General features: G+C 37.2%; 1 protein-coding gene and 1 pseudogene across 2 annotated transcripts; both read right to left on the reverse strand.

Annotated features, from left to right (window-relative positions):
• Nucleotides 1–11,643: 11,643 nt before the first annotated feature.
• Nucleotides 11,644–92,039, reverse strand: ZDHHC17 (zDHHC palmitoyltransferase 17; the record flags this gene model as incomplete). The annotated part of the gene is made up of 17 exons (XM_080706562.1): nucleotides 11,644–11,782; nucleotides 13,199–13,293; nucleotides 15,653–15,810; nucleotides 18,047–18,130; nucleotides 19,218–19,311; nucleotides 22,754–22,816; nucleotides 23,580–23,702; nucleotides 30,826–30,928; nucleotides 31,927–32,069; nucleotides 36,421–36,546; nucleotides 42,828–42,990; nucleotides 43,627–43,691; nucleotides 49,384–49,528; nucleotides 50,183–50,260; nucleotides 58,699–58,821; nucleotides 65,830–65,933; nucleotides 91,947–92,039. 17 exons carry the CDS (start codon nucleotides 92,037–92,039, stop codon nucleotides 11,644–11,646), a joined length of 1,899 nt encoding a protein of 632 aa, XP_080562688.1.
• Nucleotides 92,040–139,784: 47,745 nt separating this feature from the next.
• On the reverse strand, nucleotides 139,785–140,782 carry LOC308269459 (small ribosomal subunit protein eS6-like; annotated as a pseudogene). Its single transcript has 2 exons — nucleotides 140,445–140,782; nucleotides 139,785–140,194 (listed from the first exon to the last, which is right to left on the reverse strand). The product of its transcript is annotated as a small ribosomal subunit protein eS6-like (transcript).
• Nucleotides 140,783–144,179: the final 3,397 nt, after the last annotated feature.

Consider the following 144,179-nt stretch of genomic DNA (forward strand, 5'->3'; position numbering starts at 1 on the left):
CCCCTGGGTTCCATCCCCAGTACCCCCCCACACACACACACACTCACACACATACACACACAGATTCTAATCAAATGCTAAGTGAAAATACTGTGAAATGAAAATAAACTGATTTCCATGAGAAACTAGACATGGCAAAAAGAAACAGTGAACTAAAAGACATAGAAACTACTCAAAGAAATAAAAGAAAAAAGACTCTAGAAATGAACTAGAGGACAGTGTTAACTGACCTGATATAGTGTAACTCAATTTTCTGAAAGAGAAGGAAAAGTATATGAATTTTTAAAAAGGGATAGAAAGTTTCTGAGTTTGAGGAAAACAATACAGGTTCAAGCATCAGCAGTAGCAGCTTTGAGCCTTTCTGCTGTTGGGCATGGAAACCATCTCTAAGCACTAAATTCATTGCTAATTACTAAAAATATTTGTCAATCCTAGTAAATGTCTGATAACAGAAACCTACCTGGGCAAAACCTTCATGTCTACTTCAAAGGCAAAAACTTTTCTAAGAGATACATATGGCTTTCTTGAGTTTGTGACTTAGCAGATCTAGATCAAGAAACATTCTCAATGTATGACTTGGAATTAAAATTTTCTATCTTAAAAATATCACATAAATACACCTAATTAAAAAGAAATTTTATAACTAGCACTTTATGAAATTGAAGGGTTACTTTCTAATAAGAAGCTTGTCTAATAAGAAAACTAGTAAGATTTATTTTTTTCGGTATGTATGTACCACTTTTTTCCAATTACCTCTAAACTAGAATGATACATCTGTATCACAAGTTCAATATACAAATATGATAGAGACTGGTGTGGATACAGATAAACAGACAATGAAATGCACCGACAATGAAGTGGAATAAAGTACCTGACTGGGATGAAATCCAATGATTTGCTTTATTTTTCTAAGTTGTTCAAATATTGTAGCTTGAGGTCTGGATGCAGTTTTTTCAGGATCTTAAAATAATTACAAAGTATTAGTCCAATCTGAAAATATTCCTGTTTAATACCACTGGGTTCTTAACCCATAAACAACCATGTGAACAAAAGAAAAGGGTCCCTTCACAATTTTTGCTTTTAAAATTCTCAAATGAAATTTTCTTTGTATCATTCCTCAGATGAGATCAATGTTCAGGAAGCTTCATTTTGCAATATTTTGCTACATTGCCTTTACACATACTTAAATTTAAAACCTAAGAAATTCATATGGTCCCTGAGGATCCTAATTAACTCCACAAAATTCAGAATAAAATGTATTTTTATGTAAAAAAACACATGCATACACAGAGAACTCTTAAATTTTTAGAATATGACATCACCTTTTACTTTTGCAAATTCCTACAATTTATGCCATTTGAATCCAAGTTGACCAGGATATATGGAATAATCTTCATATCCTATCGCATCCCTAAGGCTCTGACCAGCAGAGCCTAGGGAAGAAACAAACGAACGCTGACTCTGTTGATGAAGCTACTTCCTCTTTTAATGCTCCTGCTCAATAATAATGCTGCTGCTGCTGCTTCTTCTGCTTCCTGCTAATGCGCACAGCAGGCAAATATATATCAGTCTCATAACCCCTCCCTCATCACTCCACCAACCCCAAGCTTCCCGCAGCTAGGGCATGTGCATTTCTAACCCTCTCATAGGCGGGCTGGTGGTAGCATGAGGCGCTGCATCACTGATCATCCGTAGGGCGCCTGATAGGGCTCACTGCGCAGGCTCAGGGCACCGCCAGCCTCGTGAGCCTCGTGACTTGGCTGCAAGCCTAGGCGCCATCTTGAGTCCATGCTGGCAACAAGCCTGGGTGCCATCTCGGTCCAGCCGAGTGGGCCCCGACATCTCCCCCTTTTTGTTTTATTAAAAATAAGGCTCGGGATCGTGCCTGTCTTAGGTTGTCGACCCTCAAGGATCATTCTTACCCGTCTTTGGGAGAACAATAGCATGATTGTTTCCCTGTCTTAGGTTGATATGATCCCGGGGACGATCTTACCCGTCTTTGACTACCGATCCAGCATATTGAGCCAAACCTGAGGAGATGAGCCAACATCAAGGCTGCCATAGCTTGCACCAATATGCGCTGTTGTTGCAGTGTGCGTTGTCGAGTTTGCCTGATATATCCAACCAGGAAACAGCATGCTACCACCAGCAAGAATGCCCAGAATGCCATGCCACCCCAATCTTTTAAGAAACCCAATGTTCCATGTATCAAGTCCATCCATTGTTGTACTGTGGCGACTTCTACGCGGGTAGAATTAATTGCAATGATAGATGCTCGAAGCTCAATCATGGCGTGTTCAAATTCACGGCTCCAAGTTCCTAGAAGCATCTTGCTTAATTGATGAGATAAATTGCCTGCATGGGAGAAATTTTGATACTGCACATACGTTATACATAATCCAGATAATTTATGAATACATGGTACCATGGCCATTTGCCCCAGAATGTCAACCTGTTCTTGTAACAGGTCTACTCTTTGATTTACCATTAATATGCCAGCTTTAAGTTGTCCATTTATTTGAGCTTGCTGAGCCATGGCAGTAGCCACATGTGAGGATAGGGCATTCATAGTGGCTGCAATATTTATAGATGTCGCCAAAGCAGCAGCAGCTGTAACTGCCGCGGCTACAGAGGCCACAATTACAGTAATAAGAGCAGAAATTCCAAAGTCTCTTTTCTCGTTTCAGCAAAACCAGAAGGGAATTTACATTCACTCATATTGGCCAAGGAACTGCTATAGGCAGTCGCATTGCTACTGCCCAAGAGTGCATACAAGCATTCCAGCAGAAAGTTAGAAAACAGGTATCAATAAAACAACCTAGACTATCATTAACCAAAGAACTATTAGAAACAAGCCAAAAAAAAAAAAAAAAAAAAAAAAATGGAGTAGTTACACAAACAGGAGTGGGCCCAAACGGGAATCGTGGTCCCATTGAACAATTTATCTTGACGCTAGCCTCAAAAGTATCGGAAAATTTTTGAGAATAGCTGCAATTTTTTTACAGTTCCCCCTAAAATCATAGAAAAATGGTGGCAATGGTGGACACAGGTAAAGGAAGAGGGAAAGCAGAAATAATTCCCCAAAGATCTTTTTCACCCATTCCAATGTGAAACATTACCAACAGAGTTAGCAATATCCATTTGTTGCTTGGCATCTTCCGTTGGCTCCTGTACTTGGCGCACCAATCTTTCAGGAACCCAAATCGGCGAGTCTTTGTCCTGTGGGAAAACACACACCGACCCTCGACCCCATGTTAGCACTGGATCCGGACCATTCCATGCTCCTGTAAGGATATCTTTCCACATTGCTTGCCCTGCATAGCGCTCATGAGGCCTGTAATGTCTTTCTGCTGCCGTTCGTCCATTGGCATCCAACGTTAAAAAATTTAGAATTAAGTAATATAAGATTTAGTTTATCTTTTGGTGTGCTCCATTGAGCCCCTATTCCCCCTTTTTGTTTTATTAAAGCAGACTTAATAGTGGCATGGGCTCGTTCTACTATGCCTTGGCCCTGTGGATTATATGGTAATCCATGATTTAAGTGTATAGCCATTTGGGCACAAAAATGAGAAAATCTCTGAGAAACATAAGCAGGTCCATTATCAGTTTTAATTTGGTGAGGGATGCCCCAGGCAGCAAAAGCCTGCAAACAATGGGAAATTACATGTTGGGCCTTTTCTCCAGTATGAGCAGAGGCAAAGATGACTCCGGAACATGTATCCACGGAAACATGTACATATTTAAGAGAGCCAAATTCAAGAACATGCGTGACATCCATTTGCCATAGGTGAAGAGGTCGCAGACCTTGAGGATTTACTCCTGTAGTAGGCTGTGGCAATAATGTCAAACAATTTTTGCATTGCAATACAATGCATCGAGCTCGTTCTTTAGTGATTTTAAATTTTAGTCTCAGCGTTTGGGAATTTACATGAAATTTATTGTGAAATTCTTGAGCCTGTAACACTTTGTCCTCATTTGAAAAAATAAGTACAGTTCGAGTATGAAAATCTGCAATAGCATTGCCTTCAGCAAGCGGTCCAGGGAGTCCTGAATGAGCTCGTATGTGGGTTGCATAGAAGGAACATTTTCGGTTCCAAATATATTGTTGTAACTTAGCCAATAATAAAAGAATAGTAGATTGTCCCTTAATATGTCCTACACATTCAAGGCTATTAAGTGCCTGTACTACATATAAGCTATCTGAAATTAAATTGAATGGAGTGGAATCGTAGAGCATAAATACTTGAATCACTGTCAAAATCTCTACTGCCTGTGCTGATGAATGGGGAAAAAGAAAAGTTTGTGGATCTGAGCCCTCTTTGAATATCACTCCCATACCTCCTTTGGATCCATCTGTAAAAATATTTGGCGCTCCAGCAATCGGTGCAGATCGAGTGATTTTAGGAAAAATAATAGGATGAGCCAAAACAAACCTGAGCCATGGATGTTGTGGATAATGATTATCGAATTGTCCTGTGGCCATTACATGGACAATAGCCCAGTCAGAATTGGTGGCAGCTAGAGCGGCAAGCTGTTCTTTAGTATATGGAATGATGATAAGATCAGGCTGCATCCCAAATGCAGTCAGAGTTGCCTTTAGTGCCTTAATAATTATTTGTGCAACACAGGCTGGATACCATGGCAACACTTTTTTGGGAGAATGAGGGAGGTGTACCCACATTATGGGACCCTCTTGCCACAACACTCCAGTGGGTGTGAGATCTGTGGTAAGAATACATAAGAGCAGTTTTTTCTGATAATCTATACAATTCACTTGTGCTTCAGATAATCTTTCCTCTACAAGTTGAATACATGTTCGTGCCTCAGGTGTTAAAGATCGCGAAGAAAGTAAATCTGAATCCCCTTTTAGCAAATCAAACAAAGGTTTTAGGTCAGCATTACTAAGTCTGCAATATGGTCAAATCCAATTTATATCCCCTAAAAGTTTTTGAAAATCATTTAAAGTTTGTAAATTGTCCACCCTCAAGTTAACCTTAAGAGGACGAATAATAGTATCTTCTAATTTGGTGCCAAGGTATTGTTTAACATTTCCCTGTTGTATTTTTTCTGGAGCTATAATTAAGTTCCATTGTTTAAGACATAGTATAGTTTTTATAAGCATTTCATCCAAAATTTCTGGGGTTTTAGCACATAATAAAATATCATCCATAAAATGACAAATCATGGAAGAGGCAAATTCTCTCCTAATAGATTGTAGGGCTTTATCTACATATATTTGGCACAACGTGGGACTATTAGCCATACCCTGTGGTAGCACTGTCCATTCATATCTTTGATCCACCTGCTGATGGTTAATGGATGGTATTGTAAAAGCAAATCGAGGGGTATCTGCAGGATGCAGTGGGATAGAGAAGAAACAGTCTTTGATGTCCAACACAACAGTGGGCCAATTGGCAGGGAGGGCTGATATGACTGGTAGCCCCAATTGCACTGGTCCCATGATCTCCATACTATGATTTACTGCTCGGAGATCATGTAACAATCTCCATTTACCTGATTTCTTTTGATAACAAAAATAGGGGTATTCCATGGAGATGTGGAGGACTGTAAATGTCCTGCCAATAACTGCTCCTGTACCAGCTCGTGGGCTGCTGTAACTTTTTCTTTAGGAAGGGGCCACTGAGAGACCCACACTGGCACGTTTTCCATTTAATCTTTAATTGTTCAGTGGCCCCATAGAAAAACCCAGTCCTCTTTTATCTTTAAGATTGTTTCTTCCCATCATGGGAACAGGGGACTTTTGACTTTGTTCAAATCGGCCAAGCCCACCTGTCCCTGAATAGCCTGCATCATGCATAACTTGTTGACTTTGAGGGCTATATACAGATTCAGTAGTCAATTTTACTCCCATTTGTTGTAACACATCCCAATCCCACAAAGATACAGGAAGCTCCAAAACAAAAGGTTGGAATGTCCCTGAATGACCTTGTTCTGTCCAATTAAGGTGAACAGCACTGCAGCTTGGACTATTTGCATATCCTAACCCCTTAAGTAATTGATCTGTCTGTTGTAATCCTCAATCTTTTGGCCATTCAGATAATCTAATGATACTACGGTCTGCACCTGAGTCCAAGAGACCCCAAAAAGAGACTCCCTGTATAGTGAGTTGACACATGGGACGTGACCCCATATCCATAGTGAGCCATGCTCCAGGAGGACCTGTAGAACCAAAGCCCTTATTTTTTCTTGCCTGTCTTTGACTAGGAAAAAGAGAATGTTTACTAGGCAACAGAATTATCTGAGCAATGCGGTCCCCATCATTTATAACAGAAATCCCACGAGGGGAAGAAACTATTATTTTCACATTGCCTGTATAGTCCTGGTCAATAACTCCTGGATGCACCACTAGACCCGATAAGGTAGTGGAACTTCGGCCTAGAAGCAGTCCTACAGTATTAGAAGGCAGGGGTCCATGAAAATCTGAATCTACTTTTTGAACTCCCATTTCAGGGGTTAATATGAGTCGGGCGGTGGCACAGATATTCAATCCTGTACTTCCTGGGATTGCTCTCCGTATGGTGGGAGAGGCTGCTGAAATTGAGGCACCTGCCTGCCTCATCTGTGGTCCTGTGTTCCCTGTCTCCTGTTGAATTGCCCCATACATTTGAGGGCCCTGAGGCACAGGGCCCCTCTGCCTGTTTTTTTGGCCTAGCACTTGATTGCGGTGGGGGAAGAGGCTTTCCATCTACATCCCATCGAGATCTGCACTCTACAGCCCAATGATTGCCTTTTCTACACCGAGGACACAGATTGGAAATCCTCTGGGCTGGTCTAGAAGATGCTCCAGAATTAGTCTGTATACAATCTCTTTTAAAGTGTCCTGGTTGACCACATCGGAAACAATTCCCTGAACTGCCTCTCTGCTTTTGATTGTAAGGCTTGCCCTGCAACCCAGCAACAATGGCAGCAGCTATGGCTTGTCCTTGTATGACAGAGTCAGTTATGTCTCTGCATACCTTGAGCCATATTTCTAGGCCCTTATTTTTATAGGGACGTATTGCATCCCGACAAGGCTTATTGGCTTGCTCATAAGCTAGCTGTTTAATCAATGGCATGGCAGCGTCCACATCAGGGAAAACCCGAGAAGCTGTTTCCACAAGCCGTGATAAAAAATCAGCAAAAGGCTCATTGGGTCCTTGAGTAACTTTTGACAAACTGGCTCCTAAATTACCTGTCCCTGATAACATCTTCCATGCCCTTAATGCTGCTTGATTAATTTGCCCATACACCTGCTGCGGGCACCCATTTTGATTATTAGCAAATGGTCCCTGTCCCATTAACATATCCAAATTCCAAGCAGGTTGCCCTGTCTGAGCATTAACACGAGCTTGATCAGAGCAATATTCTATATAGACTGACTTCCAATTAAGATAGGCTCCACCAGACAGTACAGCCCTGCACAAATTCATCCAATCATTTGGAGTCATGGAGTATCTTTCAAAGGATTCTACCAGTGACAAGGTAAATGAGGCCTGCACTCCATATGTAGACACAGCTTCTTTTAATCTTTGAACAATCTTCCAATCTAATGGCTCATGATACCTTTGCTGATTCTGGTCAAGAAACACAGGAAATGCTCCTGGTGTAGGCAAAATCTCCGCCCACGGACTAACCTCAGGTCTCTTCCGCCTATCAGACTTTCCTTTCTCAGTAAGATATGGCGGCAGACTAGGAAAGGGAGGGGAGGAGCGGAAGGTTCAGGATGTTTCTTTTTTCTGTTATAAGACATTTGGAATCTACGCCAAGATTCTAACAAAGCTTCTTCCTCCTTATCTCTTTCTGGTGAAACAGGCCCTATCTCTTGTTCCTCCTTGGAGGAATCGGAGGAGTCGCTTTCAGAGGACTCCTCATCCCTCTGAGAGTCTGCCTATTGACCTTGCCCTGAAATCTCTTCTTTTGCTTCCTCTAAAACATTAGAGCCTTCAGCCAGAACTTGATGATACCTCCCTGTTTTGTCTGTCAGGCATGATTTAATTAAGCTCCAGATAGCCAATGTCCCAGGTGGGAGAGCCCCTTTGGCATTGGTCTTAAGAAGATCCTGACCAAGACATTTCCACTGAGGAGTATTAACATATCCTTCCTCTAAAAACCACGGAGCTACAGTTTTAACTGTGCTAAGAAAATTTTCTAAAGTGGCTGCTTTCACTTTCACTCCCCCCTTAGACAGAATGTTACGAAGAGCCTCTTTAACCTTCATGGTAGCAACCTTAGACCCCGTGATAAGTTTTACTTCTTCGCAAACTCCTACAAACCTATCGTCGCAAATTCCTGTGAACCTATCGTCGCAAATTCCTGCAAACCTACACAGCGCTGTCCCTCACTTATCCACGAGCCTTATCTTATCGCTTACCTGCAAATTTTTTGCTACGTTTTTTTTTTTTTCTCTCTCTCCCGGGTCTCGGCGCCACTTATTGCATCCCTAAGGCTCTGACCAGCAGAGCCTAGGGAAGAAACAAACGAACGCTGACTCTGTTGATGAAGCTACTTCCTCTTTTAATGCTCCTGCTCAATAATAATGCTGCTGCTGCTGCTTCTTCTGCTTCCTGCTAATGCACACAGCAGGAAAATATATATGTCTCATAACCCCCCTCATCACTCCACCAACCCCAAGCTTCCCGCAGCTAGGGCATGCGCATTTCTAACCCTCTCATAGGCGGGCTGATGGTAGCACGAGGCGCTGCGTCACTGATCATCCGTAGGGCGCCTGATAGGGCTCACTGCGCAGGCTCAGGGCACCGCCAGCCTCGTGAGCCTCGTGACTTGGCTGCAAGCCTAGGCGCCATCTTGAGTCCACGCTGGCAACAAGCCTGGGTGCCATCTCGGTCCTGCAGAGTGGGCCCCGACAATATCCTAGGTACCACTATCAGATATGGCTTCATCCATTTAAGAGATTTGAAAAATTATAGACAAGCACACATTTATGAGTCAATATTTATTCTGATTAATATTTTACAAAATTCTGACATTTAATTTATGTAAGGAGAACTAATTTAATAAACACTTTACAGGTTTTTCTTTCCACAAAGTAACACAGTAAGTAGCAAAATAATACTTGGCACAGTTATAAATAAAGAAAATATAAAATAAAAATATCCATAGCTTAAGTATAGTGATGGTGTTTACGCCTATTAATATTTCAAATAAATTCCTACAAACAAAAGTTGAAGAAAAAAAAATCCAAAGTAGTTTGGAGCTGAGAATTAAGTTCCTATTTGTTAAAAGTATCCAATGAAGCTGATACGAACTATTCCCAAAAGGTTCACCTTCATACACAAATTTAGAGCTGGGTTCCACACACAGGACCTACAGAATCATTAAACATACAAGATGCTGCTGCATAGCTGGCTCCTGACCACCTGACCATTTCTGAATTAATTTCACTGGTGCTATGGAGTGATTAGTACTAAAGCATTTTCACTGCAAATATTTTCCAGGTTATTATACATCCAGACATTTCTGTCTATTTAACTGGGAGTTGTCTCTTTTGTACTAAAAAGAATATTGTACCACAAAGAAAGAACATGGTAACAACATTCTTTTCCAAACTCTGAGAAAACCACTATAATTTTTAACTTCTGATAAAAATGTATTTGATAAAAACTGCAACAGAGTCTTTATGTGAAGTGGCTCAAAATATAAAAAATTAAATCCTAGCATTTTATAAATACCTTTGAATTTAAAAATTATCTAAAATTTTCCCCAATTATTAGTCAAAACTAGCAGAGACATTTGTGGGTTAACCAATTTTTTACATTCTATGACAAAATGACACAAAGCTATTGCCACCCACACCTATCCTTTCCCTTTTCAAAAATAAAGTACATATGCCAATTTTCTAATATTAAAACACGCAGGTACACAAGGGTAATCTTTTCTGATGTGCGACTTATAGTCAAAGAAACTACTATATAAAAATGGTAGTACAGAGAAATACTGAATGTCAACTATGTACAATTTCACTGCTCCTCTTACTAAGGCAAGGGGCGGGTATACCACTAGATTGCTTTAATACCTGTGTTCTGCATTTTACAGGGAATACTAATTTTACCGAGCATTAGACATGCAGTGAACTTGCAGGGTAAAATGCCTATTAACAGCAATATTGGACATCACTAGAAGCTCATTATCTCCCTTTTCTTTTTGGTTGGATAAAATGAAATCAGCAGCTTTAAAAACACTAACACATATAAACAAAGAGAAAAATTATTGATAAATTATTTATATACAGATACACATTCTTTACACTGGTCTAGGGGTCTGTCATCAGTCGGACCTCCCTTCCTACCCCCTCCCTCCACTCCATTCCCTCTCACAGATTTCCCACAGGTTGCTCGAACCACAATTTGCTACAGCACTTAAAAGAGGACTAAACCACATCTCATTCTGTAAACAATATTCATGAAGCAGTGACTGAAAGTTCACCGTAAGGGTATGGAAATGCTGCAACAAAAATTGATCAGTGCATCACATTTAAAAATAAGAAAAATCTTTCAGAAAGCATTAACAAAGTTTAAAATATACTCAATATTTGGCAAATTGAAATCATCTGGGGATTATATCTTGTTTTCTGACAGGTCATTAAAAAAAAAAACTAGAATATAGCATTAGCTTTTCTTTTATTCCAATGTGCTATGTACAGAGTTCATGCTCCATTTTTAGCTTAAACTCTGTTATTTTGTCTACAATTTATTTTGCAGCTCAAAATTTAAAAAGTATATCCACTTACCTCTATTACTAAGAATTTTGCATCTGCTTATTTATTTTGCTTTTTTGAAAATTCTATCTCAACTCTTAAAAATTGAACTGTCTGCACATCAAAATAAATTCTAATTTATGCTTCACTGGATATTATCTGCTAGTATACATTCTATGCAGTATATCATGCACTTAGTAGGGCTTTTAAATTTGAACAAAATAATGACTTACTATAGTCATGCAAGTGCTTTATTATCAGACCATAAAACCTCAGAGCAAGGTTACTACAAATTATTTCACTGAGCTAGAAATATACCAGCATTGCAACAGCTGATAGAAACAAAACATTGTTAGCACATTTTTTGTGAACATTATTTTCTTGTGCCACTGAAGACACATTACAGTAGATCCCTAATAAAACCTAGAACCACATGATTTTCATCACAGTATTTACATGTACATTCTAAAATGTACATAATACTAGCCCATCAACTTAAGACAATTCTCCTGGAATTAGATGCAATATTCTTAGTCAATTACATCATAAAATGTAGTCATATAAATTTAGTTTTAGTTAGAACTGAACATTTCTGACCAGTATACCACATCCTTCTACAGAATTTAGTTCATTCTTTGCGTGAAAAAAATGTTATAACAAAACCAAAACGTTGAGTATGTTGTGAATTCTCACATTAAGAACCATTGAAACTCCTTTTATGATCTTCATTCTTCCCAGAAGTGGCAGTGTGTTCTGTCCATGTTGATTTTTGTTAATAAAAGTGTTGAAAAAAAGACTGTAAAACTCACTGTTAGCCCTACACATAGCATGCTATTGTTCCAAAGATGTGATTCGAGTGTGAGAGAGACAAGGACAGACACAATTTTCAGGCACCACTCAGCAATATGCTTCATTGGATAAAGATGATGCTACACCAGCTGGTACCCAGATCCTGATATTTGGTCATATTCTATTGTATACTGTCTGGTCCAGTCCACAATAACAGGACGGAAGAGGCCACAGCATCGAAATTCAAAGAAGTCTATAACATTCCTTATACATCCATGGCTAAAAACAGGAGCCCAAAAAGAAAAGCATTTTGTTAGTACAAATTAATACAAGTTCAGTACAATTTTGTTCATAGACACATTTTTAAAAACTCTTGCAAGAAAAAACAATGTATCACTGTAATATATACAAGTGTTAATGTTTCTCCACAGCTCTGACAACACTGACTTTATTCCTTTGCTAATTTAAAATTTTACAGTTATCATTCTTGTACCATATCTAATTCTTGATAAAAACCTTCCTTGATTGGTGGCTTTTTTTTTTTTTTTTGTAAAAAAGGCAAACTATCTCCAAAATTGAGAAAGGAAGTAAAAGACAAAATTATTTTACATAGGATGAATTTGGTAGTGCACCTAAGGGTAATGATTTTTGTTGTTGTTGTTTGCTTTTTGTGGTACTGGGGATGGAACCCAGGGGTGTTCTACCTCTCAGCTACACCCCTAGCCCTATTTATTTTTATTCGTTATTTTGAAACAGGGTCTTACTGAGTTGGAAAGGGCCTCACTCTGTATGAGGCTGTCCACAAACTCAGATCCTCTTGTCTCAGCCTCCCAAATACTGGGATTATAAGCATGCGCCACCATGCCTGGGTTTAAGGGTAATGATTTTTAGAAAGAAAAATGAAAAGGATAAGTTCAGGGAATTTTAGAACTCCAATAACACCTTTGGAAGAGAACTTATGTTACACTTTGTATAATTATTGGACTGATAATTTGCTCTCTTTTTTATAAAAAGCTGTTTGCCTTTTATAAGTATACAATAACACTACTAAAGACTGAGTGTAATAGCTTACAAAAAATCAGCTTTAAAAATTTCATGTAATCAGAAAACTATTTCTTATTGGAACACACACACACACACACACACACACACACACACACACACACACACACACACCCGGGCATACTAGTTCATGCCTGTAATCCCAGTACTTAGGAGGCTGAGACAGGAGGATCATAGGTTCAAGACCAGCCTCAGCAATTGAGTGAGACCCTCAGTAAATTAGTGAGACCTTGTTTCAAAATAAAAAATAGTGTTTGGGAAGCTAAAATAGCTCAGAGATAGATGCTCCTGGGTTCAATCCCCAGTAACCAACCCCATTCCCTCTCTCTATATATATAGAAAGATTATATATATATATGTGTATTTTAAAATATATTTAAAAGTATGTATGTTAAAAGAGATATTCTATGTTACAGTGTTATGAGGAACCAATGCTACTTCTACAAAAATCATAAATTCAGTAGTAATTAAAAGCTAGTTTACATATGCTAAGCAAAGTAAATATATCCTGTTTTATATTTATTGCCCATTGAAAGAAAACACTTGTCTTTGCTATATTCACTAGACAATGTCTGCTTACTAAGGAAGTTTATATGACAAGGGAAAATATTAAACTTACAAATATATACTTACTTAAATGGGCTTTCAATTGATGTTGTTGTGACTTTAAAGTGCTTATATCTTCTGGCATTCATTCTTTCATTTGTAGTAATACCTAAACATGATATCTAAAAGGAAAGAGAAAGCAACCTATTAAATAAATAAAGTTGAACTTCAAGAGCGAAACATGATGCAATATGTTTTTGGTTTACCACCAGCTCATCAAACTAGTATCATGTGAAAAGTAGCCAGTTAAATCTGATAGACATTCAAAAATAGTTTACTTGGCACTGTGAACCATGGACAGATGAACACTAAATATATAGACAACGTTTATATCAGCCTCATTTGAAATGAGCTTTTAAAAATTCTTAATTTTCTAAAGACTTTTGAATATTGATATTTTTCATCAAAGGAAACCAAGAGTTTAAAAAGAAAGCCTACAGAATGGGAGATCTTCACCAACTATTACTCTGATAGAGGACTAATATCTAGAATAAACAAATAAAAGACTTAACACTAAAATTAATCAAGAAATGGGCAATTGGATTAGATACTGTACAAAAGAAGACATACAAATGCTCAATAAATATATGAAGAAATGTTGAAGATCATTAGCAATCAGAGAAATACAAATTAAAACTACACTGAGATTTCACCTAACCCCAATCAGAATGGTAATCATCAAAAAGTCAAATTAAAAATGCTGGTGAGGATGTACTGTTGGTGGAATGCAAATTTGCCCAGCCACTATGTAGATTAATGTGGAGATTCCACAGAAAATTGGAAATGGATCCACTATATGATCCAGCTACACCACTCTTGGGTATCTTTCCAAAGGGACTGAAGTCAGAATATTATAGTAATATATGTGTATCTATATTTATAGCAGCACAATTCACAACAGCCAATTTATGGAATCAATCTGGGTGTCCATCAACAGATGAATGAGTTCTAAAAGTAAGGAATATACACACAATGGAATTCTACTCAGCAATAAAGAACAAAATTATATCACTGGCAGAAAAATGGAAGAACCTGGAGAACATTATTTTGAGTTAAGCCAGTCACAGAAAGTGAAGGGTCGTATGTTTTTATCATAATGCAGACACTACGTGGGGGAACTGGGATAAAAGGATTTCAAATAATGGAGGAGAAACTCCAGTGGAGGGGAAGGGGAAGGGAGAGGATAAAAAAGGAATGACTTCCACTGACATTATGTATGTATATGAGATGACCCATGTTAATCTCAATATCCTGTATGGAAAAGGGGGGAGTGAGGAAGGAGCTGGGAGAAAGCCCACCCAATGTGTTGTGCATGGATGTAACCATCACTATGAGCTACACTATGTTGTGAGACTACAATGCACCAATAAAAAGTATAAATAGAGCTGGGAGTGACAGTGCACGCTTGTAATCCCCGCGCTTGTGGAGGCGGAGACAGAGGATTGCACAGGTTCGGAGCCAGCCTTGCTGGTTTAAGAGACCCTGTTTCCAAATAAAAATATAAAATAGGTCTGGGAGTGTAGCTCGGAGGTTGAAGGGTTTCCAGGAACCCCAGTACCACCAAAATATAAAAAATAAAGAAAGAATAAAAAATTGGGAAGGGGGTGTAGCTCAAGGGTAAATGTCTCTGAGTTCCATCCCCAGACCCGCAAAAAAAAAGTATAAATAAATAAATAAAACAGCACAATTAAAATAAGAACAAAATTAGCTAAGTGTAGTGGTGCATGCTTGTACTCCCTGCACATGGGAGGTTGAGACAGGAGGGTTGCACAGATTCAAAGCCAGCCTCAGCTACTTAGTGAGGCTCTCAGCAACTTAGTGAGACCCTGTTTCCAAATAAAGTATAAAATAGGTCTGGAAGTGTAGCTTGGAGGTAGAGAAGCCCCTGGGTCCCACCCCCAGTTACACACACACACACACACACACACACACACACACACACACACACACACACACACAAAGAACAAAATTAACAGCATTATAAATCCAAGCTCAGACATACCAACTGAATGTACCTGAATATGGAATTAAGAGAAAAATTTCTTCTAAGATTAGAACAATACTGAACAAAGTTTGTAATATGAGACAAGAAGAAAGAAATACATGAAATAAAGAAAAGTAAATAAAAATTAAAATTAATCCTTGAAAAGTCAGAATGATTAGGGAACAAGAAGAGTTTCTCAAGCCAGGCGTGGTGGTGCATGCTTGTAATCCCAGCATTTGGGAGGCTAAGACAGGAGGATCACGGTTTGCAGCCAGCCTCAGCTACTTATTGAGGCCCTCTGCAACTCAGTGGGACCCTGCTGAAAAATAAAGAATAAAAAATAGGGCTGGGGGTGTTGCTCAGAGATAGAGTGCCCCTGGATTCCATCCCCAGTATCATATAAATAAATAAATAAATAAATAAATAAATAAATAAATAAATAATTTCTCAGCAAAGTGAATCAGAAAATAAAGAACAAATAATGTACTTCCACATACCTGGTACATCTGACACATGAGTAATACAGCCACCCACATGAAATGAAAAACACTATTTAGAAACATCCAAAACATCCAAGGCGAACATGTGGCAATCTGAGTAATGTAAGTCCAAAAGCCATCCTTGGTGTAGGTGGTCTCACAGTGAAGCCCCCAGTCTAAGACCAAAACAGAATAGACTCATGTTTATTCAATAATCATTTACGTGACTCATGTAGGAATTTGTGTTTGTACTACTTAGAAAATGAGATCCAACAGTCTTAGATTTAATTGGTAATATTCAAAAAAAATTTTTTACTATTAAATAGCCCCATTATACATTAGTTGGAGGAAAAATTTCAAAGACAGAAATAGAAAAGCAGGAACCAATCTTAAAATTACTGTACTGTAAGAATAAACAGATTTGATTGGTATTGCATATACACAATACTTGCATGAACATTTTCTTTAAATAAAAGTAAACGCCGGGCGTGGAGGCGCACACTTGTAATCCCTGCGCTTGGGAGGCGGAGACGCTGGTTCGGAGCCAGCCTTGCTGGCTTAAGAGACCCTGTTTCCACATAGAAAAGTTAAAAAATAGGTCTGGGAGTGTAGCCCGTGGGAGTGTATCCCGGAGGTAGAAGGGCTTCCAGGAACCCCAGTACCACCAAAAAAAAAAAAGAAAGAAAATGAATGAATTAATGAATGAATAAATGAATAAATAAATAAATAAATAAAAGTAAGATGATAGCTCAGTTAGGTTTTGTTTGTTTGTTGGAGCAAGGGAAATGTAACACAATTGGATCACCTTGCTAAGCTAGGCTTTCTCAAACACAGAATCTCCTACTTTTTAAGAACTGCTGCCATAGAATTACTTCTATTGGCAGCAAAGTGAATCAGAAACTTCGTCAAGCTCTTTGACCAAATCTTTCTTTTAATCTCTATTTGAAGAAGTAGTCTCTGTTTGTATATTAGGGTAACAGAACTGATTTTTATTTTTTATTATTTTTCTGGTGGCTGGGGATTGAACCCAGAGGCATTCTACCTCTAAGCTACACTTGCAGCCTGACTTTTTATATTTCTTATTTGGAAATAGAGTCTCACCAAGTTACTGAGAGCATCACTAAGTTGCCAAGGCTGACTTTGAACCTGTGATCCTCCTGCCTCATCTCCCAAGCAACTGGGATTTACAAGCACATACCACCACACCTGCCAAGAATTGATTACTTTTAATATCTCAGTTTAAAAAGACTAAGAAACCATCCTTCCAAGACTTCTGTATAAACTGGGGTCTAATATATCCACAGGTACTCTTCATCAAGCCCCCAAGGACAGTAACTAGCATGTTCATTTAAACTCTTTCCCAGACTAGGTTCTCAATGCAATAAAAATATTTCCTCAAAGGTATTGACATACATGATCAAATGAATGACAACTTATCTTAAAAAGGTAACTTCTGATGAACTTAGTAATATTCCCTACCAGTCAATAATTATGCCTTACTTTTTAAAATATTTCAAATTCGTATCAAACTAGGTAACAAGTATTTTTATATGTTTGTAAACAAATATGCTTTCACAGCATACCTTGTATATATGTAAAATGAGTATTTAACTCTCCCTGTTCACTTTTAACTGACAAAATTTTCCTTGCTGGTCTGTTCTTGGTTACCTACACCGTTGGCCAGTCATATCTCTACTCAAGAAATCTTCCCAATAGAATACAACAGGATGAGACTCTGAAATCACTATTAATATCTCTTGCTAGATACTGTTTTGCAAGTATTAAGTGTAAAATGTTGAACTGACAATTAGTTTAACTGTGGATGGCTTCTAATTTGTTTTAATTCTGTGGACTGTGTTTAAACAATTTAAAACTTTATTATTGATTCTGAGATACTGAGTACTGCACAGTTGTCACTTTACTGAATGTGCACAACAGTTCTGTGATGTTTATAGGATATACCCTGGGATAGTTTCAGAGGCTGGAATTAAAGTTGATCTCTTATCATAAGAGAAAAATTCAAATTCTGTGCAAACTTATCTCCAAGAATATTTTCTCAACTGTTTTGCAAGAAACCAGCACAAGTATCAAATCTGTATTTTAGACTACTAGAGTAAAGCAAGCACTTGATAGGAAATGTTGGTGTGTTTTTCTAGAAGCTTTTCAAAGCCTATTAAACTGGTACATTTTACAGAGGACACACATGGAAAAGGCAGTTAACTGATCACTGTTTGGCTGTACTTAATCTTGATCATACTTGGTACATCTGTATCATGTGCCTTTATGCTTCATAAGGTGCCCTGAAGCCATATTTTGTTAAGACTTTTTTCATTATATAATTTATTAATATAAGCATAATCTAAGTATGCAAACATTTATGTTTTAAGAAGGCAAAAAGTTAATTGTACTCACAAGAAATACAACCATATATCATCCAGCAGATCATAAAAAGCAAGAAGAATAGGTAGCCCATAAAGTATCTGTGGTTGCCTGCACCTAAACAACACAGAAGCAATTCTTTTCAACTAATAAAAAAAACAGTGGTAATACACTTTTTGGGTTTGGTTATACAATGAAAGGTGTGATACAAGTTGGACAATAATCACATTTAATTATTTAAAAAATGGTTTTTAAGAAAATAAATTTTAATAAGTCTTAAAATAAGAATGTTTATAATTATGCACAAAGATGTAATGACAGCAAATGATGTTCATTCTGAAGGCAAGAGTCCCAATCAAATCACAGATGCAACCTTCAATCCTACTGTTTTATGAGGTTTAAAAACATCCTATTTTATCCTTACTTTTATAAGCCTTATAATCCAAATTTGTAAAGGCTTCTACCTATCATCCACACAATCTTTGTAATATTTCCCTTCTGTCACTTCATAAAATCATCAGGGCAATCTCTCAGATCACTGATAGTTCAGCTCCTGGGATTACACCATTCTTCAACAATGGGGTGCAACAATGGGGTGTATATAGAGAGTCCTTATCTGTCATTCCTCTCTGCCTCTATCCATAACATTTCAGATATGGCTATTGCCTTACTTTCCCCAGTTTTTAAATTAAAAAAAAAAAAAAAACAGTATTTTTTTTTAACCTCCTTAACAATTTCATTGTTACCCAATGGAGAAAATAGGAAAGAGAGCACAGAAAGAATGGATACTGAAATGAATACAAACTTTTCTTTTTTTCTTTTGGTGGTACTGGGGTTCCTGGAATCCCTTCTACCTCCGGGCTACACTCCCAGACCTATTTTTATACATTTTATTTTGGAACAGGGTCTCTCAAGCCAGCACAGCTGGCTTCGAACCTGCGCAATCCTGTCTCTGCCTCCCAAACGCAGGGATTACAAGCGTGCGCCACCACACCCGGCTAAATACAATCTTTTCTAAACAATAATTTTGTCATTTTTCTCCCTCTTAGTTGACTAGCAGCTATTTTTGTCAAGAGGAAGATAACCAAGGAGATCAAGGGAATAAGAATGAACTATCTACCATTTACTTTAATACTGTAATTCACTAGTAACTAAAGTCACTTAAGTGAACAATATGTATTTAGAAATGAATAACATTACTCACCTACACAGTTACCCACCCATGGGCAATGATGATCAAATTTTGCTATACAGCGGTTACACACACCACAATGTTTGGACCTCACCGGTTTCCGTATCTGTGGATAGGCATGGTAAAGTATTATGAAAGACGCTGTTTATAAAAGAAAGCTGAACAATGTTTTCTTAAAATGCAGCTATGAAAAATCAAAACTATATTTTTGAACAAGATGATACTGAGATTTCCAAATCAATAAATCCAAAGAAAAAGTATTATTTTACTTTATGAATTTTCAATGGTAACAGCAAAGACTAAAAGAATAACACTGCTCCAGAATATACACTCTTAAGACTAGAACAGAACCAAATTATTAGAATTACCAAATAAAAGCTGTGTGTGGTGGCACATGCTTGTAATCCCAGCATTTGGGAGGCTAAGACAGGTGGATCACAGTTCGCAGACAGCTTCGGCTACTTAGTGAGGCCCTTTGTCTGACCTGTTTCAAAAATAAAGCAACCAAGGCAGGTGTAGTGTCGCACACCTGTAATCCCTGGGCTTGGGAGGCTAAGACAGGAGGATCGCACAGGTTTGAAGCCAGACTCCCCTACTTAGTGAGGCTCTCAGCAACTTAGTGAGACCCTGTTTCCAAATAAAATATAAATAAATAAGTCTGGGAGTGTAGCCCGGAGGTAGAAATGCCCTGGGTTCCATCCTCAGTAGCACTAAATAAATAAATAAATAAATAAATAAATAAATAAATAAATAAATAAAGTGAACCGGTTTAAAAAAAAAGCTGGGCGGTGGGGGGTGTATCCTGGAGGTAGAATGCCCCTGGGGTTCCATCCCCAGTACAAAAACAAAAAGAAAAAACAACTAAGAATTAAACACCAACATGATAGTGTGATCAATGATACTGTATTTAATTCATATCCCTCAAATTTCTGAATAATAAAAAATCACTCTTTAGGCTTCTGAATGAAGCATTTGACCAATGGTCATGATACTGGCTGATCTTTAAGTGCCTCCTGAAATCTCAGCATTTTCCTTGCTGAAATTTTCAAACACATCTAAGAAAGTAAATAATGCTTATAGAGTTTAGATAGTCATTATTTCTTGCAAAATCATAAAATCCATTATTTAACATGATAGGCAATAAGGAATTGTTTATGATGTTTATTTGAAGTGTCTTGAAATGCTTTTTTAACCTAAATTATGTTAAATCAGCTAAAGAAATATAAAAACTTACTGTTGATCTTCAAAGAACTAGCACTTTCAATGCTAGATAACATAAGAGCTAGAGGGAAGGGTGTGTGTGCGCGTTACTGGGATGGAACCCAGGGGCATTCTACCTCCGAGCTACACCCCCAGTCTTATTTTTTTATTTTTAATTTTGAAACAAGATCTCACTAAGTTGCAGAGGGCCTCACTAAGTAGCTGAGGCTGTTGGCAAACCTGCAATCCTCCTGTCTCAGTCTCCCAAGTACTGGGAGTACACGCGTGCACCATCACGCCCAGCTTAAACTAGAGTTCTTAACCCATGAGAAAAATAAAATTTACAATATCCTATATTGATTACACTGCTGTTTCAATAAAAAGCACTACCATCACCCCCATTATTTTGCATAAGGTTTTACAAGATTTTGAAATACCCAGGAAAAGGCCTAAGTAGACTGGGTAGTTCTTTTATCTACTAAAATTATCTGTGAACTAAAGGAAAGGATAAGTTGTTCATTACAGACACAAGACTAAATCTGTTTAGGAGAAAGAATTAAGATACATCAAATAATTACTACCCTCACTTTCGACCATCGGCTACAATTCCTTTTTTTAAACACAAGTCAACAATCTCAACAACAGACTAAACAGGTAAGGGGTGAATAACTTGGTTTCAAGGTCTTAGTCATAACAGTATCCTTGGTTCACTACCAGAGTAATTCCTTTTCAAAAACTCTGACTTACAGATCTTCTTAGAAATTTGTCTGTTTATCAAAGTGAAGCATTTCCATATAGCACAAAGTGAAAACTACCCCTTAGATGTGAATCATTTTATAACAAAATCTGCTCTTTATGAGATTATCTATCCCAAAGTACATGACTTATAATATATAAAAAAGGGTTTATGCTATAACAAAAAGTTTTGTTCTTTTCATCAGATACTTAACAATGAAACTGCTATTTGTGTTAAATCAATGCTTTAGTTTGCCATAAGGCAACTTTATCCTCACTGTATACTTGACTCTGAAACAGACTAGTACTTCCACAGAAGTGCACTTTACCAAAACATTCTAAGAGTTAAAAAGAACAACATTAATCTTATAAAATACACACTGTAAACACAGGGGAAAAAATCTTTTTAAAGAATGTCTGAATGAATATACAGAAGAATCTAATTATACTGCTGAATAAATCTACCCTAGAATTTAAAATACCATAAAGTTGCTGCCAAAATATAAAGCAGTATATATTTTAAATATTCAAAACTGTAACTGGTCAAACATTAAGTGAAAAAAAGAAGAATGTGTAAAATTAGAGCTCTGCTTCAAAAACTCACTCTGTAATCTTAAACTAAGTCCACTACTTAGTTTACTTAAAGTTTATAACTTATAAGTATAAAGGAGCATTTAATTTCATGTTGGAAGCACTTCAATTTCAGGAAAACATAATTTAACCACTGTGGCAGTCAGTCTATAAAATTTTCATACTTGTAAAAAATTATTAAAATATATAAATAGCCTATAAAATACTATAGAAAACTGACATCTACAATAAACTAAACAATGTCAGTATTACCATATTTGACTTTATAAACAAATGCTATTTAACTATTATATGACTTGGTTGAAAGTGATCACTTTAAAATAGGGTCCAAAGTTGCACAAATACTTCTATTCAGACAAATAATACTCATATTCAACTTGTTAGGAGGTCATGCTGTCTGAAAAGTTATTCAATAAATTCTCCCATTTTGACTTTTAAATTCAAGAATGAATTTCCTGTCAGGCATGGTGGCGCGCACTTGTAATCCCTGCACTTGGGAGGCAGAGACAGGAGGGTCGCGCAGGTTCGAAGCCAGCCTCGCTGGCTTAAGAGACCCTGTTTCCAAATAAAAATATAAAAAATAGGTCTGGGAGTGTAGCCCGGAGGTAGAAGGGTTTCCAGGAACCCCAGTACCACAAAAAAAAAAAAAAGAATGAATTTCCTTAAAACGTAATTAAGACATTTATTTGAAAATCACAATAAACTTGATTTTAAATATCTTATCACTAAGTTTTTAATTTTCTGAATTATAATTTAAGAGGTGAAAAGAGAATAAGAATGAGTATGAATAAATAGCACTTTTGAATCAAAGCACAGTCAAGATCTACTACTGCAGTACAAGCATACTGGGAAGGAGACGATACTTTTGTACCATGGACTAAATAAGCGTTATTTTGGGGAGGTAAAAAAGTAAAAATGTGCTCAGCAAAAAATAAAAATCTTTTATCCACACCCTATACCCTCTCTGCTATGCTATTGACAGGAGGAAAAGGAGACAAGGAAGAACAATAAGAAAATACTACCAAACAGGTACTGCAGAATATACTGAGGTCCAGACTTCCAGTCTCTGCAAGTTCGACTATAGTCTGCGAATGAAAAAAGTTATTTTATTAAAAAATTAATAAAGCTTTGCCTTTACTGACTCAATAAACTTGATGCTTATGTTTAATTTTCCAATATTTTCAGGTCAAAATAATAAATAAAACCTTTTACTCATTTCTCTCTGCCATTTCATTACAATATGAATGCTAAAGAATATCAGGGTAGCAATTTCTATGTAGCCTAGAAAAATGGGGATTAGCCCATAAGAATTTGCCTTAGTCTATAGTGTGCAGGAATAATTAAGAATTTCTGTTTTTAAAGAATGGATAAAACAGCTCTTAAAATAATCTGTCTCTAATCCAGTTCTCTACTTAGGTAACAACTTTCATAAATTTGGTTTCAAATACATGGGTTATGGCAAAGAGATACCCTGGGTAACATATACAAATATTTAGTTACTGAAATGATGTATCTGAACTATCAGTTTACCAGCTTTCTATTTGTAAAGTCATTCAACACATACGTACTGAATGCCTATTATTTTCTGGGGGGCTGTACAGAGATGTCTACGATACTGCATGTGTCTCTCAAAGTCATCACAATAGTCATCTAAGGTAAACATGAATTATAAAATGTCAGAAATGCAAGGACAGGCATCAAAAGCCGCAAGAGTGATCACAAAATAAAATACACATGGTTTCAATTTAGTTTCAAGCTCCTTTATATTTTAAAAACTTCTTCCTTTGTATTTGAAATATCTACTATAACTATGGATGATTGAGCAGTTAGGCATGTACATTTTGCTACCTTTTTCTTTTGCTCTTCTGTAGCTTTAATAATCCCTGGATCTGATTTCCAAGATTTTCCAAAATTGTAGAAAAGTGCAACACTATTGGCAAGGAATGGAAGATGAATAAATAAGAAGTTGAGATGTAGCTAAGGTTAAGGAATCTAAAGAAGCAATGGTAAGTGTGTTCTTATATATAATTTACAATCCATAAAATTTTACAAAAGATATCTAACAATCAAAAAATTGCAAGTTTTAAAATCAAAACCTATTTTCCCAATATGTTCATAACTAAGTTAAAAAAGTAAAAATGTGGCTTCTTTATGAACCATATAGCTTTACCTGATACTCTGTCAGTGAATATATTAAAAATTCAGTGAGTGAGTGAGTGAGTGAGTGTGTGTGTGTGTGTGTGTGTGTGTGTGTATCCCATTGTGTACTGGAGATTGAACCCAGAGCCATTCTACCTCTGAGCTACATCCTCAGCCCTATTTTTTCTTCTTTATTTTCAAACAAGGTCTAAGTTGCAGAGGGCCTTAATAGCTGAAAACCTACAATTCTCCTGTCTCATCCTCCCAAGTTCTGGGATTACAAGCATGAGCCACCACGCCTGCCAGCGAGTAGATTATTAAGATCACAAAAATTAAGGGATTTTTCATATTCAAGGTTATTAAATGTATACTTTTATCTACATGTATTAAAAATCTCTATATATTTATCAAATACTTCAGATAAATCCACATATTTAAAAAAAACTGCCTTAAAATAGAAAAACTAAAAAACCAAAAAATTTCTCTTTTACTTTGTTTGAACATGTTTATGTTGTCCTTAATTCTATAAAAGATATTTATAAACCTGCTTAAAACAGAAACAGTATTTTTGTTCACATTTTTCTACTAATAAAAATATAAAAAATGTATTATATAAATGACTTATAAATTTAAGTGAAGAATCGAAAACTTTTTTTTTTTTTTGGTGGTACTGGGGTTCCTGGAAACCCTTCTACCTCCGGGCTACACTCCCAAACCCATTTTATATTTTTTTACTTGGAAACAGGGTCTCTTAAGCCAGCGCGCTGGCTACGAACCTGCGCGATCCTCCTGTCTCCACCTCCCAAGCATGGGGATTACAAGTGTGCACCACCATGCCCGGCTCAAAAACTATTTTTTTTTTTTTTTTTTTTTTGGGTGGTACTGCGGTTCCTGGAAGCCCTTCAACCTCCGGGCTACACTCCCAGACCTATTTTATATTTTTATTTGGAAACAGGGTCTCCTAAGCCAGCACGCGGCTGGCTTCGAACCTGCGTGATCCTCCTGTCTCTGCCTCCCAAGCGCGGGGATTACAAGCATGCGCCACCACGCCCGGCCCGGCTCAAAAACTATTTTAAATAATGATATAAAAATAAAATAATGCTGCTAGAGCAATACATTTCTGAGACATGAAACACTTGGTAAGTCAATGTGGTGACATATACCTGTAAGTGCCTGGGAGGCATGAAATATACTAGATCTTATCATTAATGAGGTGTTTTGACTAAACTGAAGAATAGTTATGGGGGCTAATTCCAACATCATTCTATCTCTAAGAGTGGGTAGAATAAAACTTCACATAAAACCTTTAACAAGATCTCAGGACAGCAAACCTCTGTCCTAAGCAAGAATGTTCGATTAAGCTCTATTAAAGGAAAAGTACATAGAAATGTAGCAAAATTGTATTACTGGGGAGATAATTCCTTGTACCAAACAGGACAAAAAAAAACCCTTAAAAATTGGTCCATAATATATCAAAGAAAATGTCAAATCAGAATAAGCTTGAGCAGGTTAATCATGAATACTATAAGATAAAATTAAATAGCATAACAATTATACTTTAAAAAGTCAAACAAGAAAGAGGTGCACAGCATTCACAAGACAAAGCATCCAGCCTAGAAGGAAGTACAATCTAAAGACAAAAGCAAATTAAATGAAGATGCTTCGTAATTAAAATGAGTTATATAAAGAGCTTAAAGATGATAAAACAATCTGAACCAGATGAAAAGGATGATACTAGAAATAAGAGAACAAACAGAGATCAAGGCCTATTACATAACAACTGAACTAACAAATCACAGAAATGAATTCATGGGAGCATAAAAAGACTAAGATAATACAATAATGAGAGTAAGATCATAAATCCAGATCTCAAAGATAACTCAACATAATGGCAATTTTATCCATGAAATAGAAAATGCAACACATAGAAAAGAAAGAGATCATAATATAAGAGATTTCAGAAAAAGCAAGAAAAGCTTCATTTTTGTTATATATATATAACATATATACACAAATATATAATACAAAAATATATAAGAAAAATATAACCTCCATTTTATATGTCATACACTGAAAAGATATTCTGTATATTAAGAAAATCTGAAGGACAAAGATTAACATCCTCTAGAACATTCTGATTGTTTTTCATCTTAATGATAAAGAACATCTTTTTGAGTAAAATTCTCTTTTAAAAAAATCTTTTAAAACCAGGCATGGTGGCGTACACCTGTAATCCCAGCATTTGGGATGCTGAGACAGGAGGATCACAGATAGCCTCAGGTACTTAATGAGGCCTTTCACAACTCAGTGAGAGCCTGTTTCAAAATAAAAAATAGGGCTGGGGGTATAACTCGGAGGTAGAAACCCCTGGGTTCCATCCCCAGTGCTGGAACAAAACCTTTTCAAATATGTTTCTGAGCTGTTAGAGAAAAAGAACTCCTTGATCCCCAGACGTGATAAACAAGAGCATTTTAAATTAGTTACTCTGTAAATATAATGTAGTATTTTTATTATATCCTAATGAGATCATATCATTAAGTCTTAGGATAGCATTTTCATAGTAATTTAATCACCCCCATATATAGCATAACTGATAAAACTATCACCCTATTTAGACTGGATATTCAACCTGTTTCCACTTTTTCCTTACTATAAATAATCCTGTTAGAAAAATCCTGGTAAATAATCTTTGATGTTATATCTTTTAAGTATTATTTATTTAAGTTATGGGTAAGAGATCAAGGGCTATTTTTATTATTTATTTATTTATTTATTTATTTATTTATTTATTTATTTATTTTTGTGGTGCTGGGGATGGAACCCAGGGGCTTTCTACCTTCAGGTTACACTCCCAGACCTATTTTCTATTTTTATTTGGAAACAGGGTCTCACTAAGTTGCTGAGAGCCTCATTAAGTAGCTGAGGCTGGCTTCAAACCTGTGCAATCCTCCTGTCTCGGCCTCCCAAGTACTGGGATTACAAGCATGCACCACCATGCCCGGCTAAGGGCTATTTTTAAAGTCCTATTTCTACACTGTCAAACTGCTCCCCAGGAAGGTTTATGAATTAAAAATTTATGATCAGACTGTAAAAAGAACATTCAAAGATACTCAATCAGGTAAAATAGCTGTGTTCTACACCAAACTTGTGATACTTGGCTGCCTATGTGATTTTAAGCAAAATATACATCTTTTCTGAGCCTCAATATTTTAATCCATTAGAAAACAGCATTAATATCTGTGTGTCTATTTTATCTCAAAAAATTATTCTGAGCCGGGCACAGTGTCATACACCTGTAAACCAAATACTGACAAGAAAGGCTGACAAGAGGATCACAGGTAAGGCAAGCCTCAACAACTCAGTGAGATCTTGTTTCAATAATAAAAAAATAAAATAGACTGGGGGTATAGCTAAGAGGTAGAGTTCCCCTAGGTTCAATCCCTAGCACTACACACATGAAAAAAAAAAAAAAACTTATCTGAAAACCAAGTAAAATAATATATCTGAAAGAACTATAAACCTAAAACCACTGAAAATGAGGTACATATGAGGCAATAATTTTGTGAATAGTAGAATATTAAAATAATTCATATTAATGTGTAATAGAGCAACACTTAAGTAGCTTACTAAATTGAATATTACGAGAAACCAAAATAAAGTTTATACTATTCATTTTCATGTCTTATAACTGCCAAATCAATCTTCATATAACTTTTTCAGACCCTAGATGAACATGCACAAATTATAAAAACTTGAGCCAACCATTGTACATTCTTAGAATAAGGTGACAATCTACTTTCTTATTTTTGCTCCCAGACTATGAACAAGTATCCTTTCTGTGGTCTATTTAGTGACACATATTTGTACATTCTGTGGATTTTGACACTTAAAAGGGCACCTAAGCCAAGTTGCCAAAGTGCTACCTAAGGTTCCTAAGCACAAGGAGGCTGTGGTGTGCATTACAGAGAAAACACAGATTAGCTTTACTGAGGAATGCATATCATTGCTCTTGGCTGTGAATTCAATGGTAATGATCAATATTATATACTGAGTAAAGTTTTTAAAAACAGAAATATAGTAACACAATGTATTGACTAGTTGTCAAAAATGTTTTGACTAAAGTCTCTCAGGAACCTAATCCCATATTTCCCTTACAAATAAGGGTTCAGTATTTTCTAATTCAGTGCTTACAGTAACTACAGAAAAAACTGTGGATAATGAAAATAAACTGATTCTTTTTTTTCAAAATTAGTCTTGATCAGTTTTAATTCCATATGTACTCATGCACAAGCAAAGTGGTAGAAGCAATAGGAAAAGAGACTAAGGTCATCAACAGAGGTAGCTTGACAGCTTCCATCATTTACCTCTGTACCCTAATCAGTACATTGTATCATGAGCCTCAGGGCTCTTTCCTGTCTACTATCCTTTGTGTTTCCATTATAACTTATTCTATGCCCTTTTCTGTTCTCTTCCTACATGTTTCTTAGGTTTCTCCTTCTAGGACCAGAAGTCAGTACTGGAAATAAGGTAGTTCCAATATTATACAAGCCCTAGAATTATAAATTTTAACAAGAGACAAACACAATTTTTCAGAGAAATAATCAGAATTTAAAGCTATTTTTTCACATTCCATGAGTATTATATAGTTTACTGAAATAAACTGTAATTGTACATTTAAAGTGTGTGGCGTTGTGGCACATGCTTGTAATCCAAGCATTTGAGAGACTGACACAGGAGGATCATGGTTCATGAACAGCCTCAGCTACTTAGCAAGGCCCTTTGCAACTCAGTGAAACCCTGTTTCAAAATAAAGAATAAAAAATAGGGCTGGAGGTGTCACTCAGAGTTAGAAGCCCCGCCCCCATTCCATCCCCAGTACCGCCAAAAAATAAATAAATAAAATGTGTGTTGGATATAAATGTAATTAGATTTTTCAAAACCATGCATAAATACATGTACTTATTTAACATTACTTATATGACAGGTGTGTCCCCCAGTATCCTGTTTCTCCTCAACTCTATGAGACAATACTACCATTATCCCTCCTTTACAGACAAGCTAGTATAACTCAGTATTCTCATGCTACAAAGTTATTTGAAAAAATTAAAGAGTAAAGTTTATTCAATATGTTTTTTAAATGAAATATGCACCTATCTACTTTAAAGGCAAAATTATCCAACCTGGATAGACCTGATTTTCCTAGTCATCTCTTCAAACTCTCTCATATTCTCAACACACAGCTTTAGAAAATTGTATAGCTGTTTTGTGCTACCTCCAAAAGGAGAAAAAGAAAAAGAACATTCAAATTATAATATATAATGTTCCTGGGCATTAAGTTTTCATTATTTGAAAATATACTACTTTTAATGCTTTTCTCCACTTATGCTTAACAGATTAAGAGTATAGCAAGTTTAAAATTATTTTGAGATGTGAATCTGAGGCTTTCCCCTTGAACACAAATTTTAGTGTCCAATTTAGGAAACAAAAAGCAAATGTGTCTGGAATACAAAATCATTTCAGAGGTCAGTGCATTTCTTTTTTTGTGGGGAGGGGTGTCCTGGGGATGGAACCCAGGGAGATTCGACCTCTGAGGTACACCCCCTGACTATTTTTTATTCTTTATTTCAAAAGAGTCTCACTAAGTTGCAGAGGGCCTCACTAAGTAGCTGAGGCTGTCCACAAACAGGGATCCTCTGGTCTCAGCCTCCCAAATGCTGGGATTACAAGCGTGCGCTACCATGCCCGGCCCCAGAGGTCAGTGCATTTCTTAAGTTTCAAATAGATGAGATAATAAAAACAAACAGATCTATTTTGCTCATACTAAATGTTCCATTAGGACATTCTAATGCTTAATAAATCCTTGAGAAATTATTTTGTTAAAGTATAATATATGGCCAGAATTAGCTAATAAAAACTACCACATGGAAGAATTTAAATAGATATTAACACTAAGAAATTACTTTAAAAGTACAAAGTAATATACTTTCTGAGAGTAATCAAATAATGCCAAATATAAGAATTCCAAGCTATAGAACTGGCTATAATTCTATAGCTCAGGCCTCAAAAATAAAATATCTTTTGTTTTTTAATTAAAACACAAAGCCACTTAATATAAAGAATATAATGTTATATATTCAAGACTATGAAGTGAAATCAGTTATTTACTAAAATTAACTGAAACAGGAGTCACTGAACATTAGGTGTTTGTTAAAAGATATCCTTTCTATGGTAATGTTTGGAAAAGAGATTTAAATAATAGACATGTATTAAATATGAGCCTTTATTATAAAAACTCTTATTGAGTAAAGTTTTTCTATATAAAAACTACAAAAACTGACCTTGGAGTTCTTCAATAGGTACATGTATACACACTCAATTTCTAATTATAGTGCTTCTAAAAAGTATTATTACACTAATAGTTTGCTGGAGTAGACAAATGCTTGCAGATACAAAACTACATGTTTTTAATGAAATAAAAGCAAAATTGGTATTTGTGGTATTAATATTTAGAAGAAAATCTGATACTAAAACATGAAAATCACAGTTTCAATGAAAGGTTTAGAATATGTTTAAAGTTAAACAAATATTTATTTCCATCCCAGCATTACCAGAAGCCTGCTATGCAGCCTTGGGCAACATAAGCCTAAATTTTCTTATCTAAAAACTGAAGGTAACAATACTAACTTATGGGATACAGACTAAATATGTACTTTAAAAACACTTTAAAAGCTTAGTAAATGATAGCTATTATTATCTGTAGTTGTTAAAGGTAGCTTTAAAAAGTAACCTATTAAATATAAGACATCTAAAACTTTTATATTAGCTCACATTTACTGTTCTAGGAATACCATTTTACAGATTATTATTATGAGTTGTTCAGTCCTAATGTCAAACTTACATTTGCTTACGTAACAAACAAAATCTGTGTTAGATATGCTCTTTATAACCAAAGGATATCATTCCAAAACCAGAAGAACCACGTCACATACATCCAGAATTTGGTTGCCAAATATATTCCAAGGGGCAATGCACTATGCATTGAATGATCAAAAAAGGACCTATAAAACACAAGTTTTATAAAATATAAACTCTATATTACATTATAAGAATGAGCATTTACTTAGATGAAAATTGCACAAATTACGTGTAATTAGTAATCACTAGGTTCAACCAGAATCCACAAGTCCAAAATGCTTAAACAGACTATTTTCATAAGTTCACAGCTAAATGAGTCAACAAAATTCTTAAGTTCCTTTTAACTTACTAATAATTAAAATTATATTCTATGTATTTTAAATTCAGAATTTTGGTGTACTTCAGTTCCTTTAAATCAATAATTAACTTCACGATACGTAGCAACTGTATCATTTAGCATATCATTACCAAAGGTATATGATAATTTCAACAAATGAGTACAAAACAATGCTCAAATTTCACCAATATTTCTCCTTTTCTACATATTTCAGTTAAGGCTGGGGCACATCATTTCAAACAGAATGAGCTAGCTAATTTAAAAGAATTGAATGTTTATATTATAATTACAATTCAACAAACTCACTTTTTTTGTGTGGTAATGGGGATAAAACACAGGGGCATTCTACCTCCAAGCTATATCTCTGGCCCTATTTTTTATTCTTTATTTGTTGCGGAGGGACTCACTAAGTAGCTGAGGCTGTCCACAAACCGTGATCCTCCTGTCTCAGCCTCTCGAATGCTGGGATTACAAGTGTGAGCAACCATGCCCAGCTCTTAAAATTCACTTCTATTAAAATATTTTAATATGGTTAAAACTGTATTTTAGCTTTTAAACTGCATGCTAGACTTGTCAGTTTCAAGAAACTTTTTAAACATCTTTAAAAATCATTTTAATAACAATGTTAAAAAATCCAAAGGATTTCACATATTAACTTGTCAAAATTCTTTAAAACAATAAATAAAGATTAAACATACTACATAAAGGCAGTGTTCTAAACATTAAAAAACATTAATTTTATATAGCAGGGTACAAATTAAATTTTTACATGTACCGTTAAAAATAGTTTAAGAATATACTTACTTTGAAAGAAACTGTACTGTAGCCCAAACGCCACCATACATTAGCCCTTTAATTAGCCAAGAATCAATATTGAGGTCTGCTATAAACCCAACCAGCCAAATAACCAGGAAAGGAGTTCCTAGCATTACTTTCTGCCGAAATTCCTGTTCAGAAACAAATAATTGGAAAATTTTTATGTTTCAAGTAACCTCAATCTGAATTGTTATCTTTGTGAGAGCAGGAAATTAAGGATGAAATTCATTCATTCAAGTATGCCTACTATGTCCAGACACTAAGATACTGGTCTCTGGAGACAGATATAGACAATTTAAAAGGACTTTGTTAAATCTGTGGAAAGTGAGCACAGAGTTATAGGAGTGATTCTTACACAGTCAGTTATAGAATGCTACAGTACCATAGGCTAACATACATCCTGACTAGAAAATAGTGCATGATAAATGCCACCCATTTTAGCAGAGGCACTGATACTTAGACAAAAACAATCAGAATAATTATGGTCCACACACTATCTACCAGATAAGAAAACCTGAGGATGTTTAATGTTTAACCTGAAGAAGACATTCTAAGTGGTAGATATTAAAAGTATATCAAAACCTTAAAATTGAGATAAAGAAAATCAATCTTCAGGCTTCCAAAGCCTACAGAAAGAATAAAATGTGCCTCTGAACATAAATCAAGGCAAAGTGCTCATTACTCTAGGAAAAGTTCACTTCATTTCTGTATTGAGCTGGTAGTTAGAAAATCCATACTTGCAAGCATAAAATCTACATACCTCCTAATAACATCTATCACAACTATTTCACAGCAATTTCAAATGATTGTTTTCTCGACATAAAAGCCCTTTACAAACTCAAATCTCCTGAGTTTCCTTACATGACAAAACTATGTAAGATAATTACTGTAATCTAACAAAAGCTGAAAGTATAGAAATTACTTTCCTCTTTGAGTATATATTTTTCTGAAGACTAAGATTACATTATAACTTTTTAGCATCCCTTTCAAAGTGTTGGTTTCTAGTGACATTTTTGTTCATACAAATGACTATGTTTTTCCCAGTTTTGCCACTGAGACTCATTTTCTGAAATGTGCAACCTTAATTTGTTTACGTTGTAGAATAATCACTAATGCAATTTTTTCAAGTTATCTGTAAACTTTGGGTTTTTGTTTTTGCTTTTGTTTTTGTGCGGTACTGGGGATGGGACACAGGGGCATTCTACCTCCGAGCTACATCCGCAGCCCTATTTTTTATTCTTTATTTTGAAACCAGGTCTTACTGAGATGTAAAGGGCCTCACTAAGTAGCTGAGGCTGTCTCAGATACTCCTGTCTCAGCCTCCCAAATGCTGAGATTACAAATAGGCACCACCACACCCAGCTTATATGTGAACTTTCTATCAAGATACGAGAGAAGATTTATAACTTCGAAGAGAGAGTACGTAGGTACTAGAGTGAGAGAAGGTAGACACTGTCATATGAAAAAATATTTTCTAAAATTAACTTTAATTTGGTTTGTTTTGTTCATCAGCATAAGTCATTTGTTCATTTTTCAAAATTAAGATACTATTTATAAGCCGGGAGTGGTAGCGCACGCTTGTAATCCCCACAGTTGGGAGGCGGAGACATGAGGATCACGCAGGTTTAAAGCCAGTGGCGCTGGCTGAAGAGACCCTGTTTCCAAATTTTAAAAATATAAAAATAGGTCTGGGAGTGTAACCCGGAGGTAGAAGTGTTTCTAGGAACGCCAGTACCACACACACACACAAAAAAAGATACTATTTATATATAGTAAAACTCAGTTTTGTATATAGTTCTAAGTTTTGATTAACATAAACAGTGGTATAACCTGTAACCTGTATCAAAGTCAGGATACATAACACTTTCCCCATGTCCTCCAGTTCTAGCCCCAAGTAAGCATAAATCTGATTTCTACCCAAATAATTTCTTCCTTGTAGGAATATAATATAAATAGAATCATAACATGTATCCTTTTCAATCTGTTTCTTTCACTTAGAGAACACATTTGACATTTATCAATATTACTGTGTTGTGTATCAGCAGTCTGTTCCTTTTCAGTACTGAGTAGTATTCCATTACATACATGTACGATGTTTATCAATTCTCCACCTAACAAATTAGGTTTACAGGTCTTAGTCATTATGAATAAAACCATTATAATCATATTCACACAAGCTTCTGTGTGAACATTAAATCTATTTCACTTCAATAAGTATTTGTGTGTTGGATTTCTTGGTTAGATACTGGTCTTTCCAATTTTTTTCAAACTGTTATTTAAAATATATTATAATGGCATACTGGTGACATACTGCTACAAAAGACATGATAAATCTATCTTCTCCTATATTTTATTATGAAAATTTCCAACTACACAGTAAATTTGAAAAAATTTTATAATGAATATCATATAATAATCCATTTTAAACTCTTGAAATAATATAGATTCAAATACCAAATTTCCCCAGTGATAACAACCAGGATATTAACCTCAATACAGTATTAACCTCAATACAGTCAAGATATAGAATATTCCATCACTACAAATAACCAATTTCCCCTGCTTCAACCCTGGAACCACTAGTCAACCTGTTCTCCATTTCTATAATTTTAAGAGGTTTACATGAATGGAATTGTACAATATATAGCCCACAGTATTGGTTCTTTCTTTTGGGGTGGGGGCAGGTCTGGGGATGGAACCCACGGGACATTCAACCTTCAAGCCACATCCCCTGCCCTATTTTTTTTTTTTTTTTTTTTTTTGGTGGCACTGAGGGTGGAACCCAGGGGCCTTCTACCTCCGGGCGACACTCTCAGACCTATTTTATATTTTATTTGGAAACAGAGTCTTGCTAAGTTGCTGAGAGCCTCACTAAGTAGCTTGAGGCTGGCTTTGAACCTATGTGATCATCCTGTTTCAGCCTCCCAAGTACTGGGATTACAAGCATGTGCCACCACACCCGGCTTTTTTTTTCTATCTTGAAACAGGGTCTCACTAACTTGCAGAGGGCCTCACTAAGTAGCAGAGGCTGTCCGCAACCTTGATTCTCGGATCTCAGCCTCCCAAATGCTGGGATTACAAGCGTGCGCCACCACGCCCGGCAACAGCATTGGTTCTTTCAGGTAAACAATTCTTTAGAGATTCATCCAAGTTATTCAATATATCATTAGTTCATTCCCTTTTATTGCTGAGAAGGATTCCATGATATAGATATACCTTGGTTTATTTAAACATTTACCCACTGAAGAACATAAAGATTTAGCTATCATAAATATAGATAACATTGTGTAATATATAGTATATATATGCCATTAGTATGTAATATAGAGTAAATATAGTTATCATTAGCATATAACATTAGTTAAAATTAGTAAACATTAGCTTTCATTTATTTAAATATATAAAAAATTGCCGGGCAAGGTGGTGCACACTTGTAATCCCCACGCTTGGGAGGCAGAGACAGGAGGATCGCACAGGTTCGAAGCCAGCTGCCTGCGCTGGCTTAAGAGACTCTGTTTCCAAATAAAAAAAAATATATAAAAATATGTCTGGGAGTGTAGCCCGGAGGTAGAAGGGCTTCCAGGAACCCCAGTACCACCAAAAATAAATAAATAAATAAATAAATAAATAAATAAATAAATAATTGTCATTAAACTTATTTCTTCTTTTTAGTGGAAGTAATTTTTAAAAGAATGTAAACCCCCTTTTGAGGAAAACATTTGGTACATCCCCAGTACCAAAAAAATATAATATCATTAATAATCAGGCAAGCTGGGCATGGCGACACACACTTGTAATCCCAGCATTTGGGAGGCTAAGACAGGAGGATACTAGTTCGAGGACAGCCTCAACTGCTACTTAGTGAGGCCCTTTGCAACTCACTGAAACCTTGTTTCAAAATAAAGAATAAAAAATAGGGCCAGAGGTGTAGCTCAGAGGTCGAATGCCCCTGGATTCCATCCCCAGTACTACTATTACTACTACTGCTAATAATAATAATCAGGCAACTGAGCCAATCAGTATATAGTTTAAAATTAATTGAAGGTAGAATATATAAAATGGACTTTCCACAAAGTAGTTAAGAATATAAATTTTCTCCCTAAAAAAAAATTATAGCGCAACAGAATACAAAACTCTAACTACAGCTACAGTTGTTGGTTAAAAACTGGTATGTACTGTGACTAAGACTGCCATACTAACAAATGAAATAAAGGGTAGTGGAATCAGTAATCTAAATTTGTTAGGAAGTTATGAAAATTTAAGTAATCAAAAATACATCCATCCTTCTTAATTATCAGAAAACCCAAAAAGACCAAAAATCGAGTTAGCAGAGTTCTGGGCAACTTTGCTACTTAGCTTCATTCTATTCAAGTGAAAATAATAATTTTAAAATTACATGGAATGCCAAAATAAAAGTCTGTGAATATTCATGCAAAGAGCCATGAAGATACTTTACAGACTGAAAATCTTCAATGAGTTTACCTTATCAGCTTTTAGCTTTCTGAGGAAAGATGGATTGTCATATCCTTTTGCTTGCCTTGCTTCTTGTAAATGGTTGATCATCCACACATTTTTTCTCTGCTTTGCCAAATCAAGTGCTGATTCACCCTAATATAAGTAGAATAAATTTACATTTAAGAAAATATCTTATTTAACTTAGAGAATTTTCATCAAAATAAATTGACCATATTATGAATTCATTAACATTTTTAGACAGTTTAGACATTGCATAAAGACAACTGAAAGAATCTAAATCATGATATAGCTGCATTTCCTATTCAAAGTGCAATCTGAATATATATTTTCTTATCTTAATCTAAAGATTCTATTTTTGCCTACACATTTTGATATATTAGAGAGCAAATCAAAAAGTAGGTATTTTAGTACTTGCTGGATCAGAGGCTATCAACTAAGGTTATCAGTTATTTATTACTCATTAAGTTTCATTAGTAATATTTATTGCTATAAAACATTCTGCTACATATAATACCAAGTTGCCAGAAATCTGTGTTATTTCAATGATGGTAAAAGCCCTAAAAAGAGAATAGAAAGAAAAAGAAAAGTCAACTTCTACTACTACTGTGCTAGCATTCTTTATATATCTTAAATTCATCCACTATCCAGAAATTTCCAAGCAACAGAGCAAGAGAAGTGATAAAAAAAATTAGTTCAAGTTATAAACTAGCAGATCCCATTAATGCCAAGAAAAAAAGGCCAAGAAGGCTAGAAACAAGAAATAAACATTCCTACTCTAAATCTGTTTCTTTTTGCTTTTACTAATTTAAAATCATATGTCTCCTTTAGCAAAATGATAGACACCTACATTTCCATTCTATTTGTCTTTCTCTAACTACTTTTCTAAATAGAAAGTGAAATTAAAATAGCCAAAATTCGAGGAATGTATAGATGGATACTGAAATTACTTTAGAAAAATAAAAAAAACATTGAAAAATTTGTTTTCAAAATACTAGATGAAAAAAAAATAAGGAACCTTAAGATACTTTATATATGAAAGATGATTGCTTATCAAATATGGAATATGGTTTGCTTAAAAACCCTAAAAATTAAAAATAAACAAAATAAAACATACTACTACTACCAACATCAACTACTATAAAACAAGAACACAAAGCCCAACCAATCTTTTAATATAAAAACCAATGGTATTTAATAATGGGCTAATCTAGGTGAGTCTTTCACTAGGGATATTTATTTTAAATATCTCCTTGCTTATTCCAGAATTCCATCACCTACGATGTCAGAACCAGCTAATTAATCCAAACTATAAATATTACCTGAATAATAGCAATCCCTTGGGTAACAACTCCCAGAGAATATCCTGCAGTTGACTCGGTCCAGCTGAGCATCCCTTCCACTAGAGGGCCATGTGACACCTAAGGATTGCCTAGACAAAAAGATTGAGGGAGCTTTAAAAAAAAAATCTTTCAACTACTCCTCTGACTATTCTTGTACCATTCTTCTATCCAGCTGGTAAAATAAACAAGCAATTGATTTAAAGAATTATACTACAACCAGGGTTCTGAATCAAGTCTATATTTGATCACTCCATGTTTTGGGCCAAAATAATAAACAATACCAACAATAGCAGTATCTGCAAGAATCGACATGGAGTATTTATAGACTATGTAACTGGTAATGGAAGAAATTCTTTAAGGGTTTGTGTCAGATAAACATATGGCTTGGTTGTGGACAATCACTTGAAGTAACTAAGTGAGACTGAACTTTAGTTCAAAACTAAAGAAAATCCCTTGGAGACCATCTAGGTCAGGTATTCAAGAAGTAGTGTACAACTAGTTTCAAAAAAGTTTCTTACCTCTTTTCAAGAAACCATATAAGATTTTTCAATGTATTAATAGAGTTCAGTGGTTTTATAGTCAATGTAAGATAAACTTTATACTCTTTGGTAATTTTAGAAAGAGATTATAAATTCTTGGGCAACATTCAAGAGATTAACTATTTCCCTCAAACTCAATTCATCTAAATTTACCTACATAAGCCAAAACATATACTATGGGATCCTTTCAAATTTCACAAATAAGATACTGCCATAAAAAGAGATTACAGCACAGGCCATAATTTTGTTTTGTTTTTTATTCATAGTAAACCAAATCACCCACCCTCATTGTTACTTAACAAGAAAAGTTTCAAATTTTCTCTATGTAACTATTATCTAGGGCCAGGGTTCTTAAATGAAAGCAAATTATCCCCCAGAAAAATCCTGACACAGGAAACTTCTAACAATTTTTAGGAAGTTTACTGCTGGACCCCAAAATGAATACATCTTATCTAGGGTATAGCTATTTTTAAATTAATTATCATTTGAATCTTCAAAATAAGTTCTATTTTACTTTAATAAAAAGAACCATTTGTTTATATATTAAAAGAATCGAAGCTGGGAGCAGTGTCACACACTTATACTCCCAACACATGGGAGGCTGAGACAGAAGGATCACAGGTTCAAGGCCAGCCTCAGCAACGTAGCAAGGCCCTAAGCAACTTAGTGAGCCCTTGTTTCAAAATAAAAAATTTAAAAAAAAATAAGGGTAGGGGTATAGGCCAGGGGCAGAAACACCTGGGTTCCATCCCCAGTACCATAAAAATTTTTCTTATGTTACTCAACTAATTTATAAGGGCATATCTCTGATCAATATAAATTTCTAGGAAAACAATTATTTTAGAAGAAATGGGATCAACTAGTAGTTATAAATTGTAAAATTGTGCTACAAAGTATAATTTTTCATCTTCTTTGAAGAATGTAACTACAGCTTTTAAAATCAAATCCAAATGTAGGCTACATCCTCCATGTTACAATTCATTTTTATCAACATGAGTTAAATAAGGAAAAATTATACAGGTATAAGTAAATTATCAAATTTCTGGACAGTGTTTTTTAAATAAAATTTTTCCTTTCAAAACCTGTGGCAATCTAAATTCACTTAAATTAGCTTAATACAGTACACATAGCTACCAGGTATCACTTCAAATTAAATATTACCCAAACAAAACCAATTCCTAAAGCCTTCACTCCCCAAAAGTATTTATCTCACAGTCTTTACAACCAGAACAAATATCACAAGATGTTCAATTAATTAAAACAAAACCTAATTAATGTTTTTCATCCCCATATATAATCTTTTTCACTTCTGCTCTAAAATATCATATTAAAACCCATTAATTTCTCTCCTTCTGTACTCCTCAAATCTGAGGCTAAGCACTTGTCAAATTTATTACAATAGTCTAACTGATTTCAAATCTTTCCATTTCTTAATTCCTTAATGCATTCTTTCTCAACCAAAGTAATAAAGATATTTAAAACAGCAAGTGCATCCTATTGCCAGCCTACATAGGTCTGTTTCCCATGGCTTGAGAATAGTCAAATCTCATCATGGCACTGTATAAGCTGGCGCCCACATGTCTCAAGTGACCTCACCTCCTTGCTCATTGTACTCTAGCCAAGTTAAACAGGGCAATCTTATTCTGTAGAACCTTGTGCTTGCAAGTTCCTCTACATGGTAATTTTTCCTCCACATATCTCTGCATACCCAGCTCTTTCTCATTATATAATTATCAAAGCAAATGTCATCTCCTCAGAGGCGTTTTTCAATCTTTGGTCTGATATAGCCCTTAGCCCTGTCACTTAATATATTTATCTTTTTAAAAATTTTACTTATCATATATTTCCTCATTAGGATGTAAGTTCTGAGAGAACTGGGAACTTTTCTGTCTTGAACACTGTGATTATCACAACTTAAGAAGAATTTGCTGAATGAAAAAATAGTTTGCATTAGAAGGTGATAACTACAATTAAGTATTCGGGGAATGTTAGACCCCAGTAGAAAAGATACTGGATGTTTACTTCATTCTCTGAATTACATTAAAAGTACATCTTTAAGAAAAATCTACTTTTTCAGTAAAGTATATAAGAAGACAATTTTCCCCCTAAAGGTGTAAATATTGCCTGAGCAAAAAAAAAAAAAAAAATACCTCCATTAACTTTACTTTTAGAAGTAATGTCACTCCAAACCTACCAGAGAATTACACTCAAAATAAACATGTAGAACATGTGTCAAATAAAATTAAAACAGTAAGAAAAAGAAGGTATATAGTAAAAAATACATAAATTTAAATAAAAGGTCTATAAGCTCTATAATTAGTTCATTTATTTGATGCTGCAGACTCCACAAAATATTCACCTGAACTGCACTAGCCAAGAAACCTACATTCCATTCTATCTAATGTCGGTACCAAATAAGTAACGTACAGGAACCAAAGAAAATAAGAAAACAAAGTATGAAATCAAATAATTTCAAATATCTTTTCTCTACCATTATCTTTTTATTAAAATTCATTATAGATCACTTATTTGAAAAAGTGTTAGATTTACAAACTATACCTCCAAATATTTAAATAATGTGATCGAAGAGAAGTTACCTAAATTGTTATATGGATAGAAAAGATGTTTTTAAAAGCTCTAAAAAATAATACTACTGGTGTCAAATTATAGAACTGTGTAGTCACTTTAGTGTCACAATTCTTTGGTATTACTGTAATTTTAATACAATGATATAGCAATTGGTCATATTAAGTATACAGAGTCTTACTATATCCCATACTAAAACTGGTTCAATTTATTTAATAATATAACTAAGTATCTTGAAATGTATTCCTGGCACATGATCACTTTAGGAATAACTGTCTAGGACCAAAGAGAAGAAAACAACACTAGAAAAGCAACTCAGATAACAAAACGTGATAAAATCCCAAGAAATTTTCTTAGGACAATACTAATGAGGTTTAGTCAAACATCTTATCTTGGCCTCTGAATCTGGGGTCATCCTAATTCAGTAACCCTAGTATAATTTAAAAGTGCTTTAGAAAGCAAAAATTTCTTTGTAATTTCTCAAAAGGCACAAAGGTATCCTGACAGAATCATAAAAGCTAGATTAGGAAAAATTCAAGATTATGTAAATCTTCATTCATTCAGCCAATATTAAGAGTACTGCCAAATCATGAGTCAGGCACTATGGTATACTGACTTTCCTCTTTTCCTATGTTTATTGGCAAGTTCTGGACTATTCTAATCACTTCAGATAGAGATAAGACTTAAAAAGATTTTCAAAATAAAGAAAATACATAATTCAATCAATTTCTTAGTTTCCAATAATATTACTTTTTTACATGTTTTAATTTTTATACTGTACTTTTATTGGTCCATTATAGTCTCATATATGGAACTAGACTCAGTTCTAGAAATTGGTTATAATCAAATAAATTATAGCTTAAAAATGAGTCTATGTTAGTTATACTACTTTATTTTAGTAGTGTAACCTTTTTTTAAAGTAACCAAATTTAGGAAGAATTCCTCATTGGAACATGAAAAAATGCCCTGATCCAGCAAGAGATATCTACTTTTTGATTAGCCATTTCAGGTTAATATATGACTTGAATTCCCTTCATATTTAGTTAGCACATATCCTTTATATTTATGAAACACTTATAAAATACCATGAATTATAACCAAAATTACAAAGTATTTGTCAATGGGTACAGTTATTTCTTACATAATGTTTAGAATCATTTCACAGAAAGACTGGTATTGAAAGACATGGTGGATTCTGAAGCTTTAAAAAATGAGAAGAGTTAACTGATGTTTGATATTACCAATGGGATCTTCTTGAATGGATTAAAGAAATTCTACAAATTTCTAGCTGGTCAAGGTGGCATACACCTGTATCCCAGCACTTGAGAGGATCACGGGTTCAAGGAGAGCCTCAGCAACTCAGCGAGAGCTTACTTCAAAATAAAAAATAAAAAGGGGTAGGGGAGTAGATCAGAGGTAGAAAACCCCTGAGTTCAATCCCCAGAGTCCCCCCCAAATATGTCTACAAATTTCTAAATACTCAGTGTATAGATATTGTGTTTGGCTCTTAGATAATTTCATATACTTTTCTTGAATTAGTTCACCATTTGAGGTGGAGAAAGTTCTCCTATAAACATCATAAAGGTATTTATCAAATTTAAAAGTCTTGACCTTAAGACAATGAAATGACCAAGTCAAAGAACTACTAAAACTATGTAGTTTAACATCAAATTTATCTTCCTTTTACCTACAAAAAATTAAGTATACAATGTAATTTCTAAAAAACATGTATAAATTCAAAAATGAAAAGACCACCAAAATTTTAAAATTGCTTCAATACCACAAGATAAATGACCCAAGCTTTCAAAACAAATTACTGCATTGAAGCAAAGGGTCGAGCTATGTAAGTTTCTTCCAGTTTTCAGTGTCTATCAAAAAACCTATTTTGTGGAGAAATTCATATATTAGTAGCCACATTTCAAAGATCATCAACACAAGATATTTTTACCTTAATATTTTGGGCATCAACATTAGCTCCAGCTTCCAGAAGAAGACTAATGACTGTGGTATTCCCTGCTAGTACTGCCCAGTGCAGAGCAGTGTTTTTGTGATACTTGTCACCAAGGTTAACTGAAACATTGAATGTTAAAAGCAATCTAGTTGGATCCACACTGAAAAGGAAAAAAAAACAAAAAAAAAAACAACAACAACAACCCTAATTTCAATTATCGAAATAATTACAGATACTAAACTGATTGTGGCTGCATTCGCATTCCATCTTGGAACACTTCTATATTCTAACCTACTCAAAAACTTTACAATTAATAATGAGGCAATACTCTAATATAAAGTACTAAGCATTGTGCGACCGATATAAAGTAATACAGCTCCAGTGAAAGCACACTTGGTTCTGACATTTTCTACTTTTTGATGTAGGAATTTATACCATTAATATAAAAATTAATATAATTTTTAAAGTTTCAATCTGGACTGTTCCAGAAATGATGTAAAGCAACTTAAAAATTTAATACATTAAATTTGTCAAATTACATGAAATACTAATTGCTTTTTTTAAAGAAGATAACCTTTTTTTCATTCTCAGAAAATTTGAAAAGAAGGATTAGATTAAGGAAGCCAGTCACTAGAAGTGAGGATAGAGACACCAACACTTCGAAGCATTTATTTATATATTATTTGTCATAATAAAACTTGTATTAGTAAAACATTTGCTGCTTTTTCTCACTACTTGTTTCACATCGTACTATGCTGAAAATAATCTAAGTAAGTGTTTTATAATGGTTACATACCTATGTGTTCTATAAGCTGCCCACATTAAAGGTGTCATTCCATTCTGATCCATCATATCTACATCCTGATAAAGTCAAACAGTAAAATTTTATAAGTTCCTAACCAAAATTACTTCAAAGAACCTCATTTACACATAGGAGAAGCCAATATAATTATACTCAACGATAACTTGTGAAACTTTTTCTTAACTTTAAGATAAAACTAAGTACTGACACTAATATTCTAGCTGATTAACATATTAAACTTTTATAGTTTCTCTTTTAAGATACAATGCCTTACATTTAGGCAAGATTCTTACCTATTTTCATCTCTGTCACAAAGAACAGGTTAAGTGATTTTAAGTCTGAAAAATTTATACTAAAGTATGATGGACAAGAAAAATAAAATTATAGTTACCCACAGGCAGTTCAAAAAATTAAAAACAATTTTGTAATAAACCCAAAAAAGTTTTATTTTTTGAATTTCATTATTATGGATGCATATTTTCATAGTAAATAATTCAGATAAGTTTGCAAGGAAAAGGTAATGTGATAAAGAATCCTTTGCCTTACTTTCCATCAGCTTTTCTTAGCTTCAGCTTCTTTGAGTTCATTATTTTGGTATTTACCTCTGTATTGTTAAATAAAATGCTTGAAATGCTTCTTTATTTTTCAGCTTCAGGAAGCATCTTCTAGGACGTCTTAGTACAAAAACTGAGTTTCTTTTTCCTCTCTGTGCCCTACTGCAAATATGTACCTTTCCTATTTTTTCCTCTCAAGATATCAATCACAAATAAGATTATACAGGCATTTGATTTTTTGTTGTTGTTTTTTTGTGGGTCTGGGGATGGAACCCAGGGCATTCGACCTCCGAGCTACATCCCCTGCCCTATATTTTATTCCTTATTTTGAAACCGGGTCTCACTGAGTTGCAAAGGGCCTCACTAAGTAGCTGAGGCTGTCCTCGAACCGCAATCCTCTGGTCTCAACCTCCCAAATGCTGGGATTACAAGCGTGCGCCACCACGACCGACTTGATTTTTTTATTATATGTATAAATGCTCTTCTCTGGCAAACAATATCATGAACTATATAATTACATTCCTCCTCTACTCAAATATTTGCTTTCCCTAGAATTGACTTTTTCTCTTCTGCTCAGTTTTTAGCAAATTAGAATTGATTAAATCAAAATTAAACCTATTAAATCGAAATTCTTCCCTAGCTCCCTCAAACTCCTTTCAAGACATTCTGATGTATCAGGGATTCTAATTACCCACCCAAAATTACCCACTCTAATCCATCCCAATCTGGTCTGATTATCCTCTATGCCTGAGCCATTGTTTCATTAATCAGAACAAGAATTCTTTAAGGAATAAAATCATATTAAACCTATCTTTGTATCTGAACATGTAATAAAAGTATAGGATCAAAGAGCCTTTGTTAAATGAAAGATATGCTCCTCTCTTCTTCTAGGATTCAGAGAGGCATAGACTTTGAAATAAGACAGACATGTTTTTCAATTCCTACCTCTACCATTTATTTAATTGCTATGAGACTGTGAGCAAAACTAATTCTTTGAGCCTTCTTCATCAAAAACAATGACTTCATAAGACCTCTGTGATAATTAAATAATCTACATAAAGTGCCCAGTCCACAGTCTGGAACATAATAGGCATCCAATAAATTTATTTCTTCTCTTCCCTTCCCATGTCCCATTCCTAGGTGATATTAAACAAACAGTTCTAATCATGTGTTATCTAATTTGCCAATCAGTAGAAAGAGGACAATATAAAACACTGCATAATTCTATAAAGCAGTTCTCTAGAGCAACTATTAGTGATGGGACTAACTCTCAAATGTGAAAATTATTTTAGTGAAATGAGGAAAAAAAAGCTGAGAACCACAGCATTAGACAACTAGAGTGTATCCCTCGTGTCATTAGTCCCTCTCAATGGATACTATAAGAGAATGCTATTCCTTAGCCACTAAAGTCCATTTCTGGATTTAATAGTGTTGAGAATTTGTGTAACCTCACTCAACAGACCCAAAATATAGGCTGATTTTTTTAAAATAATCATTTAATTTAAAAATACACTTTCTGAAGAAATGACAACTGTTTCATATGTGAGAGGTAAGTAGTTAAGTACTTTATTTTCCTCCTGACTGCTCTAATTTCTGCCTAATTCAACAGGTAAATTTTTCTTTGGAGATGGGTTCCAAGGATCAAACCCAGGACCACATACATGCCAGGCAAGTATGCTACCATTGAGCTACATCCCCAGCCCCTAAACATGTAAATGCTCATGTTTAATTTCTTATTATTAGTTGCAAGTCTTTTCATATCCTTTTTTAAAAGTGATAGTATTAAAAGTATCAATACATAAAATGTAGAATTATGTCACATCTCTAGAATACTGAAAGAAAAATGAAATTCAACCTTTTCTCTCTTTGGGTCGGGATTTAAAACTTGGTACTTCTTTTCCAAGTTCAGCCTGGACGTATTTGTATTCTCTATTAGGAAGAATTAACACGCCCAGATCAAAAGCTTATGGGAACTCCATGATCAACAGGGCTCCATAACTTAGCATTTTTCCCTTTTTCTCCTGAAAATCATCCAAAAGAATTGGTAGTGAGCACTGCATATATTTAACAGATAATGAAAATAAAACAAATGTGAAGGATAGAATGACAAAACTGAATGAAAATGTTATATGCCCTAATAATGCAAAATTGACATAACTAAGAAGAAATGGGGGAAAATGGAAAAAAGACTAAAAAGAAAGTAAGAGCCTTAGCTAATAATAACTGAGTCAAAAGATATTATCTAAAGCTGAAAAACCAATAGAAATGTATTTACATTTATCACAACAAAGTTAACACTAAGAAAAACAACATTATTAACTAAAGTCAGTGAAAACCAAGGAAAGAGAAGAAAAAATATATACTAACTTTATTACTGGATCTAATTTGAAACTAATTAAGTTTGAGCAACCATCTAACTACACAGAGAGGATGAGAGGGAACCGTGACTATCTGAGGAAAGGGCATACCAGCAGCAGGAAGAGCAAGCACAAAGGCCCTGAGACAAGAGCAGGTCGGGTTTCTCAAAGAATCACAAGAAGAATGGTGTGGTTGAAGGAGAGGGGCAGATGACAGAAGAGCTCAAAAGATATCCAGTGCCTAGACCACATGTGTACTTTGTAGGACAAAGAACTTTGAACCCTAAATATGATACAAATACACATCAGAAAATTGTCTTTTACAATATACTAGTGCATACATTAAAAAAAATCTTTTACACTAAGTTGTTAAAGAAAATGATCTCATTATGGGGTGTGCAAGGAAGTGAGATTTCATTTTCTAAGTCATACTCTAAGTTTTATTTTCTAAGTTTTAATATTTTATGATAAGCACAAATTACTGTATGCAGAAATTACTCACAAAAAAACTAATTGCTTGTCAGAAACTTATGATCATCATGCATTTTTCTTCTTTCTTACTTTTTTTTTGTGGTAGTGGGGGTGGAACCCAGGGGCTTTCTACCTCCAGGCTATATTCTCAAACCTTTTTTATACTTTATTTGGAAACAGGGTTTCACTAAGATGCTGAGAGCCTCACTAAGTAGCTGAGGCTGGCTTAGAACCTATGCAATCCTGTCTCAACCTCCTAAGCACTGGGATTACAAGTATACACTACCACGCCCAGCCCTCATCATGCATTTTTAACAAAAAGCATTATGACAAATAGAAATACTACCTTTTAGATTTCTTTTCTTTCTTTTTTTTTTTTTTTTTTTTTCGGTACGAGGTATGGTACACAGGAGCTGTCTACCTCCACGGTACATCCCAGCCTTTATGTTGAAACAGGGTCTCACAAAGTTGCAACAGGCCTCACTAAGTAGCTAAGGCTGGCTGTGAACCTGGATCCTCCTCTCTCAGCCTCCCAAATCCTGGGATTACAAACATGTGTCACCATGCTCAGCTCTACCTTTGAAAATTTTATAGCCTACATAATGGGCTAGATTTAAAAAAACATTTGAAATCATTCAAACGGAAAAGTCAATTAAGTTAACAACAAAAGAAAAAAACTATTAAGACTCAAAAATGTATACTACTTTTCTTTCCCAGTTAAAAACTTAAACCACTGATCTAGAAAAAGCTGTGGGAGAATAGGATCTCCTGTGGTAATTGGTCTCCAAAGGTGGGTGGTCCCAAAAGGCCTCTAGATATTCACACCTGAATTTTGACTCTTCCCCACACTGAATAAAAGCTGGACCTGTTCCTCACTGTAACTGATAGAAAGGAGCAGAAATGTTGCTGTGCTGTGAGAAGTAAAACTTGTAAAGGCATAATAGCTTCTGTCTTTGTTCTGGGAGCTCTGAGACATCATGTAAGCATCATGTTCCTGAGAGAGAGACCACATGGAGTGGTACTGTGGAGAAGTTCTGACACTGCATAGATTAAGACTGAGGCCTAGCTGTCCTAACATCCCAGCAAATAACAGTTTTCTAACCATTTCTATCAAGGTACCAGATGTGTATAAACAAGCCAACCCTCTGGCCCAGTCAAGTTCCCAGATGACTACGGCCCCCAGACATTATCACACAAAAAATGACCCATTAGCCAAGCCCAGTCAACTACAGAACTATGAGATATAATAAACGGTTGGTGCTCTTCTTAACCATTAGATTTTTAGGATAGGAGGGTCAACACAGTAATGGAATAAACTATACCAATTAACTTAATCAGCCCATGTCTCTTCCTAAGTTCTAATGTACAACACACAACTACTATTAGCTTGATACTGCCAAAAATAAATGTCTTAAAGAATTTATTAAAAGAAATAGTATTCAAATTCTAAGGCAGCATGAATCTTAAAATATGTGTTGATAGCAATGAATTAAATTCATTTATCTTAGCTATTTTTGTGATGAGATTCTTATTTATAAAACTCATGTTTAAATACAACAAGAAAAAAAACACATGGACAAAAACTGGGTGACGATACTTTTAACAAAATACATTTATTACAAAACACAGTAATATAAACTGGTAATACTTAATGTGATTATGGTCACTGCTACACATTCAGGAAAAATGAGAAACAGCCATTTAAATAAGAATTTTTCTGATAAGAAGCACTATTATTTTATACAGCAGAAAGTGAAACACTGATCTTGAAGACATTATCCCTTCTGAGAGGTATTAAAATAGAAATTAACTTCAAAAAATTCAGATGAATTCAGATTATATATTCAAAAAACATAATTAAGAAAAATAGCTACGTAAAATTTCTCCTTTATTTTTTGATTTTTATCTCTACCACAATCAAAAATAAAAACATCAACTTAATGGAGCATTATCTGGTTTACAATTATATATATATAATTTTTTTTTAGGGTGGTACTGGGGATGGAACCCAGGGACCTTCTATCTCCAGGCTACATTCCCAGACCTATTTTATATTTTTAATTTGGAAACGGTCTCTTAAACCAGCAGCGGCTGGCTTCGAACCTGTGTGATTCTCCTGTCTCAGCCTCCCAAGCGCGGGGATTACAAGCGTGCGCCACCATGCCCAGCACGATTGTATTTATTTTTATGTTAAGTGTATAAAAATTTAATATAAAATTAAACTATGTATTTACTTATTCTCTCCAGCCATCAAGAAGTATTATTTAACTATTGCCAGGTTGTTACACATCTAACACCAAGAAATCAAGTACTTAAGCCATGAAGAACATGTGATTAAAATCCACACCACTGTGGGTTTTTTTTTTTACCTGTCCTTTTGCTATGAGATAAGCAACAATTGAGGTATGTCCAAACTGAGCAGCCAGATGAATACAGCTACATCCTTCCCCATCAATTAATGAAGGATCTGCACCATATTTCATTAGTTGCACAACCATGGACAGATGGCCTTGTCTAAAAAATAAAAGAATAAACACTTATACACATATAATATATACATATAACATAGTTATATACATGTAATTTCATAGATAGATAGATAGATAGATAGATATTATGAAGTTACTTCAAACAGTATATCCTGGAAAGAGTGGTTTTAAACAAAGTAATGGAAAGATTACATATATATTTTATAAAGTTATTTTCAGAAAAAATATGTCAAGACACAGGATTTTACGGTTCTTAAAAATCTTAACTAGAATAAATCTCTGATAATTTATGAAGATACTCATAACTTATTTAAAATAAAATAATAAATAATTGTTGTATTAGTCTATTATTTCTGTTCCAATGTGATCTCAATCATCTCATGAACTGAGAATGTATATATCAAAACTACTACATTTGCAAATCCAAACCTTTAACCCAATCTTGTAACTATATTATTATCAGCACTGCTAATCCCCTAGAGACTCTGGAAAACAAACTTTGCTTCTAATTTAGGTAACATGGATAGTAAAACCACTAAAAAGAATGGTAATATAATGATATTAACTACTGGCATAATACCATTTCCCATTCATTTTAACAAAATATTTTTTTAAAGTTAAACTGTTTTATACTAATAAAATAACCAAAAAGAAAAAAAATCCAAAAGCAAATTTAAACCTTGTGGCCCAGTGCAATGGAGTTGAATTCAGGTCTCCTCCAAGTTGATCCACAATAGCACCTTTCGAAATATAATATCTATAAGACAAAATTTGTAATAATTTAGATGGTTTTTATTTTCAACTTTCAGAAATTAGGTAAAAATTTTAAAAATATTTTATTTTACTTACTTATTTATTTATTTATTTATTTATTTTGGTGGTACTGGGGGTGGAACCCAGAGGCTTTCTACCTCTGGACTATACTCGCAGACCCATTTTATATTTTATTTGGAAACAGGGTCTCACTAAGTTGCTGAGAGCCTCACTAAGTAGCTGAGGCTGGCTTCAAACCTGTGCGATCCTCCTGTCTCAGCCTCCCAAGTGCAGGGATTACAAGCATGTGCCACCATGCCCGGCTTAATATTTTCCATTTTAAATCTCATGCTATGTAGTACTTCAAAGGTGATCTTTTTTTAAAGCTTAAAAAACATATTCAGTAGAATTTTATACAAAAAAAATCACTGTCTTTTGTTTCAGAAGTAAAAGGAAAATAATTTTTTAAGACGAAAGAATAGCATGCCAGACATGGTGGCACATGTTTATAAACCCAGTTACTTGAGAGGCTGAGAGAGGAGGATCACAGGTTCACCATTAGACTCAGCTACTTACTATAAGTCCCTCTGCAACTTAGTTAGACCTTGTTTCAAAAAAATAAAAATATAAATAGCCCTAAGGGTGTAGCTTGGAGGAAGAATGTCCCTGGGTTTGATCCCCAGTACCAAAAAGAGAGGGAGGGAGAGAGGGAGGGAGGGAGGGAGGAAGAGAGAGAGAGAGAAAGAGAGAAAGAGAGAGAGAGAGAAAGAGAGAAAGAGAGAGAGAGAGAGAGAGAGAGAGAGAATAACAATGTCAAATAACATTTTAAAAAGTGTGAGAGAATACAAAAATTAAAGTAGTTATATAGAATGTTGAAATCAGAGTAAATTTAGAATAGGCAAGACATATCCTATTTTAGGGCCTAAGTTGCAGAGGCACTCACTAAGTAGCTGAGGCTAGCCATGAACCTGTGATCCTCCTGTCTCAGCCCCCCCCAAGTACTAGGATTATAAGCATGCGCCACCATGCATTACGCTTTTAAAACACAAATTTAACAAATTTATATGAAGCCAGGCATTTATGAATTAAGAATGTAAGAATAATTACTTAGAGTGTTCATTTTATTTTTAATATATTTTTATTGGTGCAGTATAATTATACATCATAATGAGCTTCAGAGTGATAGAAACATGCATGTACACGGCACTTGGTGTTTCCCTCTGAATCCAGAACTATGTTCAATTAAGAGTGAATGCAGCCAGGCATGGTGGTTCACACTGTAATCCCAGTACTTGGGAAGCTGAGACAGGAGGATCACAGGTTTAAGGCAGTTTCAGCAACTGAGACCCTGTTTAAAAAAAAAAAAAAAAAAAAAAAAAACAAAAAAACAGGACTGAGAGTGTACTCAGAAGTGAAATGCCCCTGGGTTCAGCCTCACTAAGTTGCTGAAGCTGGCTTTGGACCCGAGATCCTCCTCTCAGCCTCCCAAGTATTGGGAATACTGGCATGTACCACCATGTCTGGCTCCAACAGGAAATTTTTTAAAGCAGTTTTACTCCCTTATTTAATGTCAGTTTATCTGTTTCTGTGAGTCACTTTTACTCATATATGGTACAATTTAAATCACTACTAGCACTATGTCAATTAATTATTTTCAAACTGCTCCTAAAGTACAACTTTCTCTCTACAAGGATAAGAAAAAAATTTTCCCCACATATAGAAAAAGAATAATTATTAGTTTTTCACTATAAACTCCTAGAATACTGTATTTTCATAATTTATTAGGGTTTTTCCTTTTGTAGCTACAAGACCCTAGCTCAAAATTACAAGGATCAAGATTGCTTAACTCTTATGCTATGAGAAGGGGCTGACAATGAATGTATGAAAGATATCAACAAATATTTAAAAGAGGAAAAGCTGCTAAGCATCGTGGCACAATGCTTATAATTCCAGTTACTTGGGAGGCTCAGACAGGAGGATCATGGTTCACAGCCAGCCTCAGCTACTATTTAGTGAGGCCCTTTGCAACTCAGTGAGACCCTGTTTCAAAATAAAGAATAAAAACTAGGGCTTGAGGTGTGGCTCGAAGGTAGAATGCCTCTGGGTTCCATTCCGAGTATCTCAAAAATAAATAAATAAATAAATAAATAAATAAATAAAGCAAATAGCTAAAACCTAAATGTCTCCAGAAGAGACATCAATAAAAAACCAGCCAAAATATGTTATAAAACCCTGTAAATGCTAAGGAATTATAGACATTTTTTAATTTTCTTTACCTCCAAAGCTATAAAATAATACACAGCTGGGACATCAACATAAAACTATTACTTAAAAACTATGTTTTCTAACATATTTTTACAAGTATTTACTAAGCAGAGCAATGATGATACAGAAGCAAACCAAGCAGTTGGCAGTGCTAAACATATTAAGAAATGCAACCACGTGAATTTTTAGCAGAACTGTAGTTATTATAATGCAAACCCTTAAAGTTCAGGTTTATTCTTGCATCCCTCAACTTCAGTTTATGATGAATTACGCCCTTAATCTACTATTTGTTTGGTTGTTTGGTTGTTTTTGGTGGTACTGGGGGTGGAACCCAGAGACTTTCCACCTCTGGGCTATACTCCCAGACCTATTTTATATTTTATTTGGAAAGAGGGTCTCACTAAGTTGCTGAGAGCCTCACTAAGTAGCTGAGGTTGGCTTTGAACCTGTGTGATCCTCCTGTCTCAGCTTCCTAAGTGTGGGGATAACAAGCATGCGCCACCACGCCCGGCCTCAATCTACTATAATTTTAACATTCACCATTCAGCATTTATCAAATATGTTCAGTATACACAAGAGCACCATGATTATTACCCCACCCTTGTAATTTAGTGGTTTTACCCTAAAACCTAAACAGCATACAGATGACTTGGAACAATTTATAAAGTAATTATAGGATATTTCTCACTTTAGACTCTTATTTTAAAAAAATATAAATATAAAATTTTTGATCAACAGAATAAGATCATATACCTCAACTACAATATTTGAAGCAACAAAACATTAGAGTAATACTCCAAAATTCTAAGGTAACTATTTTAAATCTAAAAGTCTATGCTCAGTTAAACAAAAAATAAAAGTGTAAAGGCAGAAGAGATACTAATTTCAAAACATTTACTTCACATAGCATGTGTGTATAGCATATGTGAGGCCCTGGGTTGGATCCCCACTTCACCAAAAAAAAAAATGAAAAATTAAAAAATACCTCCACTTAAGAAGAGAACAAACCAATGGCCAAGAAAAGTATCAAAACAATGGTTATATAGTTATCTCTACAGAGCAAATGGCCTGGGATAAAGCAGAAAGGTAGAGAAATCCAGGAATGATTTGATCCCCCTAATCCACCAAATATGAACTGACAAATTATTCTTAATTGTTTGTATATGGAGAGGTTTTATAATTCTGAAAATATGGAAAGAATTAGGAGAATAAAATAAGCAAACGAAAAACCAAATGAAGCAACTGACTAAATTTAGACAAAAAAAAAAAAAAATTCCACAGGAAAAGAACCGTTAATCACAGAATCCTTTTATGCTTAGCAGTGCATATTTGTTTAAACACTATACAGTGATTAATATAACATTATTAAAGGATGGAGGACAAAGTATTAGTGGTAAGGCTGTCTAGGACATCTAGTAAGAGAGACAAAATGTTAAACATAATAAATCAGAAAATAAAAAGATAAAATTATCAATATTAGTTAAAATTAAAAACTCATCTACCTCCAAAGAAATCCACAGATATAAAGAAACATGCAAAAATGATTCGTGAAAAAGATATCAACTACAGCACTGTCTGGGACAAAAATACTAGAATTCATCTACCTGCCCATCAGGTAAAGAAATCAGTATATACTTCCATGTAACTGATTACACAGATTTTTTAAATAATACAGTTTTACTTATAAAGATAGAAAAAATCTTAGATATATATATGTTAAATAAAAAAGCAGAAAAGTATTTGCTATCATCTGTGTTAAAATGACTGTAAAAGTAGCAACATAAACATATAAAATATAAAAGTAAGTGCTGAATGAAGCAATATAAGTACTGAAAAAAAGTTACTTCTGAATCTAACATGGTGGCACAAGCCTATAATTTCAGTACCTGGGAGGCTGAGACAAGGATAGCAGGTTCCAGGCCACCCTCAGCAATTTAAAGAGATTCTCAGGAACCTGTTTCAAAATAAAAATAAGAGCTGGGGTGTAGCTCAGAAGTATAACATCCTTGGTTTCCACCCCCAATACCCAAAAAACAAAATAAAATAAAGAAAATAAGTTACTTCTGGGGCATGGATCCAAAGGGGGTTAATGATTCTCTTTGTAAGCCTTAAACACTACTTAATTTTTCAAATTCTTTATGTACTACTTTGATTAAAATATTAACTTTAAGCCAGGCATGGTGGCGCACGCTTGTAATCCCCACGCTTGGGAGGCTGAGACAGGAGGATCGCACGGGTTCGAAGCCAGCCTCAGCTACTTAGTGAGGCTCTCAGCAACTTAGTGAGACCCTGTTTCCAAATAAGATATAAAATAGGTCTGGGAGTATAGCCCGGAGGTAGGAAGCCTCTGGGTTCTACCCCTAATACCACCAAATAATAATAATAATAATAATAATAATAATAATAATAATAATAATAACAACAACAACTACTACTTTTTAAAAATGAGACTGTTAAAGTCTAGGTAATTTGGTATAACCTTAACCCTCTCATTTAAAAAAATGAACAAAAGCCAGGCATGGTGGCTCACGCTTGTATTTCCAGCATTTGGGAGGCTGAGACAGGAGGATGGCGGTTCTTGGATAAACTCAGCTACTTAGTGAGGCCTTTTGCAACTCAGCTCAGTAAGACTCTGTTTCAAAAGAAAGAATAAAAAATAGGGCTGGGGGTGTAGCTCAGACGTAGAATGCCCCTGAGTTCCATCCCCAGGAACGAACACACACACACACACACACACACACACACACACACGGAACTTAATAAAACATATGAAACACTTCCTAAAAAGCAAAGCTTAAGAAAATTAAGAGTATTTATCTGGCCAAGATTTAGGAAAGGGCTAAAACCTGAATTAAAAAATACTCAATATTTTCCTTAGAGACAATTTGCTGATGCAGAAGTGTTTACCAGAACAGATAAGCAGATAAAAAGCAAACTAATGGTAAAGGCTACAAAAAGGCTAATAACAAAAACAAGAAAGAATCACAAGGAAATCTAGGTACAGTATAGTCTTTGAAATTAAATTAAGGTGAACCTGGCAGAAACAAATGGAAATCTTTGCAACTTAGCCCTCAGATTACTTAACAAATAACTTTTCTAACAACACATCTAGTATATATCTAGGATAATCAGACACATAAATGAACAACTTAGGCCGAGCGTGGTGGCGCACGCTTGTAATCCCCGCGCTTGGGAGGCAGAGACAAGAGGATCGCACAGGTTCGGAGCCAGCTGCGTGTCCTGGCTTAGGAGACCCTGTTTCCAAAATAAAAATGTAAAAATAGGTCTGGGAGTGTAGCCCATACAAGGTAGAAGGGCTTCCAGGAACCCCAGTACCACCAAAAAAAAAAAAAAAAAAAGAACAACTTAACAGCAACAGATCCATAGAAACTTCAGAATCTATAGTTGTAAACATAAATTACAAAAATAACTATACTATTAATATCTAAGACAAGACTGAAAATTACAGCAACTAAAGCTTTAAAAAATACAGGCTTAAAGCCAGGCATGGTGGCGCACGCTTGTAATCCCCGTTCTTGGGATGTGGAGACAGGAGGATGGCGCAAGTTCAAAACCAGCCTCAGCTACTTAGTGAGGCTCTCAGCAACTTACCGAGACCCTGTTTCCAAATAAAATATAAAAAATAGGTCTGGGAGTACAGCCCAGAGGTAGAAGGCCCCGGGTTCCAGCCCCAGTACCACCAAAAAACAAACAAAAAATACACGGGTTGTGTGTGTGTGTGGGGGGGGGGGTTACTGGGGTTCCTGGAAGCCCTTCTACCTCCGGGCTACACTCCCAGACCTATTTTTATATTTTTTATTTGGAAACAGGGTCTCTTAAACCAGAGGCTGGCTTCAAACCTGCGTGATCCTCCTGTTTCTGCCTCCCAAGCGCGGGGATTAAAAGCGTGCACCAACGCACCCGGCAAAAACACAGGTTTAAAACAAGACAATTTCTAAAACTAAAAAGTAAATTTCAAAAATTAGGAACACAGTGAATAGACATAACAGCAGATAACACATAAATAGAGAGTAAATTAACTGGAAGGTAAGTTGAAAGACTCCCCAAGTGAAGCAGAGACAAAAGGACAGAACATATAGAAGATAAGACTGGATATACAATAAAAAGGTCTAACAACATAAATTCAACTAGAGTTCCATAAGGAAAGCAATAAAAGAATGGGGAGAAGCAATATTTGAAGAAAGAATGGCTGAAATTTTTCCCCAACTGATGAATACATCAACCTGCAAAATCAAAATTCCTTGTAATCTCAGCATTCAAGATAATTTTTTTTTTTTTTTCGGGTCTGGGGATGGAACTCAGGGGCATTCAACCTCTGAGCTACACCCCCTGCCCTATTTTTTATTCTTTATTTTGAAACCGGGACTCACTAACTTGCGGAGGGCCTCACTAAGTAGCTGAGGCTGGCTGCGAACCACGATCATTCGGTCTCAGCCTCCCGAATGCTGGGATTACAAGCGTGCACCACCATGCCCGGCTTTCAAGATAAATTTTTAAAAATCTATACCTAGATGCATCACTGTTACAACTATAGAAACCAGAAACAAAGAGAAAATATTAAAAGAAATACTAGCCGGGCGTGGTGGCGCACACTTGTAATCCCCGCGCTTGGGAGGCAGAGACAGGAGGATCGCGCAGGTTCGAAGCTAGCTGCGCGCACTGGCTTAGGAGACCCTGTTTCCAAATAAAAATGTAAAAATAGGTCTGGGAGTGTAGCCTGGAGATAGAAGGGCTTCCAGGAACCCCAGTACCACCAAAAAAAAAAAAAAAAAAAAAAAAGAAATACTAAAACAATAGTGTGATGCTTAGAATGACTTCTCAAGTCACAAAAGCCAGAAAACCATCAAATGATCTTTTCAATGAATAAAAAAACAAAAACTAAAAACTACCAATCTAGATTTATATTCTATGTGAAAATTACCTGAGAAAGATTAAATAAAAACATTTTTAACTAACATGGAATTAGAATATGAGGAGATCCATATCAAAGACAGAGGGAAAGTTAAAAAAAAGAAAAGGACAAATAAAATGAAAATGCATTCTCCAGAAGAAAGTGATTCATGGAGTTCAGTAAGTCAGGATTTACTTGTTTATCCATTTGAATAAAAGGACAAATTATTTTACCTGACATTAATATCCTACTTGCTTCGGACTCTATATGCTACACTTAACTATCCATCTCCAAGAAATGAATTTTATATTCATGTCTTTACAGTTTTTCTTTTTTATGGTACTGGGGGTGGAACCCAGGGGCTTTTCTACCTCTGGGCTATACTCCCAGACCCATTTTTTTTAATACTTTATTTGGAAACAGAATCTCACTAAGTTGCTGAGAGCCTCACTAAGTAGTTGAGGCTGGCTTCTAACCTGTGCGACCCTCCTGTCTCAGCCTCCCAAGCGCGGGGATTATAAGCGTGCGCCACCACACCTGGCTGTCTTTAAAGTTTTATGTTTGAAGTGTCAAAGAATACTAAATAAGATTACTAAGAAAGACTTATCATTCTGACTTTGGCTTATCAAACTTTTTTTTTGGTAGTGCTGGGAATCAAACCCAAGGTGTTCATTATACATGTTAGGCAAGTGCTCTACACTCAGCTACACTGTCCTGGCCCTTCTATTTCTTATTAATATTAAACAGATTAGTGATAAAGGGTAAAAAGCATTTCATACTTACTATATGAAATATTTCACACTTAGGCTGGTGTGGACAGTTAACTAAGACTATTGCCTATTACTGTTTCAACCCCTGTCTTTCAACTCGTCTTTCCTTTTGCTATTTTCATGAAATCCATATTTCAAATATGAATGCCAAATGAGATTGCTTAAATTCAAATGAGATTGCCTAATTCCAATGCATTACTAGCTGTATTTCATTGGGTAGCATATTTAAACTCTGTGCTTCAGTAATTGTTATACTTCATATAGGGTTACTACAGGAATTAAGATTAAAGAAAGAATACATGAAAAAGAACTTATGGTATTTGATTCACATAAGCCTTCAACATATGTTAAAACAATTTTTTCTAAGAAAAAGGTACACAGAATACATTTTAAAAGTCATAAATTTTAGAAATTTAGTTTTTATAGCAGTTTACTTCCAAAAATTAAGACAATAAAATCAGCTTCTAATAAATTAAAAACACAGAAAACACATACTTGACTAAATCTATTCTGTTATTGATGGCAGCCCAATGAAGGAGTGTGACATTTTCTTTGTCCGGTTGCCGTACATCATAACCTGCTTCTACCAATTCTCGGCAGCGCTCATATATTCCATATCTTTAAAAAAAATGAAAATATGGAGTGTTACTATTTAACGACAAATTTAAAGATAAAAATAACATTTTAAGAAAATAATGCTCCGTTTTCATACTCAGAAGTATTTCTCAACATAAGATACCACTTAAAATATCAAGATTTCAACAGCTTTTACTTACCCATTTTATAGTCTAAATATCTTTTATAGAAATATAAAATCTCATTAGATGAAAAAGAATACAGAAATAAAATTTCAATCACTTCTTTTTCTTTAGCACCACTTATTCCACAAAACACTTGAGGTAGACTCTAAAAATACACAGTTAAGCTAAAAACTACTAAATATATAAGAGTAAATAATAAACATATAAACTACTACCAGAACATAAGAATGTTTTATAAGCTCCAGGATTCTCTATTTACAAATTTAGCTTTAATATTTCTGAAGGCAAATAAAAAAGAGTGTGGTGGGTTGGGGAAAAGCCCTATGACTCATTTCTCAGTAAACTCTAAGACAAAGACCACTGGAAAGATGTTCACAGAGAGGCACATGCAGAGCCTCATCTTCAATTGCTCTTTTCCATCTTTGTGTGGCAATTTCTTTAAGTTCTTTTTCTTTATTATACTAGTGCAACATAATTCTCCATTGCAGTGAAATTCAAAGCCATATATTCATATATGAGCACATCATCTCTTAGTGAGCTTCCCTCCCCACCCTACCGCATTAGCCCCTTGTACATGCTAGTGAGACTGGTAGTGAAACCTTCATACATAAATATAACATTATTTGGTCTGTTTCCTCCCTTTTCCCAAAAGCAAACAGGAGTAGCTACTCTCATTAACTTCTTTTAAAATTTTTTTTATTGATGCACTGTATTCACACATCTTAATGGGTACAAGATGGAAGAAGCATTCATCCACACACCACTCAGAGCCCTTCTCCAATTCCCTCCCCCTTCCCTCCTGCTCATGTTTGGCTTAGTGATTGATATGTCTGTGAATGTACATCATGTACATTAGGAAATTAACTTCTTACTTATGATAAATTTCAAGTATAAAAAAGTAAAAAGAATGGTACAATAAACCACTAAGATTCTACCAAGCCACAAAAACCACCATCTTTTTCCTAACCCAAACATTAGATCCCACCAAGCATGGTGGAGCAACATTTGGGAGGCTGAGACAGGAGGATCGTAGTTCCTGGAGCCTCAGCTATTTAATGAGGCCATTTGCAACTCAGTGAGACCCTGTTTCAAAATAAAGAATAAAAAATAGGACCAGGGATGTAGCTTGGAGGGAAGATGCCCCTAGGTTCTATCGTCTGTCTGTCTGTCTGTCTGTCTGTCTGTCTCTCTCTCTCTCTCTCTCTCTCTCACACACACACACACACACACACACACACACACACACACACACACAACTAAATCCCTGAAATGTTTTGTGAAAACACACACACAAAAAATTAAATAAAGCTAACAATATTTGTCATTTCTTTATCACAATGATATCCAAACTCAAACTGGGGAATGGCACACTACAGGGTGGAGGTAGGGGAGAGAATACCCAATAAGGAAACACTAGAAACAATGGAACTTCTACCTATATTCTTATCTTACTTAATAGAGAAGTTGGTGTGTGTGTGTGTGTGTGTGTGTGTGTGTGTGTGTGTGTGTGTGTTTTGGGGATTAAAACCGGGGGCATTCTACCTCTGAGCTACCCTCAGCCCTTTTTATTTTTAACTTTGGAATAAAGTCTTACTAAATTGCAGGGTCTGGCCTCAAACCTGCAGCCCTTCCATTTCAACTTCCCAAGTACTGGGATTACAGGCATGCACCACCATGAGAAATTAGCTTTAGTAATATTAAAAGCAGTCCTCAGACCACTGCTGTCCTGCCTCCATTTTGCATGTGTGTGCAAGCAAATACATACATACAACACGCACATACTCAAAGTAATTAAGAGAGGATAACAATGGTAGCTTCAGTCAGTTGTTCTCTTGAAGAGTTTTTTACATATGCATAGTTAAGTAAACCAAGCACATTAAAGGGGAGAATCTCATTTTAAATGAGAAAGTAAATGACCACAAATTCACTTTAATCATACACAGTATCAGGATTATTTTTCTCACACACTTAAAAGTGTCTAAAGAAAGGACTCTTGAATGATGGCAGAGTAAGAAGCACCAGAAATCTCTTTCTCCACTTACGAAACTATCCTGGCAGAGTCTGTGTGATGTAACTATGTTGGAAGTCTATTGAAGGCATTCAACTTCCAGGGAAATGCTTGGATAGTAAATTGTGGTTAATTTTAATGGTTATCCCAAGTAGCAGCTACCAATCTCCACCCTCCACCCACTGACAGACAACTGTATAACTGTTCTCAGAAAAATCAGCACATAATTCACCAGGGAGGGGAAAAAGAACTCTATCCTCCCTTGTGCTTGCTGCTTTGAACACAGGAGGGTGGTCACTATTGTTGCTGTGCTCCCCACTGTGACAAGCTCCCACCAAATTTGCGATGGGAAAGTAAAGTCTTTAGAACCTGGGATATGAAGTACTAAGTAAATATATTCAGATCAATCATTACTAATATTCTGGGAATCACAGGCTCCATCGAGAATGTGATAAAAGTAATAGATGCTACCCAGAAAAGTGCTCCAACACAAAAAAATTTATATAATTTCAAGGCATTCAATGAAATTTGAGGCTTTTTCTAGGATCCAAATAAGTATTTCAAATGTTCTATCAAATTTTTTTTTTTTTTTTTTTTGAGGGCCTGGGAATGGAACCCAGGGGCATTTGACCTCCGAGCTACACCCTCTGCCCTATTGTTTATTCTTTATTTTGAAACAGGGTCTCACTAAGTTGTAGAGAGCCTCACTAAGTAGCTGAGGCTATCCATGAACTGCCATCCTCCTGTCTCAGCCTCCCAAATGGTGGGCTTACAAGCGTGAGCCACCACACCCGGCTTCTATCCAAGTTTTTTTTGTTTGTTTGTTTCGTTTTTTTGGTTTTTTTTTTTTTTTTGTAGCCAAGATATTTATTGGAGAAGCCAATGAAAGGAAGAAAGAGAAAGACAGACAGACAGAGGGGGAGAGAGAGAGAAGAATCTAGGAAGAGAGTATCCAAGTTTTAATAAAGGCTACATTAATCTGAAATTGGTTTTACACTAAATAAAGGTTTTGTACATACTATATAATGAACACTGAAGCTAAGTAAGAGTACATCAAGTCTTTTCTGTTAGAAAAATATTACTTCCTAATTTTACAAATTTTAAAATGCTCAGTTTATTTAATTTATTTACTGACCAGATAGCACTTAATGTTTAATTGCAGTAGACATGCAATGATCAGAATAACCAGAAAAAAATATACACCTAAGGTAACTAAAATTTAATTATGCCATTATAACTATCAAATCTGCTTGATGCAATGAACTTGAAGCAATTTTAAAATGCTGAAGAACCTCTTAATTAAATGCAAGCTTTTTCTTCTTTATTTACAACTGAACTTCTTCCACATGATTTGCATTATAATATTCGTAATTTTCCTTACCGTATCTCAAAAACTGATATAATCTGGCCATTTTAAAAATGATTACTTCAGACAACTCTGTAGTATCACCCTTATTATAGGTCAAATAAACAAACATATGAGGGGAAGATGGCGACCGAGAAAAGCGGGGCTTAAGAGCCCCGCTAACAACCAATCTCCATTACCACAAAATCAGTGCCTTTCATAGCCAGAAAACATCATCACCAGAGAAACAAAAAAATCACCAGGCTCCAGAGAGAAAGCGGACTGAGAACAGAGCTCAGAGCCACAGAGGAGATACACCGGCCTCACACCCGAGGACGCAGCAGCAGCGCCATACTGCCGGCGGCAGCGGCGAGTTCACCAGACGGCTACAGCAAGCCGAGGTGAGCCGCTGCAGAACAGCCAGGCGGGATTTCTCGGCACAGGGAACACCTAAAGCTCCCAGTGGCTGAGCTCAGCACACGCTGCAGTGATTCAGAGTGGAACTCAAAAGCAAGAAGAAATACACCAGCCTCACGGCCAAGGGCGTAGCAGCAACGCCATATTGCCACCGGCGGCAGCAGAACAGAATTCACCGAGTCCAGTACAGCTACATCTGCAAACTCAAGAACGGTGAGTCAAATTGCGGAACCCAGAGGAGAAATCCCAGTACTGTACTCCCTGGGACTTGACCCAGTGGGGGAGGGGCGGTGGCAGAGATATCACACCATAGGAGAACGCGCAACCTGGCACCCCCCACAGTCTAAAGCAACCTCTATCGACTCTCTGGGTCAGAGACTCTGTGATACAACCCAGTAAAGGAGTAGTGGGGTCTGAGATACTACTGACTCGAGATCCAGAACACCTTAAGTGAAGTCATAGTGACCCAAGGGAAGAACCCAGAGAAGGCACAAACTTCCTAAATAATGGGAAAGAGGAATAATACTGGAGCAATGAATGCCCACAACCCCACAACATCAGAACCCGATAAAACAGAAAATCAGAGATTTCTAGAAGATCAAATCAGAAAAATAACTGTAGAAATAATAGAGGTGCTATGAAAAGAACTCAGAGAGAGCCAAAAAGAGATAAAGGATGCAATTAATGAAGTAAAGGCCTCAATTCAAAGCACAAACAACCGATTAGACCACATGGAGAACATAATCTCACTCTTGGAAGATGATCATTCCAAAAATGAACTCATAGTTTCTAATCTAGGAAAAAATATCCGACAGCAGGATTCTGACATTGAAGTAATATGGGCCCATTTTAAGAGAGCTAACCTAAGAATAATTGGAATAGAGGAGGGAAAAGAAAGTGAAACCAAAGGGATCAACAATCTCTTCAAGGAAGTAATAGCAGAAAATTTTCCAAACATAGAGCAAGAGGTTGACACACAGGTCCAGGAAACTTATAGAACTCCCTTTAGACAGGATCAGAGAAGAGGATCTCCACGCCACATAATTGTCAAAATGACCAATGTGGAAGCCAAGCAGAGAATCTGAAAGGCAACAAAAACAAAGGGCCAAGTGACATTCAGAGACAAACCAATTAGAATCACTCCAGACTTCCCAAACCAAGTCATGAGAGCCAGAAGGGCTTGGAGTAACATATTCCAAACTCTGAAAGAAAACAACTTCCAGCCCAAAATTTTCTACCCAGCAAAACTTTCTATCAAATTAGATGGAGAAATAAGAATCTTCTATGACAAACAGAAACTGAAGGAATTTTTGTCTTCAAAACCAGCACTAGAGAAAATACTCAAAGAGATTAACTACAAAGAAGAAATAGGTAACACACACCAGAAGAACCAGAGAAACAAGATTTTCCATCCAACAGACAACTAAGATTGATTATCTGTGGAGATTCATTATTTATGTTAGTCTTTTACCTATCTTTAAATGGTATTGTTTGCCTTTATTGTTGTTAATTTTTAGGATTTCTAGTTGGAATATTAATATACCTTCAGATATAGCATTTGGAAATATTTTATCCCATTCTATTAGTAACTTTTAACTCTGTTTACATTGTCTTTGGATATACAATATTTTTTTCTATTTTTTAGGGAGTTTGTATACTCTTCTGTTGCCTGTGCCATTGAAATCATATCCAAGAAATCACTGCCAATTTCAATGTTGTGAGGTTTTATGACCCAGATTTTCTTCTAAAAGTTTATAGTCTTAAGATTTATATTTAGGTCTTTTATCTATTTTGAGTTAATACTTGTATATGGGATTAGGTAAGGGTCCAATTTTATTCTTTTCCATGTAATTATTATTTTTCAACAATATCTAGTTAAGCCGGGCGTGGTGGCGCACGCTTGTAATCCCCGCGCTTGGAAGGCGGAGACAGGAGGATCGCGCAGGTTCGAAGCCAGCCGTGCTGGCGTAAGAAACCCTGTTTCAAAAATATAAAATAGGTCTGGGAGTGTAGCCCAGAGGAAGAAGGGCTTCCAGGAACCCCAGTACCACCAAAAAAAAAAAAAAAAAAAAAAACCAGTATCTAGTTAAAAGATTATTATTTCCACCACCAAATGTTCGTGGAAACCTTGTCAAAAATAACTTGACAATATAGGGAAGAATTTAGCTCTAGGCTTGTATTTAACTCCAATGGTTTATATATCTGCCTTTAGAATAGTACTACACTGTTTCAATTATTGTAGCTTTATATGGTTTGAAATCAGAAAATATATATCTTCTAGCTTTGTTCTTTTTCAAGATCATTGTGGGTATCTAGAGTCCATATTCCATATTAGGATAGGTTTTTTTTCTGAAAAATAAATATATAAATATATGATAGTTTCACCTAAAAAAATAGAAAAAAAATATTTTCTGGTAAGAAAGAAAGTAAAAAGAAATATTGAAATGTTATCTTTAAGTCATCAAAAGCTTGGTATCAGACAAATGAAACTGTTATGTGAGATTATCATTTTTAATTTTGGATAAATTGCTATAATACTAGATGTCAACCACTAAGCCAAGCATGGGAGGGAGGGATGGGGAGAGAGTGGGGTGGGGATCAGGTGGGGGCTGACTGGGCGATGTGTGCATGTATGTCTACAAAAGTTTGTATCCCACTATGATGTATGAATACAGTGCACCAATAAAAAAAAATAAATTAAAAAAATAAATAAAAAATAAACAAACATATGACATTATTTTATTTCTAATTTGTGTATCTACTTGAAGGGGAAGAATATGGGATATACACCATTTTTTAAACGTTTCACCATTTAAAATGCTTCTGATACCAACAATGTTTTCTAATTCTCCATAATCCATATTAATATTCTTGGGGCATAAGGGTCAACTCTAAAAAGATTAGCAGACTCCAAACCAGACATATTTAATAAACTGGTGGGAAATAAATAAACTGAGATACTGTTATTCTTCCCAAGGTAATAAGACAGTTATTCAGATTTATATTTTACTTAAAATATTTATGTGAAAAAAATCAAGTACACACACACACACACACACGCACGCACACACACACGCACACCACACACAACTTACTGTGTAGCCTTGACTATGTCCCATGTACTATAATCATCAATATGAGTTTTCCGTCCAAGAGGTTCACCATATCCATGGTTATAATGACTTTGGGGCTTGATTTCCTGTTAAAAAGAAAATCACACACAGGCAACATGAGGAAAAAAGGGGAAAAAAAGGTACAGAGTATATTTCAATATTTTTGCTTCTGTGTTGTTTAAAAAATATTCATTATCAAAACAGTATGTTTCACTTTATTCTGAAGTCTATATTCTTTAAAAAAGCATATCAAATAAATTTGCCCCTTTACATATTCTCAAAATTTAAAAACTCTAAGACTAGAAATTAGTAACAAACTAGTAACTGAAATACATCTTTAGCTCCAAAGACTCCTCTTGATGAAATCAACTCTTATTCTCTTGCAGATCAATTTTTCTATTACTCAAACATAACCCCTAGCTCCAACATTCTAACCTATTTCCCAAATAAACTCTTAAGGTCCTAAAGGAAAGAAAAAACTTCTATATTCTCATTGAAAAACATAATATATAAGAATATTATTTTTCTACTATTCTCAGATATTACCTTTTTTTAAAGTCCTTCATGCAGATGGATTAAGCATCTACCATTAAGTAAGTAAGGAACGGAGTAGCACCAATAAAATATAAATCTGCTGGAACACAAACACGCACTACCTAACGACATTTCAGTTAACAACAGATCACATATATGATGGTGACCCCATAAGATTACACTGGAATTGAAAAGTTCCTATCACCCCGTATTTTGCAATCTTTTTTATATAAATACCACTGTGTTAAAATTATTGACTATATTCAGTTTGGTAACAGGTTTTACAAGTTTGAAGCCTAGAAACAAAACGCTTTATCACACAGTCTCGCTGTACAGTATAGTCTATTCCACCTGGAACTGAGCAATTTTCACACAGTGATGAAGTCATTTGACAACACATTTCTCAGAACATGTCCTACTCAATTAAGCAACACAGGACCTGAGTTCTAAAAAAATCTATCTTTTAAAAACTAAAAACTAAGTTTTCCTATTACATTCACTCAAAACATACTGTGCAATTTCTATTTAAAATATAAAATTATATATATGTATATATATATATATAGCTTCCTCAACATAATACAGCACTAAAACACAATTATGCTTCTTTTCCATGAAAACAAAAAAAATTGAGTATATTATTCTATTCTAATATTTAATCTCTTCAAATTATAATATTTCTGATATTTTTCAGACATATGTAAATTATAAATAACAATAAATTTTGGCAAAATATTTGGAAAAAAATTCTTTGAATAATCTATATTTTTTTGCCTTTGGTCATACGACCTATCATTGATATTTAATGATACAAAATTAAGAAATTTTACTGAGAAAAGCTGATAGGCTTACTTTTCCTTACTCTAGCCATTCAAATTGTGTCAGAAATTCCAGAGCCAGGCGTGGTGGCGCACTGTAATCCCCATGCTTGGGAGGCTGAGAAAGAAGGATCACGCAGGTTGGAAGCCAGCCTTGCTGGCTTAAGAGACCCTGTTTCCAAAAATAAAGTATAAAATAGGTCTGGGGGTGTAGCCCGAAGGTAGAAGGGCTTCCAGGAACCCCAGTACCACCAAAAAAATAAATAAATAAATAAATAAGACATCAAAAAGAAAAAAAGAAATTCTAAATTTGTTTGAGACATAATTTTTCTCTTACTTCTTATATTTTCTGATATGTAACTATAAAGACTTTCCAACAAAAGGGAATTTTTATAGTTTCACAAAAGCAAATTCTACTTAGTATGTAACCTTCCCACAACTAAATGCTTATTTGGTCTCTTATAATACTATAGCCAATATTAAAATTACATAGTAATACACATTACCAGAAGAATGGAAAAAGATGTCATTTTTAAGCCAAGAGTCACAATATACTCTAAATAGTTTACTAAATGCTTTTTAAAAATTTTTTCTCAAATTCCACTAAAATAGAACTAAATAACTTGGGAAAGTAAGATATTTGGGGTCTATTCAACATTCTAAATAAGTGTTGAAATAAACCAAACCATAAGCCTTTAACCTTTTTTTTTTTTTTTTTTTGGTGGTACTGGGGGTGGAACCCAGAGGCTTTCTACCATCCGGGCTATACTCCCAGACCTTTTTTTATATTTTATTTGGATCAGGGTCTCACTAAGTTGATGAAAGCCTCACTAAGTAGCTGAGGCTGGCTTCGAACCCGTGCAATCCTCCAGTCTCAGCCTCCCAAGCGCAGGGATTACAAGTGTGAGCCACCACGCCCGGCTTTAAGGCTTTAATCTTTTAAAAACTTTTCTATGTACTTTCTCCACTGAATTCCAATTTTCAATTTCTCTGTGTTGTATACTTAACAGAGTGAGATGAAGAAAGAGGTCTGTTTAGTAACAGTTCCTTCTTTAAATTCTTTTCTGATTCTATTTTTATCTGTCAGAAGAAAAAAAATTACACTTCAATTCCAACTTCTATAGGGCTGTAAGACACCTCAAAGACAATAAATACCTCGTCATATCTTTCAAGGAGAATGGAATAACATATCCAAAAACTACATATTGACAGCCTGTTAGACATAAAGACTCGACAATGTACTCAAACCCAGGACCAAGACAGAGTGAGGAGAATACAAACTTTAATTAAAAAGGTATAAAAAAGCAGCTAATCAAGATTTCAAAAAAGCATTTTAATAGAATGTGTGTGGTGATTTTTTTTTTTTTTTTGCAGTATTGGGGATGGAACCCAGAGGCATTCTATTTTTTATTCTTTATTTTGAAACAGAGTCTCACTGAGTTCCAAAGGGCCTCACTAAGTAGCAGCTGAGGCTGTCCTCGAACCAGGATCCTCCTGTCTCAGCCTCCCAAATGCTGGGATTACAAGTGTGCGCCACCACACCTAACTTAATAGAATGTGTTTTTAAAGTGATAACGAGAAGCCAAAACAAAAAAAAACTCATGATAAAATGAACATCAAGACTTAAATACAGAGAGCATCAGCATCTTTCCTTTACATTAGACTCCACTGTGGCTCAGAGCAGCATTATAAAGGTATACAAAGTACAGCCTTAAGCCCTCATGAACTTTACCATTAAAATGAGGACAATAGAAGGACAGTAAGTAAAAATTACAACAATAAGTCTTCCAATAATAACTTAAAATATAGAAAAAGACAATATAATGTTTAAAAAATTATTCAAATTTGAAAATCTGCTTAAGCCAACTGCTACTCTTTTTACTAAGGGCAAAACACATTGCTTTTACATGCAAACAATGAATATCCATAAAATTTAAAACTATTTTTAAGGATTACTATCTAGTGGCTATCATGTGTCTTTAATTTCATTTTCATTCTGAAAGACCTCACATACTATACATAATGATCAAATTGTATTCTCAGCTTCTGTATATTCCATTTTGTCTTACTAACATTACCAAATATAATCTCCCAAATCTTACTAGAAATTGAACATTTAAAATTAACCTATACAAGCCAGGCGTTGTGGCACACACTTGTAATAAAAAAATAAATCTGGGAGTGTAGAATGCCCCTGGGTTCCATCCCCAATACCACAAAAAATAAAATAAAATAAAATAAAATAAACCTATACCAGAATCTGTTTTACCCCACCTACAAGTTCAGTTTTGTTTTGTTTTTTAACTTTTTAAAAAAGTAAAAGATAACTAATTTTTTAAAAGATGCTTTCAGCTGGGCGTGGTGGCGCAGGCTTGTAATTCCTGTGCTTGGGAGGCGGAAACAGGAAGATCGCACTGGATCGAAGGCAGCCTTGCTGGCTTAAGAGACCTTGTTTCTAAATAAAAATATAAAATAGGTCTGGGAGTGTAACCTGGAGGTAGAAGGGTTTCCAGGAACCCCAGTACCACCAAAAAAAAAAAAAAAAAAAAAAGATTTCCCTTAATTAATTCTAGATCACTGTAACAAATGATAACAGTCTATCAAGATAACCATAACTGTCAGTAGGCCTAAAACTAATAATGTCATGAAACCTCAAAATATAATTTTTTTCATAAAAGACAGCATCTTATTATGTTGCGTAGGCTACTCTCAAACTTCTGGGTTCAAAGAATCCTCCACCTCAGCCTCCTAAGCAGCTGGAACTAGGTAAAATGTTTTAAAATGTGCTCACATATATCCATGTTCATAGCAGCACAATTCATAATAGCCAAATTATAAAGCCAACAGCCAAATTATAGGTGTCCATCAATGGATGAATAGATTAAAAAATTATGGGATATCCACACAAGGAATTCTACTCAGCAATACAGAACAACATTATGTCATTGCAAGAAAAAATGCAAGGACCTGGAGAATTATGTTAAGTGAGATTAGCCAGTTATAGAAAGTGAAGGGTACTACAAGTTTTCTCTAATATGTGGAAGCTAGGGAGTAATGGAGATACCAGAAGGATTCACAATAATGGAAGAGAAACCTCAGTGAAGCCAAGGAGGTAATCTAAGGGAAGGAGAAGGGGAAGGGGAAGACTGAGGATTATTGAAGGAATTAGCACCATCAGCTCTGTGTACATAAGTGAAAATACCACTGTCAATCTCAGTCCTCTTGTACCTAGTAGTCAGTCAAAGACTTTTACAATCCTGACTTTGGCAGTTTTTGTAGAGAAGTGGAAGAGAAATTCCCTCCAAAATCTGCCACTAAAGACAGGAGTAAGAAGAACTAGGATAACTGCACCTGCTAAAAACTCTGATAAGAGAAATCAACATAATGAGACATGACTCGAACGAATTTACACTGTAAGTATAGAGCAAATGCTGGATCATGTGTCAAAGTAATACTACAATTCATGTTTATTCACTTGCCCTGTTGGAGTTATCCAAAGGGGAGACATTCTAAGATACCCAGGAGATGACTAAAGCCATGAGCAGTACTAAGCCCTATACATACTTTTTCCCTATGTACACATATTAAATGCCTTTTCCATCGTAACTAAGCATTTACACGCACCATGGCTGCAATTTTTGAAGTTTGAGGTGCAGCAATAAAAACAGAATCAATTTCTTTCTTCCCAATTTCACAGAAGACTCATTCTTACTGTAGTTTTTAGTTAGCAACCTCAACACATGACCTTTTGTCTTTTTTTTTTTTTTTTTTTGTGGTTCTGGAGATTGAACCTAGGGGTATTCTACCTCCAAGCTACACCCCCAGATCTATTTTTTATTCCTTATTTTGAAACAGGGTCTAAGTTGTGGAAGGCCTCATTAAGTAGCTGAGGTTGGCCACAAACCTGTGATCCTCCTGTCTCAGTCTCCCAAGTCCTGGGATTACAAGCGTGCACCACCATGCCCAGCATTTTATTTATTTATTTTTTATTTATTTATTTATTTATTTAGCCATACTGAAGATGGAATCCAGGGGCATTCTACCTCCAAGCTACAACCCCAGTCCTATTTTTTAGTCTTTATATTTTTTGAAACAGGATCTCACTGAGTTACAAAGGGCCTTGCTAAGTAGCTGAGGCTGCCTGCAAACCATGATCCTCTGGTCTCCCGGAAGAAACACTTTATGAATCACTTTATTACAGGCAGCTACTAAGTGACCAATATACTAGACAAAAGATAATTTGGTCTAGGCAGAATGGAGCTGAATTTCATCACACTACTCAGAATGGCACACAAAATCTATAAATTTTTTATTTCTCGAAGACAAAAAATAATTCAAAGACGACAAAATACAGTGGTAAATACATGTATGAAAAGATACTGCAATTCTCAAATAATTAAACGAATGCATTCCCAAACTGAAGCAAGAGACCAATCCAACAAAACTCTAGGCATATACATGTTACCCACAAGACACATGTTCTCCCTCTGCCTCTGGTGCATAGCTCATCTACACAGATGAATTAGCAGATCGAAAAGGTTTTAATCATATGCTTATGGCTTACACTGTACAAATGTCTGCTTCCACTTATCATTCTAACAGGTCAGCCTCCGAACAAAGAAACTAAATTAAGCTAAGCTCAATTATATCATTTGCTCAAACTGAACTCTATTCAATTCATATTAAATCTATATTAATTAAAGCATTATAAGCCATTGCTGACAAGACAGAAGAAAAAGGGTCTCTCTGGATATCTGACTCACCTCTAAATTCTAGTTAATATTAATGAACCAAATCTGACACCTTCTTAAAATACAATGTTAACAAAAATTACTCAATGAAACTCAAAGAGGAGAAAACACAACTCATTCTTTATACTCTTAGTGTGAAATAAAGGCATTTTGTCAGTTATAGTAATATGCAAAGAAATGAACTATAGTCTGGGAATAACATACAGACTTTAAGAGGGAATACTGATTATTTACAACAAAAAGAAGAACAGCATAAATATAAAACATATATAACCACGTGAGCAATGAATGGCAAAGAAAACCAGTTGTTACATTATAAAAAAAAAATTTAATGTAACTAGCTAACAGTGCCAGCAGGTGGCACTATACACTCACAACAAAATCCTTTTTAACCTACTTAATGCACCAATAAGTGAAGACAGACAAAAATTAATTGGTTAATTGGGAATGTGCAATGGAAAGATTTCAAATAATTTTTTTCAGTAGACAGTAGGTTCCCTACATAAATATGTATTTTTCTGTGCTCCAAGTCTCTAAGTAATAGAATATGACTGTTGGTTCTAACCAAGTGCAAACTTGGGCAAACATGTTCCTCTGTGTACTATAGTACCAACACTGCTTCAATCCAACATATCAAATTAACCTTCTTGTTTCTGACAACAACAAAAAGTCTGACCTGGCCAAGCGTGGTGGCGCACAATTGTAATCCCAGCATTGGGGAGGCAGAGACCAGAGGATTGCAGTTCAAGAAGAGCCTCAGCCACTTAGCGAGGCCCTTATGAACTCAGTGACAGTGAGACCCTGTTTCAAAAACAAAAAGACTGAAGAAAAAAAAAAAAAAGAAAGGGCTGAGGGGTGTAGCTTGGAGGTACAATGTCCCTGGGTTCCATCCCAAATATTGCAAAAAAAAAAAAAAAAAAAAAAAAAAAAAGTTTGACCTGATGACAACAGAGTAGAATTTTAGATGTATAAAATGGTCATCAACTTCTACCTCCTAGTCCATATGTTTTGTTTTGTTTTTTCTGTTTTTGTGGTACTGGGGATGGAACCCAGGGGCATTCTACCTCCGAGCTACACCCCCAGCCCTTTTTTTTTTTTTTGTCTTTTTCTTTTTTGAAACAGGGTCTCACCGAGTTGAGAAGGGCCTCACTATGTAACTGAAGCTGTCCATGAACCGAGATCCTCCAGTTTCAGCCTCCCAAATGCTGGGATTACAAGCGTGCACCACCACGCCCGGAAGTTTGTCTGTATTTTTAACAATAAATATGAATTTGGCATGCATAAATGTTCACCGAAATTCTATAGAAAGAAGAAACATTCACCTTATTCTTGCAAAGTTAACAAATTTGCCCAAATATTTACATATCTTATGCAGTCTATTATCCACTTTAGTCTTTTCTTTCACATGTCCACATACCAGACACAGACTTTCAAAAGGAACTGTCTTTTAACCACTAAATATATTGATATATTGAAATGCACTAAAACATTACCTCCCTAACCTCTTAACATTTAAGTTATTCTCACATAACTAAGCTCAGATATTTTTTCTTAGGCATGCCTCTTCTTGTCTTCCAACATTCTCTTCACTGCTAGACTGTAAGGTGTGACTGGTTCCTATTATGATCATATGGGTTCCCACATTGCCTCATAATATTAGTGCCCTTAAGTGAAATAAAAAATGGACAGATTTTTTTTTTTTTTGCCTCACTACTGAAAAATAACTCATTTAACATTTCTTCTTTTTAACTGGGGTAAACTCCCCGAAGAGAGTATGAATATTTTTAGGGTTTCTGACACAGAACCATAAATTGTTTTGCAAAAGGATTATATTTAGAATCCCACCAGCAATATTTGATTAATCCACTATATCCCATTATCCTATATATAGGGCACCTGTAAACATTTAAACTGAATACACCACTTACAATAATTTTGAAATAATTTTTAGAGTTCTACTCCTTTGAGGAAATAGGCAAATAATTAGAGCATTTGAAATTATTTTTAAATGCACTGTGAAGATGTCATGAACTTCACTGCAAAAGTTACTTTTATTAAATGTTCACATGAACAAAATATTATGCACACAACTGATATGTAATATAAACAATGCATTTGTGAAAGTATCTTATAGAACTAATTTATCATCTTATTGTAAAGCACGTACTGTATTTCAAACATTGATATTCAAAAACAGCTGTCCCATAAAAAGGACACTGGGCAAATGTTAATGTGTAGTGTACTGCACTGCTGTCTCCAAACAGCTGCTATTGTGTTCATTTGTTGATAAATTGTGACCTATGCTTTCATTATGACTTACTAGTATATCTCCAAAATATTGGATTCCAAGCTAAAGGTACCATGGGAAAATAGACTAAACAGGTGTCCCCTGAAATAGACATTAATGAAAAAGATGTAAGTGGGTCATATAATTATAAAGTAGATACAAATAATACAATTTTCATTGTAAAATGGTTATATAATAAGTGTCACTGTTGGAATGAACTAGAATTCCATAGAACTACTTAGCACTGTTCAATAATAGAAGAAAGAGTAGGGCCAAGTGCCTCAACCAAAGGTGGTGGGTATTACTACACTTTCAATGGTGACAGGGATAAACACAATCAGCTGATTTCCAAATATTCCACACTTCTATTAGAGGCAAAAAATGATATTGGCTTTTGTTCATTCAAATTACAAATATATAGGTTAATCACAAATTTGTGAACAGAAAACAAGATTTCATAAATCTGATGGATTTCGAGAGACAACTGCTTAACATACCAAAAACAATATAACAAGAAACCTCAGGAGAAAGAAAACATAATACTTTACTACTGTCTAAGATGATATCAAATTTTATGTAAGAAGCCATATTTTTCTCAAACAGCAAGAAAAGGGACAATGTCAAAATAAGCCATGTTGTGTGAAAATGACAACATATCAAAAATGTAATATAGCCTTTTGTTTTAAAGTATTTTGCTCCTTTCCCCAAAAAATAATTCTTGAACATGTCATGAAAGTCACTTCTTTGTAAAATGAGACTAAAAGACCAAAACATATGAAAAGATATACTGCCAGGAGTGGTGGGACACGCTTGTAATCCCCATGCTTGGGAGGCTGAGACAGGAGGATCACGCAGGTTCAAAGCCAGCCTCTGCTGGCTTAAGAGACCCTGTTTCCAAATAAAAAATATAAAATAGGTCTGGGAGTATAGCCCGAAGGTAGAAGGCCCCTGGGTTCCATCTCCAGTACCACCAAAAAAAAAAAAAATATCTTACTTATATATTTTAAAGATACTATACTGCCCCAGTGTACTATTTCTAAGACAATCTGTATTTTCTTAATAACAATAAAAATATCTTAACTCCAGATTATGATTTATGACCTATTTTAATGTACCTGTGTTGATTTCATTGAAATATTCACAAAAAATGAAAACTTAGGATTTGAGTTTACTATTTCTCCATAAACTCACTGACGCTGGGTATTCTTTTTAAATTCTTCCTCACTAGGGTGTATTCATTTCGAGTTACCCCCCCACCATGCCATTTTGGCATGGGGCTGTATTTCTATTTTCTGTATTTCTATCTTTCTAATAAACTTCTTTAAATCTTCAAAAAAAATTCTTCCTCACTAAACTGGCTGTGATGGTGCATGCTTGTAATCCCAGTATGTGGGAGGCTGAGACAAGGAGAATTGCAGGTTTGCAACCAGTCTCAGCCATTTGTGAGGCCCTCCACAACTTGCTGAGACCTTGTTTCAAAATAAAGAATAAGCTGGGTGTGGTGGCACAGGCTTGTAATTCCAGCACTTGGGAGGCTGAGACAGGAGGATTGCGCAGGTTCGAAGCCAGCCTCAGCTACTTAGTGAGGCTCTCAGCAACTTAGTGAGGCTCTCAGCAACTTAGTGAGACCCTGTTTCCAAATAAAGTATAAAATAGGTCTTGGAGTATACGTGAAGGTAGAAAAACCTCTGGGTCCCACAAGAGAAAGAAAAGAAAGAAAAGAAAGAAGGGAAAGAGGGAGGGAGGGAGCGAGCGAGCGAGCGAGCATGCCAGGTGTAGTGGCCCACACTTGTAATCTCAGCATTTGGGAAGCAAAGACAGGAGGATCTAGCGTGGTTCAAGGACAGCCTTAGCTACTTAGTGAGGCCCTCTGTAACTCAGTGAGACCCTGTTTCAAAATAAAGAATAAAAAACAGGGCTGGGAATTTAGCTTGGAGGTAGAATGCCCCTGGGTTCCATCCCCAGCACATAAATAAATAAATAAATAAATAAATAAATAAATAAATAAATAAATAAATAAATAAAATTTAAAAAGGGCTGGGTTGTAGCTCGGAGGTGGAATGACCCTGGGTTCAATCCCCAGTACACACACACACACACACAGACACACACACACACACACTCTCTCTCTCTCTCTCTCTCTCTCTCTCATATTTTCCCTCATTTATACTAATATTTACTGTAGTTTCAACTTTGAATATATTTTCATCCTTTGAGAATTTTTTGTTTATATATATCCTTTGGCCATTTTATTCTACTTGAGTCCTAAAATTTGTTTAATATATTTGAATTAGACTTTTATGCATTTATAAGATCAGTCATTAACCATTTTCATGCTGATTTAAAGATTTCTGTCCCATTTTCAGAACCACTGATTTATGTTTTCACTGTACTTCAGGGATTATAGTGTTTAGAGCTATATATATTAAATTTTTCTTAGGCTTTTCTGGTCTTGGTTTTTATATCAAGTATTCTAGTCATTAGTGCTATTCACTGAATAGTCATAGCTATCTTAGCCACATGGTAGGATTATATATACTTAACCCTTTGAAAGGCAGGTGTATCCAAGTGATTGGCTTTATTTTTAGCAAATAGAATATAAATAAAAGGAGTATGCACCTCTGTCTGTCTGTCATTTAGACTAACAATCCACCAGAGAGCAAAGATAATCATTCTGAATCCCAGGTTACTAGCCAACCCATCATGTACATGTAGCGCAAACCACTAACATTTAAGTCATTAAAATTATAGGAATCCGCCGGGCGTGGTGGCGCACGCTTGTAATCCCCACGCTTGGGAGGCAGAGACAGGAGGATGGCGCAGGTTCGAAGCCAGCCGCGCGCGCGTGCGCTGGCTTAGGACACCCTGTTTCCAAATAAAAATGTAAAAATAGGTCTGGGAGTGTAGTCCAGAGATAGAAGGGCTTCCAGGAACCCCAGTACCACCAAAAAAAAAAAAAAAAAAAAAATTATAGGAATGCTACCACAGCAAAACCTATCCTATCCTAATACAATTCTAATAGTTGTTTATTTTGGTAAGTGGTATGCAAATGAATTTACATATATAATTTTCATTGGATTTTGGAGCTGGTTATAACCAGCTATATAACCCATTTGGAGCTTGTTTATATAATACATAGTTTTTTGTTTTGTTTTGTTTGTGGTACTGGGGTGGAATGCAGGGGCTTTTCTACCTCGGGGCTATACTCCCAGACCTATTTTATAACTTTATTTGGAAACAGGGTCTCAGCAAGTTGCTGAGAGCCTCACTAAGTAGCTGAGGCTTCAAACCTGTACACTCCTCCTGTCTCACCCTCCCAAGCTCTGGGATTACAAGCCTGCGCTACCACGCCCGGTATTTAGTGCATGGTTTTGCTACTTATATTCACAGGTTTTTTTGTATCTGGACAAAGTGTTAAAATAAAATTCCTGATTGTAGATTATCTCTGAATATTCTAAGAATATAATCAAATCTCTTGCAAATGAGTATTCTTGTTGCTACTGCCATTGTTGTTTTTCATTTCCATGGCATTTGGCATTGGCTTAAAGAGCAAATGCAATATTAAGGAAAAAAAAATAGGAAAGCCATCCTTCCCAGTACTCAGGAAAGTGAGACAGAAGGATCACAGGTTCACAGCCAGCCTCAGCAACTTATGAGGCAACTTAGTGAGGCCTTGTTTCAAAATAAAGAATTGGAGGAGGATTTCAGAGGTAGAATACCCCTAGCTTTAATCCTCAGTACCACAAAGAAAAAAATATATATAACCTTATTTTCCTCCAATTTTAATAAGCAATGTCTTTAGTATGTGTATGTATATATTTATGTGTGTATGTACCCATACATATATAGTCATTAAACCAACTTTATCAAACACATTCGAGAATAAAAAAACACCTTATTTTGATTTAAAATACCTACTTCAGCACCACACCCTTACATTATAAAATATATACAATTTCATATTTCACATGAAAATAATTCTCAATTTTATCCAGCAACTCTAAGAATCTGACTAGCCACCTTCTAATACATCTCCTAGTTGTACTAATAGTCACCACTTCACTCCCTCTTGCTCACCTCCTTTACCACAAATCAACTCCTCTTACCAGCAGCCCAAACTCAAGTCCTGAACGCACTTCCAACTAGATCCTGGAAAAATGAGGCAGAGAATGAGTCTGGAAAATTCTCAGGAAATACTTTTAGGCATTGTAAATTGTTTTGTTTTTTAAATGTTTGAGTTATATACATACAAGTTATTTAAATTTAATTGCCAAAATGTAATTTGAAGGTTAAAGAAAGTGAAAATCCTAAGAAGCATTATGAACAATTTCTTAGAAGAAACCCAAAGCTTCAATCTTCAGTTGAGAATAAACAGAGGTATTTAGGTATCCAGTTCAATAGACAACAGAGATCAATAGGGAGTTTTAAGCAAGGAAGTAACAGGAATGGATATGCAATTTATCCATCTAATGATTTTTTCTTTCTCACCATCTCCACAAACTATTCTTTCTCCTTCCTGTCTTTGGAAGGAAAAGGGGTACTGAGGATGAGCCCAGGATAGACATTCTTACCACTTATATACCCAATTTATGAAAAGGCATTTCTAGATATCAAAATGTCCAAGCTAGAAAATCTATTCACTTTTGAAAATCCAAAAACCTCCCCTCAAACCTGATACACAAATGTAATACAATTCCTATCAAAACCCCACAAGATATTTTAGATACAAAATTAATATTTATATAGAAAAGCAAAAAATAAACAGCTAAAATAGTTTTGAAAAAGATGGACAAAATAGAAAGAGGTGGTCTCCTAGGAGACTGTGTTACAGCCACTCTCACAAGAGTCATCTCAAACCAAGTTTAAAGCCGAGCGTGGTGGCACACACTTGTAATCCCAGTACTTGGGAGGCTAAGACAGGAGGATCCAAGTTGGCAGCCAATCTCAGCTACTTAGGCACTCCACAACTTATTGAGACTCTGTTTCAAAATAAAGAATAAAAAAAGGGCTGGAGGTATAGCTTGGAGGTAGAATACACCTGGGTTCAATCCCCAGCACCACAATAAAAAAAAAAAAAAAGTAAGAAGCTAAAACAGGAGAATCAAGGTTTGACACTAAGCCTCAGCAACTTTACAAGGCCCTCAAGAATTTAGATACTATTTCAAAGTTAAAAATAAAAAAGGGCTGGAAATATAGCTCAGAGGTAGAATGCCTCTGGGTCCAATTGCCTGTACCACAAGTAATAAGCATATATATGCTTACTATTTCATATACACACATATATAAATGAAACTATGATAGAAATAATATAGTGACAATACCAAATGCTGTTGAAGATGCAGAGAAATCATATCACTCATATACTGGTGGTTGGAATATAAACGTATAGCCACTCTGGAAAACAGCTCAGCATTTCTTAAAAACATGAATATACAACTCTCATACAGGATGCCTAACACATGCCAGGCCCTGAGTTTGATCGTCTACACCAAAAAAGAAAATGACAGAAAGAAAACAGAAAGGAAAAAAACTACCATGTGACCCATCAGTTGTACTTCTGGGTATTTAGCCGGAAAAATGAACATTTACATTTATATAAACACCTGTACACAAATGTTTTAATAACCAAGCCTAGAACAATCCAAGTAACTTGTCATGAGTGAATAGTTTGAAACAAACTGTGATAAATCCATATTCAGTACTAACTGGAACAATCTAGTAATACATAGAAAACCTGCTGAATCTCCAGTAAATTATAATGAATTAAAAAAAGCCAAGTCTATATAGTTACATACTACATGCTTCCACTTAACATTCTTAAATGTACAAAATTGTAGAATAGATTAGTGGTTACCAGGGGTTAACAAAAGGTTTGAGGCTAAATGGAAGAACATAAGCCTTTAAAAGGACAATATAAAGGATCCATATAGTGATAAAAATGTTAGAAGCTGCAGATAAAAACTCCTGAAATCAAAAGTAACCTGGCGCACACTTGTAATCCCTGCGCTTGGGAGGCTGAGACAGGAGGATCCTGCAGGTTCGAAGCCAGCCTCGATGGCTTAAGATTGGTGAGGGCTTGGTTTCACTACTCTGTATGACTGGCTATTTTTTAAGACAGGAATTCAGACAGGAATTCTGAAAAATATTTGGCAAATAAAGTATAACTCTGCAGTGACTGGCTAACTTCTATGTCAGGAAACAGTTTTGAAACAAGATTAACATTCTGGATGATTCCTGGTCAACCAAGGTTCATGTGAGCTAAGATGGCTGACACTTGGGGAGACCTGGAGAATGGAGCATGCAAACACATGTACAGTTACAAATGGAAAATAGTATAGTTCTATGTAATTTTGCTACTTGGATAGAAAAGATTATTTTTATTTTACAGAAATGTTTTGTATCTTAAATGCATTAGTAGTGACCTTTAGGTTGTGATAATATTCTGTAACTTTGAAGGAACCTACATAAAAAGCAGACAGAACCTGTCTATATTATTTTACAGCTGCATATCTACAATTACTTAAGACGCTTAATTCAAAGAAAAGTTATCAACTTGAACATTTAAAATGTGTTCAATTTATCATAAATTACATGTTTCAGTAAAAAGTTATGCAGAAAAAAGTTTTAAAGATACACAAATATTTTAAAGCTACATTTAGTACATGTTGTCCAATAAAAATTTCTAGTTATGGAGATACACACTTATAAATATTCAAAAAGAAAGCAAATTTTCCATAAGAATCAACTTCTATAATTTATTTTTGCAATTAGAATTACAGAATTGTCAAGATTAATGAACATTTGTAATTTCAGTAAAGGTATATATATAGATAAAAGACAAAAAATTAGCAATAGTACATCCTCTCGTATTCTTGAGTAGCAGAAAAAAAGATTATAAAATAAATAGCTAATTATACTTCTTATATCTCCTAGGTACAGTTCTAAACTTTAGAGATAGAAATTCATGAAATTAAAGACACTGTTGATTATAAGATGTACCATTACCTCATATATTATGAAGAAAACCTTGCTAATTTTACTAGTTACAATTACAAATACTTCCATAACACTTAGAATTTGTATTTATTAGAGAATTAGTTATCTTAATTAAAACATCTTTTACAGATTTTTAGTTTAGATTAGCTTAGATTTTTTTATCATTTAACACTGTTTTGAACATATCAAAAGGAGAAAAATGTATTATATTACTTAAACTTCATATTCAAGCTTGGCCTCTTCTGAATCACTGTCCAAGATAGAATTGTTAATCCCCATGTTATTCACTACAATATTGTTTATGAGCCACCAGGAACACTGGAATACATTTTTTTTTGGTAGTACTGGGAATGGAACCCAGAGGCCTTCTACCTCTGGGCTATACTCCTAGACCTATTTTTTTATATTTTTATTTGGAAACAGGGTCTCACTAGGTTGCTGAGAGCCTCACTAAGTAGCTGAGGCAGGCTTCGAACCTGTGTGATCCTCCTATCTCAGCCTCCCAAGTGCAGGGATTACAAGCGTATACCACCACGCCTGGCTCGGAATACAATATTTTTTAAAATATCATCACTATTATCTCTGGGATTTCCTTTTAGGCAACTAAAATATATTCCAGAAATTTATTTTTATTAGTGCACTATAGTCTCACATCATAATGTGGGTCATGTTGACAATGGCATATATTCACACACAGTACTTAAGTGTCCTCCTACCTCCCTGCTTCCCCACTGAGTGACTCCCAATACTGAGTGTCAGGTTAACAATGTTATATTCACATCACATAGTCGCATGTAGCTTTTCCATTAATAAACTTCAGCCTTCTTTCTCCTCTACCCTTCCTTCCTGGCTTTTGCTGAGGTTTCCCCTCCATTATCTGGAATCCCTCTGGTATCCCTAATACTCTAGCTTGAGCATATTAGAGAAAACATATGTCCCTTCTCTTTCTGTGCTTGGCTAATCTCACTTAACATATTCTGCAGGTATTTCCATCTTCTTACAAATGACATAATTTTGTTCTTCATTTCTGAGAATTCCATTTTGTGTATTTCCCATAAATTTTAATAGAGGGGTAATATCCAGAATTTAAAAAGAGCTTAAAAGACTTTACACTATCAAAATAAATAACTTAATCAAGAAATGGGCAACTGAATTGAATAGACACTTCCCAAGAGATACAAATGGCCAATAGATAAATGAAAAATTTTTTGTTCAACATCATCAGCAATCAGGGAGATGCAAATCAAAACTACATTGAGATTCCATCTAACCCCAATCAGATGGCAAGCATGAAGAAATCAAATAACAAATGCTGGCAAGAATGTGGAGAAAGAGGAACTATTTTACACTGTGGGAGTACAAACTAGTTAAGCTGTTACGGAGATCAGTGTGGAGATTCCTTAGAAAACTGGGAATAGATCCACCATATGATATGGCTATACCACTCCTGGGTATCTTTCCAAAGGGGTTGAAATCAGAGATCTACAGTAACATATACATACCCATGTTCATAGCAGCACAATTTGCAATAGCCAAAATACGGAACTAACCTAGGTGTCCATCAACAGATGAATGGATTCCACAAGTTAGTTTGGTTTTCTGGTACTGGGGATTGAACCCAGGGTCATTCTACCTCCGAGTGACATCACCAGTCCTATCCCTATTTTTTAATTCTTTATTTTGAAACAGAGTCTCACTAAGTTGCAGAGGGCCTCACTAAGTAGCTGAGGCTGGCTCTGAACCTGTGTGATCCTAGTGTCTCAGCCTCCCAAGTACTGAGATTACAAGTGTAAGGCACCACGTCGGGCCACAAGTTTTGATGCTAGCATTTTCTTGATCTCACCAATAGTTATCCACAGTTTTCAGAAAACAACTAGGAATTATCTTCTTAAATGTTCCTTAAGTGGACTGCTGACTGAAATGGAAGCTGTAGGTGTACAATTCTGCTATCAAGAATAGCCACAAAAAGATGGGCATGGTGGCACACGCTTGTAATCCCAATAATTGGGAGGCTGAGACAGGAGAATCTGGGTTCACAGGCAGCCTCATCTACTTAGTGATGCCCTCTGCAACTTAGTGAGACTCTGTTTTAAAATAAAGAATTAAAAATCAGGCTGGGGGTGTATCTTGGAAGTAGAATGCCCCTGGTTCAATTCCCCAGCACAGAAAGACAGACAGACAGGAAGAATAACCACAAAGTTGGCCCAAGCACTTATCACAACTACTATTTGGCAAAAGCAAGAGAAGCACCATTAACTGTAAAACATGAACGCCAATTTCAAAGATTAAAATGTAATAAAACTGGGCATGGTGGCGCACACTTGTAATCTCAGCATTTGGAAGCTGAGACAGGAGGATCATGGTTTGCAGACAGCCTCAGCTACTTAGTGAGGCCCTTTGCAACTCAATGAGACCCTGTTTCAAAATTAAGAATTAAAAAATAGGACTGGGGGTGTCGCTCAAAAGTAGAATGCCCCTGGGTTCCATCCCCAGTGCCACACAAAAAAATGTAATAAATATGTGTTAAAATCTATAAAATAAATTACATTAACTGATTTAGTCTCATAAGAACTCTAAAGAATAGATGCTATTATTAACCCTTATTTTTCAGGTAGGATAAGTTGGGCAAAGGGGGTAATTTGCCCAAGATCATATAATTACAACTGCAGGATGTGGCATTTGAACTACATCATTCTCCCTGAATATTCAAATCATTCTACTAAGTAGAAGAATATAGTCCAGTGACAAATCTCTATTTTTACAAATGTATTGATAATGGGATTGTACAAAAAAAAAAAAGATTAAACCTGAGGTGCTCATAAATTAAAATGGTAGCATCTGTCCTCTCATCAACTACTTCCACAGATTCAATACTGAGAACAGCTACATCACATCAATGTCTAGGATAAGGGAAATGTCCTTTCAAAGAATTGTGAAAGTATATTTTTACATTTTTACATTAACCAAACAAAATAAGGGTTGAATAATTTTTTAAAGTTTTTTAAAGAAATACAGTTTTATTATTTCAAGTCAAAGGGCTAACTGAAAGTACTTTAGAAAAATGTTAATCCTCCCCTACTCCTTCGATATCAAGGATTGATAATAACTGAGTTTTTCTACTATAATTTTATTAATAAATAAGAGTAAATTGTGTTTTCACCTATTAATTTAAAGGTAGAGAGTTATGGGTTTGGGAGTCTGAGTGTTTAGGTACTAAGATAAATCCTGCCAAATATGATATGAAGTGAATAAATTACTTTATCTCTTAGTCTGCTTAATCTCTAAGCAGTTCAATACTTTACAGAATAGCAGTAAAAAGTAAATGAGTAAGTTTGGAAGCAACCAAGATGCCCTCCAGTAGACAATGAGTAAATACACTGGTACATCCAAAAAATGAAAAAGTTACTCAGTGCTTTTTAAAAAGAAAGGAACTAACAAGCTTTTACAACATCATGGAAGAAGCTGAAATGAGTATTACTAAGTCAAAGAAGCCAATCTGAAAAGCTCCATACTATACCATTCCCCTATATAGCATTCTGGAAAAGGCAAAATATGGAGACCTTAAAAATAGGAACCCTTGCTGGCAGTGGTGGTGCAAGCTTGTAATCCCAGCATTTGGGAGGCTGAGACAGGAGGACCGCGATTCGCAAGCAGCCTCAGCCACTTAGTGAGGCCCTCCGCTAACTCAGTGAGACCCTGTTTCAAAATAAAAAATAAAAAATTGGGCACAGGGTGTAGCACGGAGGTCAAATATCTCTGGGTTCCATCCACAGACCCGCAAAAAAAAAAAAAAAAAAATAGGAACCCTTACCAGGGATTCGAGGAGAGGGATGAATAGGCAAAAAACAGAAGATTTTTAAGGCAGTGAAACTATGATGATATACTTCCCAACTTAAAAGGAGTTATTTCCCAACAAATCCACCATAAATTGAATATGCTTTTAACACACCTAACTTAGAGCATCATCAAAGAGTACCCTCATACTGCTGTTCCAAGGAAAAGATCAAACTTCAAGATCTGAAGTTTCTACTGAATGCAGGTGGCTTTGCACCATGGTTAAACAGAAAAATTTTAAGTGTAGCACCTTCTCTAATGGTAGATACACATTACTATACATTTGTTAAAACTCACAGAATGTACAAAGGTCAGGCATGGTGGCACACACCTATAATCCCAGTAGTTAGGAGGCTGAGACAGGAGGTTAGCAGACTCCCGGTCAGCTCAGCAAGTAGCACACTCTCAGTAAGACCCTGTCTCAAAATAAAAAGTAAAAAGGGCTGGGGCGGGGGGAGGGGGGTAGCTCACAAGTAGAATACCCCTGGGTTCTATCCCCAGTACAGGAAAAAAAAAATCTCAGTGGTTTAATCCCCAGTATCACAAAAATAAATAAATAAATAATTCTTGGAAGCTAAACAAGGATATAATATAGTAACATCTCAATGAGAATTTACTTTTTCACTTGCTTTTTCCTAGAATAAAACAACTGAAAAACAATAGCTATTAAATATATACAAAAACTGCTTCAGGCACATTTAAACCCGTCAAAGCCCATATCCTCAACAATATCGCTGATATCAGAAAAATGACACCAAGATACTAAATGTTCTGATTTATCAAAGAAAGATTCTATTTTATTTGGTATGTATTAACTTTAGAAAATAGGGTAATTCGTTTGGCAAATTTTCAACACGAAGTATATGTTTAAGCCTTTAAAGCTCAGGACATTTAAGTACTTTGCAGCACCTCCTTCACAGAAGGCTGAAGTTTCACTGTACTTTCAAATTAGATGTTTATATCCCTATTTTAATAAAAGTCTTTAAAAAGGACTGGATAAATATTCCATTGGGCAATAATTTTGTGTATTTCATAAGTAAAATATTACCCTGAATCATGATTTTTCAAACTCCGTTAATTTATATTTTACTCTTAAATTATCAATCTGTAATAAAATAATACAGTAAGATGATGCTTTCAAAAAGAACTTTACATATTCTTAACAGGGAAAAACCTTTTCGGATTATGTGGTTGTTGAGGGCTCTTTAACAGCACACTAAATTTTAAGACTTTTATTAACTCTTCAACCATGACTACTTTAACATACCCTTAGGATATTCTAATGTAAAGGAGGGCAACAACTCACTTTTTAATTTAAAAACACACACCCCCTCACTTTCCTCTATCCCGAGTTATCTGAAAGCCTACAGTTGTTTTACAAGATATTATTTTCTAAATCTCATTATTTTGTGGCCTAACAAGGATCAAGACCATACTTACATCCTCAGTAAATACTCCTCATATCAAGGCATCCATCATGTGTGTATATATGTGTATGTGCCTCATATCAAAGCACCCATCGTGTGTGTGTGTGTGTGTGTGTGTGTGTGTGTGTGTGTGTGTTTTACCAGAAGTGTTCTAGCTCTGAGCTACACCCCCAGCCCTTTTAAGTTACTATGCACTGATGACCTCGAACCTGAGAACCTCTTGTTTCAGTCTCCCAAATCTTTAAGAAAAATCAACTAGTCCAAAAAAGGCTTATAATAAAAAATATTTCACCTGTCTTCTCAATCTTCCTCAATCCTCACAGACACATAGGTGTGTGTGTTGGTGGAGATTGAACTCAGCGGCCTTCTACCTCTGAGCTACACCTCAGCCTGATTTTACTTTATTTGGAAACAGGATGTCACTAAGCTGATGTCTCACTGAGTTGCTGAGGCTGCCTTCACACCTGCAATCCTCTTGTCTCAGCCTCCCAGGTATTGGAATTATAGGCGTATGCCACTGCGCCTGGCTTAACCAATATTAGTTTAGCCATTTAGTTAACTGTCTCTACTACTGCTTGATTTATGAATGAGATATTACTAACTTGTAGCATTAATAACTAACATTTATGATGTTTACTAATTGTTAGGCATAGAATTTAGCATATATTATCTAATTTAATCCCTACAACAGCCTCATAAATTATTATTGCATTCCCATTTCAGTTTGGAAAACTAAGACACAGAGGTCAATAATTTGCCCAGGGACACACAGTTAGTAGCAGCTGATATTTGAACCTACACTTACTAACACCATTGTTCACATTTTTAATATGTATGCTCTTACATTCACCTACTCCACAGTCCACTCTTAATACTTTTGAGATAATTCTCACAAATTAAGTTAAAATAATGAGAAGGAAAAAATATAAACAAGGAAATATCATTTCTCAAACCAAACAATTTTTTTGTTCTATACATCAGTAATTTTCATCTTCAGATTTGCCACATTACATGTGGTCACCAATTAGTCTCATTTTAATTTAATGTATGTTCAACTCAGTGGCTACTATGCTTAAAATATATTGTTTTAAAATCTAAATTGCAATTTCATGACCTATAGCATTTTTGCTGAATTTAAAAAAAAAAAGGGCACCAGGACTTAAAGACTGCAGGAAAATGTACTTTGAAAGGAAAAACTTGTCAGCAACCTATCAGAAGAAAAACAACTTTCAAAGAAATTTCCTGTGAATTATCTGAAGCAAATGAGTTAATTTATATACATATACAATCATATTTCTCTAAATACAAAATGGGCAAAAAATAATAGTGGAAAAAGCCAAAATCACTCTCACTAAAGAGAAATCTCAAAAAGATTTTACAAACTCTGTGGATAGATGTAGTAATATTTCAGTTTAGTATTCAAACAAGAAAAATCATGAGACACAAATACTGACAAAATGAATGTGAACTAAAAGTGTTACATTTTTGAAATTGAGGGGGAAAAAGAAGAAAGCAGGAGATGAAAGCCATAGATAATCTAGGCACTACAGTTCAAAGCTATGAGTCAGACCTCTCTGAAATACAGAGCTCCTATAATATTCTGGCAGAAAAGGGTAATGTGATCTCATGAAAGAGCTGAGACAATTTACTGAGGATGTCCTAGTAGGCAAACTGGTGAAAGCAAGTCTGTTGGACTGCAGACCAGCATGTGGTTCTGTCTAACCATTCCAAATGACAGGAATCTGACACGGCTCACAAGCTATACTATTCAAGTCAGCACTTATTTGGATTCTGTCAAGTGTTTCTGGTGCATATATCTTCCTAACTAGGTCACAACCTTCTGCAAAAACATACACTATCCTTTTTTTATTTCAACCTATATAAACTAAGACATCACCACAGACCTAGCAGCTAGATGTTCATGTTGATTTTCTTGAAAAATCACAACTTAAAATCAGAACATTAGTGCTTGAAGAAATTTTAGGGATCATCTAGTCAAGCCTCTTTATCTTAAAAGAAATTGCAGTTAAGTACCCACTAGCTCAAGGTCACATAGGTAGGACTACTAGCACCTTAATCCCCTGATAATCAGTTCATCTTTTTCCAAACCGCCTTTAATTCTTCCATTCTTCCATTAAGATAAAGGAATACTCACCCATTTCAAAAGAAAACAAAGTTAATGGCAGCTTCCCTTTCAGTAGTATTCGCTGTGTGGCATGGCCACTAGAAAGTTCAATTTGTTTGGTAGCCTCGATCTATAAAGGCTGTTTTACAAACACTCTACTTGATATAGTAATTCTAAAAGGTAGGCAATATTCAATTTTACAAATGAGGAAAATGTAATTTGATCATGATGACAGTAAGTGGCAGGGCCCAGATTCTCAGTTTGTCACCAGAAAATCTTGGCTCTTAACCAATACCCTATCCTGTCTCTCACTGAATTCACCACAAAATTGCTGAAGTCTCACAGAGTCCTGCACAATGCCTGACCCAAACAAGACAAATATCTGTATGATTCACTAAATGAATTACTTAATTCACTAAAACGATTCTCCTACCCAGATGCCTAAAAAAGTTTCACTGTTCATCTAATTGCATAATCCTCTGAGAAAGGTGTTAACAGTGGGTAATTTGCCTGCTAAAAGATTGAAGCAATGGCTAATTTCTCTATCCTACAAATAATTCATCTGTTTAACAAATATTTAGTGAGAAACTATTTTTGTGACAGTGTTAAAGCTGAAGAAAAAAGTAAAGCAAAACATTCCCGCAAGATACTATTCCACTAAATTAAAAACTAAGTTTCTCAATCACTCATCAAAACCAAAATAATAGTGTAACACTTTCCTTCTTCTTATAGAAAAAAATACAATATTAACTGTGTACCTACAAAGTGCCAGTTCTTGAGCCTCAATCTAATTCTTACAGCTAAACAAATTAGGCAACATCTCTATTTTCTTTTTTTTTTAATTATTGCTTTTTGTTGTTGTTGTTGTTTGGTGGTACTGGGGTTCCTGGAAGCCCTTCTACCTCGGGGCTACACTCCCAGACTTATTTTTACATTTTTGTTTGGAAACAGGGTCTCCTAAGCCAGCGCGCAGCTGGCTTTGAACCTGCGGTCTCTGCCTCCCAAGCGCGGGGATTCCAAGAGTGCACCACCATGCCCGGCAACATCTCTATTTTCTGATGCACAAATTAAGGCTTAAAGAAATTAAGCTCTTGTTTCAGGTCACCTGGCTACTTACTGAAGATTCAGAATTGGAATCCGAGTCTGTCTGAACCCAAGTCATGTTCTCTTCAAAATGGAGTTAAAAGAACTATTATTTCACTGCTCACCAAGACAGAGGTTTCTTTCCAAGGGGGACTGAAAACACTGAACAACAAAAACATATGGACTCATCTAATCCTCTGAGTGGCCCATTTTTATAAATAATGATGCTAGAAGTGAAGTAGCATACCTAAGAACACACTGCCAGAAAGCAGAACATAACCAGAGAAAAAAAGCAGAAAGACCCAGTCCACACAGTTATGAGCTTAAGATCCAAAGCATTTAAACTTATTAGATCTTATGCTTATTTGGGGAAAAAGGAATGATATATCAGTTACAATAATTCCCACTTTCAATTATGATAAAGTTGGTTTTCTAGTAATAGCCTATCTTTTAAGTGGCAACTCAAAGAGTATTCCCTAAATTTCAAGCCTACTGGCTACTTTTTAATACAAAGTAATCTCTGGATTTGTTACCAGTTAAAATTATTATTATTATTATTATTTATTATTATTATTATTATTATTATTATTATTATTATTATTATTATGCAGTTACTGGGGATGGAACTCAGGGGCATTCTACTTCCGAGCTACACCCCCAGCCCTATTCTTTTTTTATTTTGAAAAAAGTTCCACTTAGTTGCAAAGGGCCTAAGTAGCTGAGGCTGTTCTTGAACAGCTATCCTTCTGTCTCAGCCTCCCAAATGCTGAGATTACAGGTGTGCACCACCATGACTGGCCTAATTATTCTTAAAGTAATAAGCAACATACTATTTTACTAAACAAAAGTATATGAGGAACAATACATGAAAATATACAGAATATGTATTTTAAGTATCTAAAATACATCCACGGGAACAGAAATATGCTTTAGCAATATTTTCAAGAAATCATCTGAAAACCACCTTACCTATTTCATGATATAGTTTTAGTGTTAAGAGAGATGCCTCCAATGCTAGTTCTGAAAATGTTATCACTGTGGTCAAAAAATAACATTTAGTCTTACTGCACAGTTTGTCAAAAAAAATCAAAGTAGCCTTTTCCTACTGACATTCCCCAGACATATATCCCTACGGAATTGTCCCTTCTGTTTTTGATAAGCCAAAATGATGAATGAGAGGGTGGCTGAGTATTAACATACATAAACTGTAACAGTGATTGTTAGTTCACACTTTACTAAAAATATAGGAGCATGCTACAAAATCTAGAAATAAACAGATCATTCTAACAATGCAAAATAACCAGGGATAAGACTTTCATATCTGTTCACCCTATAAAGAATGCACCCATTAGTCCTCATCCCTCAACCTCATTAAAAACTACCTCAGTCCTTCGGGAAGTTGTCCCACCCACCCACAAACCCGCCACGCTGTGAATCATTAAAAACCAGAATGCATAAAGAATTGCTTCCAGGCCTTTATGAGCACTAGCTCGGCTACAAACTAAGAAGTAAACAAGTACAAAACGTGACTGGTCCTGGAGCAGAGAACCATTTACTTACATAGGAAGCTACTCATATTGTGGCGAGAAACGTGTTGCACTCTCCTCCCCTGACCCCCTCCCGCCCCAAAATAGCATTTTGTGTCTATTCCCAAAAGTTCGTCTGACCTCTCTCTTTACAATGGCTTAAGGACAAATGCTGAAATACGGGCAATCGACGCAAGGTGCCTCTTTGGCATAACCTGGAAGGATAGATTCCACTTTGCCAAGAAATTGTCCTGTACCCCCAACACACACACACACACACACACCCCGCTAAATGGAAGGATCAGTGTCATCGCTTTGCTGAAGGAAGACGGGGTGGGGGGTCAGAACAAGACGCGCTTTCTCTCGGCCCCCTCGCTTTCCCGGCCTCGGGGCCAGACTAGGGGCCGGGGCTGCGGATCACAACAGCGCCGGGGCCCGGTCGCCTCCGCACCCGCCAGCAGCGCGCCGACCGAGCAGCGCCGCCAGCACCCCGCGGTCCTCGGCCCCGCCGCAGACGCCGTCCAGAGCCCGCCCCGACCGGCCCGCCCCGCTATCTCCTCCCCGTTATCCGCCCGCCCGCCCGCCCGCCCGCGGCCCGCTCGGGCCTCCAGCGCCTCCCCGCCGCCCCAGCGCCCCGCACACGCCGGCCGCCGCCCCCGGGGCCGCGGGGGGCACCGGGCGGGGCGCCGGGCGAGCGACGCGCGGCGCGGGCCCTCACCTCGGGATGCAGCAGGGGCACGCAGCCCGTCTCGGCCTCGTACTCGTCCGGGCCGTCCGCCATCTTGGTGTTAAATCCCTCCTCCCGCTGCATGCCGGGAGAAAGCGTTTCAGCCTCGCGGGGCTCGGGCGCGGCGGAGGGCGAGCGCGAGCCCCGCCGGAGGGACGCGGCCGCCGCCTCCTCCCGCGCCGCCGCCGCCGCCGGCCCCCACGACGCCCCCTCGGCCCCCACCGCTCGGCGGCGCGAGTCCCTGCGCGTGCGCGCGCGCGGCCGGCCCCACGGGAGCGCGCGGCGCTGCAGTGCGCGGGGCGGGCGGGCGGCTCTGGGCGTGGGCGCCGCGGCCGGGGGCGGGTCCCGGGCCGCCGCTCTGCGCCTCGGGGCACCGGGGAGGCGGCGCGGCGGCTGATAGGTTAGCCTGGCGGCGCGGGAAGCGGGACGGAGCTCCGGAGCTGCGCAGTGTGCCCGCGTCCCCGGCGCCCCGCGGCCTACGCCTGCACCCCGCGCTCCCGCCCGGTCCGCAGGGACCCTCACCCCGGGGAGACGCCCTGGGGCTCCGCGCCTGGACTCCAGACCCGCACCCTTCCTGAAGACGGAAGACGCCTCCCTCTCCTCCACACTCAGAAAGGTCACCTCCCAGTGTCCCACCTCCGGGATCGGATCACGGATGGAACTTGGGGCTTCCTCCTGGAGATGCCGTTTTCAGATGATCCCAACTTGTTCTCATTGGTTTTGAATTAGTACCACAACCCCCTCTCTGCTAGCTTTTAATAAAATTCAGGAATCACTGAAATGCAACCCACATAAAATGGCCAGAGGGATGTTAGGACTCCGGGAGGGAGGCAACTGCTTCCTAGACATGGGCTGGTGGGGCTGTTGTAGTTAGGCACTTGTGTTTGTTTTCAGTGGATAGAAGATCGTAGATCTAAACAACTCAAGGGAAGATTTTGCAGGGATCATGTAACAGGACCATTTGGAGATCCTAAGATGAACCTGTCTCCTGTTAAAGCCAAAGCAGCCAAAGATTGCGAGGAAGAAGCCCGCGGTCCGACAAAGTAGATTTATTTGTAAAACAAGAGAAGTCACTCCAGAGGCAGCGAAGAATACGGCAGGATTTAGGTTCCCGCCAAAGGACCCTGTTCTGGATTGGACCTAGTTACTGAGGCAGAATGGGGGAAAGTGGGAAATAAAGGACTAGACTTTGTCATGAGACTAGAAAACTTAGTAATTAGATACAGTAATAAATGAAAATAGCAAAATGGACCTAGGGCTCATTGGTAACAGAAGAGTAATCACTCAGAGAGGGGTGGAAATGGCATTTAGTATCTGCTTCATGGCAGTGGGGAAAAGATTATCTGTTAGGCTGGCTCTGCATCTGCCCTCTCAGCATAGCTGCTTTTTCTCTTCTCAGAAAAGCCGATTTTTGTTCCCTTAATCCTGCCCTCAAACCAGGAATTATCATGCAGAATGCTGCAGAATTAGGGTTCGGCCTTTGGAGCACCAGTTGCTTTCAGACACAGGTTAGTTAACGCCTTCAGAAGACCTTCCCACGCCAATGTTTGAGTTTTCATCTTGCTCCTCTTTACCCTTCCATATGCTATTCGTTTACTAGAAACAGAAAGAAGACGGGAGTAAAGAAAGCAAACTGAAAGTTGAGAAGTGGCATAAAGAAAATATTGAATGAAGCGGTGAGGAAACTGCATGGAGAACAGGAGAAAATGTTGGATGATCAAGAGCCAAAATCAACCATTAAAAATGTGCCAGTTGGCTCACATGATAGTTGGTAATTTTCAAAATTTAATTAGATACCCAAATTCAGTGGGTGTTTGTATGTAGATTGAACCCGGACCATTCTGCCACTGAGCTACACTCCCATCCCTTTTTAGTTTTTTGTTTTGTTTTTAATAGGGTTTCACCAAGTTGCCAAAGCTGGCCTAAAGCTTGTGATCTTTCTACCTTGACCCCCAAGTACTGAGATTTCATGCATGTGCCTAGCTGGGAGAATTCACTTTAAAATCTAGATTTCTACTTCATGTGGAACCTGGACCTTCTTGCTCAGCACTGGCAGACCTATTATAGCCTGCTTTACCCATTTTCATTGCCTGCTTCGATGCAGTAGACATTTGTATTTGTGACTTCAGAGAATTATACATCCTAAACATAGAGAAAATACTAAAAGTAGTTGTAAAGAAGTTGAAACAACTCGGCTAGCATCTGTGTCTGCCTTGTTCACTGCTGTAAGACTCAAGTAGTTACTAAATGAAGAACTGAAGAAAGAAGTCAGGAGCAAGAGCGGCCATTCTTGAGAAACATGTTGAATTAGGCTGGGCTCAGAATGGACCAAAATGAACTCATTAATCAGTCTTCTTGGTAATTATAGATTTCTTATTTACACAATCAAAATTTGAGACAGTATATTAAGGGGACTATAAGGAGAGCCAAGAATTAAGTGCACTTAGATGAGTTGACAAAGAATGGCAAAGGATTGTGGAGTAATGAAGAATAGTAGCTAAAAAAAAATAAAATTCAAAGAGAAAACTAGACCTTGTTGGAGAAAAATTGTGAAATGGATTCAGAGACAAATGGATTAGGAGGAATGGCGTATCATATAAATATGGTTTCCTGTGTAACTTCAGAGGCTACTAGACTACTAGAGCTAAACAGAGTATCAGTAGTAGTTCAGTTCTAGTCCAATTTTATCACTTCAAAAATGGGAAAATTATGCATAAATATCAAGGGGTTCAGGGACTCTGAGCATGTTTTCACCACAGGTGAAAACGAATTCTGATTATGATAAATTACAGCTTCATTCTTGACTAATGTTCTTAACCTATGAAGAACTTTAGGAAGACATCTATTGTCTTCAGACAAAGTAATTCTCGGCAAATATAGTGTAGAAGAAAGACTATTATAAGAAACTGAATATTGGCTCTGGCTTTATAGCTAATTAATGGTATAATTAATGTCATTTTTCCTAACTTCTTAACCTCAGTTTTATCATCTGTAAAATAAAGGGCTTGAAATCAGTGCTCTCCAAAATCTCTTTTACCTCTGTGATTCTAACAATAATGATACAATCTTAGACATACTTTTATTTTAAATTTTAATAATATAAAGTCCACAGTCTCTGTAATCAACCTCTGCTGTCTTGTCTGTGACAGTTCCTACTAGCAAAAAGTTTTCCTGATTTCAAAATCCTTAAATTCTGTAGGGTTTTTTTTTTCCTAAAATAAACTAAGAATATAATTGATAGTCTGTGTTTTTCTTACCTCAGTCATGCTTACTTAAATCTAAGCATGGATTAAGTGATGTCTAACGGAGGACTTTCATCAGAAAAGACTCTTTTTTTCCACATTTTTAAATGATTAGTGCACATGGTAAATAAATGAGATGAGACATGTTACTAACACCCAAAGGCAGGCGATAAGATGCTCTGTCTCTAAGAGAAAAGAAGCCAAATGGTTGTAGCCAGAGCATCTGGTATTCCCTGCTCTTCTAGCTTATACCCTTCTAAACTTAAGTGTGAGAAGGCAGCAGGGCTAAAGGAACTACACTAGGGACTAAAATGGACCGGAATCGTTTATCTGAATTTAAAGCCTCACTCCATTTTAGCTGTCAGCTTTGAGTCGCCATACTCCCAGATTCCCACAGAATCCTATTCGGAATATTGCCTATGTAAGAAATCACCAATTTTCTGTACTTCTTGGGTTTTTTAATCAGTTTTTAAATTTTGGAAATAATTGTCACGCATACTTTAAGTCTTAAAATAATAAACTAAGAATATAATTAAAGCCGGGCGTGGTGGCGCATGCTTGTAATCCCAGCAGTCAGGAGGCTGAGACCGGAAGATTGAGGTGCATGGACAGCCTCAAGCTACTTAGTGAGGCCTTCCGCAACTTAGTGAGACCCTGTTTCAAAAGTAAAGAATAAAAAAAATAGGATTGGGGCTGTAGCTCGGAGGTAGAATGCCCCTGAGTTCTATCCCCAGTACCATACACACACACAAATATATATATATATATAATAAAAAAATATATATATATTTATATATATATATTTAAATATATATATATATATTTGTGTGTGTGTATATATATATATATTTGTGTGTTTGTGTGTGTGTGTGTGTGTGTGTGTGTGTGTGTGTGTGTGTGTGTGTCTGGTACTGGGGGTGGAACCCAGAGGCTTTCTACTTCCGGGCTATACTCCCAGACCTATTTTATACTTTATTTGGAAACAGGGTCTCACTAAGTTGCTGAGAGGCTCACTAAGTAGCTGAGGCTGGCTTCGAACCTGCGCGATCCTCCTGTCTCAGCCTCCCAAGCGCAGGGATTACAAGCGTGCGCCACTACAAGCGTGTGCCACCACGCCCAGCTATATATACATATACATATAGATAGATAGATAGATAGATAGATAGATAGATATAGATCGATATATATATTTAATTAAATGGTTTCTTTTTCCTCGTTTATCCCAACAACATTTCCCAAAGTTAATCATAATCTTTGTCAAATCTTAAGGTCTGTATAGTTATATGGTACATGATGATGTTTTGGTCACCAATGAGCCACATATGTAACAGTGGTCTCATAATTATAATGGAGCTGAAATATTCCTATGACTTAATGACACCATAGCCATTATCATGTCCTAGGGCAATGCCTTACTCATATGTCGTGATAATGCCGGTTTAAACAAACCTACTATACTGCCAGTCATATAAAAGCACAGCACATACAATTACATACAATACTGAATATTCAATAATGATAATAAAAAACTGTTACTGATTTATGCATTTGCCATACTATACTTCTTATTGTTATTTTAGAGTGTTCTACTACTTATAAAAAAAATGTTTACTGCAAAATGGTATGCTAAGTTACACAGCAACAGCCTCAGGCATCTCATGTGTCCTGCCTTTCTTGATTGCATAATTTTCTCTTGTGCACAATTTTTGCTCATGTTGTTTTATCCATTATGGTCTTAGGAGCAATAAGCTATACCATATAGTCTCAATACATAATAGGCCACACCATTAAAATTGTGCTAAGTACACTCTGTGATATTCACACAATGGCAGAGTGCCTCACAGCGCATTTCGCAGTCTGAGAAATGCAAGTATAGTCTGTAAATCTAAATATAAGTATACACATATGTATAGTATTATAGATATACAGAATATCTATTAAACATACAGAATATATGTGCATATATTCTATATATCTACAAATCTCTGGGTGTATGTATATGTGTATGTGTGTGTGTGTGTGTGTGTGTGTGTGTGTGTGTATATATCCTTAAAACATGACATCTTAACTGTGGAAAAGGTTCCACACCTTTCTTTTTTTCACTTTATCTTAGAATTTCTTTCCAAGGAAGCATTTATAATGACTTATATAGTATTCTCCTGGGTCTTTATATCATTTAGAGTATTTTTGGCTTTAAGTAATAGATAATTTGACTAAATGTGGTTTATATAATAAAGCCCTTTATAATTCTTACAAGAAGAAGTCTAGAGTCCGTTTAATTCAACAGTTCAATAATGTCACAAAGATTCAGGTCTTTTGCAGGTTAATTCAACAGTTCAGTAAAGTCACAAGGATTCTATAAGATTCCTTCCTTCCCCTGCTTTGCTATTCTCAAATAAAGGTGAGAAACTTTATATTCTCATCATGGCTACAGCAGCTATAGGGATTGTTTTTCGTGTGTGTGTGTGTGTGTGTGTGTGTGTGTGTGTGTGTGTGTGTGTGTGTTTATTGAGTCAAGGAACATTTACAGGTCTCATTGGTTAGGATTTAAATACATCTGCATGCTAAACCAACCTTCGGCAAAGGAAATGATACCACCCTAAACAGCATATACAAGAGATTGGCAAACTATGGCTTATGGGCTAAATCTGGCTCATTGTTTTTTGAATGAACTATGGGTTCTATGTTGTTAAGTTGTTAAGAATATGGTCTGCTCTCTGTGTCCATAGGCCCTCTATCTGTAGATTCAACCAACCTTGGATTGAAAATATTCTACCACTACCTGATCCCAACTGTATGCCTGGTGGGTTGCCCAATTCTCTTGCTAGATTGGCTGGAATACTAAGTTGCTTTAGACTTATTGGTAAGGACCATTGCATTTGCCCATTTTTAAAAATTTTCCTTTGGAGTAGCTACACTGAGAAGTCCAGTTGGTATGTTATCATTGGTGCCGCCTGATATTCTACAGGATGTCAAGTTGACCAATTTTCTGTGGACTATTTATATTATAACAGAGCAGGAAAGTTAGCAAAGTCTTGTGACAAGAGATGGAGTGTGTACTGCTCTCCTTCTCACATAAAAGGCAACTGCTTTTGCTCTTCTTTACTAATGGGGATTGAGAAGGATCTCTACACTTAAGCAATAATCACGTACCAGTCACCAAAAACTATGTCGTTGTACTATAGTAAATATACCACATCTGACACAGCAGCTGAAACCCTTCTACTTCCGGGCTACACTCCCAGACCTATTTTTTATACTTTTTTTTTTTTTTTTTTTTGGAAACAGGGTCTCTTAAGCCAGCATGTCTGGCTTCAAACTTGCACTATCCTTCTGTCTCCGCCTCCCAAGCACAGGGATTACAAGCGTGCGCCACCACGCCCGGCTTGAAATCAGGGCTTTTCATAGGTTAAGTTTACACTAATCTTTTGCTGTGATGTGTCTGGTTTCTATAGTAACCAAACAGGCTAAATTAGCAACTTGAACCAGACCTGGTAGTTACCAGCATATTTACACCCTGTAAATCTTTGATAGTGAGACCAATCTCTGTATATCTACTCAAGATATCCTTTTTTCCTTATGATTTACTGTCTTAGCTAGCAAGGGTTTGTAGTTTCAGTGAGTTCTACTGGTTCTTCCTATCATAATAATTCTTGTTACATAATTCAGGAAGCCAAAGTGGTAAGAGTTCTGCCAGATATTACACATATACATTTCAATATCCAGGCATGGTGGAGCATGCCTGTAGTCCCAGTACTTGGAAGGCTGAGACAGGATGATTGTGGGTTCAAAGACAGCCTCAACAATGTAGCAAGACTCTCAGCAACTTAACAAGACCCTGTTTCAAAATAAAAAATAAAATAGGGCTGGGGGTGTGCTTGGAGGTATAACGCCCCTGGGTTCAATCCCAGTACCATCAAAACAAAACAAAACATACATATACACATTTCAGTTGTTGACCTGAAACTAGGAATATAAGCATGGGGTGAGTCTGTGACTCCTTTGGACCACTGTGGGATGAATGTGGGCCATCTGCCCTCCATGAACTCCTTCCTGCTCCACCTGGAGATTGTGATAATGCTTCTGGCTGCCTCGTGGTGGTGTCAGCTCAGGCCCTCTTTCCAACAAGCCTCAGAGTGGCTGTTCCCTTTTTTCCGAATGTACAGTTTCTCCATAAATGGGTATATGTCCTCTGGGGAATTCTTGTGGGAATATGTAGTATATACACTTGTACTAGTATTACAGGGTGTCACTCAGTTTTCCCTTCATATGTTGAGCTCTGCATCCAAGAACTTGTTTAGATATATAAACTGGGTGAGAGATTGCAATTTTCCATTGAGACAGCTGGCATCAGCCTTCTGCTCACCAGCTGTCCATTTTTTCTCATGCATATTGTTCAAGTAATACCCTAATGGGTGCTGATGTCATGTACCCCAGGGAACACTGCGGCCTTTTAGTCATTATCACAGAGCCCTGTAGGTAAAGGCATTCTGGTTGCCCCTCTGGCCTTGCAGACCGCTATCATTACATACACTTGCCTTCTGTCGGTCAAGCACCACCATCTTGTATTGGGGATTCTTATTAATCCAGTTGCATTAAGAAGTCCAGTTCCACAGCAGCACCTCTCACTGTCAACTACAGTGGATAGCGACCAAGGAGCTTCCCAAAGATGCCAATGGCACCCTAGCCAGAGTGTTTCTGCCTTAGATATGAGTGTGTCCTCCGGGTCTTTACAAGGAACACAGTTAAATGGTGAATTCTCAGGCCTCATATTGTAAATTTTCTCTGATACTCTAACCTCCCTTAGCCATTTGACACCTTCCTTGAAGATTGGAGACACGTATAGACTCTTCCTCATCTGCTGTAGGCCTTCATTAAATCCTGCTTTGGGGAACCTTCTCAGCTGTATCCAAGAATGAACTTACTGTGTCCCTGCCATATAATGAAATTCCAAATGTTTTCCAACGTGCCCTTTATATTCTTGTTTTTCCTGGTCTAACACTTTACCCGTATTCTCTCCTCCTTCAGGTAAATATTAGCCAGTCTTATGTCTTTGTTATAGATTTGTAGGGTCTACAGGCAAGGGGAAGCCATTCTTGCCAAGCAAAGTAGAAGGAGCTACTTGTACCCACAGAGTTCAGAAGAATATCGACATGAGAATATCTCAGTCTTGTCCACCTAAAATAATGAATAGGTTCCCAAAGCCCACATGTGTCCCCCAGGGTAGGAGAAGGCTAGAATGATCCAGGGAGGTAATTTTAGCATAGGGTACAATTGGAGGGGTGTTGAATAAAAATAAAGGTGGTAGAAGCGCCCAGGAAAGCACTAAGTACTATATTTCCTCTGTAAAGAGGATGGTGAGCCAATAAGTTTGGGAATTTATGAATGCTACCATGACAAGTCTTGGGTTTCCATTCTTTCCCTATCGTGTGTGTGTGTGTGTGTGTGTGGTGTGTGTGTGTGTGTGTGTGTGTGTGTGTGTGTATTTGTGTGTGTGTGTGTGTCTGGGGATGGAACCCAGGGGCATTCTACCCCTAAGCTACACCCCCTGCCCTATTTTGTATTCTTTATTTTGAAACGGGGTCTCACTAAGTTGCAGAGGGCCTCACTAAGTAGCTGAGGCTGCCTGCAAACAGCAATCCTCCAGTATCAGCCTCCTGAATGCTGGGATTACAAGCATGCACCACCACACCTGGCTTTCTTTCCCTATCTTTGTCACAGAAGACTTACCTAGCAGTGTGTCTGGTCTCCTTTGCAGCTGTACCTCAGAATTCAATCCTGGGTATGATTGTCATCCTAGTTTGCTCTATAGATGAGAAGACAATTATTTCTTTAAATACTGCCTCAGAGAGTTTCTGTTTTTCAGAGCCTGTTCTTAACTGAAAGTTGGTTATTTGAGCCTTTTTAATTTAAGTCTGAATGCACCCTTAACAAAAGTGAGCCAGTCCACAGGTCTTGCAATTACTATTGCCTTCAAACTATTCAAGGGCCTTCCCTTTTTCATGAACAAATGCCTGACCTTCTGCCTATATATCATCCTAATCATTTGCCAGTGAAAGTCTTAGTGATGCTAACTCAGGAAAGGGGTTATCACAACCCACACTTTCCACAAGCAGCAGAAGTGTCTGACTGGTGAGAGATTCAGTTCTAAAAGCCTTCCTAGGGGTCTGCTTTCTAGTCTACCCCTGATAAGGAACCTCTTCTTTGATCCCCCAAAAGGAAGAGTCCAAGACAAGGGCTTACATGCAGCTGGTTTACCATGGAAAATAATTCCGGGGTACAGAAGTGGGAAAGTGGGAGTAAATGGTAAATAGAAGGAAAGAAAGCCAACCCAAAAGGTCTGTTACTTAGCTGGTCGACATCTGGGGCAACTGGAGCTTAGTCCTGCTGAAAGCTCTTGGAGAGCTGTGCATCAAGATTGGCATACCAGGTGTGGTGGCGCACACTTGTAATCCCTGCGCTTGGGAGGCAGAGACAGGAGGATCGCACGGGTTTGAAGCCAGCTGTGCTGGCTTAAGACCCTGTTTCCAAATAAAAATAAAAATAAAAATAAAAATAGGTTTGGGAGTGTAGCCCAGAGGTAGAAGGGCTTCCAGGAACCCCAGTACCAAAAAAAAAAAAAAAAAAAAGATTGTTTGGCATGGCAACAGAGACAATTGATTCACTGCTTGTACCCTTCAGTGGTAAAAGCTTGTTTAGCGAGTTTCAGCTCCCTTACTCTTCCCAGTTTATACGTGTCTAGTTGAGCCTCTTCAGGCATTCCATGTGGTAGTGGCAAAGGAGCCTTACTGCAAAAACAAGAGATAGCCAGTTGTGGTGTCACACACTTGTGATCATAGTACTTGGGGCTGAGACAGGAGGGTCAGAGAGGTTCAAGGTCAGCCTCAGTAACTCTGTGAGGCCCTCAGCAACTCAATGAGACACTGTTTAAAAGTTAAAAAAAATAAAATAGGGCTGGGGTATAACTCAGAGTAGAATGCCCCTGGGTTCAAGCCCCAGCACACACGCACACACACACAAACACACACAATCAAGAGATGCTCTATGCACTTGATACAAGGCAATGTCAAAGAACAGGTAGCTGTAGCAGCAAAGGCCAAAAGATGAGCGAGAGAACGGAAAGGAGGAATAAAAGATGTCAGAAACACAGATACATGATCAGACTACATCACAGTTATTGCTCTGTGTGTCTGTCATCTATCCTAGATGTTAAAAAACACTTTAAAAATAGAAACATGGATAAATTGGCTTCATATACCTACCAAAGTGATGCACTGAGAAGAAGACAACATTTCTGTGATATTTCTGCCAAAAGCCATATCCTGAATCTAGTCATGAGGAAACATCTGACAAACCCAAATTAAGGGACATTCTACATAATTTATAGCCTGTACTCTGAAAAAAAAAATGTGTATGTCATGAAGAACAAAGAAAGACTGAAGAACTGTTCCAAGCTAACTAAGATTTGAATGTAATGGTTGAACCAGAATTTTGTTCTGCTAAAACAGACATCATTGGGACAATTGGCGAAGGCTGAATATGATCTGCAGGTAAAACGATGTTGTTTGTATTGATGTTAATTTCCAGGTTTGGGCTTAGGTAAATGAAAATCTCGTTTTTAGAAATTATGTGGTAGACTATTTGAAGAATAATGGAGCATCATGTCTGAAACTTTCAAACAGAAAATGTTAATATTTAAATAAATGAAAGGAATCTGAGCATATGAAGTATATATGGCAATTTGTTGTATGATTATTTAAATTACAGCCTGAAATTACACTGAAATGAAAGTTCTTAACTTTATTTTTATTTATTTATTTATTTATTTTGGTGGTACTAGGGTTCCTGGAAGCCCTTCTACCTCCGGGCTACACTCCCAGACCTATTTTATATTTTGAAACAGGGTCTCTAAAGCCAGAGCGGCTGGCTTCGATCCTTCGTGATCCTCCTGTCTCCGCCTCCCAAGCGCAGGGATTACAACCGTGCGCTACCACGCCTGGCTAGTTCTCAATTTTAAAGAAAATAATTATATATGTTTATTTGTATATCTATCTGTATCTATCTCAAGCACTTAGCACAGCACTCACTGTCTACAGTATATTTTCAGTACATGTCTGAGAAGACAAGAAAGACCTCTGAAACATACCGAAGGCAGGTAGGTTTCTAGGGAGTTGGCACTTTGTTTTTCTTTGATGACAATTCAGGACACCCTGCTTAGAATTTGAGCACTGTTCTCTCTTCTGCCATGGAGGGAGAGTCCGCCTGAGACGGCACCTCACACTCAGAGCAAACCAGGTGAGCATGGCAGATCATGTTACCGTGAAATATGTTACAGTGGGGGAATGTTATGGTTTTGGGGAAACTGTCCCCGGGGATCCCTGTTAGGGTCCCAGACACAATTTCCCTCAAGCCACAACAAAACCCCAAAACAGAAAAACCGCGGGTTCTTGTAAATACACTTTAGCCTGGACTCTTGCTGAAAATTTAAAGAAGTTTATTAAAAAGAAAGAAATAAGCCGGGCATGGTGGCGCACGCTTGTAATCCCAGCATTCGGGAGGTTGAGACTGGAGGATCGCGGTTTGCGGACAGCCTCAGCTACTTAGTGAGGCCCTCTGCAACTCAGTGAGACCTGGTTTCAAAATAAAGAATAAAAAATAGGGCAGGGGGTGTAGCTTGGAGGTCGAATGCCCCTGGGTTCCATCCCCAGACCTGCAAAAAAAAAAAAAGAAATACAGATGATAGTTACAGCCCCATGCCAGAATGGCATGGGTGGGGTGGTTCAAATAAATGGCCCACCCCAGATACAGCAGTGGACTGGACTTTTTATACCCATGACCTCCATCTTGTTTACTAATTCTGTTCCTTCCCCAGCAAGGTGTGGCAAGGTGTCTCCTTTCACAAAGGTCAACCCCTCCCACCATCCTAGCTAGCTTATCTAATTATGTAGATCTGCCCCACCCCAGATATAGCACTTTTTGTACCCATGACCTCCATCTTGTTTGCATAATTCTGACATAGTAAAAGTCCCTGTAAGGTTCCTCCCGCAGCAAGGTGTGACAAGGTGTCTCCTTTCAAGAAGGTCACCCCTCCCACCATCCTAGCTAGCTTATCTAATCATGTAGATTAGATAAGGCCAGAGACAGAGAAAGGCTTAGTTCCCCTCTCCTATGGACTTGCTAATTACTTTTAGCTAAGTCAATCTAAGTTTTGTACCAGTATTGGGAATGGCCTAGGAAGATTTGAAAAAGTTATGATTATTAATATATTTCAAAAATTGGGTGAGGGGCAAATCTGTGCAAGGACTTGGTTTCTGCCTAAAAGCACGCAACTATTTCAATGTAAATTAACCTAGCTAAAAGTAATTAACAAGTCAATAGGAGAGGAGAACTAGGCCTTTCTCTAAAGACAGAGCTACATGATAATCTAGGGAGGATGGAGCAGGGTTTGACCTTCATCCTTCATGAAAGGAGACACCTCACCACACCTTGCTGGGGGAGGTACCTTACAGGGTAAGGGGAGGTACCTTACAGGGACGTTCACTATGTCAGAATTATGCAAACAAGATGGAGGTCATGGGTATAAAAAATCCGGTCCACATGTGATTCCTTTGGTGTATTCATTCGAGTCACCCCTCCATGCTAGTCTGGTATGGAGCTGTACCTATCCTCTGTATTTCTATCTTTTAATAAACTTCTTTAAATCTTCAGCAACTGTGCAAGCTATGCATATTTATTCTTAGCTTAGGACAAGAACCCGTGGTAATTTTCTGTTTTTGGTCGTTTTGGGTTTGGTTGTGGTTTGAGGGAAATGGTGTCCAGGACCCTAACAGGGGTCCCCGGGAACAGTTTCCCCACAACCATACTCCCAAACCCGTAGCATAATTTGGCGCCCACACGGGGCTGACTTTGTTTTGGGTCATTCCACTCTGTCACTCTGTGGTGTGGTGCTGTGCTCTAAGCTCTAACATTCCCTCTTTCTAGGGCCGCCAATCCGTAACAAGTTTCAATAGCTGTTTGTTTCCTGACAGGCCAAGCCTTTCTCTCTCCAGGTCTGCCATTTTGACACAATTATTTCTGAAATATATCTATTAATAATCAGAGCTTTCTCAAATCTTCCTAGGCCATTCCCAATACTGGTACAGATCAGACAGAACTCTGAGGAGCCTGCCCTGAACTCACCAATACCTGAAAATCGCTAACCCCTGAATGTCCCTTATAAACCGGTGAATTCTTTCTTAGCCTGTACTAGTTGAGAAAGCCTCCTGAACTTGCAAACAAAAACCACCAACACAAACAAAAACTAAAGCAGTTGGTTTGTCACATCCATTGTGGGTTTAAACAAAGGTTAAATAGGACCTTGGCTTAATTTTCATGTGGCATTCGGCCGTTCAAGTTCTCCCCACGACTCTGTCTTTTGTTTCTTTCACAGCTGCACTTGAGATCTGGGCCAATCCCAGCTTTTTTATTTCACATGTGGCATACTCATTTTGTGTCTTAACTTCTTTCTTATATAACCTTTCATAAGCTGCTTTCTGTGTTGTTGGAGTTCAGCCAATCCATCCTCTATGATTTTTATATTTTTGAGCCTCCAGGCTGCAATAAACCATACTTGTGCAGCTTTCAGAAGAGGATGTGATTTAAAAAAGGATGTGAGACTCTGAGACTGTAGTTCCCAGGTATTAAAAATGACAGTGCAGATGCAAGAAGCTGTAGCTGTGCATTGTGGGAAAAGAAGGCTCCACGGGGACCCAGGCAAACAGTACCCTTTCTCATATCAAAAATCCATTATATAGGATCCAGCTGCCAATCTAGTTCTAAATTCCATTGAATGCTTTAAATGTTTCAGGAGTGTTCATGTGAAATTCAAAAACATGTAGCAAATTTTTTTGGAAATATCCGGTCACAAAAAAAGGGCAATTAGAGAAAAAGAAATACAAAAAATACAAATGGTTAGTAAATACAAAATAAAATCCCTAGATTTCAGTCATAATTAAGGAAGAGCAGATCAGCTAACCATAGTGGCACATGTTTGTAATCCCAGTACTTGGGAGGCTGAAACAGGAGGATTGCAAGTTTGAGGACAGCCTAAGTAACCTAAAGAGATTCTCAAAACAAAAATTTTTTAAATGGCTGGGTGTAGCTCAGAGGTAAAATGCCCCAGGGTTCAATCTCCAGTACCAAAAAAACAAAAGAAAAAAAGTGCTTATGAAAATAACAATGCTAGCAGGGAGTGGTGGTACTTGCCTGTCATTCCAATACTTGTGAGGCTGAAACAGGAAGATCACAGGTTTGAAGCCAGCCTCAGCAACTTAACAAGACCTTCAGCAACTTAGTGAGACTTTGTTTCTTTTTTTTTTTTTTCTAACAGTCTACTATTATTTCTTTTTTCTTTTTTCTTTTTGCTGGTATGGGGATGGAACTCAGGGGTATTCAACCTCTGAGCTATACCCCCTGCCCTATTTTTTATTCTTTATTTTGAAACAGGGTCTCACTAAGTTACAGAGGGCCTCACTGAGTAGCTGAGGCTGTCCTTGAACCGCAATCCTCCGGTTTCAGCCTCCCGAATGTTGGGATTACAATCGTGTGCCACCACGCCTGGCTTTTGTATCAGTATTGGGAATGGCCTAGGAAGATTTGAGAAAGCTATGATTATTAATATATTTCAAAAATTGGGTGAGGGGCAAATCTGTGCAAGGACTTGGTTTCTGCCTAAAAGCAGGCAACTATTCCAATGTAAATTAACCTAGCTAAAAGTAATTAAAAAGTCAATAGGGGAGGAGAACTAGGCCTTTCTCTATCTAAAGACAGAGCTACATGATTAGATAAGCTAGCTAAGATGGTAGGAGGGGTCGACCTTCATGAAAGGAGATACCTTACCACACCTTGCTGGGGGAGGTACCTTACAGGGTAAGGGGAGGTACCTTACAGGGACTACGTCAGAATCTCACTACGTCAGAATTACACAAACAAGATGAAGGTCATGGGTATAAAAAATAGTTCCACGTGTGATCCCTTTGGTGTATTCATTCGAGTCATTCCTCCGTGCCAGTCTGGTATGGAGCTGTACCTATCCTCTGTATTTCTATCTTTCTAATAAACTTCTTTAAATCTTCAGCAACTGTCCAAGCTATGCATATTTATTCTTAGCTTAGGACAAGAACCTGCGGTTTTATTTCTGTTTTTGGTCGTTTTGGTTTGGGTTGTGGTTTGAGGGAAAGTGTGTCCGGGACCCTAACAGGGATCCCCGGGAACAGTTTCCCCACAACCATACTCTCCCAAACTGCAACTTTTTGGCACCCCAGATGGGACTAACTTTGTTTTGGGTCATTCCACTGTGTCACTCTGTGGCATGGTGCTTTGCCCTAAGCTCTAGGTTTCCCTCTTTTTTTTTTTTTTTTTTTTTTTTTTGCGGGTCTGGAGATGGAACCCAGGGGCATTTAACCTCCGAGCTACACCCCCCTACGGGCGCCAATCCGTAACAGCTTTTATTATTATTTCTTATACATTTTTATTGGTACATTGTAGTTTCACATTATAATGTAGTTCAGAGTGATAGGGACATACATGCACACCAGCTCCCTTCTCACTCCCTCTTTCCCTCATACATGTATTGAATTGGCATTGATAATTTCACATATGTACATAATGCCAGAGGAAGTGTTTCCTTCATTAATTCTCCTCCCACTACCGCCACACTCCCTTAGACCCTCTGCATCATTCCACTGGGGTTCCCCCCCCACCATTATATCTAAAGTTCTTGTATTCTAATTACTCCCTACCTTCCTCATATGAGAGAAAACATATGACCCTTAACTTTCTGTGACTGGCTACTCTTAACATAGTACTCTCCAGGTCCATCCATTTTCCTGCAAATGACGTAATTGTCTTCTTCTTTATTGCTGAATGAATTTCATTGTGTGTATTACCCATAATTTTGTAGCCATTCATCTGTTGGTAGACTCCTCTGTTGGTTCCATAATTTGGCTGTTGTGAATCATGATGCTATAAACATGGTTATGCATGGCTATGATATTCTTATTTCAGTCCGTTTGGAAAGATACCCAGGAGTGGTATTGCTGGATTATATGGGAGATACATTCCCAGTTTTCTGAGGAATCTCCACACTGATCTCAATGGTTGCTGCACTAATTTACAATTCCACCAATAGTGTTCCTACTTCCCCACATCCTCACCAGCATTTATTATTGTTTGTAGTCTTGATGGTTGCCATTTTAATTGTGTTTAGATGGAATCTCAGGGTATTTTTGATTTGCATCTCCCTGATGGTCAATGATGTTAAACATTTTTTCATGTATTTATTGACCATTTGTATGTCTTCTTTGTGATGTGTCTATTTATTTCAATTGGCCATTTCTTGATTTTTTTTAGTGTTAAATCTTTTAAGTTCATTTTATATTCTAGATACTAGTCCTCTATCAGAGGAATAGCTGGCAGAGATCTTCTCCCATTCTATAGGCTCTATTGATGATATCCTTTGCTGAACAGAAACTTTTTAATATCATTCCATATATTAATTCTTGTTTTTATTTCCTGAATTTTGGCGGTCTTAATGAGGAAGTTTCTATAGATACCCATATGGTGGAATGTTGGTCCTATGTCCTCCTCTATTAATTTTAAAGTCTCTGGTCTAATTTCTAGGGCTGGTCTATCTTGAGTTGTCTCTTGTGCAAGGTGAGAGGTTGGGGTTTAATTCTATTTTTCTACAAGTGGATAACCAGTTTTCCCCATACCTTCTGAGGCTGGTAAGATCCTGTTTCCAAATAAGAAGTAAAAAAGGGCTTGGAGTATAGCTCAAGAGGTAGAATGCCCCTGGGCTCAATTCCTAATACCAACCAACAGACAAACAATACTATCCCATGTTTTACTACCAGATGGCAAAGAATAAAATCAGATCCTCTGGGACATATGCTGCTGGTAAGAGCACAGATTGGCACAAGCTGTTCATATGGTATTTATCTAAATTTTAAGTACATTTACTCTTTGGCCCAATAGTTTTATTTCTAGAAATTTACCCTACAGATTCAACCTATAAGAATGCATGAGCATATATTACAAAATTATAGCAGTGTTTGTCATAGTGAAGATCTAAAATCATTCCAATTATGTTTTCATGGAGAAACAGTTAAAGACATTATAGTAAATTCATATTATAAAATATCTGTTTGGCATGAACAGATTTTTAGATGGCAAAAGCTAGAAAGATTGTGTATGTGTGTGCTTGTATTTGCATGTGCACACACGCGTAGGTGTGTGTGCGTGTGTGGATGTGGATAACATAAAATCATTTGTTGAGAAAATCTACACATGCTTAAACATCTGGAATGACACATGAAATGGTGGTGACTTGTAGGGTATAGAATTTAAATGAGAAGGAAGAAAAGGATGATGTCTTTTTCTCAAATATTTTATTTATACAAATATATGTTACTTTTTTGTACTGGGGATTGAACCCAGGGGTATTCCATTTTCGAGCTGCACCTTCAGCGCTATTTTTTATTCTTTTTTTTTTTTTTTGGTGGTGCTGGGGTTCCTGGAAGCCCTTCTACCTCAGGGCTACACTCCCAGACCTATTTTATTTTTTGGAAACAGGGTCTCCTAAGCCAGTGAAGCTGGCTTCGAACCTGCGCGATCCTCCTGTCTCCGCCTCCCAAGCGCCGGGATTACAAGCGTGCGCCACCACGCCCGGCTATTTTTTATTCTTTATTTTGAAACAGGGTCTCACTGAGTTGGAAAAGGCCTCACTAAGTAGCTGAGGCTGGCTATGAACCTGTAGTCCTCCTGTCTCACCTCCCAAATGCTGGGATTACAAGCGTGTACCACCGCACCCAGCCGTCTACTACTTTTATAATAAAATATATATTTTTAATTCAGTCAAAATTTTGCACTACTACACAATTCATAAAACAATAGGAAATACAATTAAACTCTGCCATAAAATTAGTCAGTAATTAAAGCCTACACTCATTCTCATAGTGGGTGGTATTTTAAGATGTTAATAAATTGGACTATAAGAGCAGCACAAAAACATATGAAGTGAAATTAAAAGCTAGTCACTTTTCGGATGTCATTAGCAAGTAGTGAGACTTTTATCAACCAGGTGAGACCCTGTTTCAAAATAAAAATAAAATACTGGGTGGTATTTTAAGATGTTAATAAATTGAACTATAAGAGCAACACAAATAAAAGTGTATGAAGTGGAATTAAAAGCTAGTCACTTTCCAGATGGCCTCAGCAAGTAGAGAGACTCTCATCAACCAAGTGAGACCCCATTTCAAAATAAAAATAAAATAGAACTGGGGGTATAGCTCAAAAGTAGAAAGCCCCTGGGCTCAATCCCTAGTACCACATTTTTTAAAAGCCACTTTTTAATCTATGTAGATATTATGAGTACTATTATAAATAAACTAATTTTTGTGTGTGTGTGTGGTGGTACTGGGGTTCCTGGAAGTCCTTTTACTTCCAGGCTACACTCCCAGACCTATTTTATACTTTGTATTTGGAGACAGGGTCTCTTAAGCTAGCGCGGCTGGCTTCGAACCTGTGCATCCTCCTGTCTCTGCCTCCCAAGTGTGGGGATTACAAGCATGTGCCACCATGCCCGGCAATAAACTAAATTTAATTTATGAGATCAAGTTTATTGTATGGAATTTTATTTATTTTTATTATTTATTTATTTATTTATTTATTTATTTATTGTGGTACTGGGGATTGAAGCCAGGGGCATTCTACCTCCAAACTACATCTTCAGTTCTTCTATTTATTTCTGTTTTGAAACAGGGTCTCACTAGGTTGATGAGAGTCTTATTATTTGCTGATGCTGTCCTTGAACCTGTGATCCTCCTATCTTAGCCTCCCAAATACTGAGACTATAAGCATGTGCTACCACGCCAGACTCAGAATTTTATTATTAATAGTCATCAGTGCTGCCACTTCTAAGTCCTGTCCTTAAGTCCGTATTTACTCCTATAGTCTTCCCAATGCTATCTTTGGTAGACAGAAGAAGCTCTTTTGCAGGAATAGGCATATAGAGTGTCCTGCACTTCCTTTTCCCTCCATATAGGTCATTGAGGGTAATAGCTAGAGGCCCTGACATTCTGTATGCTTTACCTTTAGTGGTGGCAATAAATTTCCCTACTTGGTAGATAGGAAAATAAGAAAGGTGTGAACTACTAGGCTTTGCTTATGATTAGAGAGTTGAGCTAAGTGTCTCCTGCCATACCTCTAGAAGAGTATTGGATATATAATATAGAAAAGATGGACAGAAAACAATGATTTTTCTTTAGTGGAAAGATCAATAGACTAAACATATCAAAATTCTGCTAAATGGGGCTATTTAGCAATTATTTTTGTTTCATCTCTAGCTTCCTACTAGGCCAAAACTTCCTAGGGTAATACTATCACTGTGACTGCCACATAATAGGTATATAGATTTGAAGCCATAGCCCACATCTGTAATCCCAGTTCTTGGGAGGCTGAGACATAAAGATCACGGTTGGAGGTTAGCCTAAGTTGGAGGTTCAATTTAGCAAAATTCTTGGCAACTTTGCAAGATTCTCATCAACTTAGTGAAAACTTGTTCAAAATAAAAGGGGTTGGGTGAGGAAGAATGCTCCTGAGTTCAACCTTCAGGACTAAAAAAAATAGTTTTGAATAAATAGATGGATCAAGAATGAACAGCAAGCTGGGCATGGTGGCACACACTTGTAATACCAGCATTTGGGAGGCTGAGACCAGAGGATCACAGTTTGCGGACAGCCTCAGCTACTTAGTGAGGCCCTGTACAACTTATTGAGACCCTGTTTCAAAATAAAGAATAATAAATAAATAAAATAGGGCAGGGGTTGTAGCTCAGAGGTCAAATGTCCCTGGGTTCCATCCCCACACCAGCAAAAAAAAAAAAAAAAAAAAAAAAGAATGAACAACAGAAGAAAATCTTCTTAGAGATTTTCATAAGCTCCCAAATAAGGTGGAGGTGGGGGGGTTATTCAAGTGACATGACTGAGTGGGGATTACAGAAAAGCATTCCAAAAAGAACTTGTACAGATGTAAGCCTCAATGGGATGGTACATTTGGGGGGTATATTATCCTTGGCAACCTAGGATAATGTAGAGACATACACAACTGAGGTGCAAGAGCCAAAATGGAGTATGTCTAGATTTTCCCCAAACAAGGAGGATTCCCATTATTCCGAATAAAGTAGAACTTTGCAGTATTCTACTCTTGGTAAGACTCACTAGAAGCTTGAATAAAATCCATTTGTCTCCTCAAAATCTATTATTGTATACCAATTATCGCTTTTATATCATCTATTTCTAAGCCACTAAGCCTACTTCAACCCGAGAGGCATGTAATACCCCAAGCAACTCTCATCTAGACACCTTCTGGCATACCTAGAAACAGAGGGCTACTGCCCTTGCTACTAGAACACCCATTCTTGTCACCACCAGTACCATTGCCACCATAGCCAGGGGCACTGAGAGTGAAACCTTCCAATAGCTAATCATCACTCTAAAACATGCGTGGGATTCTGGCCAATCATGTTGGCTTCTTTCTTTTCTCCTTTGGGTAAACAGGAGGAGATGGGCAGAAAGGAAACAGAATTCTCCTTCTAGTTCTACCCCCATCTATATTTCTATATTCTTAGGGGTATATTAGAGCAACTTACATAATTGAGAGAAGACTTTCAGGGATAAGAAAGATCCTGGGTCTTCAGAATTCCTGGGGCTCAGCACCATCAGGATTTTGTCTCTCACCCATGTCATGTCTCATATATGCTAACTTTTGTTCAGCCTCAGTATCTCCTAGAACAGATGGGCTTTTCCCACTGACAGACAACCTATCTGCCAGTAGGCTTGAGCTTATGTCATCCCAGTTACCTTCTCTAGAAGAGGGTATGTTTCTCAGCTTTTAGGGAATTTTCTGAGTGACTTGTCATTTACTTATGCCTGGACCAATGATTCTGGCCAGGAGGATGAGGATGTTTACTCCAATTGGACCAGCTAATATTACACAACCACACTTAGGCCAGGGGGCAGGGTCCTATGATTAGAAACTTTATAAAACCTACCTGGATACAGTAATGGGAGCAATGCCCTTCTTCTGAAGGGAAGTAATTATTGAAAGATTGTTTCTGATGTTCACAAAATAAAGACTAAAGATAGATAGGAAACTGGCTAATTATGTAACTATATAGATAATACATAAATGTGTTTTGTGCTTCTGTTTATTCTCATTTTTATTTTTTCCAAAGATTTATTTTTGCTATTCTCACCTGTTCATTTCTTCCAATATATTTTAACATTGTTGTCATATACTAAAGGAATAGAAAAACCTCTCAACATCTTAATTAGAATTTATGACACCCAAGAGCAATTTGGAAAGAACATTTTTACAACATTAGATTTCCCATCCAAGTACATAGCATAGCTTTTCCACTTACTCAATCTTTTTTTCAGTCACCTAAAAAGGTTTTGTAGGCCTTTTATGTAATATGGACAGGAGGTTTCTAACATAATAGCTAGCACCAGAACAGTCTTTGATTAGGAAAATACCTTAATAAAGCAGAGGCAGAACCTTCACATACTGTTCAGTCTGTGCACACACAACTCCAGGGAGCAGCATTTACATGACTGTAATGTAAGTGAAACCCCTGGGGTTCTGCAATGAAGCCACTCTGGGAGGAAGGGTAGGAGGTTTACCAAAGCCAGGCAATGAAAGGGGGTGGCCAAGCTGCTGTGCATGAGAACAGAAGAGGTAAGGGCATTGATCGGAAAGGTGTCAAGGCAAAGAGAAAAGATGGTATGGTGGTGGGAAGATGAATGTACCTGGGTGAAATGGCCAGTGGGGAACCCTTGGTGATGACAAGGGACTCATTAGGTCAGGGAGGGCCTATGCATGATTTTCAGTTATTTGAAATGGAATATGTAGTTTCTTAGATTCAATAAAATTCTGCTACTAGACACAGTCTTTTTACTCAAGGTTAACGTAGGAAAGAAGAGAGGAACAGAAAGCATGGGTTATGACCCAGTTTGTGTCAGTGTTACAGCAGAGACAATATTAAAGGATTAGATACAGCCTCCCAGAGAAAAGCCAGGGGTGGGAATGAAGGCTCCAGCCAGTCATGTCTAGGACTCAGGATTTCAGAGTGAAGGCCCTGCACTCACCTAAACCCAAACCATAAACTGCATCCACTCCTAGGAGCATCTGTAAGATATTTAGGGGGTTTCTTCTTGCCCTTATAAATGGGACCCTATTTTTTTTATTATTTTACTCACCAATTTTCACAAGTTTATAGAATTATTTCTTTCTGAATTCTATTTATATGTGAATATACTTTATATTCATTTCATGTATATACATGAAATATATTCATTTATGCATATACATATATCATATGCATCATCCAAACTTTATATGTACAAATACAATTTGTACTTGACTTATGTATTATATGTGCTATGTATGAGATATATCACATTATATATGTCATAAGGCATATTTCATATATGTATATACATGAAATTAATATAAAGAGGTTATCATGGGCCTTGTGGCTCTTTCTGTTCCTTTTTGATGATATGGTTTTTATTTGATATCATTTCCCTTGAAAGAATTTCTTTAAATGTTTCTTATAGATTAGGTCAGCTGCCAACATATTCTCTTACTTTGTATTTATTTGAATAAGTCATTTGATATTTCTTTTTAAAAAATCATTTTGTTTTATTCTAGGTTGGGATTTTATTTCTTTCTGCTCTTCAAAGATACTGCAGTTTCACTATGATACTCATATGTGTGATTTCTTTGTGCTTATCAGGATTGTGGTTGGCTGAACTTCTTGGTTCCGTGAATTGATGTCTTTCATACATTTTGAAAAATTATTGAAAAGTCTCTCACTCCATCATGTCTCCTTTTTGGGCTCTGATTTCATATTTTAGAGTATTGGTATTGTGCCAAAGATCATAAATGTTGTGGTCTTTTTATTTTAATCTCTTTTCTCTTTGTCTTGTAGTTCGATAATGTCTAATGTCTATTCACACAAATGCTTCAAGTTGAATGATCTTTCCCTTGATCCTTTTCAGTAACTCTTGATATTACTGTGGTAAAACTGCTTTTAAGTTCATGAAAAAAATCCCTTTTCTTTGATATATTTTTCATACCTAACATCTTGGTTTCTTTGTTTGTTTACTTTCTTCTCTCTGATAAAATTCTCCAGTTCATACATTTATCATCTCTACTCTGTATACAATTATATAAACTCACTCAAACACACACCCCCACACATTCCCACACACACGCACACACACACACACGCACACCTTATAGATATGCACATCTCATTTCATCTGTATAGCTGAGGACTCTATAGTTGGCTTATTAGGAACATGGCCATCTTTGAAAAGGAGTACCATTGGATTGCCACATGCATGGAAAAAGTGCTTGAACTCAACTACGGAAGAAAATATTTTATTTTCAAAGAAGAAAAAAATCAATATTGGTAGTTTTTACCATGACATAAGAGAAAGGCAATTCAGCATAGTGTTTATATGAATAGAGTTCAAATTCTTGGGTCTGCCACTTAGAAGCCCTGTGGACTTAAACAAGTTACATGTTCTAAATTTTTGCTTCTGATGTGTAAAATGTGGATAAATATAAAACAAAAAAAAACCTCCTTCCTTCTGTGAAGTTGAACTGTGGTTACAAAAATAATACACAGTACAGTACCTGGCATACAGTGGCCATTCGGTTAATGCCACTTTCTTCCCATTACACCCTCCCTCATCCCCACCTGCTTCTCTCTGGGCTAGAGAGAACAGGAAACCAGTTTTACTTTGGACCTTGATAGAGCTCTAGCATCCATTCCATTACAAGAACTCAATAAATGTTTGTTGAAAGAATAAATTAATAAAGCTGTTTTCCGAATAAAGGAACCCAAAAGGTTGGGCTCTCCAGGGATTAGTCTTGCCTTAAACAATTTTTTTCCTAAGCATTCAGAAAAGGACGCATTTTACCAAATACATTAACCTTCCGAAGCCTCAAAAATGGTCATGATGTACATGCTTAAATTTATGAATGCCAATCACAATGTCATGCACGGGGAGGTAAGGGAGTGGGTGGAGCTGGGGGAGGGCTCATCAAGTGCTGTGTACAAGTATGCCTCTATCACTCTGAAGTCCATCATGATGTATGATTACAATGCACCGATAAAAAAAAAAAACTTAAAAAATGCCCATGAGCTGGGTGTGGTGGTGCACGGTGCACGCTTGTAATCCCAGCATTCAGGGGGCTGAGACAGGAGGATTACTGTTTGCAGACAGCCTCAGCTACTTAGTGAGGCCCTTTGCAACTCAGTGAGACCCTGTTTCAAAACAAAGAATTAAAAAACAGGGCTGGGGGTGTAGCTCAGAGGTAGAATGCCCCCGGGTTCCATCCCCAGTACTGCCAAAAAAAAAAAAAAAAAAAAAAGAAAAAAAATGCTCAAGAAATTGGAGCTCATATGTAGGCTCTTCAAAGGATTTTTCAAAACTATCATAAAGGCAAAGAAATAGCAAACAAATTTAATTAATACACAGAAGCAGTACTCTGTGTGTGTGTGTGTGTGTGTGTGTGTATGTGTGTGTGTGTGTGTGATACTAAGGATTGAATCCAGGAGCATTCTACCTCTGAGTTATACCCCCAGGCCTTCCTTTCTTTCTTTCTTTCTTTCTTTCTTTCTTTCTTTCTTTCTTTCTTTCTTCCTTCCTTTCTTTCTTTCTTTCTTTCCTATTTTCTGTGGTACTTGGAATGGAACCCAGGGGCATTATACCTTTAAGCTACATCACCAGCCCTATTTTTTATTCTTTTTTTTTTTTTTTTTTTTTTTTGCGGGTCTGGGGATGGAACCCAGGGGCATTTGACCTCTGAGCTACACCCCCTGCCCTATTTTTTATTCTTTATTTTGAAACCGGGTCTCACTGAGTTGCAGAGGACCTCACTAAGTAGCTGAGGCTGTTCACAAACTGAGATCTTTCTGTCTCAGCCTCCCATATGCTGGGATTATAAGCGTGCACCACCATGCCTGGATTTTTATTTTTTGTTTTTTAACAGAGTCTCACTAAATTGCTGAGGCTGGTCTTTAACCTATGATTCTCTTGTCTCAACCTTCTAAGTCCTGGGATCACAAGTGTGTGCCACCACACTCAGCTGGAGCAATACTTTTTGAACATTTACTTCATTTATGAGTGAAAGCCAAGAATCACTGTGTTGCCTAAAGGTATAAGATCAGTGTACTGCTTTTAACCATAAAAAAAAAAAAAAAAGTTATCAAGAAGGTAAATCCTAGCCGGGCACAGTGGCACATGCTTGTAATCCTAGTGCTTGGGAGACTGAGACAGGAGGATCACAGGTTCGTGATCAGTCTCAGCTACTTAGGCCCTTCACAACTCAGTGAGACCCTGTTTCAAAATAGTTAGAAACAGGGCTGGAGGTGTAGCTCAAAAGTAGAATGCCCTGGACTCAATCCCAATACTACAAAAAAAAAAAAAAAAAAAAAAAAGTAAGCCTAATTCTATGATAACAAATGCTAAAGAATCAGGAGGCACTATGCTTGATTCCATCAACATAAAATTATTAGAATCATGCCTTCACAGCCAGGCATAGTGACATATACCTGCAATCCCAGCTATTCGGAGGCTGAGGCAGTAGGACCACAAACAGTTCAAGGCCAGCTGAGGAAACTTAGTGAGACATTGTCTCAAAAATTAAAATTAAAATAAATAAAAAGGGTTGGTCCTGGAGGATCTCTGTAAGCGGATAGCCTCAGCTGCTTAGTGAGGCCCTTTGCAACTCCATGAGATCCTGTTCAAAAAAATGAAAAAAATAAAAAATAGGACTGGGGGTGTAGCTCGGAGGTAGAATGCCCCTGGGTTCCATCCCCAGTACACCAAAAAAAAAAAAAAAAAAGGGGGGGTTGGTAGTGTAGCCCAGCGGTATAGTGCTTGCTCAGCATGCCCAAAGCCCTATACTCAAATCCAGAAGAAGGAGGAGAAGGAAAAAGAAGAAGAGGAAGAGGAGAAGAAAGGCATGAGGAAGAAGTGTACATTTCCCTTTTATAAGGGTTTCTAGGAAGCATTTGAGGGAATGTAGATATGTGCTCACTGGTAAAGGAGGAGTTAGTCATTTTATAAAATGCTTAAAACCCATTTTATTTTTAGAATGTTCCCTTTTGCCGTTGACATCTTAATGTACTGTAATTTGAAATTTTTGCATGTTGAGTGAGCAGAGCACAGGCACTTCACAACAGTGAGAGTAATTGCTACTTAAATGTGCTATAAATCAATATATAATGCAAGAATGCACAATAATGGCTCAGAGCATGTACCTTAATAGTAATTGAAAATGGTCCTAAAAACAAAAAGACACTGGATGGAATACTCATTTTAAGTATATTCACTAGTTCTTTATTTATTAATGTGATATTATAAACCATAAAATTCATGATTTTAAGGGTATATGCATATAAAACTCCAACTTAATTTTTAGAAAATCTCAAGGAAGATATAATTTCATATGTATCAGCATGAACCAAAATTTAAAGGAAAACTAAAGCATATGGTTTCTAAATTTAAAAATCTCTATATGACTTTAAAAACATTTTTGTGCACCGTTGAATTCTTTCAAATCTAACGGGTAAATGCCAAAACACTTCAAGTAAGAATGTTTTCTTAGTATCCGGGACCTGATTAGAAAAAGAACATTACAAAAATCTGAAGGATGAAAGGGATAAAGATGTTTCTTTTAATTTGTTTGTTTTGTTTTGTTTTGTACTGGATTGAACCCAGGGGCAGTCTACCTCCAAAACAGGGTTTCCCTAAGTAGCCGTGGACCTTATTAAGTAGCTGAGGTTGGCCAAGAACCTGTCATCCTCCTGTCTCAGCCTCCCAAGTACTGGGATTACAAATATGCCCAGCTAGATGAAGTGATTTTTTTTAATTAAGTTCTGAGCCCAAAGCTAAGTAATAGTTTACAAAGTTCATGCTTGTAATCCCCGCGCTTGGGAGGCTGAGACAGGAGGATCATGCAGGTTTGAAGCCATCCTCAGCTGGTTTAAGAGACTCTGTTTCCAAAAATTATATCAAAATAGGTCTGGGAGTGTAACCCAGAGGTAGAAGGCCCCTCGGTTCCATCCCCAGTACCACCAAAAAAAAAAAAAAAAGTTTAAAATAAATACATCTTTTCTCAGGAGGACTTTTCTTTCTCCTGTCATCCTTCTGGTGACCTGCACCTCACACTGATAAACAGAGAGATTGTATTTTTAGCATAAATGTGAAGCTTCATCTATAATCAACATGGAGTCTTAACTGGCCTCTACCCAGGGTCTTGGGACCTGCTGCTCAATATTGCCAATCTCCAGCCTCCTTGTTGCTGTCATTCTTCACTATCCTAATGTTAACAAAATAGTTGCCTCAGCTCCAAACATCTCATCCTCAAGAACAAAATCATAAAGCAAACAAGAAAGGAGAGTCTCTCTCTCTCTCCTCTCTCCTCTCTCCTCTCTCCTCCCTCCTCCCTCCTCCCTCCTCCTCTCTCCTCTCTCCTCTCTCCTCTCTCCTCTCTCCTCTCTCTCTCTTCCTGTTCACCCACTTCTCCTGAAAAATGACAAGAGGGAGGCTGGGCTTGGTGGTTTGTAATCCCAGTATTTGGGAGGCAGAGACTGGAGGATCGCATTTCACTGACAGCTTCAGCTACTTAGGGAGGCCCTTTGCAACTCAGTGAGATCCTGTTTCAAATAGTTAAAAAAGACTAAAAAATAGGGCTAGGCGTGTAGCTTGAAGGTACAATGCCCCTGGGTTCCATCTCCGGTACCACACACACACACACACACAAAAGTGACAAGTGGGAATGGACATTCCCAGTGAATTAGAATACTCACAACTCATACCCTGGGACAAAAAATGAGACCCACTTCCCTACATATACTGCTATTAAATCGTTTTGTGTGTGTGTGGGTGGGTCTGGGGATGGAACCCAGGGGCATTCGACCTCTGAGCTACACCCCCTGCCCTATTTTTTATTCTTTCTTTTGAAACCAGGTCTCACTGAGTTGCAAAGGGCCTCACTAAGTAGCTGAGGCTGTCCGTGAACCGCGATCCTCCCGTCTCAGCTCCCGAATGCTGGGATTACAAGCGTGCGCCACCATGCCCAGCTCTATTAAATCTTTAAATGAACTTGGATTTGTGTTAGCAAAGAATAAGAGCAAGATGGCTGTTTGGTCAGTAACCAATAATGCCTACCACACCACAAAAGCTGGAATATATATCTAAATGTCGTTTATTTATTTACATTGAGAAATATTATCGCCAAAAGAACTGAGCACTTAAGTTCTCTGATCACCAAATTTTTTCCTTATAGAAAAAAACAAACTTCAGAGAAAGTTAAATTCTCATGAGAAAACTGCCAGGTGAGTGTTGAATTATAGGAGTAGTTATTTCTGTGTACTCGGGTTGTCTCCTCTGCCTACGGTGTCTTTCTCATTTTTAACTCCCACATATCTTTGAAATTTTAGCTTAAGCATCGTCCTCTCCAGAAAGCTCTCTTTGTCATTCCCTTCTCCCCTCAGCTGAACCTCCCACCCTGGAGCTGAATTTTCTACTTCTCTTCTGCATTACCTTGGCCCACTGTGCAGAGCTGCATTGTAACACCCTCTCTGTTGTAGTGCACTTATTATTTATAAGTCCTTTCCACTACCCATGAGAGCCTTACATACAGACACTGGGATACCTTTTTCAGTGGGGACCATAGGGTCTGAAATATGGATATTGAAGGATAGATATTTGTAGTAGGCAGAATACTGCCCCCCACCTAAGATGTCTACATCCTAATCTTTGCCACCTGTTGTGAGGTTAATTTTAATATGGAAAACTGGAGGATGTCTTTAGATGAGATTGACATTTAAAGTGACCAATACTGAGCAAAGCAGACTGCCCTCTATGATGTCAGGGAGCCTCCCCATCCGCTGAAGGCCCAAATAGTAAAAGGAGACTGGCTTCCCCAAGAAGGGAAGAACTCAGCAGGCCAGCTACTGGCTTCCCTGACTCTCTGCCTACTGGTCTTTGCTCTGAAACTGCATCTCCTGAGTCCAGACACCGTAATCACATTTAAAATTATCTATCTATCATCTATCTAATCATATTAGTTTTGTTTCTCTGCACAACTGTGACTAATATACCTATTAAATATATCAAGTGACTAAACAGAGCTCACAGTTATGATTTAAGGATATTGGGGTGAGAGGATTATCTGGGGTTTTCCAGTAGGCTTAATGTAATTAGAAAGATTCTGATAAGATCCAGACGTGGGGTGTATGTCTATTATCCTAGTATTTGGAGGGCTGAGATTTGGAGGGCTGAGATAGGAGGATTTCCGGTTTGAGGCCAGCTTCAGCAAGACCTTGTTTCAAAATTAAAAATTAAAAAATAGGGCAATAAGAATCCTTAAAAGAAGGAAGCGGAAATGTCACAATTAGAGAAGATGTAGTGACACAACAGGGGTCTCAGTGATGCGATAACCTGTCAAGGGGCGAGGACACTGTTTAAAGGCTGGAAGACACAAGGATAGAGGCTCCAGAAAGAAATGCGGCTTGGATAATATCTTGATTTTAGTTCAGGAAGATTCATTTTAGATTTCTGACTTTCAGAACCTACTACTTTGAATATCACTATGAGCTGTAATTATAACGAACCAAAAAAATATTAAAAAAAGATATTAAATTTTTGTTATTTTCAAACTAGTAAATTTGTGACAGTTTATTGTAGTAGTAATAGGAAACTAACACAGTGTTCAAGAAATATTAGTTGACAAAATGAGTTTAGTGAATTAAGATATTATAACCAAAACCTTTGATCAAGATATGGTTAAGAGGCACATACTTGTAATCCCCATACCTAGGAAGCTAAGACAGGAGGAATGCAGGTTTGAGGACAGCTTGGACAACTTAGACCATGTTTCAAAATAAAAATAAAAAAGGGTTGGAGGTGTAGCTCAGAGGTAGGACACTCTTGGGTTCAGTTCTCAATACTGTACACACACACACACACACACACACACACACACACACACACGGTATTATTATGCCTATTTAGAGATAAGCAAACTGAAATTCAGAAAGATTAGATAATTTATGAAAGTACCATGCCAATAACTGATATAACAGACTGTGGAAACCAAGGCATGTTCTTCCAAATCCCAGTGTTTCCCCTCAAAAAAAGCCCCAAACATAGAATTTTAAAACAGAGGAATTGCCAGTGATAGCTCCAAAAGATGGCTGGAGAGCTCATTAACTAAATAACAGCAAAAATGGTGTGATTATTAATAAATGCAGTTACGAGATAGATAGGCTCCTCGTTCCTCGTGCTAGAGGATGGCCTCCTGCAAGTTTCCTCCATAGAAAATTCTAGAGCTGCTCAACAGGACCCTCAGAGTGAGTCCTACGCCCAGAATCTCACTTCCCACAGATTGAGACAAACTAAATAGGGGGAATCTGGCTTGCTTTTGTTGTCTTATATATGTGTGTGTATTTATTCCTACCTTTTGAATATTAGTGTAATCAATTAGACTCTAGCCAGGCTTTAGGTCAAGTAATAAGCTAGTTTTTCTATTTAATCACATTTTATATATATAATCTATAATATATGTAATCTATAGACATTAGTCTCTATACGTCTATTACAATACAGACATACTTTTATTGGGTAATTGTAGTTACAAATGAGAGTGAGATTCAAAGTGATACACAGGTGCATGTGCACATCAGTTGATGTATCTCCCTCTGTGTCCCCCCCACCCCCGTTCCCCTCCCTCTCCATCCATGCTAATGAGGTTGGTAGTGAAACCCTCCCGTATGGACGTGCCCTTATCTTGAAGTGCTCCCTTCCTCCAGCGTCGTTCTCCCTTCTTCCCTCCCTCCCCCAATCTCCTTGCCCTCTTCTGCTTGTTCTCTCTCCTTGTTTGACTGAAGTCACTTTTCTTATTTTCATTCTAGCTTCTGCAAATGAGAGAAAACATATGACCCTTGATTTTCTGAGACTGAATAAGCCAGTTTTTTAAAGATGATTTTGCATGTGCATAAGCGTATCCATTTCTTACAGATTCTATAAATTTATAATTAACTGCTAACCCAATTTCCAAGTTCATGAGCTTCCCTTTACTATTGCTTTAAATTATTGCCTGCATACTAATTATATAAACATCTGAACATTTATTTAGAAAAATCTTTATAATTAACAGCTACTTATAAATTTATTGCATTATAAAATACCATTTTAAATAATTCATATATTGTAAAAACTGCTCAGAATGTAAGAGATCCAAACATAGGTTTATTTTGAGTACATACCTCTTGGCATAGAAATATTTCATTCACTAATAATGAGAATAATGATCACTTTATGTATGTATAAAATAGAAAGGCCTAGTTTCTTTGTTTTTTTTTAAAGGTCAGATTTTTTTTGTTATACTCTTAAGTTTTTTTTTTAGAAATCTATTTAAACTGTTCCATGGCTGCCATTTGAAAGAATTAACTGGATGTATTTATTTGTAAGAATACTTTTTATAGAACATGAGAATTAGAAAAAATGTGGCCAGAACATTTCTGATACAGGCAATTTTAGAGTTTGTCTGTATAAAACCAGTGTGGGTGGGTGGTTTTACCACTACTACTTATGAATTCACATTCAGAGCATTCTTTTAAAATGTGAGGGCTACAGGGATCCGTACCAGTCTTATTGTTGTTATTAAATACATTAATTACCTTACTTTAAGATCTGAAGGAGAAAAATAAGGAAATTTACAATCAACAGTAGCTCCCTTCTTACAATTTCCTAATTACTAGTCACAAATATAATGTATAACAGTAAATTTTGGGAAGTAAGTAAAGATTTATTTATTTATTTGTTTATTTTGCGGTTCTGGGGGCTGAACTCAGGAGCATTCTACCTCCAGGCTTACATTCCCAGCTCTATTTTTTCTTTTTTAAATACATTGCTGAGAACCTAAGTTTCTGAGGCTGGCCTCAAACCTGTGATCCTCCTATCTCAGTCTCCCAAGTAGTGGAGTTATAGGTATGCACCATCATGCCTGGTTAAGATTTTATTTATTTATTTATTTATTTATTTATTTATTTATTTATTTATTTATTTATTGGTGGTACTGGGGTTCCTGGAAGCCCTTTTACCTCCGGGCTACACTCCCAGACCTATTTTATTTTTGGAAATAGGGTCTCTTAAGCCAGTGCAGCTGACTTCGAACCTGCGCGATTCTCCTGTCTCCGCCTCCCAAGTGCAGGGATTTTCTTTTCTTTCTTTCTTTCTTTCTTTCTTTCTTTCTTTCTTTCTTTCTTTCTTTCTTTCTTTCTTTCCTTCTTTCTTTCCTTCTTTCTTTCCTTCTTTCTTTTTTTGGTGGTACTGGGGTTCCTGGTAAGATTTCTTTTAGACAACGCTTGTTTGGGCATCCAAAAACTGCAGAGTGTGATACTTTAAAAAAAATTCAAAATGCTTTTGTTGAACTTGTATTTCCTCTCTGCCTAATCAGTTCCAACCTGGGCTTCCCCTAGTCACTAATGATGTATTGCCATTCATCAAACCATTCACTGGATACTACCAGTTCTACATCCTTATTATTTCTGTCAAAGGACCTTTATCTCTGTTGCAATCTTCATTCTGACCACCAACATCTCTTGGCTTGATTGATAGAGGCATCTCCTAAATGATTTTCGGTTTCTTTGCCTCTAACCTCCACTACAAACCTCCTACCTAAAATTATGCAGTAAAATTCCAATAGACCAATTGTTCTTAGCAAAATGAAAATCTAATCATGCGACTCTGTTCTGCTGCTTAGGTCCTTCACCAGCTTCTCACCACTCTCAAAATAAAGTTCAAACACCAAATGTTAGGAGATGAGGTCCTAAAGGATTGGGCTCCTGTTAGATCTCCAACTGGATGGTCAATAAACAATAAACAACCAACCTGAAAGGCAAGGTCTGTTACTTTTAAAATTTTAATCTTTATATTCTCATTGCCACCTCAATGCTTGGAAGATAGTAGGTATCCAGTATATATCTATAAAGGAGTTTCTGTCCTGGTTCTATGGTTAAAAAAAAAATAAGCTCTCAAACTATTGAAGCTTACCTGAAGTGAATGAGCCTCCTGATTTCCCCATCAGCTCTTTGGGGCTCCTCTGTGTTTCCTAGACCTTCACCGCCATTCACCTCCTCACACTGTGACATATGCTTTCTTGAACGATTTAACTCAATAAAGCCGGACCTAGCTGAGGGTCACTTCGCAGAGCACTACCTCAGGGAGCCCCTCACCGCTAGTGGCTGAAAAACAACTCCCTGTAAGTGGCATGTAGAATGTATGTTAAAATGAGTTTATTTTATATGAAAGAGTAAAACTTAATTTTGTTATTTGGAGATCAAGATGTAGCATTTGGGGGCTGGGGATGTGGCTCAGTGGTAGAGCATTTGCCTAGCAGGTGGCAAGCCCTAAGTTCCATTCCCAGCAGTACAAAAATAAAGAAAGAAAGAAAAAGAAAGGGAAAGGGAAAAAAACACAAAAAGAAATCACATCTTTAATATACTCGTGAACCTCCAGAAAGTTATTTTTAACATTTAGCACCTGCAAAAATGAACAAATATATACTGAATCAGAAGGTTTTTCGATTTTAAAGCAAGCTCTCCTAGTGATTTCGGATTTAGCTGTGAGCTGCTTAGGTATGCATTCAGATGTTCTCTGAACCTCTTGTCGCTAACCATTCTCTATTTCTTGTCTCTTTATGTAGTCCAATAAAAATACTTACTGTGATTTTGAAAGTACTCAAGTCCATCATGAAAAAAATCTCATTACTTATCACTGGGATTCACTAGGCAAAGGATGGCATTTAACACCATTTAAATGATGAGATAGGCATGTTAAATCCTTAAAGAGGATAGAACGATTACATACTTAATATCTTTATATTACCAATAAATGATTGTTAATTTTAAAATCATTCACATATTAGTTCATACTTCTATCCACCCAACATTTTATTTCTAAAAATTTCTTCATAACTCTTTTTTTATTTTTTGCAGTACTAGGGATGAAACCTGGGGGAATTCTATCTTCAAGCTACACCCCCAGCCCTATTTTTTATTCTTTATTTTGAAACCAGGTCTCACTGAGTTGCAAAGGGCCTCACTAAGTAGCTGAGGCTGTGCGTGAACCGCCATCCTCCTGTCTCAGCCTCTCAAATGCTGGGATTACAAGCGTGCACCACCACGCCTGTCTCACAACTATTTCTTAAGAGTCTACTTTGTGCCAAGTTCTGGTTCCTGCAGTGGGAATCAGGGCCCGGTACGTAATAGATGAATTCTGGTTGGATGGGGTTTGTATTCCCTGAGTAGAGATAGATAGGAAACAAGAAAGCAAAGCACAGAATAATATATCTTCAGAAGTTGCTAACTCCAATAAAATAGAACAATGGGATAGAGTAATGGAGGAGAGGGAGCAACTTTAGTTAGCGTGATTCAGGAAAGTTGTGAAAAGATTTCAACAATGAGAAAGAGACAGAGAAAGAGCTGGAGGAATAGTAATTTAAACAGGGCAGATGAGTATAAGAACTCAGATATGGGAATAAGCACACATTTTCTAGAAATACTTAAAAGATAAATGTGGCATATCATCATCATCATCATCATCTTCATCATTATTATTGTGATACTGGGAATTGAACCAGGGCATTCTACCTCTAAGATATACCCCAGCCCTATTTTAATTTTTGTGCTTTTATTTTGAAACAGGGTCTCACTAAGTTGTTGAGGGTCTTGTTAAATTGCTAAGGTTGGCTGTGAACCTGTAATCCTCCCATCTCAGCCTCCCAACTGCTAGGATTACAGACATAAATCACCATGTCCCACTCCAATGTGTTATATTATAATGGAATGACTTTGTGCCCACAACAAAAGATAATGATGGCTTGAGCTAAGATTTTTAACAATGAAGATGTTAAGTAGTTGAATTTGGTACATATTTTGTAGTGATTGTCATAACAACTAGACTTGTCATAGCACATACAAGGGAAGAGAGACCTGTATGATTTTGACTTAAATAACTGGGCAGATGGTAGTATTACCATTTACAAAAATGGAGAACACAAGAGAAAATTCTCTTTGAAATTTTTTATTTGTTCTATGTGAAAACTGAGAAAGATATGATCTAAGAAGAGAAGTCAAATAGGAAACAAAATATGTAAATATAAAACCCCAAACAGGCAAGGACTGAAGCCTTCATTAAATATTTCTGTGCTGCAGGCTGTTTTGTTCTGCATTAACTCAGCTTATTAGAATGCACTGTGGACACCTGCATCGATACAAAGCAGCTATAATAAGGCCTAAGACCACCTGTGTCAACATGACTTCGTTATTTGTTCCAGGAAAAATTTCCCAGAGAAGATAAGACCGTAAGCCAATAAATAACTTTACTGTTTGCTTCAGGAAATCCGTGCAAATCAGACTATCTGAGATAACAGTCTACTTGCCAGTATAAAGCTTTCTTATCAAATCATGGTTTATTTATCAAGACTTACTTTAAGACTCTCGCTGTGGTATGTCAATCAACCCCAAACTATTATTTCAAAAACGTACCCAATCCCAATCTGTTTCCCACTTTGAAACAACTGGCATAAACACCTTGAACCTAAGACTCCCAAATCTTCTCCAGTTCTTGTGCTCTTCCCTCTCAAGATTCTGTCAAGGTACTGTTCTCCCCGCAGGGACTCTAATAAATTGAGTTCTGCTTTAAGTTTGCCTGATTAAATACTTTTTTTTACTATATTTTTCTTACCTGCCCCATTGCAGGTATTTGTGCCATAAATAATCATTTACCTACCTGCTCTGAAACTCACAATGAGTGGAATGAGATTTCTGAGGTTGAGAGGACCTTTAGTCATCTATTCTGATCAGTTTATTTTATAGGTGGGAAAGCTAAAGCCAGAGCAATTCTGACTTGTCTGGAATCACAAAAAGTTAGTAGCTACTAGATCATAAGACTTAGAACTCCTGCTTTGGCATTCATGTGGTACAAGATGAAATAAATTATTTTAGTTTTATCATTTTTAAGCTTCTTCGCAGGGGAGAGAACAATCTAGCTGTTTTTAATTTGTGTTTAGGATGCTCTCATACCACCTTGTCAGGCTGGCTTAGGTACTAAGCATATTTTAATTTACATTGGTATATATTGTATACCAGTGAATATATTATATACCAAGAACTCAGCTACTGAAAAGTCATTAATCAGCTTCCAAACTACAATTTCTGAGGTAGCAGTAGCTCTCTCCTAATCTAAATATGAGAAAAGGAACAAAAATATAAACTAATTTTTTTGTGTGGTCCTGGCGATTGAACCCAGGATCTCACACATGATAGGCAATCACTCAGCTGGGCGTGGTGGCGCACGCTTGTAATCCCAGAATTCGGGAGGCTGAGACCAGAGGATCACGGTTCGCGGACAGACTCAGCTACTTAGGGAGGCCCTCTGCAAAACTTAGTGAGACCCTGTTTCAAAATAAAGAATAAAAAATAGGGCAGAGGGTGAAGCTCGGAGGTCAAATGCCCCTGGGTTTTATCCCCAGACCCGAAAAAAAAAAAAATGATAGGCAAGCACTCTATCATTGAGCCATATCTCCAGTCCCCAAAATAAAGCTAACTAAACAAAACCCCTCATTAACTCATGTATTCCATCTCAGGAGATAAGTTATGCCATGTAAAATATTCAAAAAGATAGAGTTTCTTTGAATACTTGAGATATGAAGCCTTTTTGAAGAGGCTGAGCAACTCCCTATCTCCATTGTTTTGATACACCTTCCACTTTTAACTCATATTTAGTAAATAGTGTGGGAAAAGTGTTAAACATTCTTTGTAAGAATACTTGTAATAGGTCATGGATACCCATGCCATTCTCTATTTCCTCTCCTTTTTCACATCAGCTCTGCTAACTTTACCCATATTATGACAGTAGGAGATTTTCCTTAAATATTTATGACTTGATGCCCCAGCCATAGTTGATTGGACCTGAAATGGGCATTTTTCTGATGTTGGGCCAATGGACCAGTGGACTGGGAACCAAGTTAAGTCAGCCTCTCAGTGCCTGGATTTTGAATGTATAAAACACAGGACTTGCTGTAAGATGTGTTTTGCCACTTGCAGCAAGGAGCAAAGAAGGCTACCATTTTGTTTAATGTTCTACAGTGCATCTGAGCCCGAGGATAAAGGGTGGATGAAACTATTAAAGCCAATCCTCCCTTCCCATCATAATTACCAAACTAATCCTGGACACGTAAAAAGAATATAAAAGAAAGGCAGGAGAGAAGGGGAAGGGAAAGAGAATGAAATGCTACCAAATATCAGCCCTACCCCCCTTTCTTTTGAACCAAGGCAGTAAAGAATTATTTGTTCATTCTTTGTTAGGATGAATGGACTGGTAAAGGATGTAATGTTAGGCTGCTCTTTTATGAAGCCCACCCAAGATTCTGCATGGGGCACAGAGGCTGGGCTCCTTTAGGACATCATCAGAAAAGAAAGAATGTAGCACACCAATCATAAGCATCCCATTTCTTCCAATGATCATGAACCATCCTCATGCACCATCCTTACCTTACTCTTTGTGTGTGTGTGTGTGTGTGTTGGGGGGGGGTATACTGAGGATTGAACCCAGGGCATTCTACCTCTATCTCAGTCCTTTTTTAACTTTGAAACAGAGTCTCAATAAGTTGCTGAAGTTCCCACTAAGTTGCTGAGACTGGCCTTGAATCTGTGATCCCGCTGTTTCAGCCTCTGGGTTCCAGCCCTAGTACCACACACACACACACACCAAAAAAAAAAAAAAACCTTAAAAAAATAGTATAAAGCTTTACTGTGATTTTTTTTTTGGGGGGGGGTGGTGGTACTGGGGATGGAACCCTTCTCGGGCTACACTCCCAGACCTATTTTATATTTTTTTTAATTTGGAAACACGGTCTCTTAAGCCAGCGAGGCTGGCTCCGGAAGCAGCGCAATCCTCCTGTCTCTGCCTCCCAAGCGCGGGGATTACAAGCTTGCGCCACCATGCCTGGTTTAATTGTGATTAAAAAAAACAAAAAACTTTTTTATCTGGGTGTGGTGGTACACACTTGTAATCCCAGTACCCAGGAGGCTGAGACAGGAAGACCTCATATTCACAGCCAGCCTCAGCTACTTAGTGAGGCCTCTGAAACTTAGTGAGACCCTGTTTCAAAATAAAGAATAAAAAATAGGGTTGGGAGTATAGCTCAGAGGTAGAATGTCCCTAGGTTCAATCCCCAGTACCACACAAAAAAAAAACATTGTTTATAAAAAAATTTTTTATATTCACTGTCCTTTCTTCTTCCCCATAATACTTTAAGCATTTCCCATATGTTATATTAATAGTTTTCTTTATATTCACTCTCTAATAATTTTTATACTATAAATATTTTGTATAATTTTGAAACTACAGATAGTCCCAGATTTACGATAGTTAACTATATTTTTTCAACTTTATGATAGTGCAAAAACAATGCACATTGAGTAGAAATCTCTCTTTGGGTTTTGAATTTTGATCTTTTCCTGGGCTAATAATATACAGTATAATTCTCTCCCTGGAAATTCAGCCACAACAAAGTCATGAGGATAAACAACTGACTCTCCACAGTGTATTGCTTTGATAAACTATGATGTTTCTAGGTTAGGAATATTACATTCATTTTTGGATTATGATATTTTCAATTTATGATGGAGTTATACAGACATAACCCCACCTTTAGTCAAGGAGCATCCCTATTCACAAACTGCTATTGAACACAGAAGAGGAACCCTTAGACTGAATTACGTATGAATGCAGGAGTCCTGGAAGACAGGAGCCAAGTCTTCAAGAATAAGGAGAAATTAACCAGTAAGAAATTACAGATACATTATAAGTAGAACACATAACAAGCTTGAACTTGAACAAGATAGTGAATGCCATAAAGGGTGTCTTTGAAAAAAAAATGTACATAACAGAGAGTTGCCAATGATGAGTATGGAGAGGAAGAGAAGAGGTTCAACTGAGATTAACCTTATAAACTATACTAGAGATTTAGATATTTATCCTATAAGACTGTTGAGAGACTTATACAATGATTTGGGTCAGATTCCCTGGAATAGATTCTGAGACAGAGAAATGCATACAGGAACTTTATTGATTTTGGGAGCTGCATCTGTAGGAAAGGCTGGACTGAGCAAAGGGAGAAATTGGCCAGCAATGCAGTTGCCCTGAAGCCTTAGCTAGTCCTAAAAGGAGCCATGGATCTGGGAAAATCCTTCAAAGTTGTTCCAGATTGAGGCAATGGGCAGGACCTTTGTATCTTTGTATCAGCTGGTCACTTATCATTGGTCTCTACCTGCCAGAGGGATGCAGCTTAGACAAGCAGCTCCCGGAAGCTAAGAGCAATTCCCAGTGTGAGCTGCATTTGTCAGCAGATAGCAGCTGAGAGTTTCAGCATCTGGAGGTGAGTGCACATGCTTGACTAAGGGGCACAGAAAAGAGACCGCTGTCACCGCGACCCACAAAAATAGCTAATGGCTATTAAGCACTTTCCATGTGGTAGGCATGGTTCCAAGCATTTTACAGACATTGTCTTATTTATCCTTATTATAAGTCTATGGGAAAGCTACTTGTATTATTATTATTATTATTATTAAGGAATAATAATTATTATTAATAAATAATAATATAATAAGCATTATTATTAAGTAATAATAATAATAATTAATTATTAAGGAAACTCAAGCATAGAAAGTTTGAACACCTCAACCTCTGGCCAGGAATTGTATGTTTGGTAGGTAACTTATGATCTTTTAGTAAATGAGTTTGAGTAAATATAAATTAAAATTTACTAACTTAGGCCAGGCATGGTGCCACACACTTGTAATCACAATAAATGGGAGGCTGAGACAGGAGGATCTCAGGTTTTCAGCCAGTCTTAGAGAGGCCCTCTGCAACTTAGTGAGACCCTACTTAAAAGTAAAGAATAAAAAATATGATGGGGGTGTGGCTCAAAGGTAGAAGACCCCTGAGTTCCATTCCCAGTTCTGAAAAAAAATTAAGTTAACTTCTGAGAAAACAATCTATCTCATCTTTATGAAAACCTTAACTTTTAGAAAATTCAAATATAATAAAATACTGCCAATTTAAATTATGTCTGAAGAAAAATATGTCTCAACAGGCACTTGAACAAAAAACTTTTGAAGAATATACAATCTCTAGTAGAAAGCATGTATGTTTAAAAATGAATTGAATACATTAATTCCATGTACAACAGAGAAAAAGCACTTAATATTATGCTTTAATGTAGGAGAGAAAAGAGAATAAAATGTTACTTTCTTCTGTAGTTCTAGAATAATCCTAGGACCTGTGCCAGATTCCTTATTTACATCATCTCCAATCCTCATAAAACTCTGCAAGGAGGATATTTGTTGTTCCAATTTTGCACTAGGAAGCAGGCAGAGAGAGGTAGAGAAGTACTGGGGCTGAGATTTGTCTGGCTCCACAGCCCTGTTCATTCCCCAAGCTATACAGACTCACAGTGAGCTACAATAAGGCTTTGTAAGAGAGTCACAACACCCAGACCTTAGCCCCGTGACAAAAGAGACAGATGATACAAATTCATCAACCTCCCTCTCTGGGATCTTAAAGTGGGAATGTTAAGGAATCAATGCTCTTTTGTTATTTCTAAATTTAAATCAACATGTTTAAATAGGTAAAATTAACATCGGAGTGGTTTTGCTTGTCAAACTATAAGGAGAAAATGGAAAGAAAAAAGAAAAAGAAAAAGAAAACAAGAAAAACAAATAAGGGGGGAATAGTAAAAAGCAGCTCCCTGTGATAAAACACACACACACAAAGCTAGACAATGTTCAGGTTCTGAGTAGGGAGGAGGCACATGCATTTGGAAGTTGGGAAGCAAAGGATGGGTGGTTCTAGAATTAGTCTGAGCAAGGGAGTCACTCGGCTGGCCTCATAGGTGGGGCACTGAGCCATCTCTCTCTTTCCGTTTTGCCACCTGTCTCCGCCATGGGGGGTATGCCTGTCTCACAGCGGGGCAGCGGTGTTTATAGGTCAGGACATCCCTCTCTTGGACACGCACATGATTAAGCATTATTTCTTTTCTTCTTCAACCTTCAAGCTGCGCCTGCTGCCAACCCCAATGGTATGACCAGTCTTTCTGCAGACAGAGCCTGGGAGCACTTGCCTGGGGCTTGGCTATGCCAGTAGGCAGTGGTGTCCTGTTTAAGAGCGGATGCTCCCACATCAGACTGCCTGGGTTCAAAGCCCTGCTCTGCCACTGGCTGTAGAGCTTGTCTAAGTCACTTGATCACTCTTTGTCTTGGGTCTCCCCATCTGTAAAATGGGAAGTCATTCATAAAATACTTACTGTGCCTAAAGTGCCTACTGTGTGCCAACAATTGTTCAACCTTCCAAGGAAAGAATAATTAACAAAACAGAGCTTATTTTCCAACGGGGAAGAAGATAGACTTTAACCACATGCAGTGTCTGCTATGATCAAGAATAAAGAAGGAAAGGAAAAGAAGGTAGAGGTACAAGAGTGGCAGGGGTCTAGATGAGTGGTCAGGTCAGAAAGGACCTCTCTGAGCCAGACAAATCTCAGCCCCAGTACTTCTCTACCTCTCTCTGCCTGCTTCCTTAGTGCAAAATTGGAACAACAAATATCCTCCTTGCAGAGTTTTATGAGGATTGGAGATAATGTAAATACCAGTCACTTGGGAGGCTGAGGCAGGAGGACTGTAAGTTTGAGGCCAGACTAAGCAACTTAGTGAGATTCTGTCTCAAAATAAAAAATAAAAAGGAGTGGAATGCCCCTAGGTTCCATCCCTCGTACATGCAAAAACCAAAACAACAAAAAAGGAGGCCTCTCTGAAGAAATTATATTGGAGCCGTGGAGCAGAAACGTGAAAAAAAGTAAGTAAGTCACCGGGCGTGGTGGCGCATGCTTGTAATCCCCGCACTTGGGAGGCGGAGACAGGAGGATCGCGCTGGTTCGGAGCCAGCCTCGCTGGCTTAAGAGACCCTGTTTCCAAATTAAAAAAATATAAAATAGGTCTGGGAGTGTAGCCCGGAGGTAGAAGGGCTTCCAGGAACCCCAATACCACCAAAAAAAAAAAAAAAAAAGTAAGTCATAGCATAGGTCAGGCTGGCGCAAAGGCTCTGGGAAGGGGCAGCTTAACATGTTCAAGGAACAACAGAAATGCCACAGTACAGAGTTAAAGTCAGTAGGCAAGAACAGGGGGGAGCGAAGGGTCAGACGATACAGGGCTTAAGGGCCTTGGTAAGGACTTTATTTCTAAGTGTGTTTAGAAATATATCAGCTAAGACAGGCATAGTGACACACACCTGTAATCCCAGTACTTGGGAGGCTGAGACAGGAGGATTGCAGGTTTGAGGACAGCCGCAGCAACTTAGTGAGACTCTATTTAAAAAAAAAAAATAGGGTGGGGGGTGTGACTTGGAGGCAAAATGCTTCTGGGTTCAGACCCCTGTACCACAAAAAAGAAAACAAACAAACAAAAAAGCATATCAGCTTAAGATTCAGTCATAGAAGCCAGAAAATACTCTTACTACTTACTTAGAAAAAAGATTGGCTAAAGATTGGCTACAGATAATTTGAGTAGTTACAAAAATCAGTGAAAGGGCTGCAGGAGTAAGCTCCAAGCTGGGCTTCTAGGTTGAGACCGGAATGCCACCGCCCAGCCAGGCTGCTGGAAATGCTGCTCTCTGTGCCCCGGTAGGGGAGCCCAGGCACCAACTGAGCTGCTGATTTAAAGAGCTCGAGATCCGGGAACAGGAAGTCCTCATTGCTGCCACAACTGTCTCAGCATCCACACCAGCTCAATAGCTCTGTGACCTGCAAGGACAGTCAAAGCAGCCAGAACATGGCCTCCACCCCCACTCTCTCCCTCCTAATTTCTCTATGTGGATCTAATTGGTGAAACCCAAGACCCAGCCTAAGCGCTATCTGCAAAGAGAGTCTAAGCCATGCAATTTTAAGTTTTCTAGTCCCTGCAGGATGAGAAAGCACATTAGAAGACCAGAATGGATGCCGACGCCAATCTACCATATCCCCACAGGAAGCCCAGGGAGAGGAAGGCAGGGATAGGAGAGGATGTGCTCTACATTTCAGCAGGATTCTCTTGCTGCTTTGCAAAGAACATGCTCTAGTGGGCTAAAGATAAAGCAGACAGTTAAAGGGATATGACAGTAGCTTGTGAAAGAGCTATAAAGCCTCAGCCTAAAGCAAGGACCACACACAAAAAGTGAAAGTGATGCAATGATGTATTTGGCACATAGGGCCTGAAGGATTTGCAGAAGCACTGGATAAAAGTAAGGAACCTAGGAGAGCTGCAGAGTTTGGGCCTGGATACCTGGACCGATGGTAGTGGCGTGGGATAGTAGGGAAGGTGTGGAAAAAGGAAAGAAAATACTTCCATTTATCTCAAGCAATAAAGAAAAGCCAAAGTTCTTTAAGCAGTACCTGGCACCTGGTGTTTAATTGGCACTATCTATTTTTTTAAGTTAAAAGAGTGTTTTTGCCTCACTCCCTGAAACTGAGGTCGCCAGGATTGAAACTGGTTTCGTTTGGAGCAGCAGTTATGTCTCCTAGGTAGAAAGAGACAGCAGGATGCCAAAATTTTAAAACCTTGAATCAGACATGTATTTACCCAAAGACAACAATTTTCAGGTTGCAAAACCATTCATTATTTTTTTCAGAGTGTGTATCTAGGCTCCAGTGGACCTTGGTACTTACACCACACCAAGATCCTTCCTTTTGCCTGGATTGCAGGAAGCTTTAAGAGCTGTCTCCTTTCCCATAGACCACCAGAAACAAACAGGCTCCCCTGAGCCTGATTTATGGCACTAGATACATGGAGTTAATTCCAAGAGCAACAATTGTTAGAGAATGTATTATACACCCCCCCAAAAAAGGGCAGAATCCTAAAAGAGAAAAGGAGAACACAGAGGAGAAACAGAAATAAATACAAAGATGTTTTTTGGTTTTTCATACAATCTTAATAATACCTAACATAGTTACTAAAAACACTGAGGGGGCATTGTTCTGAGAATTGTTCATATATCATCTTTTTAATCTTTATAACGAATTCTAAATTTGAGTTATTATCCTCACTTAATAGATGAGAAAACTGAGTCAAAGAAATTAGTGTGCCTGAGGTCATGCAGTTAGTAATTGCAGAGCGAAGACGCGACCCAAGGCTAATTTATTCAGGAACTAGATGAAATATGATTCTACCCAATTGCACTTTTGGCCAGGAGTCATATTTCTATTGGAGATGGGTTGTATGGGAAAGTTAGAGAAAGCTGGGATATAGCAGTGATTTTTGTGAAGAAGCCTTAAAGTTGGCCTAGTGTGAAGTATGCTACTATCACCAAAGATGATTTACAGATCCTTGTTATATTAATTAAGGCAACATTACATGCTATAAGAAACATCCAGAAATGTTCAATACAATTATTTCTCATATATATGAAATCCACACTAAGTTTTCTTTCTTTCTTTTTTTCTTTCTTTCTTTTATTTCTTTTTTCTTTTCTCTTTTCTTTCTTTCCTTTTTTTTTCAGTACTGGGGATCGAACCTAGGGCCATTCAACCTCAGATCTATACCCCCAACCCTATTTTTTTTATTCTTAATTTTTTTTTTTTTTTTTTTTTTTGCGGGTCTGGGGATGGAACCCAACGCATTCAACCTCTGAACTACACCCCTTGCCCTATTTCTTATTCTTTATTTTGAAACAGGGTCTCATTAAGTTATGGAGGGGCTCACTTAGTAGCTGAGGCTGTCTGCAAACCATTATCCTCCGGTCTCAGCCTCCCGGATGCTGGGATTACAAGCATGCGCCACCATGACTGGCTTATTCTTAATTTTGAAACAGGGTCTCACTAAGTTGCAGAGGGCCTCACTAAGTAGCGGAGGCTGGCTATGAACCTGTGATCCTCCTGTCTCAGACTCCCAAGTACTGAGATTACAAGCATGGGCCATCACGCCTGGCTCACGCTAAGTTTTCTTAAAGGGACAGATGACTCTCCTCTAAGATGGACCCAGCCTATCTTGTAATTCTTTTTTCTTCAACACATGACTTCCAAGTCTGGTGAGTTTATTTATATCCAACCAAGAAAGGGAAAGAAAGAGCATGGGAAAGTTTTTATGGACCAGTCCTAGGGGTAGCATACAATGCCTCATCTGTGACCAGAACACAGTAATCCAGCCACATTTAATGGCAAGGGAGGATAGGAAATGTCTAGCTAAATGTTGGGCTAATTTGTCCCTGTGACACTTGCCTTATTCATGACATTGCCCTCAATTTTATTCTCAAAAAGAAACTGGAATGCCCCTGGAAGCCAGATGTGGTGGTTTGAGCCTGTAATTCCAGTACTTGGGAGACTGAGTCAGGAGGATCGCAGGTTTGAAGCCAGCCTTTAGCAACTTAGTAGAATTCTCAGCAACCTATCAAGACCCTGTTTCCAAATAAAATGTAAAATAGGATAGGGGGTATATAGCTCTGAGGTAGCTCTGGATTTAATCCCTAGCACCAAACACACAAACAAAACAACAACAAAAAACTAGGACTTTAGTTTGGGCATAATATTACTTTATTTCCCATGTAAAATTTACATTTAGGTCAAATAGATTTTCACATTCAGTTTGCTTGTGAAGAAAAAGTCCTATTTTCTGACGTCTTGCTTTTTTGCTATGGTGGTCTGGTCCTTAATTTAGTTATTCAATATAGAAGTCTTTAAGAATCATGCTAGTACTAAAGACAAATATAGGACCACAGAGAGACACTGGCATCCCTTTCTTCCAGCTATTTCAACCCTTCTCAGGACATAGAGCTTGATGACCAGAGCACAGGGTGATGTCAGCCTCCTTGCATCCTGTGGGGCCTGGCACCCTTGGATAGAGCACAACCTGTGTATCCGCCCACCTGGGCTTGATAGTATGATGGAAAGAAAGCCTTTGAATATCACTCACAATCATTTACTTTAGCCAGTCAAATTGTTACTGAACATACTCAAGAGGAAGAACTCTGCAAAATGCAACATTTTCCAAGTTAATCAAAAGATGGGTACTGCAGACATAATACAGACCATTTTGGGGAAACCCAGTCTCAGCTTCTAAGAATCAGTCACCAAAGGAAGAGGATGCTGTGAGACCGGAAAGAGGCAGGCAGATCCAGAATTGAACAAAATGCAATTTGTTTGGGACTTGTGGACAAAAACATGTCTTGGGTAGCAGCAAGACAGGTGGATCCCTGTGCCCCAAGATAAGATGAAGACGTTTATATGTTCACCTAGAAGAAGGTGAACCATGACCAACTGGAATGTACTTGGGTTTTTTCAAAAACTATTAAGATGTCCGGTGGCAGTTAGGGAATAGTCCAGGCTTCAGGGGCTGACTCATCACACTTGGCTGGCCATCTTCATGAAATTGCTCCATAGGGTTTGGGATACATATCAGGTTCACCTGGTGAGCAAAATGGCTGCCGTCAGGCTGGATCCCTACACAGAAACCATCATCTGGACACATTTTTTAAATAAGTCCTTTCAGTCCACAAGTTCTACTGTTCCTGTAATATTCTGATCTTTCATGCTAATCCTTCTAGATTCTAGAGTATCTGATCTGGAAAAAGATATCCAGGTCTGGAGAAGCAGCTCAGTAATTGAACATCTGCCTACCATGCACAAGGCCCTGAGTTCAATCCTGGTCGCTACAAAGCAAAACAGAACAAACATCTAGAAGTTGAAGATAGTGAAAATGTCAAAAGTAATTTTATCACATTAGGTGGCCGAGTAAAAGAAGAAAATGTGACGTTCAGTAGTCAGTATCATTTTGAGCAACTATGTAGCAGTGACTCAAAATCCAAGACTTGAGCTTCTGGTCTTCCTGCACTACAGGATATGAACAGACACTCACTTGTCAGGACACCTGCTGCTGCAGTATTCATGGGATAAGACTCAGGCATGAAGAACTCAGAAGAAACTTATTAGGTAGCACTAGAGACTTTTCCAAGCTGCAATAACTATGAGTCTGTGTGAAAATTCGAAAGAACAGTGTTTAATATTGATATTCTCTTGGCATATCTCTGACTATGGGGTACAATCTTCAGGGAGATTTTTATCTTAGAAGAACTACCTGTTCCAGCTTTTCAGGTTTATCAAATCACACAAACAACTGTGTAGGACTCAGATGGCCATATATAGAGAAAATAAATGAGAAAGAACTTTACAGCAAAAAAATATATTGAAAAATACAAATAATTAGTAGGCAGTCTTGGAAGGACAACTATAAGGAGAAATAATAACTAATATTTATCAAGGGCTTGTTATTAACCAAATACTTTTCTAAAAACTTTGTTATATTATCTTTATTTATTTACTTTTAAAGGTCTGATCTTATTTATTTGTCACACTTTAAAATTCTTATTTTTGACTGGACTCAAAGGTAGAAGCTCTCGGGGCTGGGGGTGGGGGGCAGCAGGCACAGCCTGCGTCTCTCGGCAATCTGTTCCTGGCATTTTTCTTTGGCTTCCTTCATTCTCTTGGCCAAAACTTCAGCATATTCTGCCGCCTCTTCCTTGTTTTTCATGTACACTGTTTCTTCAAAGCAATACCAGCATTTGTGTTGCAGGACACGTGGAGTAACAAGATGCTGTGAATCTTGGGTGCTTTGGTCCTGGGTTTCTTACCTTCCTTGATTAAGAGCTTTCTGACAACACTATTGGCAGACATCATATTCTTTGGAGAGATTGAAAAGTTTTCAGATTCTGCTGGCTCTTTTTGGGCCCCCAGGTGATGAGACACAGTAGAATTCGTCAGTCCAGAAATATCCTTTCTCTCTCTCTCTCTCTCTCTCTCTCTCTCTCTCTCTCTCTCTCTCTCTCTCTCTCCCCCTCCCTCCCTCCCTCCCTCCCTCCCTCTCTCCCTCTCTCTGTCTCTCTCTCTCTCTCTCTCTCCTTCTCTCTCTCTCTCTCTCTCTCTCTCTCTCTCTTTCTCTCTCTCTCTCTCTCCCTCCCTCCCTCCCTCCCTCTCTCCCTCCCTCCCTCTCTCTCTCTCTCTCTCTCTCTCTCTCTCTCTCCTTCTCTCTCTCTCTCTTTACCATAACCAAGTTGAGAATGCTCAGATTGACATCCACAATGCATCCCCGAACAGATTTGTGCCTTCTCTCTCCAGTTCTCCTTGGTCTATAACAGGAATGCCCCTTACTCAGTAGTAGGGGAACATGCCATGGGTCAAGACACCCTGCTTCACGGGGAAACCTTGTCTGTCATTTACACCACCGACTCAGACCACACAACCCTTCCATTCTTCACCCATTGCATCAGCGGCAACTTTTGTGGCCATATGCTTCTGGTAAAGAGTACAAAGTTTACGTCCATCATCCACTTCAATGAGTTTCTGGCAGCCAGTGGCTGGGAAGAAAATGTTCAGTTTCATCTTGGTGCCATTATATCATCTTTAAGCATAAAACGACCCTAAAGAGAGGTTGTGCTATCATTATTGCCATTTAATAATAGTGGGAATTAGTCACAGAAAGGCTAAGTAGTTGCCTAAATTCATTTTACTAAAAAGTGGCAGACCTGGGATTTAAGTTCAGGCATCCCGACTCTCATGCTCACATAATTAGCCACTGTTCCATAATAGGAAAGCATACCCGTATTCTAGAAAGTTGTGGTCTTTTTTGGTTATAGCTATAGAGGCTTATCAAGGTGTCTTTCCAGTCACAATTTTCTCAATGGTCACAATATGTTACCCCACCTTTCTGGCAATATATTCTGTGTGAAGGGCTCAGGAGTGGGCATGTTATTCCAGCTTGGATAATTGAAACATGCCAAGCCCCAGGCTGCAATAACTGTTTCAAAGGTTAGCAAAAGATGCAGCTATTTTTAAACCTTGGATCTGGAGACAGGACACATGACAGGGGCTTTGGCTGAAAATCTTAAGCACGTAATCCCAAGCTGCCTGTAACAACGTCCCCTTCTCAGAGGAGAATGAAGTGAGTGACCAGAGTCAGAAAGCAGAAAGAATGTCCACAGGGAGCTTGTGGCTCTGGATTCAATTTCTCTGAAAGACAGATTTTGAGAGAAAAGGGGATGGTGGGAAACAAAATGCTGCAGAAAGATTGAGGAGGAGAAAGATCACACAAATAACTTTGGATATACTACTGAGCTTTTAGAGAGAAGAAGTTCAGGGTATCTCAACCTTTTATCATGTTCTAATACTGTATGAGGTTTGGGCAACATGGAAAATCTCTTGATAGCAAATATTTTTAATGTATATATGTATATTTTATATATAACAATTTATTAAATACATTTTGTTAACAATAACTTATTCATTTATTTTAATGAAATATTATATTTTGTTTAATATTATGAATGTTACTAACCAAATACCATTTTTTTTTTTGGTGGTACTGGGGTTCCTGGAAGCCCTTCTACCTCCAGGCTGCACTCCCAAACCTATTTTAAACTTATTTGGAAACAGGGTCTCGTAAGCCAGCGCCGCTCCTCCTGTCTCCGCCTCCCAAGTGCGGGGTATTACAAGCGTGCGCCACCATGCCAGGCCAAATACCATTTTTAAAATATAAAGATGATAGCCATATTTCAACTTGCATTAATATATGAAAAGACTAAAAATTTTAACAACTTTCTTCAGGGTAATTAAAGATATATGTTGCCTGGTATGGTGGCACATGCCTGGAATTTTAATGACTCGAGGCTGAGACAGAAGAATTGCAAGTTTGAGGCCAGGATGGGAAATTTAGCAAGATCCTATCAAAAAATGGCTGTAGCTATAGCTCATTGGAGGAGTGCCCCTGGGTTCAATCCCAGTACTACAAAAAGAAAAATAAAATAGAGAAAACAATTGTTTGTATTTTTATTGTTTTTCAATGAAACATCAAGCAGGGAAATAATTCAAATTCAAATGTCTTCTAATGGTAACAGTTCTGGGTAACTTATGAGAAAAAGAAGAAATGTTGGCTGAATGAATCTCTACTTCATTTGAGTAGAAGTTCGTGTTTTCTTTGTAATAAAAAATGACCAGAATTCGAATTTTTGAATGTTTCATCCTTCTATGTGATAAAATGTGTTGGTTCAATCGCCAATCACACACACACACACACACACACACACACACACACACACACACACACACATGTTGGCTCATCCTTTCATACTACTGTTTGCAAGTTCATTTTTTGTAGAAAACCCACAGAAAAATCCCATCCATTTCTACAATATATTGTTCAGAACTAGTAAAATCTGACTCTACCAAATTGATTACAAAAACATCTTGATAAATAACAAAGTTATTTTCATAGCTCATGATCAAACAGTAGTATAAATTCTGTTTCATGACTAATCTCTAACACAGATGCTCTAGCTGCCCCAAAATTCTTTCCAAAAGATTGATGAGCTGTAACTTAGTTGTTAAAATTCCTTCTTAAAAAATTAAATTGTTAGCCAGGCATAGTGGCATATACTTGTAATCCCAGCATTCAGGAGGCTGAGACAGGAGGATCATGGTTCGCAGACAGCCTCAGCAACTTAGGCCCTTTGCAACTCAGTGAGACCCTGTTTCAAAATAAAGCATAGAAAACAGGGCTGGGGGTGTAGCTTGGAGGTAGAATGTCCATGGGTTCCATCCCCAGTACCATAAAATAATAATAATAATAATAATAATAATAATAATAATAAATAGTAATAATAATAATAATAATATTGTTGCTATCCTTCAGTTCCTTTGACTATTCTGTATAAGTGCAAACCAACATCCCCTTGAACACCCTCCACCTTTCCAACTCTCCAGTCCTATAAGGGCCTTACTCCATTGATGTATCAGACAATTAAAATGATGAGAATTACAGTGATATATGCATACCCATGTTCATAGCAGTACAATTCAAAATAGCCAAATTATGGAACCAACCTAGGTATCCACTAACAGATGAATGGGTTACAGCATTAGCAATAAAGAAGAACAAAAATAGCTGTGCATGGTGGCACATGCTTGAAATCCCAGCATTCAGGAAGCTGAGATAGGAGGATCTTGGTGTGCAGACAGCCTCAGCTACTTAGTGAGGCTTTTTGCAACTCAGTGAGACCTTGTTTCAAAATAAAGAATAAAAAATAGCCCTGGGGGTGTAGTTCGAAAGTAGAATGCCCCTGGGTTCCATCCCCAGTACAAGAAAGAAAGAAAGAAAGAAAGAAAGAAAGAAAGAGAGAGAGAGAGAGAGAGAGAGAGAGAGAGAAAGAAAGAAAGAAAGAAAGAAAGAAAGAAAGAAAGAAAGAAAGAAAGAAAAGGAAGGAAGAAAGACAGACATAGGACTGGTGGTATAGCTTGGAGGTAGAATGCCCCTGGGTTCCATCCCCAGTGGGGGGGAATCAAGCTGCTCACTTCAGATTCCTCTGTCAGGTGACCTCTTAAAATTCAGTGCTTTAGGCAGGCGTGGTGGTGCACGCTTGTAATACCAACACTTGGGAGGCTGGAACAGGAGGAGCGTGCAATTTCGAAGCCAGCCTCAGATACTTAGTGAGGCTCTCAGCAACTTAGTGAGACCCTGTTTCCAAATAAAGTATAAAATGGGTCTGGGAGGATAGCCCCTGGTTTCCACCCCCAGTACCACACACACACACACACACACACACACACACACACACACACACACACACTCACAAAGAAAGAAAGAAAAGAATCCAGTGCTTTATAAGCATAGCTGTATATCACAATCTTCTGGGAAGCTTTTTTAAAAATAGGTTCTTATGTACTCTTCCTAGACCTAGAGAAGGGCCAGGTGAGGGGCCCAGGAATCTGTGTTTTAACATTCCCT

This window comes from Muscardinus avellanarius, assembly GCF_963383645.1.
Source record: "Muscardinus avellanarius genome assembly, chromosome: 11".
Taxonomy (NCBI): Eukaryota; Metazoa; Chordata; class Mammalia; order Rodentia; family Gliridae; genus Muscardinus; species Muscardinus avellanarius.